This window comes from Oncorhynchus nerka, linkage group LG20 (assembly GCF_034236695.1).
Source record: "Oncorhynchus nerka isolate Pitt River linkage group LG20, Oner_Uvic_2.0, whole genome shotgun sequence".
Lineage (NCBI taxonomy): Eukaryota > Metazoa > Chordata > Actinopteri > Salmoniformes > Salmonidae > Oncorhynchus > Oncorhynchus nerka.
Window position 1 is genome coordinate 90,062,630 of NC_088415.1, and position 144,179 is coordinate 90,206,808.

The 144,179-nt window shown below is 44.1% G+C and overlaps 4 protein-coding genes across 7 annotated transcripts; 2 read left to right on the plus strand and 2 right to left on the minus strand.

Annotated features, from left to right (window-relative positions):
• Positions 1-5,152: 5,152 nt before the first annotated feature.
• On the minus strand, positions 5,153-94,921 carry fbxl7 (F-box and leucine-rich repeat protein 7). The gene is made up of 4 exons (XM_065005962.1): positions 94,423-94,921; positions 77,806-77,895; positions 8,163-8,798; positions 5,153-5,889 (listed from the first exon to the last, which is right to left on the minus strand). Exons 1-4 carry the CDS (start codon positions 94,457-94,459, stop codon positions 5,153-5,155), a joined length of 1,500 nt encoding a protein of 499 aa, XP_064862034.1. The 5' UTR covers positions 94,460-94,921.
• Positions 94,922-100,859: 5,938 nt separating this feature from the next.
• lg20h7orf25 (linkage group 20 C7orf25 homolog) lies at positions 100,860-110,279 on the plus strand. 2 transcript variants are annotated; one of them, XM_029650728.2, is made up of 3 exons: positions 100,860-100,940; positions 108,041-108,278; positions 108,540-110,279. In XM_029650728.2, exons 2-3 carry the CDS (start codon positions 108,057-108,059, stop codon positions 109,644-109,646), a joined length of 1,329 nt encoding a protein of 442 aa, XP_029506588.1. In that variant the 5' UTR covers positions 100,860-100,940; positions 108,041-108,056; the 3' UTR covers positions 109,647-110,279. The 2 variants fall into 2 exon arrangements, with proteins under 2 accessions (XP_029506588.1, XP_029506587.1); XM_029650727.2 differs by having other exon boundaries at positions 100,895-100,983.
• A 2,776-nt stretch (positions 110,280-113,055) lies between these two features.
• LOC115121616 (ras-related protein Ral-A) lies at positions 113,056-136,431 on the plus strand. Of its 3 annotated transcripts, none has more exons than XM_029650724.2 (5): positions 113,056-113,178; positions 126,490-126,763; positions 127,218-127,426; positions 128,159-128,333; positions 133,381-136,431. In XM_029650724.2, the coding sequence occupies exons 2-5, from the start codon at positions 126,650-126,652 to the stop codon at positions 133,501-133,503; spliced, it is 621 nt and encodes a 206-aa protein (XP_029506584.1). In that variant the 5' UTR covers positions 113,056-113,178; positions 126,490-126,649; the 3' UTR covers positions 133,504-136,431. The 3 variants fall into 3 exon arrangements, with proteins under 3 accessions (XP_029506584.1, XP_029506586.1, XP_029506585.1); XM_029650726.2 differs by lacking the exon at positions 113,056-113,178 and adding an exon at positions 113,194-113,411; XM_029650725.2 differs by lacking the exon at positions 113,056-113,178 and adding an exon at positions 113,422-113,642.
• Positions 136,432-136,477: 46 nt separating this feature from the next.
• mplkip (M-phase specific PLK1 interacting protein) lies at positions 136,478-139,285 on the minus strand. The gene is made up of 2 exons (XM_029650723.2): positions 138,775-139,285; positions 136,478-138,323 (listed from the first exon to the last, which is right to left on the minus strand). The coding sequence occupies exons 1-2, from the start codon at positions 139,150-139,152 to the stop codon at positions 138,126-138,128; spliced, it is 576 nt and encodes a 191-aa protein (XP_029506583.1). The 5' UTR covers positions 139,153-139,285; the 3' UTR covers positions 136,478-138,125.
• Between the last annotated feature and the right edge of the window lie 4,894 nt (positions 139,286-144,179).

Here is a 144,179-nt window from a genome sequence, read left to right on the forward strand (position 1 = left end):
AACGCAAGGCAAACGCAGTGTTCCATATCATATCCATCACACCAATGCTGTTGCTAAACGTTTCTTAAACAGAAGAAAAATTGAGCGGGAGCTACCTTTATTTGTCCTATAGAAACTCTTGTTTTAGTTGCAAAACGTTTAAACTGTTTTGACTAATAATTACACCCCTGAAATCTCACTGCCATGCTATATTGGATGTAGTTAGCACATTCACCACTACGTGGCATAATTTGACAGGTTTCAGGTAGAACAAAGGCGATGGGTTATGTAAAGTTCAGGAATGTGATTGTACTTGTTCATAATGTTGACATTAAACAGGGAAAATTAAATAAAAACATATATAAAATGAAACACAAAGATTAGATTCTTTGTGGGCATGTGGTGGTCGATGTAATGCCGAGAATGGAAACAGGAGACCATAATCTTTGATCTGGGTTGTTTGATTCAGTTCAATCTACCAATGTGTTCCAGTCACAGCAATACCGTCTGATGTATGCCACCATTTAATACAACTACCCACATGATAGTAGTGTTAAATGGTGTGAGAACGTGACTGAATGTTTAATCTCTTACTGTAACTAATTCCAGCATGCGAAGTGACTTGAATGTTTTCAACAATATGATCTGTAGATTAGCCAGGGGGAATAATAATAACTATATGATCTGTAGATTAGCCAGGGGGAATAATAATAACTATATGATCTGTAGATTAGCCAGGGGGAATAATAATAACTATATGATCTGTAGATTAGCCAGGGGGGAATAATAATAACTATATGATCTGTAGAGCAGCCAGGGGGAATAATAATAACTATATGATCTGTAGAGCAGCCAGGGGGAATAATAATAACTATATGATCTGTAGAGCAGCCAGGGGGAATAATAATAACAACTATGATCTGTAGATTAGCCAGGGGGGAATAATAATAACAACTATGATCTATAGAGCAGCCAGGGGGAATAATAATAACTATATGATCTGTAGATTAGCCAGGGGGAATAATAATAACTATATGATCTGTAGATTAGCCAGGGGGAATAATAATAACAACTATGATCTGTAGATTAGCCAGGGGGAATAATAATAACTATATGATCTGTAGATTAGCCAGGGGGAATAATAATAACTATATGATCTGTAGATTAGCCAAGGGGAATAATAATAACTATATGATCTGTAGATTAGCCAGGGGGAATAATAATAACTATATGATCTGTAGATTAGCCAGGGGGAATAATAATAACTCTATGATCTGTAGATTAGCCAAGGGGAATAATAATAACAACTATGATCTGTAGATTAGCCAGGGGGGAATAATAATAACTATATGATCTGTAGATTAGCCAGGGGGAATAATAATAACTATATGATCTGTAGATTAGCCAGGGGGAATAATAATAACTCAATGATCTGTAGATTAGCCAGGGGGAATAATAATAACTATATGATCTGTAGATTAGCCAGGGGGAATAATAATAACTCAATGATCTGTAGATTAGCCAGGGGGAATAATAATAACTATATGATCTGTAGATTAGCCAGGGGGAATAATAATAACAACTATGATCTGTAGGTTAGCCAGGGGGGAATAATAATAACTATATGATCTGTAGATTAGCCAAGGGGAATAATAATAACTATATGATCTGTAGATTAGCCAGGGGGAATAATAATAACTCTATGATCTGTAGATTAGCCAAGGGGAATAATAATAACTATATGATCTGTAGATTAGCCAGGGGGAATAATAATAACTCTATGATCTGTAGATTAGCCAAGGGGAATAATAATAACTATATGATCTGTAGATTAGCCAGGGGGAATAATAATAACAATATGATCTGTAGATTAGCCAAGGGGAATAATAATAACTATATGATCTGTAGATTAGCCAGGGGGAATAATAATAACTATATGATCTGTAGAGCAGTCAGGGGGAATAATAATAACTATATGATCTGTAGATTAGCCAGGGGGAATAATAATAACTATATGATCTGTAGATTAGCCAGGGGGAATAATAATAACTATATGATCTGTAGATTAGCCAAGGGGAATAATAATAACTATATGATCTGTAGATTAGCCAGGGGGAATAATAATAACAACTATGATCTGTAGATTAGCCAGGGGGGAATAATAATAACTATATGATCTGTAGATTAGCCAGGGGGAATAATAATAACTATATGATCTGTAGATTAGCCAGGGGGAATAATAATAACTCAATGATCTGTAGATTAGCCAGGGGGAATAATAATAACTATATGATCTGTAGATTAGCCAGGGGGAATAATAATAACTATATGATCTGTAGATTAGCCAGGGGGAATAATAATAACAACTATGATCTGTAGATTAGCCGGGGGGGAATAATAATAACAACTATGATCTATAGAGCAGCCAGGGGGAATAATAATAACAACTATGATCTGTAGATTAGCCAGGGGGAATAATAATAACAACTATGATCTGTAGATTAGCCAGGGGGGAATAATAATAACTATATGATCTGTAGATTAGCCAGGGGGAATAATAATAACAACTATGATCTGTAGAGCAGCCAGGGGGAATAATAATAACTATATGATCTGTAGATTAGCCAGGGGGGAATAATAATAACTATATGATCTGTAGATTAGCCAAGGGGAATAATAATAACTATATGATCTGTAGATTAGCCAGGGGGAATAATAATAACTCTATGATCTGTAGATTAGCCAAGGGGGAATAATAATAACTATATGATCTGTAGATTAGCCAGGGGGAATAATAATAACTCTATGATCTGTAGATTAGCCAAGGGGAATAATAATAACTATATGATCTGTAGATTAGCCAGGGGGAATAATAATAACAATATGATCTGTAGATTAGCCAAGGGGAATAATAATAACTATATGATCTGTAGATTAGCCAGGGGGAATAATAATAACTATATGATCTGTAGAGCAGTCAGGGGGAATAATAATAACTATATGATCTGTAGATTAGCCAGGGGGAATAATAATAACTATATGATCTGTAGATTAGCCAGGGGGAATAATAATAACAACTATGATCTGTAGATTAGCCAGGGGAATAATAATAACTATATGATCTGTAGATTAGCCAGGGGGAATAATAATAACAACTATGATCTGTAGATTAACCAGGGGGGAATAATAATAACTATATGATCTGTAGATTAGCCAGGGGGAATAATAATAACAACTATGATCTGTAGATTAGCCAGGGGGAATAATAATAACAACTATGATCTATAGAGCAGCCAGGGGGAATAATAATAACAACTATGATCTGTAGATTAGCCAGGGGGGAATAATAATAACTATATGATCTGTAGATTAGCCAGGGGGAATAATAATAACAACTATGATCTGTAGATTAGCCAGGGGGAATAATAATAACTATATGATCTGTAGATTAGCCAGGGGGAATAATAATAACTATATGATCTGTAGATTAGCCAGGGGGAATAATAATAACTATATGATCTGTAGATTAGCCAGGGGCATAAACACACCTATGAATGGAAGTCACCGTTCCAGACAGAGTTGCATGGCGAGCTCCTTAGTGTCTCATTAGTTTTGTAATCACAAGCAATGTTTTGCATGGACCATTTCCTGAAATTTTTAAAGAAAAAAAAGATATGTTATTTGTGTAAAAACCCAATATGGATGTGATCAGCACAGACAAATCAGGAAATCAATTATTAGACACATAACAGTAATTCATTCTGCAATGAAAATACAAAATAAAACATATTATGACAGATGACCAACCTTGACTGAGGTGCGAGTTCGACCCTTTGTTTACATAGAAGAAATCTTACTCCTCAATGTCTGAGGGCAGAAAAATCATGAATTCCTGATAATTGCACATATTCATTTTAACATTAAGTAGCGTCTTTGTTTGATTGCGTACTAGTTCTATAATAAGAATTTTGAGACATACATGACTCAGAGGCCATCCTCATTTAGGACATTATTTTATTCCACTATTATGTCAATAAAAAATAGAGAAGTGAACACACTTGTTCTCGTGATTGTCTGAGCATAGTTAGTGTACACAATTCTTTAACAAAATGGAACTGGACATTGAATTCCAAAAAAAAAACAACCCACACTTCACTAAAACCACGGACATGATGGTAGGATTGTCTAGCATTTAAAAAACTGCAGAAGAATGACATGTAAACAATGAATAAGAGCAGATTTTAGGCTCTAGTTGAAAAGCCAACATAAAAATGAAAAACAATCTCAAGGTTTAAAAGGAAATACAGAATGTTTGCCTCTGGGGCCAAATGGGGTCCCCTTAAATGTACAGAAATATTGCTCATCGATCACCTGATTGGACAGGAAAGGTGCACGCCTCTCCACGACACGGGTAGAAGCATATTGTTAATTGAAACTAAGGGTTTTATGTGGTTTCATGAGTTAAGAAATGGACTAACGTTCTATCGTATGAACTGTACAGCCTCTTTAAGCAATGTGGAATGACTGGGAGTTACTGGACCCAGCAATGCCAACTGAAAAGGAGACCTCTTCAGTGGAATGTCACACGTGAACCTTTGACACAAATAAGATAATCATTACTCATAATTAAATTGCATTCCATTTCAAATTCTTGGCCTGACAAAGATACTGAGAAAGCACTAGGAGTTGAGTTTTTTCATGCTATTATAGTTGTTCCTTTCAAATGAATATACACTAGTGTTTTATTACATACAGCAGGCATCTGCTTAAAAACGGATCCCTTTTAGAATTAAAATATGTTCTGAAAAACATAATTTTTTTTGAAAGTTGAGAAACAGCTTGTAGTGAGGGAATAGGGAGGGGGGAAAAAATAACTTAAAAACAGTCTTATGAGTGCTATAATAACAACTATGATAGATTGTCATGTGCACATTACATTACGTGTAGGTGTGGGATACAGGCTTCAGTTTGTAGCCCATTTCCCCCCCCCCCCCATCTCCTCAGAAAAAGGCCGGGTTTGTAGCCCCCCCCCACCTCAGAAAAAGGCCGGGTTTGTAGCCCCCCACCTCAGAAAAAGGCCGGGTTTGTAGCCCCATCTCCTCAGAAAAAGGCCGGGTTTGTAGCCCCCATCCCTCAGAAAAAGGCCGGGTTTGTAGCCCATTCCCCCCCCACCTCAGAAAAAGGCCGGGTTTGTGTGCTCGATGACGCAGCGCTTGCAGTGGCGCTTCACGAATCGCAGTGCGTCCAGTGGTGCGTCGCAGTCCTGCACGTTGAGCAGCTGCAGGTCGAAGCAGTTGGCCGCCACCACTTGCAGCCCGCGGCCCGTGATGCTCTCGCACGACTTGAGGCTCAGACGCTTCAGATTGAAGCAGTTGAGCGCCAGCAGTTCCAGGCCTGCATCCGACACCAGCGGACACTTTCCAATGTCCAGCGACTTCAGCTTGGGGCAACTCTTGGCCAGGTACTCCAGGCCGTGGTCCGTGAGGCCCTCGCAGCCCCGCGCGTTCAGGTATCGCAGCCGTGAGCAATACTTAGCGACATACCGAACCCCGACGTCAGTGATCTTTCCACAATGCGCCACGCTCAAGTAGCGCAACCGGCCTTCGAGCTTGGCGATCTCGCGCAGGCCGAAGTCGCTGACATAGCGGCAGTCGCTGACGCTGAGCTCGCGCACGGCGGGGCAGTAGATGACCAGGTAGCGAAGGCCCTCGTCGGTGAGGCGCATGCAGCGCCGCAGGTAGAGGTGGGTAAGCTGGGTGCAGTGGGCGGCGATGGTGTGCAGGCCTTCGTCCTCCAGGGCCAAGCAGTCAGTCATGTCCAGGTAGCGGATGGAGATCTGCTGTCCATGCATTGGCGATAGTTTGAGGGAGACCTCCCGCGTCAGACTGATGCAGGTCACCTTGGAGCAGCCTTGAGAGAGAAGAGAGAGAGAGAAGAGAGAGGGAATGTAGTATTTAGGTGTATTCAGGATTTAGAGAGCGTATCAAAACTACCAACAACAAACAAAACAAAAGTGAAATACAGTCGACCACAGAACCCTTTTTTTTTAAACAGTCCCAACATTCAGAGCATAGCTACTTTCTTAAGGCCCACTAATTACATTTTATGGAATTCCATGTCCTGACCATTCTACTCCCGTTTGTTTTAATTCCCAGAGCGATATTAAAACCAGAAGTCATGAGCATTGAGATCTGCTACTGATCTACAAATGGAAAGCAGCACGGCACTCCATCTTAGAGGGGGGGGGGGGGATTAAATGTAAAAACACAACGGATAGTAGTGGACACGTCTGGGTTTTCTGGTTCCACGCTTTTTTTTCCCACGAAAACATGCCGGATGTTTTTAATTGTGACTGGCCACAGCCTTTCTTCTTTCACCAGGCCATCCCTTCCTGAAAAACATTATGTTGAGTTGAGCACCTTTTATAAGGCTTCTCTTTCCTTCTCCTATAACCTCTCTCCTCTCTGATACGGCAGGGTAGCCTAGTGGTTAGAGCGTTGGACTAGTAACCGGAAGGTTGCAAGTTCAAACCCCCAAGCTGGCAATGTACAAATCTGTTGTTCTGCACCTGAACAGGCAGTTAACCCACTGTTCCTAGGCCGTCATTGAAAATAAGAATTTGTTCTTAACTGACTTGCCAAGTTAAATAAAGGTAAAAAAAAATAAAAAATAAAAAATGTGCAGATGCCCAGTTGAGAGTAAAAGGAAGCAAGGTACAACAGCTCTGAGATAGCAAGAAGAACGATTCGGGAAAGTGCTGAGCTGCCAGATAGGTTAGTTGATGGTCTTGCCTTTCGGGGGGGGGTGTATGAAAGCTATGAAGTGGATGGAATGGTTTTGGAAACATCTGAGATGTGTTACTCCACTTTTGTTTCTGAACATTTTTGTTCCATTTGAGGCCTAATGAACAGAACCCAGATTCCTTCAACAGAGGGAACTCCAGCAGACCTATGACACGCACCGGGACGGCAACAATCTACCCCGGCAGGAAGAAGGGCACAGGAAGTGGGAAATAAAACACCAGGAAAGAGACTGAAGTCGCATTCCATTCAGTATGCAGTGAGCGTGTAGAGAGAGAAATACTGTGGAGAACAACACTGGGCTCTGGACAGCTTGTACCACAGAGAACATAGGACGTTTGTTGGGTTGTCTCAGCAGGGTCAAATACATACTGGTATACATGTAACATTTGTGGTGCACTTATCTTGACATTTGCACTTTTAGGAGTATTCCATTGGTTCGTTCCATTGTGCCAGGAAAACTAGTGATTGAAAGTATTACATAATGACATTCGACACACAGTACGTATTTTCCCCTAGGTCTGCAAAGCTGGGTTGACTTGGACATGGTGTTAACTCAACGAGGCCCTTTTTCACAGTGCTAGTCAAATTAGGGTTGTGTTATAAGCCTACATGCATTTTGACTAATCTTTCATAGATTAGTCATTTGACTCATGTCAGGTTTTCAGCATGGGAAATAATACTAACATATGAACGCATTATTCAAAGAGTAGGTCTTTGAAGAGATGAGAGAAGGACATTCCAGAACATTGTGATCCTGTAAGTCCGACATGTTGTAATGTAAACAGAGATAACGCCGGGGGGTTCCTGGGAGTGGGAGGGACAGTCAGAAGTAGTATTCATTACTGCCGGCCCCTGGTTCCTGAAGAACAGGAGAGCTAGGTCATAGGTCATACTTTAGGAATGTACCACCTTACTTACACAAGGTTGCTCTGGTTTGTCTTCTTTAAAATAACAACTCACAAGTTGTTTCAATGTATCCCTTCTGTACCCGGGAAATTAGTGCATAGAGGTGGCCTTGCTGTATGGGAGACTACCTCTCCAAGAGGAGAGTTGGCACCTTAGATACATTAGACACCATAATGATTTCTGTATGGGAGACTACCTCTCCAAGAGGAGAGTTGGCACCTTAGATACATTAGTCACCATAATATCTCTGAGCAGCAGTTTTTTCTATTTTAAATTTAAGGCAGCAGGAGGCTAAGTGTACTTTTCTTTCTTTCACTCACAGTTTTTTCTTTGTGGCACTGATTCTGCTGACTGCGGGTATTGGTCTACTTGTGATAACTGATATGTGGTGAGGGTTTTTTCCCTACTGAACCTAGTGAATACACTTGACATTAAGTCTGCTAAATGATTAAAATGTTCAATGTAGATGTTTACCTGAAACGTCTAGATGCTCCAGGTTGGGGCAGCGCGACACCACCTCGAACACGGCGTCATTGGACACGTTATAGCAGCCCGCCACCTCCAGGCGGCGCAGCTCGGGGCAGCACTGGGCCACCGTGAGCAGACCGCGGTCCGTCAACCTCCGGCACCCGCTCGCCACAAGGGTCTCCAGCATCAGGCACACGTTGGGCGTGTCCTGGCAGAGGCGCCGCGTCAGTACCCGCAACGCCCGGTCGACGTGGAGCACGTCCCCCGTCAGCCGGATGCTCCGCCACAGCCGGGGATCCCACGCCAGGTTGTACCAGCGGCGGCAGACGCGGGCACAACGGCACAGCTGGTTGGTGGGCAGGCGGGCAAAGACGTCCAGGAAGATCTGGTCCGGCAAGAGGTCGATGGGCACCGATGCCCCCTGGTGGTGGTCCCGGGTGGCGCGGCGGCGCGAGTGGGTGGCGGAGAAGAAAGGGGGAGGGGAGGTGGCGTGCACCATGGCAACCGTCTCAGAGGAGGAGGTGGAGGAGGAGCTGTTGAAGGGGGCCGACAGGGGGAGGAGAGGAGAGAGAGGGTGGAGGTGAGGAGGAAGGATGAGAGCAGGGCTGGGGGTGCTCAATGTCCGCATGCTCAGGTCCGAATCTGAGTGGGAGCGAAGGAGAGAAAGAAAGAGAGAGAGAGAGAGAGAGCGAGTTAATTGTTGCCTCTGTGTGTGTGAAACAACATACTGTCAGGTGACCAATAGGAATGACTCTCTTTGTTCTCTGTGGCATCAAATTCAAGTTGACCTCGACAGCAGGGCTGACTTTAGTAAGAAAAAACATACTGCAACCATCAAATAAACTAAATAATCACCCATAATGATTACATCAGGGATGGCTGCTGTACACATTGTGCCCAGATAACCACTGTAGACCATGTGAACCATGAATCAAAATGAATTATTTCCTACGAACCATGAATCAAAATGAATTATTTCCTACGAACCATGAATCAAAATGAATTATTTCCTACGAACCATGAATCAAAATGTATTACATCCTACAAACCATGAATCAAAATGAATTATATCCTACAAACCATGAATCAAAATGAATTATTTCCTATGAACCATGAATCAAAATGAATTATTTCCTATGAACCATGAATCAAAATGAATTATTTCCTATGAACCATGAATCAAAATGAATTGTTTCCTACGAACCATGAATCAAAATGAATTATTTCCTACGAACCATGAATCAAAATGAATTATTTCCTACAAACCATGAATCAAAATGAATTATTTTCTACATTTTTAAACCATGTTTGGGTAATTTGCACTACAGCAAATGAGGTATGAAAACAGACAGGTCCCGTCTATTATAGCGGTGGGCCTGAACTCTGCAGCGTTCCTTCAACAGTCATGTCTATCTCTGTTACAAGACATCCTTGAAAGTACTTTCCCCCCAATGATCACTTACATAACTCTAATGACTTCAATGATGAGTTATGTCTAATTTGGTTAGTTATACATTGTTTAAATGGTCATGCCAAAGATGTCTATAAATCAGTCTGTCTGATTGAGGTACTATAATTACTGTCTGTCTGTCTGTCTGATTGAGGTACTATAATTACTGTCTGTCTGTCTGTCTGTCTGTGTCTAATTGAGGTACTATAATTACTGTCTGTCTGTCTGTGTCTAATTGAGGTACTATAATTACTGTCTGTCTGTCTGTCTGTCTGTCTGTGGTACTATAATTAGTCTATCTGAATATCTGTCTGTCAGATGCTATACTACAGGACTGTTTTGCTAGCACAGACTGGAATATGTTCCGTGATTCTTCCAAATGGCATTGAGGAGTACACCACATCAGTCACTGGCTTTATCAATAAGTGCATCGAGGATGTCGTCCCCACAGTGACTGTACGTACATACCCCAATCAGAAGCCATGGATTACAGGCAACATTCGCACAGAGCTAAAGGGTAGAGCTGCCGCTTTCAAGGAGCGGGACTTTAACCTGGAAGCTTATAAGAAATCCCGCTATGCCCTCCAACGAACCAACAAACAAGCAAAGCATCAATACAGGACTAAGATCGAATCGTACTACACCGGCTCCGACGCTCATCGGATTTGGCAGGGCTTGAAAACTATTACAGACTATAAAGGGAAGCAGAGCTGCGAGCTGGCCAGTGACACGAGTCTACCAGACGAGCTAAATAACATTGATGCTCGCTTCGAGGCAAGTAACACTGAAACATGCATGAGAGCACCAGCTGTTCTGGAAGACTGTGATCATGGTCTCCGCAGCCGATGTGAGTAAGACTTTCAAACAGTTCAACATTCACAAGGCCGCAGGGCCAGACGGATTACCAGGACGTGTATTCCGAGCATGCGCTGACCAACTGGCAAGTGTCTTCACTGACATTTTCAACCTCTCCCTGTCTGAGTCTGTAAAACCAACATGTTTCAAGCAGACCACCATATTCCCTGTGCCCAAGAACACTAAGGTAACCTGCCTAAATGACTACCGACCCGTAGCACTCACGTCTGTAGCCATGAACTGCTTTGTAAGGCTGGTCATGGCTCACATCAACACCATTATCCCAGAAACCCTAGACCCACTCCAATTTGAATACCGTACCAACAGATCCACAGATGATGCCCTCTCAATCGCACTCCACACTGCCCTTTCCCACCTGGACAAAAGGAACACCTATGTGAGAATGCTTTTCATTGACTACAGCTCAGCGTTCAACACCATAGTGCCCTCAAAGCTCATCAATAAGATAAAGACCCGGGGACTAAACACCTCCCTCTGCAACTGGATCCTGGACATCCTGACAGGCCGCCCCCAGGTGGTAAGGGTAGGTAACAACACATCCGCCACAGTGATCCTCAACACTGGGGCCCCTCAGGGGTGCGTGCTCAGTCCCCTCCTGTACTCCCTGTTCACTCGTGACTACACGGCCAGGCACAACTCCAACACCATCATTAAGTTTGCTGATGACACAACAGTGGTAGGCCTGATCACCAACAACGATGAGACAGCCTATAGGGAAGAGGTCAGAGACCTGACCGTGTGGTGCCAGGACAACAACCTCTCCCTCAACGTGATCAAGACAAAGGAGATGATTGTGGACTACAAGAAAATTAGGACCAAGCACGCCCCCATTCTCATCAACGGGGGCTATAGTGGAGCAGGTTGTTGTCGTCCACATCACCAACAAACTAACATGGTCCAAGCATACCAAGACAGTCGTGAAGAGGGTACGACAAAACATATTCCCCATCAGGAGACTGAAAAGATTTGGCATGGGTCCTTAGATCCTCAAAAGGTTTTACAGCTGCACAGAGCATCCTGACGGGTTGCATTACTGCCTGGTATGGCAACTGCTCAGTCTCCGACTGCAAGGCACTACAGAGGGTAGTGCGTACGGCCCAGTACATTACCGGGGCCAAGCTTCCTGCCATCCAGGACCTCTATACTAGGCGGAGTCAGAGGAATGCTTTAAAAATTGTCAAAGACTCCAGCTACCCCAGTCATACTGTTCACTCTGCTACCGCACGGCAAGCGGTACCGGAGCACCAAGTCTAGGTCCAAGGGGCTCCTAAATAGCTTCTACCCCAAGCCATAAGACTCCTGAACAGCTAATCAAATGGCTTCCCAGACTATTTGCAAAGCCCCCCCCTACCCCCCCCCGCCACGTCTGTCTGATTGAGGTACTATAATTACTGTCTGTCTGTCTGTCTGTCTGATTGAGGTACTATAATTACAGTCTGTCTGTCTGTCTGATCGAGGTAATATAATTACTGTCTGTCTGTCTGTCTGTCTGATCGAGGTAATATAATTACAGTCTGTCTGTCTGTCTGTCTGATTGAGGTACTATAATTACAGTCTGTCTGTCTGTCTGATTGAGGTACTATAATTACTGTCTGTCTGTCTGTCTGTCTGTCTGTCTGTCTGATTGAGGTACTATAATTACTGTCTGTCTGTCTGTCTGTCTGATCGAGGTACTATAATTACAGTCTGTCTGTCTGTCTGTCTGTCTGTCTGTCTGTCTGTCTGATTGAGGTACTATAATTACTGTCTGTCTGTCTGTCTGATTGAGGTAATATAATTACTGTCTGTCTGTCTGTCTGTCTGATTGAGGTACTATAATTACAGTCTGTCTGTCTGTCTGTCTGTCTGTGTGTCTGATTGAGGTCCTATAATTACTGTCTGTCTGTCTGTCTGATTGAGGTAATATAATTACAGTCTGTCTGTCTGTCTGATTGAGGTACTATAATTACTGTCTGTCTGTCTGTCTGATTGAGGTAATATAATTACTGTCTGTCTGTCTGTCTGTCTGATTGAGGTACTATAATTACTGTCTGTCTGTCTGATTGAGGTACTATAATTACAGTCTGTCTGTCTGTCTGATTGAGGTACTATAATTACTGTCTGTCTGTCTGTCTGTCTCTCTGTCTGTCTGATTGAGGTACTATAATTACAGTCTGTCTGTCTGTCTGTCTGATTGAGGTACTATAATTACTGTCTGTCTGTCTGTCTGTCTGTCTGTCTGTCTGTCTGTCTGTCTGTCTGATTGAGGTACTATAATTACAGTCCGTCGGTCTGTCTGTCTGTCTGTCTGTCTGTCTGTCTGTCTGATTGAGGTACTATAATTACAGTCTGTCTGTCTGTCTGATTGAGGTACTATAATTACAGTCTGTCTGTCTGTCTGTCTGTCTGTCTGTCTGTCTGTCTGATTGAGGTACTATAATTACAGTCCGTCGGTCTGTCTTTTCTATCTGTCAGTCAGTATGTCTTTCTAATACATTAACTCAACCAACTTGTGTTTCGAGGGGTTTAACGAAAAGCACAAAGTGTTTTCACTCGCATGGACTTTTTCTACGTGTCAGATGTTTGGTGGATGTTTTTCTGCATGTACATGAAATTTGACCACTTGCTATTTTTGATATTGGAGTAGGCTATCCTCAAGCCATTCTCAACACACCACGGTTTTCACCAACCATAAACACACCATGGTGTTCACCAACCATAAACACACCATGGTGTTCACCAACCATACACACACCATGGTGTTCACCAACCATAAACACACCACGGTGTTCACCAGCCATAAACACACCATGGTGTTCACCAGCCATAAACACACCATGGTGTTCACCAACCATAAACACACCATGGTGTTCACCAACCATAAACACACCATGGTGTTCACCAACCATAAACACACCATGGTGTTCACCAACCATAAACACACCACGGTGTTCACCAGCCATAAACACACCATGGTGTTCACCAACCATAAACACACCACGGTGTTCACCAACCATAAACACACCATGGTGTTCACCAGCCTCAAAACACACCATGGTGTTCACCAACCATAAACACACCATGGTGTTCACCAGCCTCAAAACACACCATGGTGTTCACCAACCATAAACACACCATGGTGTTCACCAACCATAAACACACCACGGTGTTCACCAACCATAAACACACCATGGTGTTCACCAACCATAAACACACCACGGTGTTCACCAACCATAAACACACCATGGTGTTCACCAGCCTCAAAACACACCATGGTGTTCACCAACCATAAACACACCATGGTGTTCACCAACCATAAACACACCATGGTGTTCACCAACCATAAACACACCATGGTGTTCACCAGCCTCAAAACAAGTTCAAGGTCCATTTATGTGAATATACTATTATAGCCACAGCAATAAGAACCAAAATCTTCCCTTTTTTTCATTTTGTCATGGAGATTAGTATTCCAGACCCTTCTGAGGTTTATCCCCACACTCTGATGAAGAACACAGGCCTCGAAATGTCAAGTTCAGCCAGACTGAAACTAACAAAATGGCCTCGACATGTCAAGTTCCTCCAGACTGAAACTAACAAAATGGCCTCGAAATGTCAAGTTCCTCCAGACTGAAAAAAACAAAATGGCCTCAGTAGCAACATGTTTTTTATTTTCTCCAATTAGACCAACAACTATCTTTTTTTGCAATCTTGAATAAAGATTCATTCCACCAAATCCAACACCAGAATCGCTGCATAGATAGAACAAGAATACTCCAATGACCTGGCGTGACCTTCTCCTTGAACCAGGCCAAGCATTCCACGCCGAACAAGAAGTGCCGTGTAGCGCTGCGATACAGTCTTTTGTGTTAGTTCAGTAAATGACCCGAAACAACAATGTAACCAACAATTGCATTGTTTCAGTCCTTTCATTTTGATCATGAATAGAGGACGTAGTAGGGGTGGACTGGACAGGTCATTTAGGTGCAACAGACCAGGAGTAAAGTCTTAATCAAACATTGTGGAGAAAGAAAACAAAACTTGATCAAACACATAAGCTACTGTACATGTTCTACTTTGACAGAAGAAATATTGTGGCGCACGTCTATTGTTTTGGTCCTATTAAGTATTAGTGAGTTTTTATTTGGTCTCATTTGACGCAAGCGCAGCTTATAGGGGCAGCTAAAGACAAGAACGGGACTGGACCTTCTCAAGCCCAGCTTATAGGGGCAGCTAAAGACAAGAACGGGACTGGACCTTCTCAAGCCCAGCTTATAGGGGCAGCTAAAGACAAGAACGGGACTGGACCTTCTCAAGCGCAGCTTATAGGGGCAGCTAAAGACAAGAACGGGACTGGACCTTCTCAAACCCAGCTTATAGGGGCAGCTAAAGACAAGAACGGGACTGGACCTTCTCAAACCCAGCTTATAGGGGCAGCTAAAGACAAGAACGGGACTGAACCTTCTCAAACCCAGCTTATAGGGGCAGCTAAAGACAAGAACGGGACTGGACCTTCTCAAACCCAGCTTATAGGGGCAGCTAAAGACAAGAACGGGACTGGACCTTCTCAAACCCAATTGGTTTGAATACTCCTAAGGTGATTTTGAGAAAAAGGCGTCTCCTTTGAGATATATTTAAAAAACAAAAAACAATAACCAGTTTTATTGATCTCAAAAGACCGTCAGTTGAGAATGCGAAAGAATGTCATTCTCTCAACCAGCACGGAAGGTGTGGGAGTCCTGCAAACACTGCAAACTTAATCTAAGGCTAGTCGACCATGTCCCCGTATAGATAGTTTGTAACTACACTGTGTGATCACTGTGGCCCTTTCACTGTGTGATGACTGTGGCCCTTTCACTGTGTGATGACTGTGGCCCGTTCACTGTGTGATGACTGTGGCCCTCTCACTGTGTGATGACTGTGGCCCGTTCACTGTGTGATGACTGTGGCCCGTTCACTGTGTGATGACTGTGGCCCTTTATCTACACTGTGTGATGACTGTGGCCCTGTGATGACTGTGGCCCTTTCACTGTGTGATGACTGTGGCCCTTTCACTGTGTGATGACTGTGGCCCTTTCACTGTGTGATGACTGTGGTCCTTTCACTGTGTGATGACTGTGGCCCGTTCACTGTGTGATGACTGTGGCCCTTTCACTGTGTGATGACTGTGGCCCGTTCACTATGTGATGACTGTGGCCCTTTCACTGTGTGATGACTGTGGCCCTTTCACTGTGTGATGACTGTGGCCCGTTCACTGTGTGATGACTGTGGCCCGTTCACTGTGTGATGACTGTGGCCCTTTATCTACACTGTGTGATGACTGTGGCCCTTTCACTGTGTGATGACTGTGGCCCTTTCACTGTGTGATGACTGTGGCCCTTTCACTGTGTGATGACTGTGGCCCTTTCACTGTGTGATGACTGTGGCCCTTTCACTGTGTGATGACTGTGGCCCTTTCACTGTGTGGTGACTGTGGCCCTTTAGCTACACTGTGGCCCTTTCACCATTCATCATTTTAACCCTCAATAGTCAAGTTCAGGATCTGGTTAGAGGGTAAGGTAGAATATATCCTAGATCTGTGCTTGTGAAAAGCCTTCAATGAGCGTCAGCCAAGTTGTTGCTTTACAGAGCAAAACATATGACACTTGTCAACAAAAAAAAAAAGAAGGTACTTCTGAGCTCATTAAAAAGTAAGAACGATACATCTGTTGACCAACCGTCTCTTGAAGATTGAGAAATAAAGGACAATATCATGTGATATATCTACAATATGGCAATCAGAGCACTCAATGACAATGGAGCAAAGAAATATGGACTCTTTCATCTCACGAGAGCATTAACAGTAATTACTCCAAAATACGAGAAGCAACTGAGATTGCAAGTTTATCTCACATACGGAACCCGTTGTTGAAGTCTGGAAAGAATCTTTCCCCCTCTTTGAAAGTCGAAAATGAGATGTCTTGAGCGCGGGGCCAAAGCTACACAACTATTCGGTGGGCTCCTCGAGTCCTGTCGTGAAGGTGAGTTAAGAAGAGGTCAAGCCTGTTGTTGACTTTCAACAAGTTTCCATGGAGGTGTGTGGTCAGCAGAAGTTATACTCCAAGCATTGGATGGGTGTAAGCATGGGCTATAGAGGGAGTTGTTCCACTCCTTTCTTCCCGACAGCCGTTTCCTTTAAAGGGTTAATCCTTTAATCCACAAAAGGAGATGAAGAAGTACACATTTAGGTAGAACGGACAGAGAATTGGCACGCAGGACATGTCATTCTTACAGACCTAGGACGTCACACTAACTTTAGACCTACTACAGTGTATATAGGAACTAAAACACTATTTTTCTTTTTTTTTAACCTTTATTTAACTAGGCAAGTCAGTTAAGAACAAATTCTTATTTTCAATGACAGCCTAGGAACAGTGGGTTAACTGCCTGTTCAGGGGCAGAACGACAGATTTGTACCTTGTCAGCTCAGGGATTTGAACATGCAACCTTTTGGTTACTAGTCCAATGCTTTGGGGGTGGGTTAACTGCCTGTTCAGGGGCAGAACAACAGATTTGTACCTTGTCAGCTCGGGGATTTGAACTTCCAAACTTTCGGTTACTAGTCCAACGCTCTAACCACTAGGCTACCCTGCCGCCCCATATTATTCCCTCTGTTTGGTGCTTTATAATGTCCAAAAGGGTAGGCCTATCCATAACGGGATAGTCCTCGTATGTTTGGCGTCTCCCCCTCTCTTGCTCTCTCTCACTCACTTCATCTCTGTTTCTATATCTCTCTCTCCTCTCTCTCTGGTGTCTTTGAACAAAATTCAAAGCTACCCTTCTGACATACCTCCAGCCCTGACAATCATGATCACTTTCCTCGGCAACTCTAAGGTCTAATAGCCTATTGAGTTTCACTAGAAATGCTTCATATGTTTTGCTTAAAGAGAAACAGACAGTGATTTCACAGGTCGTTATTCACACAGGCTTGACCCATTGGTTTCTATGGTAACCTGACTCACCACGGCACCCGGGCTAACAGGCTAGTAGGAGACTCACCACGGCACCAAGGCTAACAGGCTAGTAGGAGACTCACCACGGCACCCTGGCTAACAGGCTAGTAGGAGACTCACCACGGCGCCAAGGCTAACAGGCTAGTAGGAGACTCACCACGGCACCCTGGCTAACAGGCTAGTAGGAGACTCACCACAGCACCAAGGCTAACAGGCTAGTAGGAGACTCACCACGGCACCCTGGCTAACAGGCTAGTAGGAGACTCACCACGGCACCAAGGCTAACAGGCTAGTAGGAGACTCACCACGGCACCCTGGCTAACAGGCTAGTAGGAGACTCACCACAGCGCCAAGGCTAACAGGCTAGTAGGAGACTCACCACGGCACCCTGGCTAACAGGCTAGTAGGAGACTCACCACAGCACCAAGGCTAACAGGCTAGTAGGAGACTCACCACGGCACCCTGGCTAACAGGCTAGTAGGAGACTCACCACAGCACCAAGGCTAACAGGCTAGTAGGAGACTCACCACAGCACCAAGGCTAACAGGCTAGTAGGAGACTCACCACAGCACCAAGGCTAACAGGCTAGTAGGAGACTCACCACGGCACCCTGGCTAACAGGCTAGTAGGAGACTCACCACGGCACCCTGGCTAACAGGCTAGTAGGAGACTCACCACAGCACCAAGGCTAACAGGCTAGTAGGAGACTCACCACAGCACCAAGGCTAACAGGCTAGTAGGAGACTCACCACAGCACCAAGGCTAACAGGCTAGTAGGAGACTCACCACAGCACCAAGGCTAACAGGCTAGTAGGAAACTCACCACAGCACCAAGGCTAACAGGCTAGTAGGAGAGACCTGTATCCTAGAAACATACTGTTCTCATAAGAAACGAATTGACTGTTTGGTGGTGTCACAATGGAAAAGCAAGCGCTTGGAGGGAAATGACCCGTCTCAGAAGTCTGATTTCTTTTATCCTGTTCTCAACATGCAATCGCCCTGCCTTCAGCTTTTCCTCTTTTTTTTTTTTAAGTACACTAAGCGTTATGTACTTTTATTTTGGTTTTCAGACAGAACAAAACATATCTGTATACAAAGAAAACAAACAACTTAACATTCCTCAGTCATAGACCCACTAGATCAGGGGTGTCCAACTCATTCCGTGGAGGGCCTAGTGTCTGCCGGGTTTTGGGTTTTTCCTTTCAATTAAGACCTAGGCAACCAACTAGCGACCTTAATTCATCAATAACAAATTTGTGTTTAAACCCGCAGACACTCATCCCTCTGTGGAATAAGTTTGACACGTGCACTAAACTAAACATGACGTTGGCGGGTACTTAATGCCCAACCTTCAACATAAAAAAAGTAAACTGCCCAGAAGCTAGGATGGATATGCATATAATTGGAAGATGTGGATAGAAAACACTCTAAAGTTTCTAAAACTGTTAAAAGTGTGTCTGTGAGTATAACAGAACTGATATTGCAGGCGAAACCCTGAGGACAAACCATCCCTCCCCCAAAACAAATGTTCAGCCTACCACTGTTTTCAATGGCTGTCACTTTTATAAGGCAAAATCCTCCCAGATTGCAGTTCCTAGGGCTTCCACTAGATGGCAACCGTCTTTAGAAAGAGTTTCATGCTGGTTTTTGGAAAAATTAGCCAGAAATAGTAGTTTTTCTAGGTGGCTCCCATTTTGGCTGTAGTGTTTCCAAGCGCGTGGAAGAGAGCGCGTTTTTTTGTATTTTTCTCCGGTAAAGACAATAACGTTTCTCAGTCTTAAATTGTATCGTTTATTTACATATTAGGGTACCTAAGGTTTGATTATAAACATTGTTTGACTTGTTTGGAATGGTTTATTAGTAACGTTGGGGACTCATTTTGTATGCATTTTGATGCCAGCTAAATGGTGTTTTTATGGATATAAAGAAGGACTTTATCAAACAAAAGGACCATTTGTGATGTATTTGGGACCTTTTGGAGTGCCAACAGAAGAAGATCAAAGGCAAGGCATTCATTATATCGCTATTTCTGACTTTCATGGCACACCTGCCTGGTTGAAATATGTTTTCATGCTTTTGTATGCAGGGCGCTGTCCTCAGATAATCGCATGGTGTGCTTTCGCCGTAAAGCCTTTTTGAAATCTGACACAGCGACTGAATTAACAAGAAGTTAAGCCTTATTTTGATGTATTACACTTGTGATTTTATGATATAATTATGTAGTTAAAATTTCGCACTCTGCAATTTCACCGGATGTCCCACCTGCCCATAAGAAGTTGATGATGGAGGATAATTTGATTTCCAATTAAGTATTTTTTTTCTTTAATTGATTGATGAGAAAAGTATGGTCCAACCCTTTGGGTATATCACCGTACCCTTGAAATATGCAGATTAAAATGAAACTTACAGTGTAAAACATCTGACAGCCATCTTTCTAACTCTGCCCATAACTTTAGGACTTCATAGCACTCCCAGAAGGCATGAATCATTGAGTCATTGTTAGTTTTACACTTACGACATGACTCTGCCTTTGTGCTGTTGAATTTGTGAATTTTGTATGATACATTCTGTACATTAGTACAGTAGGGGGAGTGAACCAGGGCAGAGTTTGATCCAGTAGGGGGAGTGAACCAGGGCAGAGTTTGATCCAGTAAGGGGAGTGAACCAGGGCAGAGTTTGATCCAGTAGGGGGAGTGAACCAGGGCAGAGTTTGATCCAGTAGGGGGAGTGAACCAGGGCAGAGTTTGATCCAGTAAGGGGAGTGAACCAGGGCAGAGTTTGATCCAGTAGGGGGAGTGAACTAGGGCAGAGTTTGATCCAGTAAGGGGAGTGAACCAGGGCAGAGTTTGATCCAGTAGGGGGAGTGAACCAGGGCAGAGTTTGATCCAGTAGGGGGAGTGAACCAGGGCAGAGTTTGATCCAGTAGGGGGAGTGAACCAGGGCACAGTGAATGCACTCCAGGTAGCAAGTTGATGAACTGGAACTCATGTCGATGTCTACAGTGTTTCCGATCTTACTTGCACACACACAGACAGAGAGAGAGAGAGAGAGAGAGAGAGAGAGACAGAGAGACAGAGAGACAGAGAGAGAGAGAGAGAGAGAGAGAGAGATAGAGTGAGCGATAGAGAGAGAGAGAGAGAGAGAGAGAGAATTACAAGAAGAACCCCAAGAGCTCCGGCAGCCGGCGAGGACCGGCGAGGACCGGCGAGGACCGGCCTGCCTCGCATGAGAAGCACAGAAGGCATTTTAATTAGAGCAAGGTGCCCCGCTGGCGGCCACACAGCAAATGGCAGCAGCCCCAGCAGGCTCGCTGAAGAAAGACGAAGGGACTGCCAGCTAGCTGCTAGTTTGTCTGGGAGAGGGGGATGGGAGAAAGGGAAGAGGGAGGGAGGATGGATGTATAAGAAGAGGGGATGGATGAATAAGAAGAGGGGATGGATGAATAAGAAGAGGAAAGGTGTGGATGAATGAAAAGAGGGAGGGAGGATGGATGAATGAGAAGAGGGAGTGGGATGGATAAATAAGAAGAGGAAAGGTGTGGATGAATGAAAAGAGGGAGGGAGGATGGATGAATAAGAAGAGGGGATGGATGAATAAGAAGAGGAAAGGTGTGGATGAATGAAAAGAGGGAGGGAGGATGGATGAATGAGAAGAGGGAGGGGGTTTGGATAAATGAGAAGAGGGAAGTGGGGATGGATGAATGAGAAGAGGGAGGGGGATGGATGAATGAGAAGGGGGAAGTGGGGATGGATGAATGAGAAGAGGGAGGGGGATGGATGAATAAGAAGAGGAAAGGTGTGGATGAATGAAAAGAGGGAGGGAGGATGGATGAATGAGAAGAGGGAGGGGGATGGATAAATAAGAAGAGGAAAGGTGTGGATGAATGAAAAGAGGGAGGGAGGATGGATGAATAAGAAGAGGGGATGGATGAATAAGAAGAGGAAAGGTGTGGATGAATGAAAAGAGGGAGGGAGGATGGATGAATGAGAAGAGGGAAGTGGGGATGGATAAATGAGAAGGGGGAAGGATGAATGAGAGGAGGGAGGATGGATGAATAAGAAGAGGGAGGGGGATGGATAAATGAGAAGAGGGAAGTGGGGATGGATGAATGAGAAGAGGGAGGGGGATGGATGAATGAGAAGGGGGAAGTGGGGATGGATGAATGAGAAGAGGGAGGGGGATGGATGAATGAGAAGGGGGAAGTGGGGATGGATGAATGAGAAGAGGGAAGGGGGATGGATAAATGAGAAGGGGGAAGTGGGGATGGATGAATGAGAAGGGGGAAGTGGGGATGGATGAATGAGAAGGGGGAAGTGGGGATGGATAAATGAGAAGAGGGAAGTGGGGATGGATGAATGAGAAGGGGGAAGTGGGGATGGATGAATGAGAAGGGGGAAGTGGGGATGGATAAATGAGAAGAGGGAAGTGGGGATGGATGAATGAGAAGGGGGAAGTGGGGATGGATGAATGAGAAGGGGGAAGTGGGGATGGATGAATGCGAAGGGGGAAGTGGGGATGGATGAATGCGAAGGGGGAAGTGGGGATGGATGAATGAGAAGGGGGAAGTGGGGATGGATAAATGAGAAGGGGGAAGTGGGGATGGATAAATGAGAAGAGGGAAGAGGGATGGATAAATTAATGAGAAGAGAGATGGATGAATGAATGAGCGCAACAGGACAGAGCGAAAAGCCATCCGAGGAGACTGGGTCTGTGAGTAGCAGGAGGAACTACGTCAGTGCCTATGTCACTTCCGCCCCCAAATAAATACCTGCTCCCCCCAAAAAAAATACTAAATAGGAGCTAGCAAGATGAGTGCATTTCACAAGTGGCTAGTTTACATTAACTACCTTCACTAAAACAACTGCAAAAAGTTTTGCCTGCAAACATTAGTTTTGAATCCTAACGTTCTGGCATGTCTGCCTCTTGATTTGTTGAGAAGAGACCCCCGGAATATTCACTTTTGTCAATTGATGTTAATTAAAAATACAATGTTGGAAAGAAAAGTTTATTTTTTATTTTTTGAACTTGCCCTTTTCTGAGTGAGTATGATGGGCTGGAGCAGCCTACACTTTGGGTGGGTCACATGGTGAAAGGACTGTTTTTAGCTTTTCACACTGTTTCACACTTTTTAAATTGTTTTCAAACCATATTGTTATCTTTCTTTTACATTGTTGCTCCTCTCATAAGCCACTGCAGGTTGGAATGGGCTACTGAATGAAAACCCATATGAATCTACCTCGATCAACAAGGCAGCTGCTCCCAAAATCCTCTCTCTCTCTCTCTCTCCATCTCCTATTTCTTACACTCTCGGGCCCTGTTAAGAGGATACATCCTATTTTCCTCCTGTCCTTGAGGAAAGGGGTCTCTGTGTGCTGACCTGTGTCTGATGGTTCCACCTACAGCTGCGAGATACAGAATACTTCCCTGATTTTTTTTAGAAGTCACAGTCGGAGGATCCCCAGAATCATAAGGGAATAGATAAGGAGGAAATCCTGTATCCTGGATTTCTGGAAAAACCCAGGAACACCCTACTGCTTTCATCAATCTTACTGGGACGATCTCTTGTGCAAAACTCAGTTGTCTATTGAAAGCAAATGGGTGACTCCCCTTAAAAAGTTTACCTCACATAGAAAGAAGTACACAGAGTGAACTCTGCTTGAGATCGACGATTCCGAGTGAAACTGTGCCAAAGGTATCTTCGCTTGGGATTTGTTTCAGTGCAAAGTAGATAGGACATGGCAGACTGTGGAATAAACCAGGCCTACAAAGGTGAACTTCATAAAGCATTATGAGACAGAGAGAGGAAGAGCAAAGGGCCTTTAGACCATGGGAAAGTGAGAGACTAGGTAGCCACATTATGAGGTACATTTGTATGTGAACTATCCCTTTGAAAGGGTCTGATTTATTTGCGGCTGTCCTTATTGAGTCATCCTGTTCTGGCTATAACCCCTAAGCCTTTCTTCCTATAGAGGCATTGGGGTTCTTTATGAAATCCAAAAACATCATAAAAAAAAATATAAAAAATATTTAAACATCTGGTCTGAAAACACTGACTTTGCCACAGCAGAGGGGAAGAGAAACCACTTCAGATGACTTTCTCTTTCCACCCCCCCCCCCCCTTTGAATGATGGAGCCTTGCTAGTGGTCTGTAAAGCAGAGAGGATCTGGAGAAGTGTTCTGAGACGCTGTGTGTTAGGGAGATCCTCCACTCCAACACAAACAGACCCAGACACGCTGAACAAAGCTAGACCCACTGGCCTCGACATTAGTGGAACTGAGATGTCTGAAAGAAGAGAAGATACATATGTTTGTTATTTTTCCTCTATGAAAGCGTGCAGCTCTAATAAACCCCATTTTAATTAACTTGAATGGAAAAATACAGAACAAATCTTCCAGAACGGTATAAAAATAACTGTAGTCCATTTCAAAATGGTTCCAAGATGAAAAAAAGCATACTGCTGAGTGACTAATGTGTGTCCTCTTTCACAGAAGTATTGCCAGCTGTCTCCTAATTCAAAACAAATATTGGTACTACTCAGCTATGTATAATTGTTTTAAGAAAGTCATACCAAGGAAAACTTTGCTATTTGACTTTGAAGTTTAAGACACCTTCTAATTTGAGGTCTAAGGCACTGCATCTCAGTGCCTCACCCTGGTTCGATTCCAGGCTGTATCATAACCAGCCGTGATTGGGAGCCCCATAGGGCGGTGCACAATTGGCCCAGCATCATCTGGGTTTGGCCAGGGTAGGCCGTCATTGTAAATAAGAACTTGATCTTAACTGGTTAAATAAAATACATTTTTGTCAGTAAACAATCTCCATGTACATGTACTCCTGTGTACCAGTCAAAAGTTTGGACACCTTCTCATTCAAGATTTTTCTTTATTTTTACTATTTTCTACATTGTAGAATAATAGTGAAGACATCAAAACTATTAAATAACACATATGAACTCATGTAGTAACCAAATGTGTTAAACAAATAAGAATATATTTTATATTTGAGATTCTTCAAAGTAGCCACCCTTTGCTTTGATGAGAGCTTTGCACACTCTTGGCATTCTCTCAACCAGCTGCATGAAGTCGTCACCTGGAATGCATTTCAATTAACAGGTGAGCCTTGTTAAAAGTTAATTTATGGAATTTCTTTCCTTTTTAAATGCGTTTGAGCCAATCATTTGTGTTGTGACAAGGTAGGGGTGGTATACAGAAGATAGCCCTATTTGGAAAAAGTACCATATTATGGAAAGAACAGCTCAAATAAGCAAAGAGAAACGACAGTCCATCATTACTTTAAGACATGAGCGTCAGTCAATATGGAAAATTTCAAGAACTTCTAATGTGTCTTCAAGTGCAGTCGCAGAAACCATCAAGTGCTGTGATGAAACTGGCTCTCATGAGGACCGCCACAGGAAAGGAAGACCCAGATCTACCTCTGCTGCAGACATTAAGAGGATACGTTCATTAGAGTCACCAGCCTCAGAAATTGCAGCCCAAATAAATGCTTCACAGAGTTCAAGTAACAGACACATCTCAACATCAACTGTTCAGAGGAGACTGTGTGAATCAGGCCTTCATGTTCGAATTGCTGCAAAGAAACCACAACTAAAGGACACCAATAAGAAGAAGACTTGCTTGGGCCAAGAAACATGAGCAATGGACATTAGACCGGTAGAAATCTGTCCTTTGGTCTGATGCCATGTCTTTGTGAGACGCAGAGTAGATGATCTCCTCATGTATAGTTCCCACCGTGAAACAGCAGCCAACAAGTGTTCAGCATATGTGGGAATTCCCTCAAGACTGCTGGAAAAGCATTCCAGGTGAAGCTGGTTGAGAAAATGCCAAGAGTGTGTACAGCTATAATCAAGGCAATGGGTGGCTACTTTGAAGAATTTGTTGAACACTTTTTTTGGTTACTACATGGTTCCATGTGTGTTATTTCATAGTTTTGATGCCTTCACTATTATTCTACAATGTAGAAAATAGTACAAATAAAGAAAATCCCTTGAATGAGTAGGTGTGTCCAAACTTTTGACTGGTACTGGGAGACATTCAGACGAGTCTTGTGAGGCCTGTGGTTTTGTCCTAGAGCAAAACATGTACGTGTTTGTGAGAGTATCACCTTTACACAGAGGGGTCATATTAGTGTGTAGCCCAAATTCTTCGGAATCTACAGACAGAAGTTGGCGGATAGGCTATACCGACTTCAGACGAGTCCCAAGACTCTTGTGGGAGTCGTAGAGCAAAATGGGGAACACCTTGTGTTTGTGAGAGTCTCATTTTCCAATGAGAAGACTGTCTCATGATCTGCCAAACACTGCTCTCTCTCTCTCTCTCTCTCTCTCTCTCTCTCTGTCACCTTTCAGGATGTCTCATGATCTGCCAAACACTGCTCTCTATCTCTCTCTCTCTCTATCTATCTCTCTCTGCTGATGCGGAAGTGTTACAGTGGATTGAGACCAATTTAAACTGACAGATTTTTATGGTGATTTCTTTTATTGTGTTAAGTAGATTTCCGCGGGAGCGCTGACATCAACCTTAGTGCATTCATCCTAAAAAAATTAACGAACTGTATGCCTCTCTGCTAAATGACTAAAATGTCAAATGTACCACCTGGGCACACCTGTAGATCTGAGAGGAGCAGATATGTGGATAGCCATAAGCTATAAGGCTACTATTCCATCTACAGTAGAGGAAACCCCTAACCCTATCAGAGGGAGAGATGGAGCTACAACCATGTAGAGGGAACCTCTAACCCTATCAGAGGGAGAGTTGGATCTACTACCATGTAGAGGGAACCTCTAACCCTATCAGAGGGAGAGTTGGAGCTACTACCATGTAGAGGGAACCCCTAACCCTATCAGAGGGAGAGTTGGATCTACTACCATGTAGAGGGAACCCCTAACCCTATCAGAGGGAGAGTTGGAGCTACAACCATGTAGAGGGAACCCCTAACCCTATCAGAGGGAGAGTTGGATCTACTACCATGTAGAGGGAACCCCTAACCCTATCAGAGGGAGAGTTGGAGCTACTACCATGTAGAGGGAACCCCTAACCCTATCAGAGGGAGAGTTGGAGCTACTACCATGTAGAGGGAACCCCTAACCCTATCAGAGGGAGAGTTGGAGCTACTACCATGTAGAGGGAACCCCTAACCCTATCAGAGGGAGAGTTGGAGCTACTACCATGTAGAGGGAACCCCTAACCCTATCAGAGGGAGAGTTGGAGCTACTACCATGTAGAGGGAACCCCTAACCCTATCAGAGGGAGAGTTGGAGCTACTACCATGTAGAGGGAACCTCTAACCCTATCAGAGGGAGAGTTAGAGCTACTACCATGTAGAGGGAACCCCTAACCCTATCAGAGGGAGAGTTGGAGCTACTACCATGTAGAGGGAACCCCTAACCCTATCAGAGGGAGAGTTGGAGTTACTACCATGTAGAGTGAACCCCTAACCCTATCAGATGGAGAGTTGGAGCTACTACCATGTAGAGGGAACCCCTAACCCTATCAGAGGGAGAGTTGGAGCTACTACCATGTAGAGGGAACCCCTAACCCTATCAGAGGAAGAGTTGGAGCTACTACCATGTAGAGGGAACCCCTAACCCTATCAGAGGGGGAGTTAGAGCTACTACCATGTAGAGGGAACCCCTAACCCTATCAGAGGGAGAGTTAGAGCTACTACCATGTAGAGGGAACCCCTAACCCTATCAGAGGGGGAGTTAGAGCTACTACCATGTAGAGGTCAACCCCTAACCCTATCAGAGGGAGAGTTGGAGTTACTACCATGTAGAGGGAACCCCTAACCCTATCAGAGGGAGAGTTGGAGCTACTACCATGTAGAGGGAACCCCTAACCCTATCAGAGGGAGAGTTGGAGTTACTACCATGTAGAGGGAACCTCTAACCCTATCAGAGGGAGAGTTGGAGCTACTACCATGTAGAGGTCAACCCCTAACCCTATCAGAGGGAGAGTTGGATCTACTACCATGTAGAGGGAACCCCTAACCCTATCAGAGGGAGAGTTGGAGCTACTACCATGTAGAGGGAACCCCTAACCCTATCAGAGGGAGAGTTGGAGCTACTACCATGTAGAGGGAACCCCTAACCCTATCAGAGGGAGAGTTGGAGCTACTACCATGTAGAGGGAACCCCTAACCCTATCAGAGGGAGAGTTGGAGCTACTACCATGTAGAGGGAACCCCTAACCCTATCAGAGGGAGAGTTGGAGCTACTACCATGTAGAGGGAACCCCTAACCCTATCAGAGGGAGAGTTGGAGCTACTACCATGTAGAGGGAACCTCTAACCCTATCAGAGGGAGAGTTGGAGTTACTACCATGTAGAGGGAACCCCTAACCCTATCAGAGGGAGAGATGGAGCTACTACCATGTAGAGGGAACCTCTAACCCTATCAGAGGGAGAGTTAGAGCTACTACCATGTAGAGGGAACCCCTAACCCTATCAGAGGGAGAGTTGGAGTTACTACCATGTAGAGGGAACCCCTAACCCTATCAGAGGGAGAGTTGGAGCTACTACCATGTAGAGGGAACCCCTAACCCTATCAGAGGGAGAGTTGGAGCTACTACCATGTAGAGGGAACCCAAAACCCTATCAGAGGGAGAGTTGGAGCTACTACCATGTAGAGGGAACCCCTAACCCTATCAGAGGGGGAGTTGGAGCTACTACCATGTAGAGGGAACCCCTAACCCTATCAGAGGGGGAGTTGGAGCTACTACCATGTAGAGGGAACCCCTAACCCTATCAGAGGGAGAGTTGGAGCTACTACCATGTAGAGGGAACCCCTAACCCTATCAGAGGGAGAGTTGGAGCTACTACCATGTAGAGGGAACCCCTAACCCTATCAGAGGGAGAGTTGGAGCTACTACCATGTAGAGGGAACCCCTAACCCTATCAGAGGGAGAGTTGGAGCTACTACCATGTAGAGGGAACCCCTAACCCTATCAGAGGGAGAGATGGAGCTACTACCATGTAGAGGGAACCCCTAACCCTATCAGAGGGAGAGTTGGAGCTACTACCATGTAGAGGGAACCCTAACCCTATCAGAGGGAGAGTTGGAGCTACTACCATGTAGAGGGAACCCTAACCCTATCAGAGGGAGAGTTGGAGCTACTACCATGTAGAGGGAACCCCTAACCCTATCAGAGGGAGAGTTGGAACTACTACCATGTAGAGGGAACCCCTAACCCTATCAGAGGGAGAGATGGAGCTACTACCATGTAGAGGGAACCCCTAACCCTATCAGAGGGAGAGTTGGAGTTACTACCATGTAGAGGGAACCTCTAACCCTATCAGAGGGAGAGTTGGAGCTACTACCATGTAGAGGGAACCTCTAACCCTATCAGAGGGAGAGTTAGAGCTACTACCATGTAGAGGGAACCCCTAACCCTATCAGAGGGAGAGATGGAGCTACTACCATGTAGAGGGAACCCCTAACCCTATCAGAGGGAGAGATGGAGCTTAGAGCTACTACCATGAGGGAGAGTTAGAGGGAGGGAACCCCTAACCCTATCAGAGGGAGAGTTGGAGCTACTACCATGTAGAGGGAACCCCTAACCCTATCAGAGGGAGAGTTGGAGCTACTACCATGTAGAGGGAACCCCTAACCCTATCAGAGGGAGAGTTGGAGTTACTACCATGTAGAGGGAACCCCTAACCCTATCAGAGGGAGAGTTGGAGCTACTACCATGTAGAGGGAACCCCTAACCCTATCAGAGGGAGAGTTGGAGTTACTACCATGTTATTTACACTCTCCGGTCCAGAGATGGAGGGTGGAGTTGATGCTCACTGCGGGTGGCCGAGCAGCTTGGAGCCAAAAGCCTATTATACTACAGCATCAACTTAAAGTATACTAATCTCTACAACGGAAGAAAAGGTCTAATCTGCAGCCCAGTGAACACAACACACATCTCAATGGAAACATGTTTAGCGCCAGACCAAGGCACCAGCAGTGACTAGGGTCAGTTTTTACACTGTCATAAATCGGAGGATGTAGGAATCCCCTTTCGAGTTGACACTACAGTTTAAAGGCCTCCTTCCCGCAGAGCCACAATAATCCCACGGACCACTGTGACATGGTGTATCTACACCCACAGACCCCCCCACCCCCCATGTTTGTGCTTTGCCCTAACAACAACACACACACACACCAAAGAACACCAGTGACCGCCCATGTCTCTCAGCAACTACTGCAGTAGGAGTTCTGGCTGAATACATGCTACTTTAGGCCCCAGCAGTAAACCACTATGGTCACGTGAATTGAAATCATACAGTATTTCTGAAAATGCCAGAGTTGCAAATTTTGTCCCAAAAAAAGGGGCCATTTCAATTCTATCCTCTCTCTCTCTCTCTCTCACACACACACACACACACACACACACACACACACACACACACACTTTAAAAACGGACATCAAACTGATGTAAAAGTCCCCAATCAAAAGCCTGTAATTCTGAGGTTTTCCATTGGTGTAAAAGTCCCCAATCAAAAGCCTGTAATTCTGTGGTTTTCCATTGGTGTAAAAGTCCCAATCAAAAGCCTGTATTCTGAGGTTTTCCATTGGTGTAAAAGTCCCCAATCAAAAGCCTGTAATTCTAGGGGTTTAAAGCCTGTAATTCTAGGGGTGTAAAAGTCTGTAATTCTAGGGGTGTAAAAGTCTGTAATTCTAGGGGTGTAAAAGTCTGTAATTCTAGGGGTGGTAAAGTCTGCTGGTGTTGTCCATGTAATGTCAAGGTGACACTAGATACGCAGTTCAAGGACATGCATGACCGCTCAATGAAAATGAAGTGACTCCGGTAGAAGTGGTCAACAGTGTCGCTAACCCCAAACTCCAGAATAGTAGGGCAGTTGACCAATACAAAAGCTGCTGCCTGTCAATAAAAACAGAATAAATGAATTATACCCAAACACCATAGAGTATGGGGTACAAACATATATATATTTTTTTGTATTTTAATAGCTCCTGGATTTCTTACAAAATGCCTTATTTAACTTTGTGGGCAAAATTGGATGCAATGACGTCATTATGACAACTTTGTTGATGTTGTGGACTGGTTTTGGAAGGATATTTTTAGATGTAATTTTAGCACCTAGAAACAGTAGTCTTTGATTGGTTGTCTGATACGGGCTTTCTGGTTGTAGAGACAACTGGATTACGTCATAATAACGCTCTGATGTTGTCCGCTGGCCCCCCTCACCTTGATGATAATGTTTCATGAAAAATATGCTAGTTCAATGATGTTTATTAAGAAAAATATCTTAGTTCAATGAGGTTTATTAAGAAAAATATCTTAGTTCAATGAGGTTTATTAAGAAAAATATCTTGGTTCAATGAGGTTAATTAAGAAAAATATCTTAGTTCAATGAGGTTTATTAAGAAAAATATCTTAGTTCAATGAGGTTTATTAAGAAAAATATCTTAGTTCAATGAGGTTTATTAAGAAAAATATCTTAGTTCAATGAGGTTTATTAAGAAAAATATCTTAGTTCAATGAGGTTAATTAAGAAAAATATCTTAGTTCAATGAGGTTTATTAAGAAAAATATATTAGTTCAATTATTTTAAGAAAAATATGCTAGTTAAATTATGTTTATTAAGATAAATATGTTAGTTAAATTATGTTCAATAAGATAAATATGTTAGTTCAACGTTATGTTGAGGTAGATAAGAGTATACTGTAGGCCTTCCATTCCATATGCTTCACAGTCTTAGGTTCAGTATGTCACACAAAACAACTGTTAAGTCCAAAGTACTATGACCAGAGAGCCATGTATGGCATCAACAACACCTGATAATATTAAGAGTCAGATTTTAATGCCAGCTCCCAATGTACAGTAGCAACAATCCAATAGACGCTGTTAATTTAGCCCTCGTCACCAGGGAAACACATCCTCAGTTTGTTTTACCTCACTTTACTAGTCACCATCTTGCTGATCAACAACACATTGTGCTCACAGGGAAGTGCTTTAAAATAATCAGTATAATTGCAATGAATGCCTGACACTATGGGGTGTGTGTGTGTGTGTGTGTGTGTGTGTGAGAGAGAGAGAAAGAGAGAGAGAGAGGATTCATTCCCCACCCCCAAAAAAAGAATACTGATAAATACAAAACACAATATTTCCATTCTTAATCTGACATGAATTCTTAATCTGACATGAAGCATAACTATTACTCCATCAATTATACTTGATAGGTGAAAAACTATACAAAGACACCATAATGATGTGATTAACAGCACTAGCTGATGCTGTGTACTTCCCCCATCACTGTCACCCGTTTGGCAAAATGAGATTAACAGCCCCTCGACTACAGTACAAATCCACAAATCAAGTGTTAAGCTTATCCTAGCTATTGTCTCAGCTAGGCTTAAGATGCTATAGTCACTGATTTAAAAACAAAGAAAAAGTTGTCTCTTGTCTTTTCTTACTAGCACTGACTTTGCCAATAACTACTTTGATAAGGGAAAATGAATACTTGCTACGACTGAGCTGGGTGAAGACAACCACATATCAATCTTAAGATGAATGCAATTGTCAATCTAAATAAGAGCGTCTGCTAAATGACTACAGTCTAAATAAGAGCGTCTGCTAAATGACTACAGTCTAAATAAGAGCGTCTGCTAAATGACTACAGTCTAAATAAGAGCGTCTGCTAAATGACTACAGTCTAAATAAGAGCGTCTGCTAAATGACTACAGTCTAAATAAGAGCGTCTGCTAAATGACTACAGTCTAAATAAGAGCGTCTGCTAAATGACTACAGTCTAAATAAGAGCGTCTGCTAAATGACTACAGTCTAAATAAGAGCGTCTACTAAATGACTACAGTCTAAATAAGAGCGTCTGCTAAATGACTACAGTCTAAATAAGAGCGTCTGCTAAATGACTACAGTCTAAATAAGAGCGTCTGCTAAATGACTACAGTCTAAATAAGAACGTCTGCTAAATGACTACAGTCTAAATAAGAGCGTCTGCTAAATGACTACAGTCTAAATAAGAGCGTCTGCTAAATGACTACAGTCTAAATAAGAGCGTCTGCTAAATGACTACAGTCTAAATGTAAAATGTTGATTCCAAAAGGGTGTGTTGTTTTTTAGTCAGTGTGGTTTAAGTTTTTCCCCCGACTCCATTCAAAGCCAAAAAGGTAGAAAAGACCACAAACCACAGAGTTTTCCACCCAGAAATCCACCAAGATTGATTTGGTCTACTTAGAAAGTAGCTCAAGATTGTCCCAAAAAATGTCACATCTCCATAACTCAGTTTACAGCTTACAATGAAATATATATTGTAATGCTAATTGCTCAAATACGGCAGGTAGCCTAGTGGTTAGAGGCAGGTAGCCTAGTGGTTAGAGGAGGCAGGTAGCCTAGTGGTTAGAGGAGGCAGGTAGCCTAGTGGTTAGAGGCAGGTAGCCCAGTGGTTAGAGGCAGGTAGCCTAGTGATTAGAGGCAGGTAGCCTAGTGGTTAGAGGAGGCAGGTAGCCTAGTGATTAGAGGAGGCAGGTAGCCTAGTGATTAGAGGAGGCAGGTAGCCTAGTGGTTAGAGGAGGCAGGTAGCCTAGTGGTTAGAGGCAGGTAGCCTAGTGGTTAGAGGAGGCAGGTAGCCTAGTGATTAGAGACAGGTAGCCTAGTGGTTAGAGGAGGCAGGTAGCCTAGTGGTTAGAGGCAGGTAGCCTAGTGGTTAGAGGCAGGTAGCCTAGTGGTTAGAGGAGGCAGGTAGCCTAGTGGTTAGAGGAGGCAGGTAGCCTAGTGGTTAGAGGAGGAAGGTAGCCTAGTGGTTAGAGGAGGCAGGTAGCCTAGTGGTTAGAGGAGGCAGGTAGCCTAGTGGTTAGAGGCAGGTAGCCTAGTGGTTAGAGGAGGCAGGTAGCCTAGTGGTTAGAGGCAGGTAGCCTAGTGGTTAGAGGAGGCAGGTAGCCTAGTGGTTAGAGGAGGCAGGTAGCCTAGTGGTTAGAGGCAGGTAGCCTAGTGGTTAGAGGAGGCAGGTAGCCTAGTGATTAGAGGCAGGTAGCCTCATGGTTAGAGGCAGGTAGCCTAGTGGTTAGAGGAGGCAGGTAGCCTAGTGATTAGAGGCAGGTAGCCTCATGGTTAGAGGCAGGGAGCCTAGTGATTAGAGGCAGGTAGCCTAGTGATTAGAGGCAGGTAGCCTAGTGGTTAGAGGCAGGTAGCCTAGTGATTAGAGGCAGGTAGCCTAGTGGTTAGAGGCAGGTAGCCTAGTGATTAGAGGCAGGTAGCCTCGTGGTTAGAGGAGGCAGGTAGCCTAGTGATTAGAGGAGGTAGGTAGCCTAGTGGTTAGAGGCAGGTAGCCTAGTGGTTAGAGGCAGGTAGCCTAGTGATTAGAGACAGGTAGCCTCGTGATTAGAGACAGGTAGCCTTGTGGTTAGAGGCAGGTAGCCTCGTGGTTAGAGGCAGGTAGCCTCGTGGTTAGAGGCAGGTGGCCTAGTGGTTAGAGGCAGGTGGCCTAGTGGTTAGAGGCAGGTGGCCTAGTGGTTAGAGGCAGGTAGCCTAGTGATTAGAGGCAGGTAGCCTCATGGTTAGAGGCAGGTAGCCTAGTGGTTAGAGGCAGGTAGCCTCATGGTTAGAGGCAGGTAGCCTCGTGGTTAGAGGCAGGTCGTGGTTAGAGGCAGGTAGCCTCATGGTTAGAGGCAGGTAGCCTCTAAGCAGGTAGCCTCGTGGTTAGAGGCAGGTAGCCTCGTGGTTAGAGGCAGGTAGCCTCATGGTTAGAGTCAGGTAGCCTAGTGATTAGAGGCAGGTAGCCTCGTGGTTAGAGGCAGGTAGCCTCGTGGTTAGAGGAGGCAGGTAGCCTAGTGATTAGAGACAGGTAGCCTCGTGGTTAGAGGCAGGTAGCCTTGTGGTTAGAGGCAGGTAGCCTAGTGGTTAGAGGCAGGTAGCCTCGTGGTTAGAGGCAGGTAGCCTCATGGTTAGAGGAGGCAGGTAGCCTAGTGATTAGAGACAGGTAGCCTCGTGGTTAGAGGCAGGTAGCCTTATGGTTAGAGGCAGGTAGCCTCGTGGTTAGAGGCAGGTAGCCTCGTGGTTAGAGGCAGGTAGCCTCATGGTTAGAGGAGGCAGGTAGCCTAGTGATTAGAGACAGGTAGCCTCGTGGTTAGAGGCAGGTAGCCTAGTGGTTAGAGGAGGCAGGTAGCCTAGTGGTTAGAGGAGGCAGGTAGCCTAGTGGTTAGAGGCAGGTAGCCTAGTGGTTAGAGGAGGCAGGTAGCCTAGTGATTAGAGGCAGGTAGCCTCATGGTTAGAGGCAGGGAGCCTAGTGATTAGAGGCAGGAAGCCTAGTGATTAGAGGCAGGTAGCCTAGTGGTTAGAGGCAGGTAGCCTAGTGGTTAGAGGCAGGTAGCCTAGTGATTAGAGGCAGGTAGCCTCGTGGTTAGAGGAGGCAGGTAGCCTAGTGGTTAGAGGCAGGTAGCCTAGTGGTTAGAGGCAGGTAGCCTAGTGATTAGAGACAGGTAGCCTCGTGATTAGAGACAGGTAGCCTCGTGGTTAGAGGCAGGTGGCCTAGTGGTTAGAGGCAGGTGGCCTAGTGGTTAGAGGCAGGTGGCCTAGTGGTTAGAGGCAGGTGGCCTAGTGGTTAGAGGCAGGTAGCCTAGTGATTAGAGGCAGGTAGCCTCATGGTTAGAGGCAGGTAGCCTAGTGGTTAGAGGCAGGTAGCCTCATGGTTAGAGGCAGGTAGCCTCGTGGTTAGAGGCAGGTCGTGGTTAGAGGCAGGTAGCCTCGTGGTTAGAGGCAGGTAGCCTCATGGTTAGAGGCAGGTAGCCTCTAAGCAGGTAGCCTCGTGGTTAGAGGCAGGTAGCCTCGTGGTTAGAGGCAGGTAGCCTCATGGTTAGAGTCAGGTAGCCTAGTGATTAGAGGCAGGTAGCCTCGTGGTTAGAGGCAGGTAGCCTCGTGGTTAGAGGAGGCAGGTAGCCTAGTGATTAGAGACAGGTAGCCTCGTGGTTAGAGGCAGGTAGCCTTGTGGTTAGAGGCAGGTAGCCTAGTGGTTAGAGGCAGGTAGCCTCGTGGTTAGAGGCAGGTAGCCTCATGGTTAGAGGAGGCAGGTAGCCTCGTGATTAGAGACAGGTAGCCTCGTGGTTAGAGGCAGGTAGCCTTATGGTTAGAGGCAGGTAGCCTCGTGGTTAGAGGCAGGTAGCCTCGTGGTTAGAGGCAGGTAGCCTCATGGTTAGAGGAGGCAGGTAGCCTAGTGATTAGAGACAGGTAGCCTCGTGGTTAGAGGCAGGTAGCCCCGTGGTTAGAGGAGGCATTTAGCCTAGTGATTAGAGACAGGTAGCCTCGTGGTTAGAGGCAGGTAGCCTTGTGGTTAGAGGCAGGTAGCCTAGTGGTTACTCGAATCCCCGAGCTGACAAGGTAAAAATCTGTCGTTCTGCCCCTGAACAAGGCAGTTAACCCACTGTTCCTAGGCTGTCATTGTAAATAAGAATGTGTTCTTAACTGACTTGCCTAGTTAAATAAATCAAATACAAAAGATCCTTTGCCTTGCTATTCCATGGGCAAAATGATTATTTCAGTTTCAGGAATGCCGTGTTCATTATTTCAGTATATGAACCCATTTTCTTGAACAACGGGCCTCTTTTCCTCCAGTTAGCCTCACTCCACAACATTGTTCCAACTCAGACTTCAACCCTGTTCACAGTGCTAAGCCAAAGCCAAAGCTGAGTCGCGCTGTGGGCTGCACCCACCACAGCTACTGGAGCCGTGCTAGAAAGGACAATAGGGAAAAGAGAAGAAACAAACTAGCATAGTACATAGTACAGTATAATAGGTACAACACTATGGCCGTGAATGTGTTCACGTTAAACCTTTTAACATGTTTGGTTTTGTTGCATGATAAACCTGTGAACCGAAGTAAATCTGCTTGGAATGTTTTGTTGGATGAACAACGTGTCTAAGGAGTGATCCAAATACAAACACATGCATGACATTTTCTCTTCCCGAAAAAAACAACAACAAGTTTCCCTTTTTCTGATCAGCAGCCTTGTTATGACAGATTTAGGGCATATGAAGTACAGTCACCGTGATAGTCTGTTTACGATGGAAATCACAGTCAGGGCGTGCACAGATCTTTTGTGGGGGGCTCAAACAAACAAACAAACAACCCCCCCCCCCTCCTACAGCTGCGGTCATAGACTTATTAAGCAATTATTAGGCTACTTTTATTACTTAGGTACATTAAAACAATAAATCCTCGCATCTTAATGGCAAATTAAATGATGAAAAAAATATAGTCATGTAGCACATATCTGTTACATTTATTGCTTTGCTTAATTTAGACTGGTGGAAATGGGCCTAGATGGACAACTCTTTAGACTGGTGGAAATGGGCCTAGATGGACAACTCTTTAGACTAGTGGAAATGGGCCTAGATGGACAACTCTTTAGACTAGTGGAAATGGGCCTATATGGACAACTCTTTAGACTGGTGGAAATGGGCCTAGATGGACAACTCTTTAGACTGGTGGAAATGGGCCTATATGGACAACTCTTCAGACTAGTGGAAATGGGCTTATATGGACAACTCTTTAGACTAGTGGAAATGGGCCTAGATGGACAGCTCTTTAGACTGGTGGAAATGGGCCTAGATGGACAACTCTTTAGACTGGTGGAAATGGGCCTAGATGGACAACTCTTTAGACTGGTGGAAATGGGCCTATATGGACAACTCTTTAGACTAGTGGAAATGGGCTTATATGGACAACTCTTTAGACTAGTGGAAATGTGCCTAGATGGACAGCTCTTTAGACTGGTGGAAATGGGCCTAGATGGACAACTCTTTAGACTGGTGGAAATGGGCCTAGATGGACAACTCTTTAGACTGGTGGAAATGGGCCTAGATGGACAACTCTTTAGACTGGTGGAAATGGGCCTAGATGGACAACTCTTTAGACTGGTGGAAATGGGCCTATATGGACAACTCTTTAGACTGGTGGAAATGGGCCTAGATGGACAACTCTTTAGACTGGTGGGCCTATATGGACAACTCTTTAGACTGGTGGGCCTATATGGACGACTCTTTAGACTGGTGGAAATGGGCCTATATGGACAACTCTTTAGACTAGTGGAAATGGGCCTAGATGGACAACTCTTTAGACTAGTGGAAATGGGCCTATATGGACAACTCTTTAGACTGGTGGGCCTAGATGGACAACTCTTTAGACTGGTGGGCCTAGATGGACAACTCTTTAGACTGGTGAAAATGGGCCTATATGGACAACTCTTTAGACTAGTGGAAATGGGCCTAGATGGACAACTCTTTAGACTGGTGGGCCTATATGGACAACTCTTTAGACTGGTGGAAATGGGCCTAGATGGACAGCTCTTTAGACTAGTGGAAATGGGCCGATATGGACTACTCTTTAGACTGGTGGAAATGGGCCTAGATGGACAACTCTTTAGACTGGTGGAAATGGGCCTAGATGGACAACTCTTTAGACTGGTGGAAATGGGCCTAGATGGACAACTCTTTAGACTAGTGGAAATGGGCCTAGATGGACAACTCTTTAGACTGGTGGAAATGGGCCTATATGGACAACTCTTTAGACTGGTGGAAATGGGCCTATATGGACAACTCTTTAGACTGGTGGAAATGGGCCTAGATGGACAACTCTTTAGACTGGTGGAAATGGGCCTAGATGGACAACTCTTTAGACTAGTGGAAATGGGCCTATATGGACAACTCTTTAGACTGGTGGAAATGGGCCTAGATGGACAACTCTTTAGACTAGTGGAAATGGGCCTATATGGACAACTCTTTAGACTGGTGGAAATGGGCCTAGATGGACAACTCTTTAGACTGGTGGAAATGGGCCTATATGGACAACTCTTTAGACTGGTGGAAATGGGCCTAGATGGACAACTCTTTAGACTAGTGGAAATGGGCCTATATGGACAACTCTTTAGACTAGTGGAAATGGGCTTATATGGACAACTCTTTAGACTAGTGGAAATGGGCCTAGATGGACAGCTCTTTAGACTGGTGGAAATGGGCCTAGATGGACAACTCTTTAGACTGGTGGAAATGGGCCTAGATGGACAACTCTTTAGACTGGTGGAAATGGGCCTAGATGGACAACTCTTTAGACTAGTGGAAATGGGCCTATATGGACAACTCTTTAGACTGGTGGAAATGGGCCTAGATGGACAACTCTTTAGACTGGTGGAAATGGGCCTATATGGACAACTCTTTAGACTGGTGGAAATGGGCCTAGATGGACAACTCTTTAGACTAGTGGAAATGGGCCTATATGGACAACTCTTCAGACTAGTGGAAATGGGCTTATATGGACAACTCTTTAGACTAGTGGAAATGGGCCTAGATGGACAGCTCTTTAGACTGGTGGAAATGGGCCTAGATGGACAACTCTTTAGACTGGTGGAAATGGGCCTAGATGGACAACTCTTTAGACTGGTGGAAATGGGCCTAGATGGACAACTCTTTAGACTGGTGGAAATGGGCCTATATGGACAACTCTTTAGACTGGTGGAAATGGGCCTAGATGGACAACTCTTTAGACTGGTGGGCCTATATGGACAACTCTTTAGACTGGTGGGCCTATATGGACGACTCTTTAGACTGGTGGAAATGGGCCTATATGGACAACTCTTTAGACTAGTGGAAATGGGCCTAGATGGACAACTCTTTAGACTAGTGGAAATGGGCCTAGATGGACAACTCTTTAGACTAGTGGAAATGGGCCTATATGGACAACTCTTTAGACTGGTGGGCCTAGATGGACAACTCTTTAGACTGGTGGAAATGGGCCTAGATGGACAACTCTTTAGACTGGTGGGCCTAGATGGACAACTCTTTAGACTGGTGAAAATGGGCCTATATGGACAACTCTTTAGACTAGTGGAAATGGGCCTAGATGGACAACTCTTTAGACTGGTGGGCCTATATGGACAACTCTTTAGACTGGTGGAAATGGGCCTAGATGGACAGCTCTTTAGACTAGTGGAAATGGGCCGATATGGACTACTCTTTAGACTGGTGGAAATGGGCCTAGATGGACAACTCTTTAGACTAGTGGAAATGGGCCTATATGGACAACTCTTTAGACTGGTGGAAATGGGCCTAGATGGACAACTCTTTAGACTGGTGGAAATGGGCCTAGATGGACAACTCTTTAGACTAGTGGAAATGGGCCTATATGGACAACTCTTCAGACTAGTGGAAATGGGCTTATATGGACAACTCTTTAGACTAGTGGAAATGGGCCTAGATGGACAGCTCTTTAGACTGGTGGAAATGGGCCTAGATGGACAACTCTTTAGACTGGTGGAAATGGGCCTATATGGACAACTCTTTAGACTGGTGGAAATGGGCCTAGATGGACATCTCTTTAGACTGGTGGAAATGGGCCTAGATGGACAGCTCTTTAGACTGGTGGAAATGGGCCTATATGGACAACTCTTTAGACTGGTGGGCCTATATGGACAGCTCTTTAGACTAGTGGAAATGGGCCTATATGGACAACTCTTTAGACTGGTGGAAATGGGCCTAGATGGACAACTCTTTAGACTGGTGGAAATGGGCCTAGATGGACAACTCTTTAGACTGGTGGAAATGGGCCTATATGGACAACTCTTTAGACTGGTGGAAATGGGCCTAGATGGACAACTCTTTAGACTAGTGGAAATGGGCCTATATGGACAACTCTTTAGACTAGTGGAAATGGGCTTATATGGACAACTCTTTAGACTAGTGGAAATGGGCCTAGATGGACAGCTCTTTAGACTGGTGGAAATGGGCCTAGATGGACAACTCTTTAGACTGGTGGAAATGGGCCTAGATGGACAACTCTTTAGACTGGTGGAAATGGGCCTAGATGGACAACTCTTTAGACTAGTGGAAATGGGCCTATATGGACAACTCTTTAGACTGGTGGAAATGGGCCTAGATGGACAACTCTTTAGACTGGTGGAAATGGGCCTATATGGACAACTCTTTAGACTGGTGGAAATGGGCCTAGATGGACAACTCTTTAGACTAGTGGAAATGGGCCTATATGGACAACTCTTCAGACTAGTGGAAATGGGCTTATATGGACAACTCTTTAGACTAGTGGAAATGGGCCTAGATGGACAGCTCTTTAGACTGGTGGAAATGGGCCTAGATGGACAACTCTTTAGACTGGTGGAAATGGGCCTAGATGGACAACTCTTTAGACTGGTGGAAATGGGCCTAGATGGACAACTCTTTAGACTGGTGGAAATGGGCCTATATGGACAACTCTTTAGACTGGTGGAAATGGGCCTAGATGGACAACTCTTTAGACTGGTGGGCCTATATGGACAACTCTTTAGACTGGTGGGCCTATATGGACGACTCTTTAGACTGGTGGAAATGGGCCTATATGGACAACTCTTTAGACTAGTGGAAATGGGCCTAGATGGACAACTCTTTAGACTAGTGGAAATGGGCCTAGATGGACAACTCTTTAGACTAGTGGAAATGGGCCTATATGGACAACTCTTTAGACTGGTGGGCCTAGATGGACAACTCTTTAGACTGGTGGAAATGGGCCTAGATGGACAACTCTTTAGACTGGTGGGCCTAGATGGACAACTCTTTAGACTGGTGAAAATGGGCCTATATGGACAACTCTTTAGACTAGTGGAAATGGGCCTAGATGGACAACTCTTTAGACTGGTGGGCCTATATGGACAACTCTTTAGACTGGTGGAAATGGGCCTAGATGGACAGCTCTTTAGACTAGTGGAAATGGGCCGATATGGACTACTCTTTAGACTGGTGGAAATGGGCCTAGATGGACAACTCTTTAGACTAGTGGAAATGGGCCTATATGGACAACTCTTTAGACTGGTGGAAATGGGCCTAGATGGACAACTCTTTAGACTGGTGGAAATGGGCCTAGATGGACAACTCTTTAGACTAGTGGAAATGGGCCTATATGGACAACTCTTCAGACTAGTGGAAATGGGCTTATATGGACAACTCTTTAGACTAGTGGAAATGGGCCTAGATGGACAGCTCTTTAGACTGGTGGAAATGGGCCTAGATGGACAACTCTTTAGACTGGTGGAAATGGGCCTATATGGACAACTCTTTAGACTGGTGGAAATGGGCCTAGATGGACATCTCTTTAGACTGGTGGAAATGGGCCTAGATGGACAGCTCTTTAGACTGGTGGAAATGGGCCTATATGGACAACTCTTTAGACTGGTGGGCCTATATGGACAGCTCTTTAGACTAGTGGAAATGGGCCTATATGGACAACTCTTTAGACTGGTGGAAATGGGCCTAGATGGACAACTCTTTAGACTGGTGGAAATGGGCCTAGATGGACAGCTCTTTAGACTGGTGGAAATGGGCCTAGATGTATAGGGACAAATTTAAATGTTTCTAATAGATAAAACTATAAAAAAGTATTTGCATGACCATGGTAGCAATTGAAAGAGAACACAAGAGATTATAGGGAAATTATCAAACCAAAATGCGAGGACAGTTTACCGGACACAAGCCTGAATACAAACATCACACTGTTCACTGTTTACTGTGCATTATAAATTGCATTCTGGGTCAGGTGAGCATCATCTGGAAGCGTATTATATTGCCAACATGGCTAGCTAAATTATAAAATACTAGATTACAGTGTTAGGCTTTCACAAATCACTTCAGGCAAACATACGGTTCATTCGGAAAGTATTCAGAACCCCTTAACGTTTTCCACATTTTGTTACAGTCTTGTTCTGAGATGGATTAAATATGATTTTTGTTTCTCTCATCAATCTTCACACAATACCCCATAATGACAAAGCAAAAACATGTTTTCATACATTTCTGGTCTGATGAAACCAAGATTGAACTCTTTGGCCTGACTGCCAAGCTTCAAGTCTGGAGGAAACCTGGAACCATCCCTACTGTGAAACATGATGGTGGCAGCATCATACTGTGGGGATGTTTTTCAGCGGCAGGGACAGATGAACGGAGCAAAGTACAGAGAGATCCTTGATGAAAACCTGCTCCAGAGCGCTCAGGACCTCATACTGGGGCAAAGGTTCACATTCCAACAGGACAACGACAGTAAGCACACAGCCAAGACAATGTAGGATTGGCTTCGGGACGAGTCTCTGAATGTCCTTGAGTGGTCCAGCCAGAACCCGCACTTGAACCCGATCGAACATCTCTGGAGAGACCTGAAAAAAGCTGTGCAGCAACGCTCCCCGTCCAACCTGACAGAGCTTGATTGGATCTGCAGAGAAGAATGGGAGAAACTCCCCTAATACAGGTGTGCCAAACTTGTCGCTGTAATCGCTGTCAAAGGTGTTTCAACAAAGTTCTGAGTAAAGGGTCTGAATACTTATGTAAATGTTATCTTTCAGTTTGAAAAAATATATATATAAATATGCTAACATTAAAAAAAAATGTTTTTGCTTTGTCATTATGGGGTATTGTGTGTAGATTATTTAATCCATTTTAGAATAAGGCTGTAACGTAACAAAATGTTGAAAAAGTCAAGGGGGTCTGAATACTTTCCAGATTAACTGTATAATGGAGTCATGAATACATTCAAGTGCGTGTTCCACGACAACTTTTCTTCACAATACGACAAATATGTTTCAGGACAACCCAGGTCATAACAGCATGTCGTCCTTGTAACTGTGGATCAAACCGGCTCATTGTGTTCAGGACAACCCAGGTCATAACAGCATGTCGTCCTTGTAACTGTGGATCAAACATAGCGATCATAAAACATGGATACTGTAAATTACATGATGAGTTTTAGGACATGGAAATGTGAAGTGAACATTTGGACTCATGGGTGTGTGTGGTTTTGCTTGTATGACATCAAAGCAGTAATATATTATAATCCTCAATGTCTCATCTTTCGACATCTGGATTTACAGCATCATTTCAGACAACAAATGCTGAAAAGTTGCCCAATTAGCAGGAAGGGATGGGGGGCAACTTTACGTCGCTGCCGCGGTGCTCAAGCTTAGAACAGCTGTGAACATCACGTCATGCATAGCATACTGTGTAGCCCCCTGTGTTCCATTTTAGGTGCTTATCAATGACCATATCTGCCCAAATGATCGATTACTTTAACGACGACTTGCGGGCAATGGGTTTCAGAACAAAAACTACACAACATTTATAGAAATTATACTACCAAACAAAAGGGCACTTTGGAGACTAGAAGAGCAAAGGTGCACATGCTCTGCACAGGTAGAGCCCGATCTGTAGAGCGACCCGGTCTGGGCATACCGGACTTGAATGTTATCCTTTCTATGTGTTACGTAATCCACCTTGAACCTAGGATCCTATGCCATGCTTCCATCAAAAGGATATCGCGCAGCTTGCTTAGCGAGTACTGCTTCCTCCGGATCAGGTTCATACCGAGGATCCAACCCAGGACCGTGTGAAAGCCCTCCTGAAGCTTCTTACCCAGTCCTACCACCGAAAAGCTATTTGGCAGTGCAAGTAGAGATACTTCAGGTTGAGGAGTGAGTTTCACAGATCCCCATCTGCTACACTTCCACCAGTCGCCTGCAATCCAAAGAAGACCGTTGTTGGCCAGCTAAACTGAAGCATGTCCTTGTGTCTCAGGTAGGGTGATGTCACTGTCCATGAAGGCTACTTATCTTCGGCAGCAAAACCAAAATGGCCGTCTCTCAATTAACCTTTCTATTGGACCAGGGAAAGGAAAAGTGTCTTTCTTCTGTATATGAGAACATAGTGGTAAACAGGGTAGGAATCTAATTCTTAAATTAAAGGGAAAGCATTGCTACTGTACTTGTAGAATTGCAGTAATTGCGCTAACATTAGTTAGCATGGCCTTGCAAAACTAGCGCTTAACGTCCTTCATATTGCACGCAGAGACATAAAAATGGTGTCCACAAATTCATCTGACTCTGGGTAAGTAGAACAAGCCCTAACCCTTAAATGCCAAAATCTTGTAGTATCCCTTTAAAACATTATGCCCTCCTATAGGGAGGGACATATATAGGGAAGGAACCAAAGGGAGAGACATATATAGGGAAGGAACCAAAGGGAGAGACATATATAGGGAAGGTTATCAGGGAGGTGATGGAGTCCAGGTGAGTCTGATGACGCACAGGTGTGCGTAACGTTGGTGGCAGGTGTGCGTAATGTTGGTGGCAGGTATTCGTAATGTTGGTGGCAGGTATGCGTAACGTTGGTGGCAGGTGTGCGTAACGTTGGTGGCAGGTGTGCGTAACGTTGGTGGCAGGTGTGCGTAACGTTGGTGGCAGGTGTGCGTAACGTTGGTGGCAGGTGTGCGTAACGTTGGTGGCAGGTGTGCGTAATGTTGGTGGCAGGTGTGCGTAACGTTGGTGGCAGGTGTGCGTAATGTTGGTGGCAGGTGTGCGTAACTTTGGTGGCAGGTGTGCGTAATGTTGGTGGCAGGTATGCGTAACGTTGGTGGCAGGTGTGCGTAACGTTGGTGGCAGGTGTGCACCATGACGAGCAGCCTAGTGACCAGAGAGGGAGCACACGTGACACATAATGTAAATACACACTTCCTCCTTCACTCTTTCCTGATTTAACTGAAAACAAAGCAGGTGGGGAAAATTTTTTACAAAGAAATTGATATATGTCCCTCCCTTTGGTTCCTTCCCTATATATGTCCCTCCCTTTGGTTCCTTCCCTATATATGTCTCTCCCTTTGGTTCCTTCCCTATATATGTCACTCCCTTTGGTTCCTTCCCTATATATGTCACTCCCTTTGGTTCCTTCCCTATATATGTCTCTCCCTTTGGTTCCTTCCCTAATATATGTCTCTCCCTTTGGTTCCTTCCCTATATATGTCACTCCCATTGGTTTCTTCCCTATATATGTCTCTCCCTTTGGTTCCTTCCCTATATATGTCCCTCCCTTTGGTTCCTTCCCTATATATGTCTCTCCCTTTGGTTCCTTCCCTATATATGTCCCTCCCTTTGGTTCCTTCCCTATATATGTCTCTCCCTTTGGTTCCTTCCCTATATATGTCCCTCACTTTGGTTCCTTCCCTATATATGTCACTCCCTTTGGTTCCTTCCCTATATATGTCACTCCCTTTGGTTCCTTCCCCAGGTGTTATTGTTTCTGTTTCGTGACTGTACGTTGTTCGTGTTTCGGATTATGTTGCATGTATTCATTAAAACACTCCCTGAACTTGGGGTGGCGGCATCATGTTATGTTAAGTTAAGGCAGTCAGGAAGTTAAAGCAGTCAGGAAGTTAAAGCAGTCAGGAAGTTAAAGCAGTCAGGAAGTTAAAGCAGACAGGAAGTTAAAGCAGTCAGGAAGTTAAAGCAGACAGGAAGTTAAAGCAGTCAGGAAGTTAAAGCAGTCAGGAAGTTAAAGCAGACAGGAAGTTAAAGCAGTCAGGAAGTTAAAGCAGTCAGGAAGTTAAAGCAGTCAGGAAGTTAAAGCAGACAGGAAGTTAAAGCAGACAGGAAGTTAAAGCAGTCAGGAAGTTAAAGCAGACAGGAAGTTAAAGCAGTCAGGAAGTTAAAGCAGTCAGGAAGTTAAAGCAGACAGGAAGTTAAAGCAGACAGGAAGTTAAAGCAGACAGGAAGTTAAAGCAGACAGGAAGTTAAAGCAAACAGGATTTACTAGGATTAAATATCAGGAATTGTGAAAAACTGAGATGAAATGTATTTCGCTAAGGTGTATGTAAACTCCTGACTTCAACTGTAAATATATAGATGAGCGATGGCCGAGCGGCATAGACAAGGTGCAATAGATGGTATAAATACAGTATATACATGTGATGTGAGTAATGTAAGATATGTAAACCTTATTAAAAGTGGCATTATTTAGAGTGGCATTGTATAAAGTGACAAATGATCCATTTGTTAAAGTGGCCAGTGTTTGGGTCTCATTGTAGGCAGCAGCCTCTCGGAGTTAGCGATAGCTATTTAGCAGTCTGGTGGCCTTGAGATAGAAGCTGTTTTTCAGTCTCTCGGTCCCAGCTTTGATGCACTTGTACTGACCTCGCCTTCTGGATTGTAGCGGTGTGAATGGGCAGTGGCTCGGGTGGTTGATGTCCTTGATGATCTTTTTGGCCTTCCTGTGACATCGGTGCTGTAGGTGTCATGGAGGGCAGGTCGTTTGCCCCCGGTGATGCATTGTGCAGAACGCACTACCCTCTGGAGAGCCTTGCGGTTGAGGGTGGTGCAGTTGCCGTACCAGGCTGTGATACAGCCCGACAAGATGCTGTCGATTGTGCATCTGTAAAAGTTTGTCAGGGTTTTTGGTGACAAGCCAAAAAATGTTCAGCCTCTTGAGGTTGCGCCTTCTTCACCACACTGTCTGTGTGGGTGGACCATTGCAGTTTGTCTGTGATGTGTACGCCGAGGAACTTAAAACTTTCCACCTTCTCCACTCATGACCCTTCGATGTGGATAGTGGGGGGTGCTCCCTCTGCTGTTTCCTGAAGTCCACGATCATCTCCTTTGTTTTGTTGACGTTGAGTGAGAGGTTGTTTTCCTGACACTTCAATCAGAGTGCTCGGTATGAACCTGATTTATTTTTTTTACCTTTATTTAACTAGTCAGTTAAGAACAAATTCTGTTTTTCAATGATGGCCTAGGAACAGTGGCTTAACTGCCTGTTCAGGGGCAGAATGACAGATTTGTACCTTGTCAGCTCAGGGATTTGAACTTGCAACCTTCCGGTTACTAATGTTGTGTCATCTGCAAACTTGATGATTGAGCTGGAGGCGTGCATGGCCAAGCAGTCGTGGGTGAACAGGGAGTACAGGAGGGGTCTGAGCACGCACCCTTGTGGGGCCCCAGTGTTGAGGGTCAGAGAAGTGAAGATATTTCCTACCTTCACCAGTAGGGGACGGCCCGTCAGAACGTCAGGACCCAATTGTACGGGGCAGGTTTGAGACCCAGGGCCTCCATCTTGATGATGAGCTTGGAGGGTACTATGGTGTTGAATGCTGAGCTGTAGTCAATGAACAACTTTCTTACATGGGTATTCATCTTGTCCAGATGGGAGAGGGCAGTGGGCAGTGTGATGTCGATTGCTTCGTCTGTGGATCTGTTGGGGCGGTAAGCAAACTGAAGTGGGTCTAGGGTGTCAGGTAAGGTGGAGGTGATATGATCCTTAACTAGCCTCTCAAAGCCCTTCATGAGTGCTACGGGGCAGTAGTCATTTAGTTCAGTTACCTATCAATTATCTTTGCCTTCTTGGGTACAGGAAAAATGGTAGCCATCTTGAAGCATGTGGGGACAACAGACTCGGATAGGGAGCGATTGAATATGTCCATAAACACACATGCTCTGAGGACACGGCTATGGATGCCGTCTGGGACAGCAGCCTTGCGAGGGTGAACACGTTTAAATGTTTTACTCACGTCAGCCACGGAGAAGGAGAGGGGGGGGCACAGTCCTTGTTAGTGGGCAAAGAAAGTGTTTTGTTTGTCAGGAAAAGTGACGTCGGTGTCCGTGACGTGGCTGGTTTTCTTTTTTGTAGTCCGTGATTTCCTGTAGACACTGCCACATACGTTTTGTGTCTGAGCCGTTGAATTGCGACTCCATCTTGTCCCTGTACTGGCATTTCGCTTGTTTGACTGCCTTGTAGGAGGGAATAACTACACTGTTTATATTCAGTCATATAGACCAGACCTCTGTTAAAAGTGTTGCACCTCATCCATCCACGGTTTCTGGGTTTTAATAGTCACAGTGGGAACAACATCTTCATTGCACTTCTTTATAAACGTACTCACTCAGTACAGCGTATAGATGTTGTTCTCTGACTCCAATCAAGTTGTAGAAACATCTCAAGGATGATCAAAGGAAACAGGATGCACCTGAGCTCAATTTCGAGTCTCATTGCAAAAGGTCTGAATACTTATGTAAATAAGTAAGTTATTTCTGTTTTTTTTATACATTTGCAAAAAAAATATATAAAAAACTGTTTACACTTTGTCATTATGGAGTATTGTGTGTAGATTGATGAGATGTTTTTATTGATTTAATTAATGTTAGAATAAGGCTGTAACTTAACAAAATGTGGAAAAAGGAAAGGGGTCTGAATACTTTCCGAATGCACTGTATCTAGCTCAATACATTTGGTTATCAAAATAACAGCTTTGAACGATGTCAAAGTAACTGGTGGAGATGAAACAGTTGTTTATACTTTGGTTAAAAACTATCTTTCATATTTGTTTATTTAGCTATACAAACAATCAAAAACTGCACACCTCCGAGAACAAGACACATTGACCAGCTGACAGTTAATAATGCAAGCTAGCAATCAGAATGATTGGGAACTGACTGACTGACTGACTGACTGACTGACTGACTGACTGACTGACTGACTGACTGACTGACTGACTGACTGACTGACTGACTGACTGACTGACTGACTGACTGACTGACTAACTAACTATTTTTACATGACACCATGGAACGGGTATGAATTTTAAACCAGAGCCTTACCCATGCCCACAACGTTCAGGCCTTACCCTTATTAGGCCTGACTGCTTCATTCAAATTTAAGGCAAACCCCCTTTCTGAAACCAGAAATAACTTCCTCAGTTAGTAAATCAATTAGCTGTTCCTCTCTGTCTGTCACTCGCCCTTTGCGCGCAGCTCACTCTGCATGCGCTCTGCTCATGGTGGCTCTTTGTGTTTGTGAGTATCCATAGCAACAGTTTCACTTGGGCTGCTCTGATCAATGAAAAGACATGAGAGAGCAGTTGGCTACTTTTCGTCACTCTAAACTCCCACAAAACTCAAGGAACATTATTATTTTAGGTGAAATAATCACTCCTGTCTTATAATTTAACGAGGTTGAAGCACCTCTGACTCCATGTTATGATCTTAGTCAGATATGACTGTACTACGCTGCAGAGCGTGCGCACGGGGCTCAGCTTCAAAATATTAGTGATCAATTTAGTGATACCCGAGCCCTGCCCGTACTATTGTTATTGATGAAAAAACAGGCCCGGGTTGGGTAACGGAGCTCTAATGAGGGTATAGATTGTCCTGAAGGTGTAGATAGTCGTGAGGGTATAGATTGTCCTGAGGGTATAGACACTTCTAACCCTTAACAGATAGATCAATTACCTGCGCTGGGTTCTCTCATGTCCCTTCTAACCCTTAACAGATAGATCAATTACCCTGCGATGGGTTCTCTCATGTCCCTTCTAACCCTTAACAGATATTTAACTAGATAGAACAGATCCACACAATGGAAGCATTATTATTCCCCTTCTCGGAATCACGGTCTAACACCTTGCCCATTCGCTGCCAAAGAAAACAGGACTGGAAGTCGGTATTCCAGAACACAGGAGTAACGGCTGGGACTAGGTCTTCCAGAACACATTAGTAACGGCTGGGACTAGGTCTTCCAGAACACAGGAGTAACAGCTGGGACTAGGTCTTCCAGAACACAGGAGTAACGGCTGGGACTAGGTCTTCTAGAACACAGGAGTAACGGCTGGGACTAGGTCTTCCAGAACACGGGAGGCTGGGACTAGGTCTTCTAGAACACAGGAGTAACGGCTGGGACTAGGTCTTCCAGAACATAGGAGGCTGGGACTAGGTCTTCCAGAACACAGGAGTAACGGCTGGGACTAGGTCTTCTAGAACACATTAGTAACGGCTGGGACTAGGTCTTCCAGAACACAGGAGTAACGGCTGGGACTAGGTCTTCCAGAACACAGGAGTAACGGCTGGGACTAGGTCTTCCAGAACACAGGAGGCTGGGACTAGGTCTTCCAGAACACAGGAGGCTGGGACTAGGTCTTCCAGAACACAGGAGGCTGGGACTAGGTCTTCCAAAACACAGGAGGCTGGGACTAGGTCTTCTAGAACACAGGAGTAACGGCTGGGACTAGGTCTTCCAGAACACAGGAGGCTGGGACTAGGTCTTCCAGAACACAGGAGGCTGGGACTAGGTCTTCCAGAACACAGGAGGCTGGGACTAGGTCTTCCAAAACACAGGAGTAACGGCTGGGACTAGGTCTTCCAGAACACAGGAGGCTGGGACTAGGTCTTCCAGAACACAGGAGGCTGGGACTAGGTCTTCCAGAACACAGGAGGCTGGGACTAGGTCTTCCAGAACACAGGAGGCTGTGATGTGTATCATCTGTCTTGGAGAGAGAAACAACGGAGGGATATAGCCTAGACTAGTCTGAACATCTCCAGCCAGAGCCAATGAGGTGTTTGATGAAAAGACATGTGACCTAACCTCCATAGAAAACACAGGAAATAAAAAGCAAAGTATCACCGGACGTGCTATTATGACTTGGCAACGGCTCAAGCAGCTGTGGAGGAATTGGACAAATGCTTCTTTTCCATATTTTTTACATATGGATTCCAGGTCATAATATGTTCCCTTAGTTGTTTCTTCTTTAACGTTAAACTGCTTACAGTAATGTTAATGTTCTCTAGGACCAAACTGTCAACATTACTTATGAGTGTCACGTTCTGACCTTAGTTCCTTTGTTATGTCTTTTGTTTTAGTATGGTCAGGGTCGTGAGTTGGGTGGGTTTGTCTATGTTCCGTTTTCTATGTTGTGTGTTTTTGCGTTTGGCCTGGTATGGTTCTCAATCAGAGGCAGGCGTCGTTAGTTGTCTCTGATTGAGAATCATACTTAGGTAGCCTTTTCCCACTTGGTGGGTGTTTATTTTCTGTGTCTGTGTGTTCCACACGGAACTGTTTCGGTTTGGTTATTTCACGTGTGGTTTATTGTTTTGTTTCAGTGTTCGCTTGTTTTAATAAAGAGCATGAACACGTACCACGCTGCGCATTGGTCCTCCGATCCTTACTACTCCTCCTCGTCAGAGGAAGACAATGAGGTTTCCTGAAAAACCAAGACTGTCTTGTTTCGAATTAATGAGTGAAACTGCCATTTATGTATTCATTGTATTGCTGTCAATTTGCTTATACACTGAACAAAAATATAAACGCAGCATGTAAAGTGTTGGTCCCATGTTTCATAAGATGAAATAAAAGATCCCAGAAATGTTCCATACGCACAAAAAGCTTATTTCTCTCAAATGTTGTCCACAAATGGGTTTGTAACCCTGTTAGTGAGCATTTCTCCTCTTCCAAGACAATCCATCCACCTGACAGGTAAGGCATATTAAAAAGCTGACTAAACGGCATGGTCATTACATAGGTGCACCTTGTGCTGGGGACAATAGATGGCCACCGTAAAATGTACAGTTTTGTCACATGACACAATGCCACAGATTGCAATTGGCATGCTGACTGTTGGAATGCCCACCAGAACTGTTTCCAGAGAATTGCATGTCATGAAACAAAGCTGAAAATGTCAGTTCTTCCATGACCTGCATACTCACCAGACATTTCACCCATTGAGCATGTTTGGGATGCTCTGGATGGATGTGTACGACAGCGTGTTCCAGTTCCCGCCAATATCCAGCTACTTTGCACAGCTATTGAAGAGGAGCGGGACAACATTCCACACGCCACAATCAACAGCCTGATCAACTTTATGTGATGGAGATGTGTCGCGCTGCATGAGGCAAATGGTTTGTCACACCAGATACTGACTTGTTTTCTGATCCAGACCCTTACTTTTTTAAGGTATCTGTGATCAACAGATGCATATCTGTATTCCCAGTCATGTGCAATCCATAGATTAGGGCCTAATTCCTATATTTTTAATTGACTGATTTCCTTAAATGAACTTGTATCTCAGTAAAATCTTTGAAATTGTTGCATGTTGCATTTATATTTTTGTTCAGTAATGCAAACTGTCATGACCACAAACCATTGTTAAAGTCAGGAAATTGACTTGACAGAATGCTAGCTAACTAGCTCAGTGCATTAGGAAAATATTCAGATCCCTTGACTTTTTCCACATTTTGCTACATCACAGCCTTATTCTAAAATGCATTTTTATTTTTAAATGTTTTAAAAATGGAAACACGATGCACCTGAGCTCAATTTCAAGTCTCATAGCAAAAGGTCTGAATACTTATGTAAATAAGGTATTCATGTTTTTATTCTATTTTATTGCAGACATAAAAAAATATTTTAAAAAGTTTTCGCTTTGTCAATATGTGTTTGAGATTGATGAGCAAAATGTTTTTTATTTAATCCGTTTTAGAATGAAAGACAAAATGTTTGAGTCTTTATAATGTCAGAACATTCAGCAGGACTGTCACCATTTTGACGATGGACAAAATCTATACAGTAGAGTATAGTATAGTATATAACACATTCTGTTCGTGATATTAAAATTCAAAATATGTAGTGTATTAAATATACTTATTTAGGAAAAGTCAAGGACAGAGTGGAACATGGGTAAAAAAAAATGGCAGAGATATTAGTTTTAAATTCACATGATGTTCAAAAGACGTCCTTAAAAAAATTTTTTTTATTTTTTTTATTTCACCTTTATTTAACCAGGTAGGCTAGTTGAGAACAAGTTCTCATTTGCAACTGCGACCTGGCCAAGATAAAGCATAGCAGTGTGAACAGACAACACAGAGTTACACATGGAGTAAACAATTAACAAGTCAATAACACAGTAGAAAAAAAATGGGCAGTCTATATACAATGTGTGCAAAAGGCATGAGGAGGTAGGCGAATAATACAATTTTGCAGATTAACACTGGGGTGATAAATGATCAGATGGTCATGTACAGGTAGAGATATTGGTGTGCAAAAGAGCAGAAAAGTAAATAAATAAATAAAAAAATAAAAAAACAGTATAAAAACAGTATGGGAATGAGGTAGGTGAAAATGGGTGGGCTATTTACCAATAGACTATGTACAGCTGCAGCGATCGGTTAGCTGCTCGGATAGCTGATGTTTGAAGTTGGTGAGGGAGATAAAAGTCTCCAACTTCAGCGATTTTTGCAGTTCGTTCCAGTCACAGGCAGCAGAGTACTGGAACCAAAGGCGGCCAAATGAGGTGTTGGCTTTAGGGATGATCAGTGAGATACACCTGCTGGAGCGTGTGCTACGGATGGGTGTTGCCATCGTGACCAGTGAACTGAGATAAGGCGGAGCTTTACCTAGCATGGACTTGTAGATGACCTGAGCCAGTGGGTCTGGCGACGAATATGTAGCGAGGGCCAGCCGACTAGAGCATACAAGTCGCAGTGGTGGGTGGTATAAGGTGCTTTGGTGACAAAACGGATGGCACTATGATAGACTGCATCCAGTTTGCTGAGTAGAGTGTTGGAAGCCATTTTGTAGATGACATCGCCGAAATCGAGGATTGGTAGGATAGTCAGTTTTACTAGGGTAAGCTTGGCGGCGTGAGTGAAGGAGGCTTTGTTGCGGAATAGAAAGCCGACTCTTGATTTGATTTTCGATTGGAGATGTTTGATGTGAGTCTGAAGGAGAGTTTGCAGTCTAGCCAGACACCTAGGTACTTATAGATGTCCACATATTCAAGGTCGGAACCATCCAGGGTGGTGATGCTAGTCGGGCATGCGGGTGCAGGCAGCGATCGGTTGAAAAGCATGCATTTGGTTTTACTCGCGTTTAAGAGCAGTTGGAGGCCACGGAAGGAGTGCTGTATGGCATTGAAGCTCGTTTGGAGGTTAGATAGCACAGTGTCCAGTGACGGGCCGAAAGTATATAGAATGGTGTCGTCTGCGTAGAGGTGGATCAGGGAATCGCCCGCAGCAAGAGCAACATCATTGATATATACAGAGAAAAGAGTCGGCCCGAGAATTGAACCCTGTGGCACCCCCATAGAGACTGCCAGAGGACCGGACAGCATGCCCTCCGATTTGACACACTGAACTCTGTCTGCAAAGTAATTGGTGAACCAGGCAAGGCAGTCATCCGAGAAACCGAGGCTATTGAGTCTGCCGATAAGAATATGGTGATTGACAGAGTCGAAAGCCTTGGCGAGGTCGATGAAGACGGCTGCACAGTACTGTCTTTTATCGATGGCGGTTATGATATCGTTTAGTACCTTGAGCGTGGCTGAGGTGCACCCGTGACCGGCTCGGAAACCAGATTGCACAGCGGAGAAGGTACGGTGGGATTCGAGATGGTCAGTGACCTGTTTGTTGACTTGGCTTTCGAAGACCTTAGATAGGCAGGGCAGGATGGATATAGGTCTATAGCAGTTTGGGTCCAGGGTGTCTCCGCCTTTGAAGAGGGGGATGACTGCGGCAGCTTTCCAATCCTTGGGGATCTCAGACGATATGAAAGAGAGGTTGAACAGGCTGGTAATAGGGGTTGCGACAATGGCGGCAGATAGTTTCAGAAATAGAGGGTCCAGATTGTCAAGCCCAGCTGATTTGTACGGGTCTAGGTTTTGCAGCTCTTTCAGAACATCTGCTATCTGGATTTGGGTAAAGGAGAACCTGGAGAGGCTTGGGCGAGGAGCTGCGGGGGGAAATATTCACACGTTGATAAAGAAATATTCACACGTTGAGCTTAAATTTCACATGTGAAACCATGTTTTCACTTGTATTAAAAGAGTTCAAATGTTAAAATTTCACGTGAGAATCGGATATGCAGTTTCACAAAAAACCTCCAAGTGAAAATCTCACTTTCACATGTGAAATTGCAAGTTCACGTGAAAATCAACAACAAAAAATCTGATTTGCAGGTTAACATGTAAGAAAACTCCACATGTTAAAATTCCATGGAATTGCCTTTTCATATGTAAAAAACATTCACATTTGAAAATCACATTTGCTGTTTCACATGTTAAAATCTAATTTGCAGTTTCATGTGTGAAATTGTAAATGGATGCAAAAATATATATATATTTTTTTTAATGATAAATAAAATACCTCCAATGGCAATTTAATTGTGTTTTGACACATCCATTCCAGCAACAAAGCACCCTTCACCCCATTGATGGTTTTCCTCTGAAGCTAAGCAGGGTCCTAGTCGGTCCCTGGATGTGAGACCAGATGTAGCTGGAAAATAAAAATAATATAATAATGTGAAAAATAAATGTGTGGAGAAAAATAAAATCACATTTGAATTTAAAACGTGACACTTCATGAAAACCACGTGTGTGGCTTTGTTTTTGTAAGGGCGTCGTTGGCGGTGCCTGGGTATTACCACGGGTATTGTGGTAACATTGAGGCGTGTGTTTGTTTGGTGAAAATACGAGCACACACTGTAAATCATACACGTAGATAGTGAGAAACAGAACGTGCATGTTTTCGTTTTTAGGGTTAGAATTTGCCTTGTTAATGTTTGTGCGCGTGTATGTTTGTGTGGTACGCATTAGTCGTTTGTTTTTCTGCCTTCCAAAAAGAGAGGGACAGAGAGGGAGAGAGACAGAGAGACAGACAGACAGACAGATGGGGAGACAGACAGACAGACAGACAGACAGACAGACAGACAGACAGACAGACAGACAGACAGACAGACAGACAGACAGACAGACAGACAGGGGGAGAGAGAGATGTGCAGACAGGCTGAGACAGACAGACAGGCAGAGGGAGAGACAGACAGACAGGCAGAGGGAGAGACAGACAGCGGGAGACAGACAGACGGACAGAGGGAGAGAGACAGACGGACAGAGGGAGAGAGACAGACGGACAGAGGGAGAGAGAGATGGACAGAGGGAGAGACAGACAGACAGGCAGAGGGAGAGACAGACATGCACAGACAGACAGACAGGCAGAGGGAGAGACAGATGGACAGAGGGAGAGACAGATGGACAGAGGGAGAGAGAGACAGACAGATGGACAGAGGGAGAGAGGGAGGCAATGTAGACATATGTTTCCCATGCCAATAAAGCCCCTTAAATTGAATTTGAGAGAGAGAGAACAAGCCAAAGCAATGTCGGTCTGATTTTATCAGATGTAATGATCTAGGTTGGCTTTTCTACCCCGTTGTTATTGGCTAGGTTGGCTTTTCTACCCCGTTGTTATTGGCTAGGTTGGCTTTGCTAATCCGTTGTTATTGGTTAGGTTGGCTATGCTACCCCGTTGTTATTGGCTAGGTTGGCTATGCTACCCCGTTTAAATTGGCTAGGTTGGCTTTTCTACCCCGTTGTTATTGGCTAGGTTGGCTTTGCTAATCCGTTGTTATTGGCTAGGTTGGCTTTGCTAATCCGTTGTTATTGGCTAGGTTGGCTATGCTACCCTGTTGTTATTGGCTAGGTTGGCTATGCTACCCCGTTGTTATTTGCTAGGTTGGCTATTCAACCCCGTTGTTATTGGCTAGGTTGGCTATGCTAATCCGTTGTTATTGGCTAGGTTGGCTATGCTAATCCGTTGTTATTGGCTAGGTTGGCTATGCTAATCCGTTGTTATTGGCTAGGTTGGCTATGCTACCCCGTTGTTATTGGCTAGGTTGGCTATGCTAATCCGTTGTTATTGGCTAGGTTGGCTATGCTACCCCGTTGTTATTGGCTAGGTTGGCTATGCTACCCCGTTGTTATTGGCTAGGTTGGCTATGCTACCCCGTTGCTGAAAGTCATCATTTTTCTCATGCTCTTCACAGCTTTAATGCAGCATATGTTCTCCCCTGTAATCCCCTGCTGAAAACAACCAAGCACTTCAGCAGTGTTTCCCTGTGAGGCCTATGCCAGGCTATGACCTGTCCCATCCCATTAGAAAACAATGAGCCTCGCTCTTTTTTAGCTAAACTCAATGAGCTCTTAAAACCATTGTCGAGAGGTTTATAAGGAACTAGCAGATTGTCTTAAAGCGTAAATGGCCTTGGCCTTGTCTGTGTTAAGCCCCTTATACATACAAACTCAGCTTTTACCAGGCCAACTCTAGACCCATTGACACAGGATTTACAGAAAAGCCATTGAAATCAAACGAAGTGTTTTGATCAAGTCAAAACAGCTTGCATTGTTTGAGAATGCATGTACAGGGTTTCTCCATCAGTGCAGGTTGTAGTCCAGGCAGTAGTCCAACATGGAAGAAGTCAAACATGGAAGAAGTCATATATATTTATACTTTTTTTTTGCTCTCTCTCTCTCTCTCTCTCTCTCTCTCCCCAGGCTTGCTTACCGTTAGAGTGAGTACTCACCTAGATACATACTGTTAGTGAGTACTCACCTAGATACATACTGTTAGAGTGAGTACTCATCTAGATACATACCGTTAGAGTGAGTACTCACCTAGATACATAATGTTAGTGAGTACTCACCTAGATACATACTGTTAGAGTGAGTACTCACCTAGATACATAATGTTAGTGAGTACTCACCTAGATACATAATGTTAGTGAGTACTCACCTAGATACATACCGTTAGAGTGAGTACTCATCTAGATACATACCGTTAGAGTGAGTACTCACCTAGATACATACTGTTAGAGTGAGTACTCACCTAGATACATAATGTTAGAGTGAGTACTCACCTAGATACATAATGTTAGTGAGTACTCACCTAGATACATACTGTTAGTGAGTACTCACCTAGATACATACTGTTAGTGAGTACTCACCTAGATACATACTGTTAGTGAGTACTCACCTAGGTACATACTGTTAGAGAGAGTACTGACATAGATACATACTGTTAGAGTGAGTACTCACCTAGATACATACTGTTAGAGTGAGTACTCACCTAGATACATACAGTACACGGGTTTAGCTACTGTATGTTTACAGCGTAGTTGACTCATAATCGGTTGAAACTCACTACCATGAGCTTATGGACCGTTTATAACAGTTTGGAGTCCACCTTCTGCCCCACAAGCTGTAAGACTTGCCCCCCAAGCAGTAAGACTGGCCTACCAAGCAGTAAGACTGGCCCCACAAGCAGTAAGACTGGCCCCACAAGCAGTAAGACTGGCCCCACAAGCAGTAAGACTGGCCCCACAAGCCTTAAGACTGGCCCCACAAGCCTTAAGACTGGCCCCACAAGCCTTAAGACTGGCCCCACAAGCCGTAAGACTGGGCCCACAAGCAGTAAGACTGGCCCCCAAGCAGTAAGACTTTCCCCCCAAGCAGTAAGACTGGCCCCACAAGAAGTAAGACTGGCCCCACAAGCAGTAAGACTGGCCCCCAAGCCGTAAGACTGGCCCCAAAGCAGTAAGACTGGCCCCCAAGCCTTAAGACTGGCCCCACAAGCCGTAAGACTGCCCCCCAAGCAGTAAGACTGGCCCCCCAGCCTTAAGACTGGCCCCCAAGCAGTAAGACTGGCCCCCAAGCCATAAGACTGGCCCCACAAGCAGTAAGACTGGCCCCACAAGCAGTAAGACTGGCCCCACAAGCAGTAAGAATGGCCCCCAAGCCGTAAGACTGGCCCCACAAGCCGTAATACTGGGCCCACAAGCAGTAAGACTGGCCCCCAAGCCTTAAGACTGGCCCACAAGCCGTAAGACTGGGCCCACAAGTAGTAAGACTGGCCCCACATGCCGTAAGACTGGCCCCACAAGCAGTAAGACTGGCCCCAAAGCAGTAAGACTGGCCCCCAAGCAGTAAGACTGGCCCCCAAGCCATAAGACTGGCCCCCAAGCAGTAAGACTGGCCCCCCAGCCTTAAGACTGGCCCCCAAGCAGTAAGACTTGCCCCACAAGCAGTAAGACTTGCCCCCAAGCAGTAAGACTGGCCCCACAAGCCTTAAGACTGGCCCCACAAGCAGTAAGACTGGCACCACAAGTAGTAAGACTTGCCCCCAAGCAGTGAGACTGGCCCCACAAGCCGTAAGACTGGCCCCACAAGCAGTAAGACTGGCCCCACAAGCCTTAAGACTGGCCCCCCAAGCAGTAAGACTGGCCCCACAAGCCGTAATACTGGCCCCACAAGCCGTAAGACTGGCCCCACAAGCAGTAAGACTTGCCCCCAAGCAGTAAGACTGGCCCCACAAGCAGTAAGATTTGCCCCACAAGCAGTAAGACTTGCCCCCAAGCAGTAATACTGGCCCCACAAGCAGTAAGACTTGCCCCCAAGCAGTAAGACTGGCCCCACAAGCCTTAAGACTGGCCCCACAAGCAGTAAGACTTGCCCCCAAGCAGTAAGACTGGCCCCACAAGCAGTAAGACTGGCCCCACAAGCCTTAAGACTGGCCCCACAAGCAGTACGACTTGCCCCCAAGCAGTAAGACTTGCCCCCAAGCAGTAAGACTGGCCCCACAAGCCTTAAGACTGGCCCCACAAGCCTTAAGACTGGCCCCCAAGCAGTAAGACTGGCCCCACAAGCAGTAAGACTTGCCCCCAAGCAGTAAGACTGGCCCCACAAGCCTTAAGACTGGCCCCCAAGCAGTAAGACTGGCCCCACAAGCCGTAAGACTGGCCCCACAAGCCGTAAGACTGGCCCCACAAGCAGTAAGACTGGCCCCACAAGCAGTAAGACTTGCCCCCAAGCAGTAAGACTGGCCCCACAAGCAGTAAGACTTGCCCCCAAGCAGTAAGACTGGCCCCACAAGCAGTAAGACTTGCCCCCAAGCAGTAAGACTGGCCCCACAAGCCTTAAGACTGGCCCCACAAGCAGTAAGACTTGCCCCACAAGCAGTAAGACTTGCCCCAAGCAGTAAGACTGGCCCCACAAGCAGTAAGACTTGCCCCAAGCAGTAAGACTGGCCCCACAAGCAGTAAGACTTGCCCCCAAGCAGTAAGACTGGCCCCACAAGCCTTAAGACTGGCCCCACAAGCCTTAAGACTTGCCCCCAAGCAGTAAGACTGGCCCCACAAGCCTTAAGACTGGCCCCACAAGCCTTAAGACTGGCCCCACAAGCAGTAAGACTGGCCCCACAAGCCTTAAGACCGCTGAACAATTAATCAAAAGGCTACTCGCTGTTTAATCTCTATGCATAGTCAGTTTACAAATTACCTCAACTAACCTGTGCCCCCGCACATTGACTCTGTACCGTAACACCCTGTATATAGCCTCCACATTGACTCTGTACCGTAATACCCTGTATATAGCCTCCACATTGACTCTGTACCGCCTCCACATACTCTGTACCGTAATACTGTATATAGCCTCCACATTGACTCTGTACCGTAATACCCTGTATATAGCCTCCACATTGACTCTGTACCGTAATACCCTGTATATAGCCTCCACATTGACTCTGTACCGTAATACCCTGTATATAGCCTCCACATTGACTCTGTACCGTAATACCCTGTATATAGCCTCCACATTGACTCTGTACCGTAATACCCTGTATATAGCCTCCACATTGACTCTGTACCGTAATACCCTGTATATAGCCTCCACATTGACTCTGTACCGTAATACCCTGTATATAGCCTCCACATTGACTCTGTACCGTAATACCCTGTATATAGCCTCCACATTGACTCTGTACCGTAATACCCTGTATATAGCCTCCACATTCTGACTCTGTACCGTAGCCTCCACATTGACTCTGTATGTATAGCCTCCACATTGACTCTGTACCGTAATACCCTGTATATAGCCTCCACATTGACTCTGTACCGTAATACCCTGTATATAGCCTCCACATTGACTCTGTACCGTAATACCCTGTATATAGCCTCCACATTGACTAATACCCTGTATATAGCCTCCACATTGACTCTGTACCGTAATACCCTGTATATAGCCTCCACATTGACTCTGTACCGTAATGTATATAGCCTCTTGACTCTGTACCGGTACCCCCTGTATATAGTCTCCACATTGACTCTGTATACCCCCTGTATTTAGCCTCCACATTGACTCTGTACTGTAATACCCTGTATATAAATGTCCACATTGACTCTGTACCGTATTTATAAAGCCTTTTCCACATTAACTCTTTCCGTTGATACCCTGTATATAGCCTCCACATTGACTCTGTACCTGTATTAGCCTCCATGTGACTCTGTAACATTTGATTATAGCCTCCACATTGACTCTGTATTAATACCCTGTATATAGCCTCCACATTGACTCTGTACTGTAATACCCTGTATAAACCTCCACATTGACTCTGTACCGTAATTTCCTGTATATAGCCTCCACATTGACTCTGTATTATGGTCCAGAATGACTAATACCCTGTATATAGCCTCCACATTGACTCTGTACCGTAATACCCTGTATATAGCCTCCACATTGACTCTGTACCGTAATACCCTGTATATAGCCTCATTATTTATTGTGTTACTTTATTATTATTAAAAATATATAAATGTTTTACTTTAGTTTATTTAGTAAATATTTTCTTAACTCTATTTCTTGAACTGAATTATTAGTTACAGGCTTGTAAGTAAGGATTTCAGGGTAAGGTGAGTTGTATACCTGTTGTATTTGGTGCATGTGACAAATAACATTTGATTTATAAAGTCACTTTTCATTAATAAAAGCATTGCCCCAAACGGCAAACCACTTCCAACTGTTGGTCGTTCACATTTCATAAACCCACAACCCACAGCATTTCTGAGAATGGTAGAATGGTATTATGGTAGAATGGTAGAATGGTATTATGGTAGAATGGTAGAATGGTAGTATGGTATTATGGTAGAATGGTAGTATGGTAGTACGGTATTATGGTAGTATGGTATTATGGTTGAATGGTAGTATGGTAGTATGGTAGTATGGTAGAATGGTAGAATGGTATTATGGTAGAATGGTAGTATGGTATTATGGTAGAATGGTAGTATGGTAGTATGGTAGTATGGTAGAATGGTAGAATGGTAGTATGGTATTATGGTAGAATGGTAGAATGGTAGAATGGTAGAATGGTAGTATGGTATTATGGTAGAATGGTAGTACGGTATTATGGTAGTATGGTAGTACGGTATTATGGTAGAATGGTAGAATGGTAGAATGGTAATATGGTATTATGGTAGAATGGTATTATGGTAGAATGGTAGTATGGTAGAATGGTAGAATGGTAGAATGGTAGTATGGTATTATGGTAGTATGGTAGTACGGTATTATGGTAGTATGGTAGTATGGTAGAATGGTAGAATGGTAGAATGGTAGTATGGTATTATGGTATTATGGTAGAATGGTAGTATGGTAGAATGGTAGAATGGTAGAATGGTAGTATGGTATTATGGTAGTATGGTAGTATGGTAGTATGGTAGAATGGTATTATGGTAGAATGGTAGTATGGTAGTACGGTATTATGGTAGTATGGTAGAATGGTAGATTGGTAGAATGGTATTATGGTAGAATGGTAGTATGGTAGAATGGTAGTATAGGTAGTATGGTATTATGGTAGAATGGTGGAATGGTATTATGGTAGAATGGTAGAATGGTAGAATGGTGGAATGGTAGTATGGTAGAATGGTAGTATGGTAGTATGGTATTATGGTAGAATGGTAGTATGGTAGAATGGTAGTATGGTAGTATGGTAGTATGGTAGTATGGTATTATGGTAGTATGGTAGAATGGTAGTATGGTAGTATGGTAGAATGGTAGTATGGTAGAATGGTAGAATGGTAGTATGGTATTATGGTAGTATGGTAGTATGGTATTATGGTAGAATGGTAGTATGGTAGTATGGTATTATGGTAGTATGGTATTATGGTAGAATGGTAGTATGGTAGAATGATAGAATGGTAGTATGGTAGTATGGTAGAATGGTAGTATGGTATTATGGTAGTATGGTAGAATTGTATTATGGTAGAATGATAGAATGGTATTATGGTAGAATGGTAGAATGGTAGTATGGTAGTGTGGTAGTATGGTAGTACGGTATTACAGTAGAACGGTAGTACGGTAGAATGATAGAATGGTAGTATGGTATTATGGTAGAATGGTAGAATGGTAGTATGGTATTATGGTAGAATGGTAGTATGGTAGTATGGTATTATGGTAGTATGGCATTATGGTAGAATGGTAGTATGGTAGAATGGCAGAATGGTAGTATGGTATTATGGTAGTATGGTAGTATGGTAGAATGGTAGTATGGTATTATGGTAGAATGGTAGAATGGTATTATGGTAGTATGGTAGAATGGTAGTATGGTAGAATGGTAGAATGGTAGTATGGTAGTATGGTATTATGGTAGAATGGTAGTATGGTAGATTGGTAGTATGGTAGATTGGTAGTATGGTAGAATGGTAGTATGGTAGAATGGTAGTATGGTAGATTGGTAGTATGGTAGAATGGTAGTATGGTAGAATGGTAGTATGGTAGATTGGTAGAATGGTAGTATGGTATTATGGTAGAATGGTAGAATGGTAGTATGGTATTATGGTAGTATGGTAGAATGGTAGTATGGTAGTATGGTATTATGATAGAATGGTAGAATGGTAGTATGGTAGTATGGTATTATGGTAGTATGGTATTATGGTAGAATGGTAGTATGGTAGATTGGTAGTATGGTAGATTGGTAGTATGGTAGAATGGTAGTATGGTAGAATGGTAGTATGGTAGATTGGTAGAATGGTAGATTGGTAGTATGGTAGAATGGTAGTATGGTAGAATGGTATTATGGTAGAATGGTAGAATGGTAGTATGGTAGAATGGTATTATGGTAGAATGGTAGTATGGTAGAATGGTATTATGGTAGAATGGTAGAATGGTAGTATGGTAGAATGGTATTATGGTAGAATGGTAGAATGGTAGTATGGTAAGTCAGGTATTTGGGAGTCCAAAGAAGATGAAGGAAGTCAAAGGCAAATTGCCAGAATAGGGAAATTACTCATGATATTTCTTGGGAGAATTCTAACATTTCTACACAAGAGATGGATAGTTATAACACACACAGGGTGGGAGAGCGAAGGGAGGGTGGGAGAGCAAAGGGAGGGAAGAGGGGAGAGAGAGGAGGGAAGAGGGGAGGGGAGAGGGGAGGGGAGAGGAGGGAAGAGGGGAGGGGAGAGGGGAGAGAGAGGAGGGAAGAGGGGAGAGAGAGGAGGGAAGAGGGGAGAGAGAGGAGGAAAGAGGGGAGGGGAGAGAGGAGGGAAGAGAGAGGAGGGAAGAGGGAAGAGGGGAGAGAGAGGAGGGAAGAGGCGAGATAGAGGAGGGAAGAGGGGGGAGATAGAGGAGGGAAGAGGGGAGAGAGAGGATGGAAGAGGGAGGGGAGAGAGAGGAGGGAAGAGAGAGGAGGGAAGATGGGAGGGGGAGAGAGAGAGGGGAGAGAGAGGAGGGAAGAGGGGAGAGAGAGGAGGGAAGAGGGGAGGGGAGAGAAGGCAGGGTGGGAGAGAGAAGGCAAGGTGGGAGAGAGAAGGGAGGGTGGGAGAGAGAAGGTAAGGTGGGAGAGAGAAGGCAAGGTGGGAGAGAGAAGGCAAGGTGGGAGAGAGAAGGCAGGGTGGGAGAGAGAAGGCAAGGTGGGAGAGAGAAGGCAAGGTGGGAGAGAGAAGGCAAGGTGGGAGAGAAGGCAAGGTGGGAGAGAGAAGGCAAGGTGGGAGAGAAGGCAAGGTGGGAGAGAGAAGGCAAGGTGGGAGAGAGAAGGCAAGGTGGGAGAGAGAAGGCAAGGTGGGGCAAGGTGGGAGAGAAAGGCAAGGTGGGAGAGAGAAGGCAAGGTGGGAGAGAGAAGGCAAGGTGGGAGAGAGAAGGCAGGGTGGGAGAGAGAAGGCAAGGTGGGAGAGAGAGAAGGCAAGGTGGGAGAGAAGGCAAGGTGAGAGAGAGAAGGCAGGGTGGGAGAGAGAAGGCAAGGTGGGAGAGAGAAGGCAAGGTGGGAGAGAGAAGGCAAGGTGGGAGAGAGAAGGCAAGGTGGGAGAGAGAAGGCAGGGTGGGAGAGAGAAGGCAAGGTGGGAGAGAGAAGGCAAGGTGGGAGAGAGAATGCAAGGTGGGAGAGAGAAGGGAGGGTGGGAGAGAGAAGTCAAGGTGGGAGAGAGAAGTCAAGGTGGGAGAGAGAAGGGAGGGTGGGAGAGAGAAGGGAGGGTGGGAGAGAGAAGGGAGGGTGGGAGAGCGAAGGGAGGGTGGGAGAGAGAAGGCAGGGTGGGAGAGAGAAGGCAGGGTGGGAGAGAGAAGACAGGGTGGGAGAGAGAAGGGAGGGTAAGAGAGCGAAGGGAGGGTGGGAGAGCGAAGGGAGGGAAGGGAGGGTGGGAGAGAGAAGGGAGGGTGGGAGAGAGAAGGGAGGGTGGGAGAGAGAAGGGAGGGTGGGAGAGAGAAGGCAAGGTGGGAGAGAGAGCACTGGTTGGTGTTCTGCGTGGTACTCCCTGCTAGAATCTGCAGGAGAAATCTGATCTACGTTGGAGGTGGACCAAGTGCATAGCCTGGGCTGGACCCAGCGCATAATCTGGTCTGGACCCAGCGCATAGTCGGAGGTGAACCACAGTTCACCGAGAGACACAAACGCCACCATATACGCTACCGCCACCCACCCATCTCAGAGGAGAATGCAGCCACACAGGCTCCTCCATCTACGCCCCAAGGCCTGGCTCGAACTTAAATAAGCAAGGCCTGTAACACACACTGTGTTTCTCAGCACTCGAAGATTCTCTGTGATTTACAGGAAATGCCTGCATTTTAACATTAACATTTTTTGAGTCATTTAGCAGACGCATTTATCCGGAGCGACTTACCGTTACTGCATTCAGTTTAAGATAGCTAGGTGGGACAACCACATATCTCTGTCATAGTACATTGTTCCTCAACAAAGCAGCTGTGTTCTTTCGACAAAATAATAAAAATAAATAACATATCAAAATGGTTCACTTTAGCCCATATATCTCTACGGTCATTCACCTGAAGTCCATATATCTCTACGGTTACTCACCTGAAGTCCATATATCTCTACGGTTACTCACCTGAAGTCCATATATCTCTACGGTTACTCACCTGAAGCCCATATATCTCTACGGTTACTCACCTGAAGTCCATATATCTCTACGGTTACTCACCTGAAGCCCATATATCTCTACGGTTACTCACCTGAAGCCCATATATCTCTACGGTTACTCACCTGAAGCCCATATATCTCTACGGTTACTCACCTGAAGTCCATATATCTCTACGGTTACTCACCTGAAGCCCATATATCTCTACGGTTATTCACCTGAAGCCCCTGAAATCAATATATCTCTACGGTTATTCACCCGAAGTCCATATATCTCTACGGTTGTTCACCTGAAGCCCCTGAAATCCATATATCTCTACGGTTATTCACCTGAAGTCCATATATCTCTACGGTCATTCACCTGAAGTCCATATATCTCTACAGTTATTCACCTGAAGCCCCTGAAGTCCATATATCTCTACGGTTATTCACCTGAAGCCCCCGAAGTCCATATATCTCTACGGTTATTCACCTGAAGCCCCCGAAGTCCATATATCTCTACGGTTATTCACCTGAAGCCCCCGAAGTCCATATATCTTTATGGTTATTCACCTGAAGCCCCAGAAGTCCATATATCTCTACAGTTATTCACCTGAAATCCATATATCTCTACAGTTATTCACCTGAAGCCCCCGAAGTCCATATATCTCTACGGTTATTCACCTGAAGCCCCCGAAGTCCATATATCTCTACGGTTATTCACCTGAAGCCCCCGAAGTCCATATATCTTTATGGTTATTCACCTGAAGCCCCAGAAGTCCATATATCTCTACAGTTATTCACCTGAAGTCCATATATCTCTACAGTTATTCACCTGAAGCCCCTGAAGTCCATATATCTCTATGGTTATTCACCTGAAGCCCCTGAAGTCTATATATCTCTACGGTTATTCACCTGAAGCCCCCGAAGTCCATATATCTTTATGGTTATTCACCTGAAGCCTCTGAAGTCCATATATCTCTACAGTTATTCACCTGAAGCCTCTGAAGTCCATATATCTCTACAGTTATTCACCTGAAGCCTCTGAAGTCCATATATCTCTACAGTTATTCACCTGAAGCCCCTGAAGTCCATATATCTCTACGGTTATTCACCTGAAGTCCATATATCTCTACGGTTATTCACCTGAAGTCCAAATATCTCTACGGTTATTCACCTGAAGCCTCTGAAGTCCATATATCTCTAAGGTTATTCACCTGAAGCCCCTGAAGTCCATATATCTCTACGGTTATTCACCTGAAGTCCATATATCTCTACGGTTATTCACCTGAAGTCCAAATATCTCTACGGTTATTCACCTGAAGCCTCTGAAGTCCATATATCTCTACGGTTATTCAACTGAAGCCCCTGAAGTCCATATATCTCTACGGTTATTCACCTGAAGTCCATATATCTCTACGGTTATTCACCTGAAGTCCATATATCTCTACGGTTATTCAACTGAAGTCCATATATCTCTACGGTTATTCACCTGAAGTCCATATATCTCTACGGTTATTCACCTGAAGTCCATATATCTCTACAGTTATTCACCTGAAGTCCATATATCTCTATGGTCATTCACCTGAAGCCCCTGAAGTCCATATCTCTCTACGGTTATTCACCTGAAGCCTCTGAAGTCCATATATCTCTACGGTTGTTCACCTGAAGCCCCTGAAATCCATATATCTCTACGGTTATTCACCTGAAGTCCATATATCTCTACGGTTATTCACCTGAAGTCCATATATCTCTACGGTTATTCACCTGAAGTCCATATATCTCTACGGTTATTCACCTGAAGTCCATATATCTCTACTGTTATTCACCTGAAGTCCATATATCTCTACGGTTATTCACCTGAAGCCCCTGAAGTCCATATCTCTCTACAGTTATTCACCTGAAGCCCCTGAAGTAATAACAGAGGAAGAGACTGTAGAAATACTGTAGAAATGCTGAATACAACAGGTGTAGACCTTACAGTGAAATGCTTATTTACAATCCCTTAACCAACAATGCAGTTTTAAGAAAATACCCCCCCAAAAAAGTAAGATATAAAAGTAGCAAATCATTAAAGAGCAGCAGTAAAATAACAATAGCGAGGCTATATACAGGGGGTACTGGTACAGAGTCAATGTGGAGGATATATACAGGGGGTACCAGTACAGAGTCAATGTGGAGGCTATATACAGGGGGTACTGGTACAGAGTCAATGTGCGAGGGCACCGGTTAGTCAAGGTAATTGAGGTAGTATGTACATGTAGGTAGAGTTATTAAAGTGAATATGCATAGATAATAACAGGGAGTAGCAGCTGTGTAGAAGGGGGTGGGGCTATGCAAATATAGTCTGGGTAGCCTTTTGATTAGATGTTCAGGAGTCTTATGGCTTGGGGGTAGAAGTTGTTTAGAAGCCTCTTGGACCTAGACTTGGTGCTCCAGTACTGCTTGCCGTGAGGTAGCAGAGAGAACAGTCTGTGACTATGGTGGCTGGAGTCCTTGACAATTTTTAAGGCCTTCCTCTGACACCGCCTGGTATAGAGGTCCTGGTTGGCAAGAAGCTTGGCCCCGGTGATGTTCTGGGCCGTTCGCAATACCCTCTGTAGTGCCTTGCGGTCGGAGGCCGAGCAGTTGTGCACTTTGTAGGGAATAGGGTGCCATAGGGCTCAGGTCAGAAGTAGTGCACTATGTAGGGAATAGGGTGCCATAGGGCTACGGGCGAAAGTAGTGGACTATATAGGGATAGGGTGTCATAGGGCTCTAGTCAAAACTAGTGCACTATATAGGAAATAGGGTGTCATTTGGGATACAACCATGACGTGTGAGGTATCAATCAATCAATCAAATGTATTTATAAAGCCCTTCAGCTGATGTCACAAAGGTATGCAGCTATAGCTGTAGAATGTGTTTCTTGGACAGACCATAGACATGAAGCAATGAGTGGGGAACATTACAGGTTGAAGGTACTGTGTCTTTCCATGTGGCCTGCAGAGGTTGGTTGGCTGGTGTTAAATCAGGTTTACGTTTGGCCTTGAGACCTACGAAGTCCATTTATAAAGCGATAGTACATTTACATTGTGCGGGCAAATTTCATCTGTACAATTTACGCCTTAAATGAATGGATAAAAATAATAAATGGAGAAGCTACGCTTCTTTAGTTGCGTTGTTTTTACCAGGGTCCATTTTCACACAGAGATAGAGGTTTAGGATTGTAGTAATACCATAGAGCTTATGTCCTTGTTGCTCTATTTTCCATCCATTTTGTTTACAGTACAACTTATGTTATAAAGCCTTCATAATGCTATCATAATAGTGACTTAAGTGATGTTATAATCAGTAATGACAACTGACGTCAAGCTTACGGTAACCATCTTTACACACCCAATGACATTGACCATTACCTAGGTAGGCTACAGTACAGACCCCTTGACTTTTTCCACATTTTCTTACGTTACAGCCTTATTCTAAAATTGATTAAATAAAAAAAGTTCCTCATTAATCAATACCTGATAATGACGAAGCGAAAACGGGTTTAGAAATCTTTGCAAATGTATCAAAAATGTAAAACACCTTATTTAAATAAGTATACAGACCCTTTGCTATGAGACTAGAAATTGAGCTCAGGTGCTTCCTGTTTCCATTGATCATCCTTGAGATTTTTCTACAACTTGATTGGAGTCCACCTGTGGTAAATTCAATTGATTGGACATGATTTGGAAATGCACACACCTGTCTATATAAGGTCCCACAGTTGACAGTGCATGTCAGAGCAAAAACCAAGCTATGAGGTTGAAGGAATTGTCCGTACAGCTCCGAGACAGGATTGTGTCGAGGCACAGATCTGAGGAATGGAACCAAAACATTTCTACAGCATTGAAAGACCACAAGAACACAGTGGCTTCCATCATTCTTAAATGGAAGAAGTTTGGAACCCCCAAGACTCTTCCTAGAGCTGGCCGCCCGGACAAACTGAGCAATCAGGGGAGAAGGGCCTTGGTCGGGAGAAGGGCCTTGGTCGGGGAGAAGGACCTTGGTCGGGGAGAAGGACCTTGGTCGGGGAGAAGGGCCTTGGTCAGGGAGGTGACAGGGAGGACAACCATCTCTGCAGCACACCACCAGGCCTTTATGGTAGAGTGGCCAGACGGAAGCCACTCCTCAGTAAAAGGCACATGACAGCCAGCTTGGAGTTTGCCAAAAGGCACCAAAAGGACTCTCAGACTATGAGAAACAAGATTCTCTGGTCTGATGAAACCAAGATTGAACTCTTTGCCAAGCTTCAAGTCTGGGCGAAACCTGGCACCATCTCTACTGTGAAGCATGGTGGTGGCAGCATCATGCCGTTGGGATGTTTTTCAGCGGCAGGGACTTGGAGACTAGTCAGGATCGACGGAAAGATGAAGGGAGGAAAGTACAGAGAGATCCTTGATGAAAACTTGCTCCAGAGCACTCAGGACCTCAGACTGGGGCAAAGGTTCACCTTCCAACAGGACATGACTCTAAGCACACAGTCAAGACAACGCAGTAGTGGCTTCGGGACAAGTCTCTGAATGTCCTTGAGTGGCCCAGCCAGAGCCCGGACTTGAACCCGATTCAAACTGAAATCTCCATCCCTAACTACAACATTTTCAGACAAGATTGAATGACCAAAGGGGGCGGTGTTGCAATCTACTGCAGAGATAGCCTGCAGAGTTCTGTCCTACTATCCAGGTCTGTACCCAAACAATTTGAACTTCTACTTTTAAAAATCCACCTCTCTAAAAACAAGTCTCTCACCGTTGCCGCCTGCTATAGACCACCATCTGTCCCCAGCTGTGCTCTGGACACCATATGTGAACTGATTGCCCCCCATATATCTTCGGAGCTCGTGCTGCTAGGCGACCTAAACTGGAACATGCTTAACAAATCAAATCAAATGTATTTATATAGCCCTTCGTACATCAGCTGATATCTCAAAGTGCTGTACAGAAACCCAGCCTAAAACCCCAAACAGCAAGCAATGCAGGTGGCTAGGAAAAACAACCCAGCCATCCTACAGTCTAAGCTTGATACCCTCAATCTCACACAAATTATTAATGTACCTACCAGGTACCTCCCCAAAGCCAAAAACACGGGCACCCTCATAGATATCAGCCTAACCAACTTGCCCTCTAAATACACCTCTGCTGTTTTCAACCAAGATCTTAGCGATCACAGCATCATTGCCTGCACCGTAATGGGTCAGAGGTCAAACGACCTCCACTCATCACTGTCAAACGCTGCCTGAAACACTTCAGTGAGCAGGCCTTTCTAATTGACCTGGCCGGGGTATCCTGGAAGGCTATTGACCTCATCCCGTCAGTAGAGGATGCCTGGTTATTTAAAAAAAAAATGCCTTCTCTGATGGAGTTCAGTGTGTCAAATCAGAGGGCCTGTTGTCCGGGCCTCTGGCTGTCTCTATGGGGGTGCCTCAGGGTTCAATTCTTGGACCGACTCTCTTCTCTGTATACATCAATGATGTCGCTCTTGCTGCTGGTGAGTCTCTGATCCACCTCTACGCAGACGACACCATTCTGTATACTTCTGGCCCTTTTTTGGACACTGTGTTAACAACCCTCCAGACGAGCTTCAATGCCATACAACTCTCCTTCCGTGGCCTCCAATTGCTCTTAAATGCAAGTAAAACTAAATGCATGCTCTTCAACCGATCGCTGCCTGCACCTGCCCGCCCGTACTCTGGACGGTTCTGACTTAGAATACGTGGACAAATACAAATACCTAGGTGTCTGGTTAGACTGTAAACTCTCCTTCCAGACTCACATCAAACATCTCCAATCCAAAGTTAAATCTAGAATTGGCTTCCTATTTCGCAACAAAGCATTTACAAAATAACCTCCAATACTCTACTCAATAAATTGGATGCAGTCTATCACAGTGCAATCCGTTTTGTCACCAAAGCCCCATATACTACCCGCCACTGCAACCTGTAAGCTCTCGTTGGCTGGCCCTTGCTTCATACTCGTCGCCAAACCCACTGGCTCCAGGTCATCTACAAGACCCTGCTAGGTAAAGTCCCCCCTTATCTCAGCTCGCTGGTCACCATAGCACTACCTACCAGTAGCACGCGCTCCAGCAGGTATATGTCTCTGGTCACCCTCAAAACCAATTCTTCCTTTGGCCGCCTCTCCTTCCAGTTCTCTGCTGCCAATGACTGGAACGAACTACAAAAATCTCTGAAACTGGAAACACTTATCTCCCTCACAAGCTTTAAGCACCAGCTGTCAGAGCAGCTCACAGATTACTGAACCTGTACATAGCCCATCTATAATTTAGCCCAAACAACTACCTCTCCCCCTACTGTATTTATTTATTTTGCTCCTCGGCACCCCATTATTTCCATCTCTACTTTGCACATTCTTCCACTGCAAATCTACCATTCCAGTGTTTTACTTGCTATATTGTATTTACTTCGCCACCATGGCCTTGTTTTGCCTTTACCTCCCTTATCTCACCTCATTTGCTCACATTGTATATAGACTTATTTTTCTACTGTATTATTGACTATGTTTGTTTTACTCCATGTGTAACTCTGTGTTGTTGTATGTGTCGAAATGCTTTGCTTTATCTTGGCCAGGTCGCAATTGTAAATGAGAACTTCTTCTCAACTTGCTTACCTGGTTAAAAAAGGTGAAATATATATATATTTTTTAATCTCTGGAGAAACCTGAAAAAAGCTGTGCAGCGACGCTCCCCATCCAACCAGACAGAGCTTGAGAGGATCTGCAGAGATTAATGGGAGAAACTCCCCTAATACAGGTGTGCCAAGCTTGTAGCGTCACACCCAAGAAGACTGGAGGCTGTAATCGCTGTCAAAGGTGATTCAACAAAGTACTGAGTAAAGGGTCTGAATACTTACGTAAATGTAATATTTCTGTTTTTTATTTGTAGTAAATTTGCTAAAGTGTATAAAAACCTGTTTTTGCTTTGTCATTATGGGATACTGTGTATAGATTGATGAGGGGGGAAGAAAATGTCATCCATTTTAGATTAAGGCTGTAACGTAACAAAATCTGGAGTCTGAATACTTTCCGACTGCACTGTACCTGCAGGTTTTACATTCTACATTTGGCAAATGCATTTTCTGCTATCTGTTGTAATGTTGACTGTTCCGCAAAATCAACCACACAGTTCCCCCCCAAAAAAACACACAGTTCCCCCAAAAATCACACAGTTCCCCCTAAAAAAACACAGTTCTCCCCAAAAAACATACAGTTCCCCCCAAAAAACCACAGTTCCCCCCAAAAAACACAGTTTCCCCAAAAACACACAGTTCCCCCCCCAAAAACGCTGGTAAAAAAACGGTAAAGAAAATATCCCTCACTATTACAGCACAACTGCCAATGAGCCTAGTCCATTGTGTTACGTTACTCCGAATGACCTTAAATGAGCCTAGTCCATTGTGTTACGTTACTCCGAATGACCTTAAATGAGCCTAGTCCATTGTGTTACGTTACTCCGAATGATCTTAAATGAGCCTAGTCCATTGTGTCTCGTTACTGCTAATGACCTTAAATGAGCCTAGTCCATTTTGTTACGTTACTCCAAATGGCTTCAAATGCCACGTGGCCAATATTAGCGGAGTTCAAGAGGCACATAAGATATTGACTCCTTTGAGGGAAATTGGCTCTATTTCTGACTCCTTCCTATACTGAACAAGTATGTGAGGAATGTGAATGAAATCATAGCAGTGAACTGGAACACAGACTCAAGTGCAGAGAAAAGTTGTGCCAAGTGTACAAATCTGATGTAAGGTCACAATATTTGAACACACAGAAAATAAGAAAACTGGACTGACCACTGAGCTGGCCACTGTCTGGGTGTGAGCATACAGGCACGGTCAAGTTGCGGTCAACCTCTTTTTTTTTCTTTTTTTACTACGACCCATTTCCTGGAACAAGCTACCGGTTGACTGTTCAATACACATGTTCCTCGAGTTGACACAGTTACCAACATCACAATTGTCACGCCATAGAGAGGCTTTTATTCTCTATTTTGGTTAGGCCAGGGTGTGACTAGGGTGGGCATTCTATGTTCATTTTCTATGTTTTGGATTTCTTTGTTTGGCCCGGGTGTGGTTCTCAATCAGAGGCAGCTGTCTATCGTTGTCTCTGATTGAGAACCATAGTTAGGCAGCCATTTTTTCCCACCTGAGTGTTGGTGGGTAGTTGCTTTCTGTTTTTTTGTGTTTAGCACCAGACAGAACTGTTTTCGCTTGGTTGTTTTGTCATTCAGTGTTCTGTTCTATTAAATAATGATGAACACGCTGCACCTTGGTCCTCACCTTCTTCCACCAACAGCTGTTACAACAATAACATTGTTGAATTCGACATTTGAATAGTTTATATTTCTATGTCACTATCCCCAAGGATCATAATGCGACTTAAATACAGTTTCCAGGATGGATAAACACAGATTAAATTATTATTATTAATTATTATTATTATTATATTATATATTATATATATTATATTATATTATATATTATTATTTATTATTAAATTATATTTAAAAGATATAGATACAGATATAAAGTACCTAATTAGAAAGTTCCTCCTTGCTATAGAACAACACACACACACATGATCCCGATGGTCTATTTTATGTGCTTATTACGGCTCATTCACGCACGCACGCATGCGCACACACGCACACACACACACACACACACACACACACACACACACACACACACACACACACACACACACACACACACACACACACACACACACAGCTTGACTGCCGTGATGGCAATATCGTTTGCGAACTGCTGTGCGAATTACCGCCCTTACAGGGGAGTGTATGCCACCCTCGTCAATCTGCCGCAATAGGCAGCCGCCTCATCCTGCCTACTGGGCAGGCCGGGCCCTGGAAGCAAGTCTCTGGAGCCACTGAGCGGAAGGAGTGTGTATGGGTCCTGCTGTAGGACTCATTGGGCCAGCACTAGCAGGTCAAATCAATGACTAAAATGAATGAGTCACTCAGAAAAAAACTAATCATGACTCTCGAGTCAGTAAAAAGAATCGTTCAAAAAGAACGAATCGTTTGCGAACTGCACATCACTAACACACACACACACACACACACACACACACACACACACACACACACACACACACACACACACACACACACACACACACACACACACACACACACACACACACCCTTTGAGGTTTATCACAAGGGCAACGGTGAAAGGAGAGGCCCCACTAGGAACAATGTTATCTCACAGAGTGCTCTAACCAGGCCACACACTGCCATTTCAAAAGAGCCCATCACAGTTTTTTTCTGGATCAACACGAGGCGTAGGTGATGGGACATGGCCATGGGCACCAATTTTTTTTTGCTGTTTTAAAGCTAATTTCCTGCAATTCTACACATTTCTGCCATGCCTTATGCTATCTGAGTGACTCCAACATTATAACAAAATCAATGGGGGCCCCACGCCATGACAAAAATACTCCTAAATGCATAATTTTTTGGAATTTGAGATTCTCCCTGACTGTCCAGCTTTTATTTTGGTGATTGTTAGTTCTCAAATGTGATCTTATTGAAAAATATATATGTCTATTATATTTTCTGCATACTTTAGATCTTGTTTTACACACACACTGCCATTTCAATAGAGCCCATCAATGTTATCTCACAGAGAGCTCTAATCAGGTCACACACAGCCATTTCAATAGAGCCCATCAATGTTCTCTCACAGAGAGCTCTAATCAGGTCACACACATGGCCATTTCAATAGAGCCCATCAATGTTATCTCACAGAGAGCTCTAATCAGGTCACACACATGGCCATTTCAATAGAGCCCATCAATGTTATCTCACAGAGAGCTCTAATCAGGTCACACACGGCCATTTCAATAGAGCTCATCAATGTTCTCTCACAGAGAGCTCTAATCAGGTCACACATGGCCATTTCAATAGAGCCCATCAATGTTATCTCACAGAGAGCTCTAATCAGGTCACACACGGCCATTTCAATAGAGCCCATCAATGTCATCTCACAGAGAGCTCTAATCAGGTCACACACGGCCATTTCAATAGAGCCCATCAATGTTATCTCACAGAGAGCTCTAATCAGGTCACACATAGCCTATGTTGCAATTGCTGCCATTCCTCAAATGTTCCATCTTAGCTCGTGGAGATGGATGATAGTTTATCTGCTGATTTACTCCTGGCAGAGCGCTATTAGCTACAGCCACTTTAATCTCGTGAAGGAACCAAATCTCGCTAGCCACTCCATTTGATCCTGGGGCGAAAGTGTTCGAATGGAAACTGGTAAAAAAATGTTTTATGACCTCATTTAAGCCAGTTTTTTTTTTCACGTTGGGAATCCATTCCTGATAGCTACAGTTGTAAGTAGCTTACAAGCCTGCAACAGTCGCCATTTTGTGGCTGAATTGGAGCCACAGGCCAAGACCACAGTCACCACGGGTCAGTGCTGAGGGTGCCTTCTCTAGAATACAGGCCGTTTTGGCCTTGCTACACCATTGTTATTTTAGAGAGGAGAGGACAGCCCTCCCTGCTATTATTTTGGCGGCTGGAAGTTCAGTGTGTGTGTGTGTGTGTGTGTGTGTGTGTGTGTGTGTGTGTTAGAGAGAGAGAGTGTGTGTGTGAGAGAGAGTGTGGGCTGAAGCAGAATAGACAGGCAGACAGGCAGACAGACAGGCAGACAGGCATACAGGCATACAGGCAGACAGGCAGACGCCTCTTCTAATCTTGGGAAACAGTTCTCATCTCTCCTCCCTTCCACAGACACACGCTGGTACACACACACTCTACACACTCTCTCTCTTTCCAAAGCAGCACCACAGAGTTGGAGTCAGTCATCTCCCTCCACAGGGCCAGACTCTACTGTTAACAACAGAGTTGGAGTCAGTATTCTCTCTCCGCAGGGCCAGACTCTACTGTTAACAACAGAGTTGGAGTCAGTATTCTCTCTCCGCAGGGCCAGACTCTACTGTTAACAACAGAGTTGGAGTCAGTATTCTCTCTCCGCAGGGCCAGACTCTACTGTTAACAACAGAGTTGGAGTCAGTAATCTCTCTCCACAGGGCCAGACTCTACTGTTAACAACAGAGTTGGAGTCAGTATTCTCTCTCCGCAGGGCCAGACTCTACTGTTAACAACAGAGTTGGAGTCAGTATTCTCTCTCCGCAGGGCCAGACTCTACTGTTAACAACAGAGTTGGAGTCAGTATTCTCTCTCCGCAGGGCCAGACTCTACTGTTAACAACAGAGTTGGAGTCAGTATTCTCTCTCCGCAGGGCCAGACTCTACTGTTAACAACAGAGTTGGAGTCAGTATTCTCTCTCCCCAGGGCCAGACTCTACTGTTAACAACAGAGTTGGAGTCAGTATTCTCTCTCCGCAGGGCCAGAATTTACTGTTAACAACAGAGTTGGAGTCAGTATTCTCTCTCCGCAGGGCCAGACTTTACTGTTAACAACAGAGTTGGAGTCAGTATTCTCTCTCCGCAGGGCCAGACTCTACTGTTAACAACAGAGTTGGAGTCAGTAATCTCCCTCCGCAGGGCCAGACTCTACTGTTAACAACAGAGTTGGAGTCAGTATTCTCCCTCTGCAGGGCCAGAATTTACTGTTAACAAACCAGAAAAAGAGAACAGCTCACAACAGCAGTGATGGCAGTTTGTTTTCCAACAAAGTATCTCTCTCAACAAAAAAAAACATGGTTTTGTCCAAAAATAGTCAACAGTGCAGGAAAAAGAGAGGGAGAAAAAAGACAACATGTAAACAGATTTGGCCTAACGAGGTCCAGATGCCCTACCTTCGCTGGTAGCTGCATTCTTGGGAGCTTTGGTTGACGTCTGATCCGTACTTGAACTCAGGTCGGAGGAAATACTGGAGCTGCCTTTACCTAGAGGAACACAGGACCAAATCAGGACGGGACGTATCACAGTGGAACACACCACGAAAAAGCCAACCAGACAGGCAAACAATCCCACGAAAATCAACAGCGGACGGGTACACCAAGTAGTCTTTTCAGCAGTTTTAAACCAAAGTCACTAACATCCTATTTGATTCCAGGTTGAATCCTTTCCAGAGGGTTATATCTGGAATCAAACAGGGCTTTCTACTATGGGAACAGCCTAAGAACCCTTTCCAGAGTGTTATATCTGGAATCAAAAAGGGCTTTCTACTATGGGAACAGCCTAAGAACCCTTTCCAGAGGGTTATATCTGGAATCAAACAGGGCTTTCTACTATGGGAACAGCCTAAGAACCCTTTCCAGAGGGTTATATCTGGAATCAAAAAGGGCTTTCTACTATGGGAACAGCCTAAGAACCCTTTCCAGAGGGTTATATCTGGAATCAAAAAGGGCTTTCTCCTATGGGAACAGCCTAAGAACCCTTTCCAGAGGGTTATATCTGGAATCAAAAAGGGATTTCTACTATGGGAACAGCCTAAGAACCCTTTCCAGAGGGTTATATCTGGAATCAAAAAGGCTTTCTACTGTGGGAACAGCCTAAGAACCCTAACAGTGTAGACTGTGGGCTCTGGTTCAAAGATGACAGGTCATGGGATCCACTACAGGGCTAGTCCCCCTTGTGGGCTCTGGTTCAAAGATGACAGGTCATGGGATCCACTACAGGGCTAGTCCCCCTTGTGGGCTCTGGTTCAAAGATGACAGGTCATGGGATCCACTACAGGGCGAGTCCCCCTGTGGGCTCTGGTTCAAAGATGACAGGTTGGGATCCACTGCAGGGCGAGTCCCCCTTGTGGGCTCTGGTTCAAAGATGACAGGTTGGTAACCACTACAGGGCTAGTCCCCCCTGTGGGCTCTGGTTCAAAGATGACAGGTTGGTAACCACTACAGGGCTAGTCCCCCTTGTGGGCTCTAGTTCAAAGATGACAGGTTGGTAACCACTACAGGGCAAGTCCCCCTTGTGGGCTCTGGTTCAAAGATGACAGGTCATGGGATCCACTGCAGGGCTAGTCCCCTTGTGGGCTCTGGTTCAAAGATGACAGGTTGGTAACCACTACAGGGCTAGTCCCCCTTGTGGGCTCTAGTTCAAAGATGACAGGTCATGGGATCCACTACAGGGCTAGTCCCCCTTGTGGGCTCTGGTTCAAAGATGACAGGTCATGGGATCCACTGCAGGGCCGAGTCCCCCTTGTGGGCTCTGGTTCAAAGATGACAGGTCATGGGATCCACTACAGGGCTAGTCCCCTTGTGGGCTCTGGTTCAAAGATGACAGATCATGGGATCCACTACAGGGCTAGTCCCCCTTGTGGGCTCTGGTTCAAAGATGACAGGTCATGGGATCCACTACAGGGCGAGTCCCCCTGTGGGCTCTGGTTCAAAGATGACAGGTTGGGATCCACTGCAGGGCGAGTCCCCCTTGTGGGCTCTGGTTCAAAGATGACAGGTTGGTAACCACTACAGGGCTAGTCCCCCCTGTGGGCTCTGGTTCAAAGATGACAGGTTGGTAACCACTACAGGGCTAGTCCCCGTTGTGGGCTCTAGTTCAAAGATGACAGGTTGGTAACCACTACAGGGCAAGTCCCCCTTGTGGGCTCTGGTTCAAAGATGACAGGTCATGGGATCCACTGCAGGGCTAGTCCCCTTGTGGGCTCTGGTTCAAAGATGACAGGTTGGTAACCACTACAGGGCTAGTCCCCCTTGTGGGCTCTAGTTCAAAGATGACAGGTCATGGGATCCACTGCAGGGCCGAGTCCCCCTTGTGGGCTCTGGTTCAAAGATGACAGGTCATGGGATCCACTACAGGGCTAGTCCCCTTGTGGGCTCTGGTTCAAAGATGACAGGTCATGGGATCCACTACAGGGCTAGTCCCCTTGTGGGCTCTGGTTCAAAGATGACAGGTCATGGGATCCACTACAGGGCTAGTCCCCCTTGTGGGCTCTGGTTCAAAGATGACAGGTCATGGGATCCACTACAGTGCTAGTCCCCCTTGTGGGCTCTGGTTCAAAGATGACAGGTCATGGGATCCACTACAGGGCTAGTCCCCATTGTGGGCTCTGGTTCAAAGATGACAGGTTGGTATCCACTGCAGGGCTAGTCCCCCTTGTGGGCTCTGGTTCAAAGATGACAGGTCATGGGATCCACTACAGGCTAGTCCCCCTTGTGGGCTCTGGTTCAAAGATGACAGGTCATGGGATCCACTACAGGGCTAGTCCCCCTTGTGGGCTCTGGTTCAAAGATGACAGGTCATGGGATCCACTACAGGGCTAGTCCCCCTTGTGGGCTCTGGTTCAAAGATGACAGGTCATGGGATCCACTACAGGGCGAGTCCCCCTGTGGGCTCTGGTTCAAAGATGACAGGTTGGGATCCACTGCAGGGCGAGTCCCCCTTGTGGGCTCTGGTTCAAAGATGACAGGTTGGTAACCACTAAGATGACTCTGGTTCAAAGATGACAGGTTGGTAACCACTACAGGGCTAGTCCCCCTTGTGGGCTCTAGTTCAAAGATGACTGGTAACCACTCAGGGCAAGTCCCCCTTGTGGGCTCTGGTTCAAAGATGACAGGTCATGGGATCCACTGCAGGGCTAGTCCCCTTGTGGGCTCTGGTTCAAAGATGACAGGTTGGTAACCACTACAGGGCTAGTCCCCCTTGTGGGCTCTAGTTCAAAGATGACAGGTCATGGGATCCACTACAGGGCTAGTCCCCCTTGTGGGCTCTGGTTCAAAGATGACAGGTCATGGGATCCACTGCAGGGCCGAGTCCCCCTTGTGGGCTCTGGTTCAAAGATGACAGGTCATGGGATCCACTACAGGGCTAGTCCCCTTGTCCCAAAGATGACAGGTGTGGGCTCTGGGGCTTTCAAAGATGACAGGTCATGGGATCCACTACAAGGCTAGTCCCCCTTGTGGGCTCTGGTTCAAAGATGACAGGTCATGGGATCCACTACAGTGCTAGTCCCCCTTGTGGGCTCTGGTTCAAAGATGACAGGTCATGGGATCCACTACAGGGCTAGTCCCCATTGTGGGCTCTGGTTCAAAGATGACAGGCTGGTATCCACTGCAGGGCTAGTCCCCCTTGTGGGCTCTGGTTCAAAGATGACAGGTCATGGGATCCACTACAGGCTAGTCCCCCTTGTGGGCTCTGGTTCAAAGATGACAGGTCATGGGATCCACTGCAGGGCCGAGTCCCCCTTGTGGGCTCTGGTTCAAAGATGACAAGTCATGGGATCCACTACAGGGCTAGTCCCCTTGTGGGCTCTGGTTCAAAGATGGCAGGTCATGGGATCCACTACAGGGCTAGTCCCCCTTGTGGGCTCTGGTTCAAAGATGACAGGTCATGGGATCCACTTCAGGGCTAGTCCCCCTTGTGGGCTCTGGTTCAAAGATGACAGGTCATGGGATCCACTACAGGGCGAGTCCCCCTGTGGGCTCTGGTTCAAAGATGACAGGTTGGTATCCACTGCAGGGCTAGGCCCCCTTGTGGGCTCTGGTTCAAAGATGACAAGTCATGGGATCCACTACAGGGTTAGTCCCCCTTGAGGGCTCTGGTTCAAAGATGACAGGTCATGGGATCCACTGCAGGGCTAGTCCCCTTGTGGGCTCTGGTTCAAAGATGACAGGTCATGGGATCCACTACAGGGCTAGGCCCCCTTGTGGGCTCTGGTTCAAAGATGACAGGTCATGGGATCCACTACAGGGCTAGTCCCCCTGTGGGCTCTGGTTCAAAGATGACAGGTTGGGATCCACTACAGGGCTATCTAGTCCCCTTGTGGGCTCTAGTTCAAAGATGACAGGTCATGGGATCCACTACAGGGCTAGTCCCCCTTGTGGGCTCTAGTTCAAAGATGACAGGTCATGGAATCCACTGCAGGGCTAGCTATTCCCCTTGTGGGCTCTGGTTCAAAGACGACAGGTTGGGATCCACTGCAGGGCTAGTCCCCCTGTGGGCTCTAGTTCAAAGATGACAGGTCATGGGATCCACTGCAGGGCTAGTCCCCCTTGTGGGCTCTAGTCCCATGGAATCCACTGTGGGCTCTGGTTCAAAGACGACAGGTTGGGATCCACTGCAGGGCTAGTCCCCCTGTGGGCTCTAGTTCAAAGACGACAGGTTGGGATCCACTGCAGGGCTAGTCCCCCTTGAGGGCTCTGGTTCAAAGCACGGTGCCATTTGAAACACACTACAGGACCTAAGGTCAGTTATGCAGCATGTTTACAATCCCATTCACAACACAAACAAAACAGTCCTCGTTACATTTCACCATAAAAGGTGAGAGTCTTGCACCTCTAACATGATACAACTATCCATTACAGTGCTTCTATAATGGCTACAAGGCTTCTTCTACAGTACATTGCCTCTATAATGGCTATAAGGCCTCTTCTACATTACATTACATTGCTTCTATAATGGCTATAAGGCCGCTTCTACATTACATTGCTTCTATAATGGCTATAAGGCCCCTTCTACATTACCTTGCTTCTATAATGGCTATAAGGCCTCTTCTACATTACATTGCTTCTATAATGGCTATAAGGCCTCTTCTACATTACAGTGCTTCTATAATGGCTATAAGGCCTCTTCTACATTACATTGCCTCTATAATGGCTATAAGGCCTCTTCTACATTACATTGCCTCTATAATGGCTATAAGGCCTCTTCTACATTACATTACATTGCTTCTATAATGGCTATAAGGCCTCTTCTACCTTTAAGGCATATCCACATATGGGAGAAGTCAAAGACCGACAGACAGGAGGACATGAGGAAGTGGCCTTTGCACAGAATTACTTCCAGGTGACATTCCTGTCTCCTTCTCTCTCTTTCTCAGTCCATGCTGTTGTGTCAGAATAGTCTGTATGACTTTGTTTTATCAGAATAGTCAGTATGGTTTTGCATTGTGGAGATCAAAAACGTGCTCAGTCTGTCTCAAACTATAAAGAAGTGGCCCACAAACTCTGCACAAATACAAATACAACTGAAGTACTAAGATAAGATCTTACATTGTCTCACACAGCGGATAGGTGCAGTGAAATGTGTTGTTTTACAGGGTCAGCCATAGTAGTACGATAGGTGTTGTTTTACAGGGTCAGCCATAGTAGTACGATAGGTGTTGTTTTACAGGGTCAGCCATAGTAGTACGATAGGTGCAGTGTAATGTGTTGTTTTACAGGGTCAGCCATAGTAGTACGATAGGTGTTGTTTTACAGGGTCAGTCATAGTAGTACGATAGGTGTTGTTTTACAGGGTCAGCCATAGTAGTACGATAGGTGTTGTTTTACAGGTTCAGTCATAGTAGTACGATAGGTGTTGTTTTACAGGGTCAGCCATAGTAGTACGATAGGTGTTGTTTTACAGGGTCAGCCATAGTAGTACGATAGGTGTTGTTTTACAGGGTCAGCCATAGTAGTTTGGTTTTTTTACAGAATAGTCCGATAGGTGTTGTTTTACAGGGTCAGCCAAGTAGAATAGGTGCAGTGTAATGTGTTTTTTACAGGGTCAGCCATAGTAGTACGATAGGTGTTGTTTTACAGGGTCAATAGTAGTACAATAGGTGTTGTTTTACAGGGTCAGCCATAGCTCAGGGTCAGCCATGTAGTACGATAGGTGTTGTTTTACTCAGCCATAGTAGTACGATAGGTGTTGTTTTACAGGGTCAGCCATAGTAGTATGATAGGTGTTGTTTTACAGGGTCAGCCACAAATACAAATACAACTGATAGGTGTTGTTTTACAGGGTCAGCCATAGTAGTACGATTGTTGTTTTACAGGGTCAGCCATAGTAGTATGATAGGTGTTGTTTTACAGGTTCAGTCATAGTAGTACGATAGGTGTTGTTTTACAGGGTCAGCCATAGTAGTACGATAGGTGCAGTGTAATGTGTTGTTTTACAGGGTCAGCCATAGTAGTATGATAGGTGTTGTTTTACAGGGTCAGTCATAGTAGTACGATAGGTGTTGTTTTACAGGGTCAGCCATAGTAGTACGATAGGTGTTGTTTTACAGGGTCAGCCATAGTAGTACGATAGGTGTTGTTTTACAGGGTCTGTCATAGTAGTATGATAGGTGCAGTGTAATGTGTTGTTTTACAGGGTCAGTCATAGTAGTACGATAGGTGTTGTTTTACAGGGTCTGTCATAGTAGTACGATAGGTGTTGTTTTACAGGGTCAGCCATAGTAGTACGATAGGTGTTGTTTTACAGGGTCAGCCATAGTAGTACGATAGGTGTTGTTTTACAGGGTCAGTCATAGTAGTACGATAGGTGTTGTTTTACAGGGTCAGCCATAGTAGTACGATAGGTGTTGTTTTACAGGGTCAGTCATAGTAGTACGATAGGTGTTGTTTTACAGGTTCAGTAGTACCAGGGTCAGTCATAGTAGTACGATAGGTGTTGTTTTACAGGGTCAGTCATAGTAGTATGATAGGTGTTGTTTTACAGGGTCAGACATAGTAGTACGATAGGTGTTGTTTTACAGGGTCAGCCATAGTAGTACGATAGGTGTTGTTTTACAGGGTCAGTCATAGTAGTACGATAGGTGCAGTGTAATGTGTTGTTTTACAGGGTCAGTCATAGTAGTATGATAGGTGTTGTTTTACAGGTCAGCCATAGTAGTACGATAGGTGTTGTTTTACAGGGTCAGCCATAGTAGTACGATAGGTGTTGTTTTACAGGGTCAGCCATAGTAGTACGATAGGTGTTGTTTTACAGGGTCAGTCATAGTAGTACGATAGGTGTTGTTTTACAGGGTCAGCCATAGTAGTACGATAGGTGTTGTTTTACAGGGTCAGTCATAGTAGTACGATAGGTGTTGTTTTACAGGGTCAGTCATAGTAGTACGATAGGTGTTGTTTTACAGGGTCAGTCATAGTAGTACGATAGGTGTTGTTTTACAGGGTCAGTCATAGTAGTATGATAGGTGTTGTTTTACAGGGTCAGCCATAGTAGTACGATAGGTGTTGTTTTACAGGGTCAGCCATAGTAGTACGATAGGTGTTGTTTTACAGGGTCAGTCATAGTAGTACGATAGGTGCAGTGTAATGTGTTGTTTTACAGGGTCAGCCATAGTAGTATGATAGGTGTTGTTTTACAGGTTCAGCCATAGTAGTATGATAGGTGTTGTTTTACAGGGTCAGCCATAGTAGTACGACAGGTGATCTGGAACCAGTTGACTCGGTGTAGATCAGTGATCTGGAACCAGTTGACCAGGTGTAGATCAGTGATCTGGAACCAGTTGACCAGGTGTAGATCAGTGATCTGGAACCAGTTGACCCGGTGTAGATCAGTGATCTAGAACCAGTTGACCAGGTGTAGATCAGTGATCTAGAACCAGTTGACCAGGTGTAGATCAGTGATCTGGAACCATTTGACTCGGTGTAGATCAGTGATCTAGAACCAGTTGACTCGGTGTAGATCAGTGATCTAGAACCAGTTGACTCGGTGTAGATCAGTGATCTGGAACCAGTTGACTCGGTGTAGATCAGTGATCTGGAACCAGTTGACCAGGTGTAGATCAGTGATCTGGAACCAGTTGACCAGGTGTAGATCAGTGATCTGGAACCAGTTGACCAGGTGTAGATCAGTGATCTAGAACCAGTTGACTCGGTGTAGATCAGTGATCTGGAACCAGTTGAGCCGGTGTAGATCAGTGATCTGGAACCATTTGACTCGGTGTAGATCAGTGATCTAGAACCAGTTGACTCGGTGTAGATCAGTGATCTGGAACCAGTTGACCAGGTGTAGATCAGTGATCTGGAACCAGTTGACCAGGTGTAGATCAGTGATCTGGAACCATTTGACTCGGTGTAGATCAGTGATCTGGAACCAGTTGACCAGGTGTAGATCAGTGATCTGGAACCAGTTGACTCGGTGTAGATCAGTGATCTGGAACCAGTTGACTCGGTGTAGATCAGTGATCTGGAACCAGTTGACCAGGTGTAGATCAGTGATCTGGAACCAGTTGACCAGGTGTAGATCAGTGATCTAGAACCAGTTGAGCCGGTGTAGATCAGTGATCTGGAACCAGTTGAGCCGGTGTAGATCAGTGATCTGGATGATAAGTTTCAGATCTGACTTGTTATTTCTGTTACCACATCTGCTCCCCCCCATGTTTTTCTACTCCCGGTTTCCCTTCCAGTTTACAGTAATTAGAATGACTTATCTTGCCTCTAAGAAAAGCACATTTGAACTCAAGTAGCTAACTCTATTACCCACACTGGGCCGTATTATCCATGTCTAGTTGAGGTAGAAAGAGTTTTATGTGTAATTCTATGCCCCTTACTACTGATACAAGGTCCAATATTTTCTCATGACCCAAACGGTTAATGTTAAGAAGTTAATCTGATCCTAGATCTGTGGTTATGGGCATCTTATACCTCAAGCTATTGCTCCAGTGGAAATTTGCTGGTGTCATCCAACGTGAGCCAGTTGGGAGGACGACCCAAAGCGTAACCTTATAAGAAGGAGCTGGTTTATTGGTTTGCTTACCGCAGGTTTAAAACTCCAGCCAACAAGTCACTCAGCGGGAGAAGAATGTGGCAGAGGCATATTGCATAAAAACTATTTTTTTAATTAGTCACTGCTCTGAGTTTTGCATTTGACAACAAATGAGAAACTAAACAATGAAATTGATCTAATATATATATATATATATATATATATATATATAATATCTAACAGTGTTCAATAGTATGTAGTGTGAACAAACTTATCCACAGGGAACACAACCTGAGCCACACACAGGTCGACCAAGATTTAATTCCCAGGTGAGGCACAGTAAGTAGCCTAATGGTCAGAATCTAGTCTACTGTAAATCCTTATTCTCATCTAATTCACTAACTAATCATGTTAATGTTGGACTCCACAAAGGGGTGAACATATACCAACATAGCATCAAATATACCAGACTCATTACTGCTGCGATCCCGGGTAGTCAACCAGGTCTCGTAATATCCAACACATACAAAATGGATGAAATATTACCGTACCATATAAATAGAATTACAGAATGTTGATTTGAATGGGGATGCATGTTCTAGAATCTCTATTTCTATGGCATTCCGAATGTATCTACAGTCTTGCGTAAGAGGCTGGTAATAACACTTCCTGTATGAGTGGCATTCTGTACAGGAAGAGGGAATGACAACTTAAGCTGATATTTTATCCCACCTCATTACACGGAAAACGACTTTGGTCACCAGCTGTCGATTTTTCTCTTTCACACCTCAATTAATGTTGCCGACAGCCACCGTCTAGTAAAACGGCATGAGGTTTTATAACATGACATTATACTTGTGTTTGTGGGTCAAGCCCTCCTCACTACCCAAAATGACCTTGTGCTTGTGATGCAGCTGTCAAAGCTATTTGTACCAAGAATGTTGTCCTTGTATTAGGACAAACAAAAGGTAGCTGACTTGCTGATCACCCTTGTAAAAAATGTAAAAATATTGCAGTTTCGCATTCAACTGTAGTATTTTGGAATAACAGAATTATTGTTATTACAGAATAACTGCAGTTGCATCTTTATTTCTGTAAGGGCAGCATATGTGGGGCGGCAGGGTAGCCTAGTGGTTAGAGCGTTGGACTAGTAACCGAAAGGTTGCAAGTTTGAATCCCCAAGCTGACAAGGTACAAATCTGTCGTTCTGCCCCTGAACAAGGCAGTTAACCCACTGTTCCTAGGCCGTCATTGAAGATAAGAATTTGTTCTTAACTGACTTGCCTAGTTAAATAAAGGTAAATAAATGTAGCATTAAGCACACTTTTCTCATGAGTGTTGTTTAAATACCCATACTAACATACTGTATACTACATACTTAAAAAGTGTATACTAGTAGTTAATTTTTGTATACTGGAAAAGAACGGTATCCCTTCAGTTGAGTGTACTAGAGCTTCACCTGTCTACCGGAAGTTGAGGCTGTTGCTATGCAACTTCTTGCTAACTTGTTACTTTATTACATTGCTCAACATTTTTCTTCACATTTCTCATAATTAGTTAAAGCAATGAATTTGAATCTGCTCTCGTCGGATTTCGGCTCCATTTATTCCACCATTTGCTACAAATATGAAAATGTTGTGAAGCCACGCCCATTTTCCAAAGAATTGCATTATGGGCCCTAAACCGACGGTAATAGTGTCCACTGCTTGTATACTTCATATTTTCGTAAATGTAATGTGAACTAACTTTTGTACATCGCGCTGGTTCGTACAATTGACCATATTTTAGCGCCCAAAAAACATAATACTTCCAGATCAACTGTAACATCAATACCATTGTAAAGCACAATTTCTCCCCTTTACAACAAAAGCACAGACGAGACCTTCATGATGCACGTCTCTGCGTGATTCAAGAAGGCAATGAGCTCCGTCGTGTGGGGAAGCTAAACCTATTGCGTGATCGTGAGAAGGAGAGATGTCGTGTGGGTGAAAAGGCTTTTTTCACTCGATCTGTCCAACTTATCACCTCTAAAAATCTAAATAAAACACTACAAAGGGTTTATATAATGTGTCATTACATACCTATTTGAAGGTTTGTGTTGAATTTGAATGGTGTTTTTTGTGCGGTGCTTTAAAGTGATCTTCAGAAGTAAACAACGGCTTTGAGAGTTATGATGGCCTGCAGTGACCATGCAAAAAATGACTAGGCCCCCCCCCCTTACCCTTTCCCTTTCTTGTTTTTAAACGATGAGAGAAGTGCCTGGTGTAGGGAGACTAAGACAGAATGAGTTGCTTTATGCGTGCTGTACGTTACGACGTGACACGTCAAGATGTAGCGTACAGCGTCGGGGAGGTCCGTTTTTTAAAATTACTTTTCTACAGAGCCATTACCATGAATAGAAACTTAGTTCACACCCCAGATTCTGATGTCAACACAGTCGCTACAGTGCCATTAGATTTCATTGCAGCCTCGTTTGAATGTCGCGGTTGCGCAAATTTGTACGGAATGGGGTTAGTCACTGTTAGTATGAAATCGGGGAACTTTTGGCACACTAACTGTTTTATTTTTTTATTTTTTTATTTAACCAGGTAGGCTAGTTGAGAACAAGTTCTCATTTGCAACTGCGACCTGGCCAAGATAAAGCATAGCAGTGTGAACAGACAACACAGAGTTACACATGGAGTAAACAATTAACAAGTCAATAACACAGTAGAAAAAAAGGGGGAGTCTATATACAATGTGTGCAAAAGGCATGAGGAGGTAGGCGAATAATTACAATATTGCAGATTAACACTGGAGTGATAAATGATCAGATGATCATGTACAGGTATTATATTGGTGTGCAAAAGAGCAGAAAAGTAAATAAATAAAAACTGTGGGGATGAGGTAGGTGAGAATGGGTGGGCTGTTTACCAATAGATTATGTACAGCTGCAGCGATCGGTTAGCTGCTCAGATAGCAGATGTTTGTAGTTGGTGAGGGAGATAAAAGTCTCCAACTTCAGCGATTTTTGCAATTCGTTCCAGTCACAGGCAGCAGAGTACTGGAACGAAAGGCGGCCGAATGAGGTGTTGGCTTTAGGGATGATCAGTGAGATACACCTGCTGGAGCGCGTGCTACCATCACCATGTTGCCATCGTGACCAGTGAACTGAGATAAGGCGGAGCTTTACCTAGCATGGCCTTGTAGATGACCTGGAGCCAGTGGGTCTGGCGACGAATATGTAGCGAGGGCCAGCCGACTAGAGCATACAAGTCGCAGTGGTGGGTAGTATAAGGTGCTTTAGTGACAAAACGGATGGCACTGTGATAAACTGCATCCAGTTTGCTGAGTAGAGTGTTGGAAGCAATTTTGTAGATGACATCGCCGAAGTCGAGGATCGGTAGGATAGTCAGTTTTACTAGGGTAAGCTTGGCAGCGTGAGTGAAGGAGGCTTTGTTGCGGAATAGAAAGCCGACTCTTGATTTGATTTTCGATTGGAGATGTTTGATATGGGTCTGGAAGGAGAGTTTGCAGTCTAGCCAGACACCTAGGTACTTATAGGTGTCCACATATTCAAGGTCGGAACCATCCAGTGTGGTGATGCTGTCCTTATGACCAATGAGCATACTACATACTCAACTTACATCACAAATAGTGCGGTTAGTATTCGGACCCAGCTATGGTGTGATGTCAGCGCACAGATGCAGCCTGTGCAAATGAATCCCACTAATTTCAAACAGCTGTCAAAACCAGTCCCCTAAAAGGTATGACAGATGAGGCCATTGAAAGTGTAAAAAAAAAAGTATTTTTTTTGACGATGGCAACAGCGAAGCATATTTCTTTATTTTTTTGCTGTTATTTTTGGTTTTCCCTGCATTAAAGTAGAATGAGAAAAGCTTGAAACACTAATTTTGGCTACGAGGGTTAGTTCGCCCTCCCTCCAAAAATGTGGCCTATACGATTTTCCACATTTAACTTGGCTGTTGTCAAACAACAGACCATTTCTCCATATTTGTGCAATTTAGTTACTTACAGCAGCCTCTGGTTAGCATTACTGTATACAGGACCTGAAATAATTGAAGCCAAGAAGACCATATAAAGCAGGAACATGCTCTTAAAGTAGCTCCAAAGTAGTTTGGATTTCGTTGATATCATTAATGATCATTTCCACTGTGCATAACACTTGTCAGCGCTCTGCAAAATCTGTAAAATTTTGTTGCAAGTGAGATACAGTGCATTCGAAAAGTATTCAGACCCCTTCCCTTCTTCCACATTTTGTTAAGTTATAGCCTTATTCTAAAATGGATTAAATTATAAAACTACACACAATATCCCTTCATGACAAAGCGAAAACATTTTTTTCTAAAAACCTGATTTTTAAACTGAAATGCCTTATTCAGACCCTTTGTTATAAGACTCTAAATTGAGTTCACGTGCATCCTATTTCCATTGATCACCCTTGAGATGTATCTACAACTTGATTGTGGTCCACCTGTGGTAAATTTAATTGATAGGACTTGGAAAGGCTCACACTTGTCTAGATTTGACAGTGCATGTCAGAGCAAAAACCAAGCCACGAGATCAAAGGAAATGTCCATAGAACTCAGAGACAGGATTGTGTCAAGGCACAAATCTGGGGAAGGGTACCAAAACATTTCTGCAGAATTGAAGGTCCCAAAGAACATAGTGGCCTCCATCATCCTTAAATGAAATAAGTTTGGAACCACCAAGACTCTTCTTAGAGTTGGCCACCAGGCCAAACTGAGCAATCGGTGGAGAAGGGCCATGGTCAGGGAGGTGACCAATAACCGATGGTCACATTGACAGATTTCTTCTGTGGAGATGGGAGAACCTCCCAGAAGGACAAACATCTCTGCAGCACTCTACCAATCAGGTCTTTATGGCAGAGTGGCCAGACCGAAGCTACTCCTCGGTAAAATGCACGTAACAGAATCCACTGGGATTCTCTGCCTCTAACCCTATTACAGGGGCTGAGTCACTGGCTTACTGGTGCTCTTTCATGCCGTCCCTAGGAGGGGTGCGTCACTTGAGTGGGTTGAGTCACTGATGTGATATTCCTGTCTGGGTTTGCACCCCCCCTTGGGTTGTGCCGTGGCGGAGATCTTTGTGGGCTATACTCGGCCTTGTCTCAGGATGGTATGTTGGTGGTTGGAGATATCCCTCTAGTGGTGTGGAGGCTGTGCTTTGGCAAAGTGGGTGGGGTTATATCCTTCCTGTTTGGCCCTGTCCGGGGGTGTCATCGGATGGGGCCACAGTGTCTCCTGACCCCTCCTGTCTCAGCCTCCAGTATTTATGCTGCAGTAGTTTATGTGTCGGGGGCCTAGGGTCAGTTTGTTATATCTGGAGTACTTCTCCTGCCTTATCCAGTGTCCTGTGTGAATGTAAGTATGCTCTCTCTAATTCTCTCTTTCTTTCTCTCTCTCGGAGGACCTGAGCCCTAGGACCATGCCTCAGGACTACCTGACATGATGACTCCTTGCTGTCCCCAGTCCACCTGGCCGTGCTGCTGCTCCAGTTTCAACTGTTCTGCCTGTGGCTATGGAATCCTGACCTGTTCACCAGATGTGCTACCTGTCCCAGACCTATTACTTGACCATGCTGACAACCATTGACCAACATTTGAACATCTTGGCCATGTTCTTTTATAATCTCCACCCAGCACAGCCAGAAGAGGACTGGCCAGACCTCATAGCCTGGTTCCTCTCTAGGTTTCTTCCTAGGTTTTGGCCTTTCTAGGGAGTTTTTCCTAGCCAACGTGCTTCAACACCTGTATTGCTTGCTGTTTGGGGTTTTAGGCTGGACTTTGAGATATCAGCTGATGTACGAAGGGCTATATAAATCAATTTGATTTGATTTGAACAGCCCGCTTGAAAAAAAAGGCACCTAAAGGACTCTCAGACCAAGAAAAACAAGATTCTCTGGTCTGATGAAACTAAGATAGAACTATTTGGCTTGAATGCCAAGCTTCAAGTCTGGAGGAAACCTTGGCACCATCCCTACGGTGAAGCATGGTGGTGGCAGCATCATGCTGTGAGAATGTTTTTCAGCGGCAGGACCTGAGAGACTAATCAGGATCGAGGGATGTACAAACGGAGCAAAGTTGAGAGATATTTTAATCAAATTTCTTTGGTACTTTTAACACTTTTTCTCCCCAATATCGTGAAGATATCTCACTTCCTGTTTTGATTTCTACTCAGGATTTTTCTAATCGGTAGTCACAATCCTGTCCCATTGCTGCAACTCCCGTACGGACTCGGGAGAGGCGAAGGTCGAGAACCGTGCGTCCTCCGAAACACGACCCTGCTAGGCCGAACTGCTTCTTTACACACTCCTCTCTTAACCTGGAAGCCGTACAAACGGCAACCGAAGTCAGCTTGCAAGTGCCCGGCCCGCCACAAGGAGTCACTAGATAGAACAAGGACATCCCAGCCGGCCAAACCCTCCCCTAACCTGGACAACGCTGGGCCAATTGTGCGCCGCCTCCTGGGACTCCCGATCACGGCCGGCTGTAACACAGCCTGGGATCGAATCGGGTTGATCCCACACAGCAGGAGTGGCTTCGGGACAAGTCTCTGAATGTCCTTGAGTGGCCCAGCCAGAGCCCGGACTTGAACACAATCGAACATCTCTGGAAAGACCTGAAAAAAGCTGTGCAGCGATGCTCTCAATCCAACCTGACAGTACTTGAGAGGACCTGCAGAGAAGAATGGGAGAAACTCCCCAAATACAGGTGTGCCAAGTTTGTAGCGTCATACCCAAGAAGACTCGAGACTTGTAATTGCTGCTTAAGATGCTTCAACAAAGTACTGAGTAAAGGGTCTTAATACTTATGTAAATGTGATATTTCCATTTTTTTTTTTTTAATATTTACACATTTACAAAAATGTCTATAAACCTGTTTTTGCTTTGTCATTATGGGGCATTGTGTGTAGATTTATGGGGGGAGGGGGACTATTTAATCAATTTGAGAATAAGACTAACGTTAACAAAATGTGGAAAAAGTCAAGGGGTCTGAATACTTTCCAAATGCATTCTATGGGAAATTTCTAATGCTACATACAGAGTCAAATCACATCAAGAGAAGACCAACAACAAGATAACATGAAGATAACATTCCACCACCAGAACAGGTCAGATCATTTCCACCACTAGAACGGGTCAGATAATTTCCACCACTAGAACAGGTCAGATCATTTCCACCACCAGAACAGGTCAGATAATTTCCACCACTAGAACAGGTCAGTTCATTTCCACCACCAGAACAGGTCAGTTCATTTCCACCACCAGAACAGGTCAGATCATTTCCACCACCATTTCCACCACTAGAACAGGTCAGAACCAGAACAGGTCAGATAATTTCCACCACCAGAACAGGTCAGTTCATTTCCACCACCAGAACAGGTCAGATCATTTCCACCACCAGAACAGGTCAGATCATTTCCACCACTAGAACAGGTCAGATCATTTCCACCACCAGAACAGGTCAGATCATTTCCACCACCAGAACAGGTCAGATCATTTCTGAGTTCTGGTGAGAAAGGTTAAGCTTTTCAGATGCTGCTCTATGGGCTGTGGTGTGATCCGTTTTCTTTAAATCAATCATTCAAACTTTTTAAAATGAATATAACTTTTAGTCGGTTATACCTGAGATATACCAACGACAAGGCTACCAATGGCCCAATGTAAATCAAATGGCAGGAAGCTTGGCCCCGGTGATGTACTGGGCCATACGCACTACCCTCTGCCTGAAATGTAATGTGAATATCCTATGTTGCATTAATACATCGAATTTAGATAGGCATATCTAGGACAGACAGTTTCAGATCAAATCAGCTTTTTTTTTAGGGATATAGCAATATTTCATAGCTATACATAACTGGCGACACTGTATGAAGAAAGATCGGGTCAATTGTGTTGCCTGGATGATTATATTAGTGAAACAATGTAGCCTGCAAAATGGTATGACGTTGCCACAAGTATGGCTTCAGAACGTACTGTAAAACTCGTTCCTTTTCTCCAGTTGCACTTACCCTCACTCCCACTTTGTTTCCCATTGTTCGCACCCATCCTGTGTACTGCATTATCTATTCACAGAGCTCGGAGGTATCCATCAAATAAAAAGTATTCCTACAAAAACGTGCGCGTTATATGAGGAGAAATGCGCGTGGATCCTCTTTTTTGTTTCCCCTCAGCGGAAGATAGTCCACCAAAAAACGTTCTTCTCAAACCATAAATCCAAACATAGTCAGCATGTCATTACAGATATTTTTTTAGTGAATACATTTTGATTTTCAACTAAATTCTTACAAGACGTGCAGGTAATAGTGCACGATTCCAACGACTGTTGAAGGCTAAAAATGTATTTTATCTCCGAGTGTTACAAATGGAAACTTATTCGCATCCAGTTTTAGTTTGATATAAACAAAACCCGAAACTTGTTGCGTCAAGACGCAATGCCACCACTCCTGCCGAGTATGAAACCGTTACCAAGTAGACATACTTTCGGCGGCCGCGAGAGGCAACGGCGATTTGCTGTACCCCCCCCCCCCCCTTTTTCCCCGGAGTGTCAATAGCCTACCATAGGAATGACGAGAGGTAGGCTACAGTTTTAAAGAGACAGTGGACCCAAAAAGTAACAACCCATGATTACGTTGATATTATCCAGATACTTAAATAAGATCTTGGAAAATGAACTCAAAGATTGTTATAATATTCATTGGGGATTTTGGCGTAGCTGCAGAGGTGCACCACATGAAGCAACTTGGACAAGTTGCATTTGGGTTTGCTCCCAATCATTGGTTGTCTCTTTAAAAAAATGCCTGCAACTTACTTGCAACTCATTACACGTTGTAGCAAAGTGAAGTGCACCCGTGTGTGAGATACTCTGTGTGACATGCATGAGAGAAAAGTATGTAACAGATTTTGGGGTATCGTGGGGATCGGCTCCCCCTGGTGGACAGTTTCTCATCCAGTGTTCCAGACATCCAGGCCAAGGTCCAGTACCAGCAGAGCTGAACCAGTGGTCAAACTGTCTGGGCCAGTGTGAACAACCCGAGGGAGAGAGGCCCTCCACGTGATAGGGAGGGCCAGGTGTGGGACATCAGGAAAAGCCTGCATGTGGAGTCAGCTGATGTACTCTTATATATATATATAATAATAATAATAGATAGAAATATATATTTTTTAAATTATATATATATAATTTTTTTTAAATATATTTTTATCTATTATTATTATATATATATTTTTTTAAATATTTTAACATTCATTTAACTAGGCAAGTCAGTTAAGAACAAATTCTTATTTACAATTACGGCCTACCCCGGCCAAACCCGGACGATGCTGGGCCAATTGTGCGCTATCCTATGGCACTCCCAATCACGGCCCATTGTGATACAGCCTGGAATCGAACCAGGGTGTCTGTAGTGACGCCTCTAGCACTATGATGCAGTGCCTTCGGGAAGTTTTCAGTAAAGCTTGTGCTATCTCTACATCGTCCTTATGATTGTGCGATTTGACCTCCTCCTGGGCACCACACCGCCTCGAGGACGGATTTATTCCCTGTCTGACCCTGAGACCAAGGCTATGGAGGAGTACATTGATAACTCTCTGGCGGCTGGAAGCATTCGCCCTTAGCCCTCTCCTGCCGGCGCAGGATTTTTCTTTGTGGGAAAGAAGGACAAGACCCTGCGTCCATGTACTGATTACCGGGGTGTCAATGACATCACAGTCAAGAACCTTTCCCCGCTACCACTTCTCTCCTCAGCTTTCAAACCTCTCCAGGGGGCAACCATATTGTCTAAACTGGACCTCCGAAATGCCTACCACTTTGTTCGGAGACGCGAAGGAGATGAGTGGAAGAGTGCCTGGTCATGCCGTTTGGACTAACGCTCCTGATGTCTTCCAGGCTCTGGTTAACAATGTGCTCTGGGACATGTTGAATCGTTTTGTTTTTTGTGTACCTTCGATGACATCCTGTTTTTCTCCCATTCTGCCCAGGAACATGTTCTCCATGTTTGACAAGTTCTTGAGGGCCTTCTGGAAAACCAGTTGTTTGTTAAAGCCGGAGAAGTGAGAGTTCCACCGCTCCACAATCACTTTTCTGGGATACGTCATTTTCGAAGGGAATGTTCAGATGGATCTGGGAAAAGTGAGAGCGGTGGTGGATTGGCCCCAACCCACATCCAGGGTGCAGCAACAGCGGTTTCTGGGGGTTTGCTCATTATTTCCGCCGTTTCTTTCGGGGCTACAGCAACCTGGCGACTCCCCCCTCTGCACTCACCTCTCCCAAGATACCGTTCACTTGGTCCCCAGAAACAAACAAGGCTTTTGTGGATTTGAAGCAATGATTTACCACTACCCCCATCCTCATCCATACAGATCTGACCCATCAGTTTGTGGTGGAGGTTGACGCTTCCAGCGTGGGAGTAGGGGCCGTTCTTTCCCAGCGATCCGTAAAGGAACAAAAGCTTCATCCCTGTGCCTTCATGTCCCATTGTCTCAACTCGATGGAGAGGATCTATGGCGTTGGCAACCGGAAACTCCTAGCAGTAAAGGTGGCCCTGGAGGAGTGGAGGCATTGGCTGGAAGGGGTGTAACATCCATTTTTGGAATTTGGAATAACTCCACACAGCCAAGCGCCTTAACTCTAGACAGGCCCGGTGGGCTCTGTGAATCACTAGGTTTAATTTCACCATCTCCTACCGCCCAGGGTCCAAAGATGTGAAGCAGGACACCCTTTCCCACCTGTACAGTTCCGCTCCCACACCCTCGGAATCAGAGACCATTCTCCCTGCCTCATATTTGCCGGCTGTGGTTGTCTGGGGTATTGAGGCTCTGGTTCGCAAAGCAGAACTTTCCCAGCCAGACCCCGGGGGAGTCCTGTCTTACCGAATGTTTGTTCCCGATTCGGTCCGGTCCGAAGTCCTGGAATGGGCTCACTCCTCCAGGCTTACCTGTCATCCTGGTGTTCGCATTACCTTGGCTTTCCTCCGCCAGCGCATCTTGTGGCCCACCATGGCTCCTGATGTCTCGGCCTTCGTCGCCACATGCATGGTGCCCAAAGCAAGACTTCACAGCTCAGTCTGGTCTCCTTCAGCCACGTCCTGTTCCTCATCGCCCCTGGTCCCATATTTCCCTGGATTTTGCCACTGGGCTTCCTCCGTCAGATGGCAACACCACCACCCTGACGGTGATTGACAGGTTCTCCAACGCCGCCCATTTCATCCCTCTCCCTAAATGACCTTCAGCCAAGGAGACAGCCCAGTTTATGGTGCAGCACTTCTTCCGAATCCATGGACTCCGTTCGACATTGTCTCGGATCGGGGTCCTCAGTTTTCGTCCCGTTTCTGGAAGGCGTTCTGCACCCTTATCGGGTCGTCGGCCAATCTGTCCTCCGGATTTCATCCCCAGTCCAACGGCCAGTCGGAGTGAGCTAATCAAGATATGGAGACGAAACTCCAGTGTCTTGTTGCCAGTAACCCCACCACCTGGAGTCAGCAACTGGTCTGGGTGGAATATTCCAGGAACACTCTCCCCTGCTCAGCTACTGGACTACCTTGAATGCTCCATGGGAAATCAGCCCCCGCTCTTCCCAGACCAAGACGCGGAGGTCAACATACCTTCAGCCAAGATGTTCGTCCGTCGCTGTCGGCGTACCTGGAAAAGAGCCTGGGCAGCTCTTCTCAAGACAACCTCCAGGTGTCGTTGACAAGCAGACCGCCACGGACTCTGGCTCCTCGCTATCGGTTCAGGCAGAGGTCATGGTTGTCCACTCGGGACCTACCCCTCCGGGTAGAATCCCATAAACTTTCCCGCCGTTTTATTGGTCCTCTCCCCATTTCTAGAGTCATTAGTCCCACTGCTGTCAATCTGCTGTTGCCCCGTACTCTCCGCGTTCACCCTACTTTCCATGTGTCCAGGATGAAGCCCTTGTCTCACAGTCCTCTGTCTTCCGTTTCTAGGCCCATCCCTCCTCCCGGGTCATCGATGGCCAGCCGGCGTATACAGTGAGACGCCTCCTGAGGGTTCGACCACGGAGCAGGGGTTTCCAGTACCTGGTTGACTGGGAGGAGTATGGTCTGGAGGAGAAATGCTAAAGACATCCTGGACCCGGCCCTCATCGACGATTTTCACTGCCGACACCCCGGTCAGCCAGGAAAGCGCCCAGGTAGGACACCAGGCGGTGTCCCTAGAGGGGGGGGTACTGTCACACCCTGATCTGTTTCACCTGTCCTTGTGATTGTCTCCACCTCCTCCAGGTGTCACTTATTTTTCCCAGTGTATTTATCTCTGTGTTTCCTGTCTCTCTGTGCCAGTTCGTCTTGTATGTTTTCAAGCCAACCAGCGTGTTTTTCCCATGCTCCTGTTTTTTAGTATCTTTTTCTAGTCCTCCCGGTTTTGACCCTTGCCTGTTTTTTCTGGACTCCGTACCCGCCTGCCTGATCCTTCTGCCTGCCCTGACATCGAGCCTGTCTGCCACTCTGTACCTCCTGGACTCAGAATCTGGTTTTGACCTTTTGCCTGTCTACAACCATTCTCTTGCCTACTCCTTTTGAATTATATATAAACTACAAAGACTCTAAACATCTGCCTCCTGTGTCTGCATCTGGTTCTCGCCTTGTGCCCTTATAAAACCTGTGGTTGTCAGAGGTGACATCTGAAGATGCTGTAAACCTGTGGTTGTCAGAGGTGACCTCTGAAGATGGTGTAAGCCTGTGGTTGTCATAGGGGAGCCCCGAAGATGCCGTAAGCCTGTGGTTGTCAGAGCTGACCTCTGAAGATGCAAGGTCAGAACCCTCTGAGGAGGAAATGCAGCTCTTGGACACACAGGAAGATGAGGTCTGTCATCTGTGCCGTCATGCTTACTCCGATTACTTTTTTGTTGTTATTTAAAAAAAAAAAAAGTACAATGGCACTGACCTGGCACTGACCGGTATTTCTGACCTAGCAGAGATCTGGACTACGGAGGGAGGAAGATTAGAGGGACGGTTAGATGATTTGTGTGCGATGGTAAAAAACACCAAAATGTTACTCGGGGTCGAATGGATACGAACGAAACTCCACCCAAAGAGGGGTCTGATTCAATGGAGTGATGTACCAGGAGACAGCTAATCTAAACACGCGCAGAGATGCATCATTTCCAAGTTCAGATGCAGTCATAGCACCACCACGGCACCACACCATTGTCTGACCTCCAGGTTGACATGGTTCAGAGATTCCCGATTGATTTACATGCACCAGGCCTGCCTGGGGGTCACAACAAAAAACTCTTGGTCATCTGGTGCAGAGTAGAGTCCTGTACGGGTCAGTTTCTTTGGAGCCTCCCCGGCCACATCAATTCCAAGTCCCACCTGATACCCACATCAGGACAGATTATTTCTCCTCAATCCACCCACATATAATTGTTTTTCCGGAGAGCCAATCCGAGACCCGCCAAATAACATAAATTATTTCAATTGTTTTTAGGACTCCAGAGTACTAGGCTATTCCATTTCCCTGCATGAATTAATGCACACCCCTTGCAATGACTCTATGCACACACACACACACACACACACACACACACACACACACACACACACACACACACACACACACACACACACACACACACACGAACCAGCTCACTTGTTTTTACTCTATGATCTGACTATTAGATTTCTTTTGAAAATAATATTTAAAAGATGCACTATGCAGAAATTGCTCTGCCATTTCCTGGTTCCTAAAATTATAATAGTTTGGTTAATTTCAGTTTATTTGACAAAACAAGCAAGTATAGTGTAGAGAATCATTATAACATCTAAACCGATGTGAAATATATTTTCCATAACCAATAACATTGCATTTTCAGCTGTTTGAAGCTGGTGTACAAAACCCAAAGTAAAAGATGCAAAAACTAAACTTAAGAACTTGGAAGCATAGAAAAATTGCATACTTGCAAATACACCATAGTGCCCTTCAAGCTCATCACTAAGCTAAGGAGGCTGGGACTGGGCACGACAAAATGATTATGTCAAGATTATATCAAGAAGATTATGTCATAGTCCTGAGATCTTGTATGTTTTGGTCTAAGTCAGATCTTATTTTCAGCATTTATCCAAAACCTCTACAAAAACTGAATTCGTTTCTCCATAGGGTTTGTTCAACGGAACCATGGCAGAGTCCGTGCCTACAAAAAGACAACATTACTATTACTCTCAATTGTGGTCATGGTTAGAAGGGAACCAGTTGTCTGCTGTGTGTTGAATTGTGTAATTGTGATGGGTTTTTGGGGGTTTTTTTCAAAGAGAGGCTGAATTTTCGGTGCAAATAGCACATACATTGATGAAAAGGCGTTCACTTGTGATTTGTAGATTCAAATAAAGTAAGCCTATTTTAAATGGTGTGAGAGTAGACCTACTTCAACTCCAAGGTAGATGGCGACAGAGGTATTTTTTCCCCACTGTTTCACTGCATTCTGCTTGATATGAGCAGAGCGCGACCACCGACCAGACAGCTGAGAGAGGCGGACAAGCACCGTCACCGGGCCCGGGGTACACGTATCAAGGTAGCTGCAACGCAGCATAGTAATTTACCGGCTTTTTTTGACCGTAAGTGTTTTTGAATACTTATGATACATTTTCATACTGTGCGGTGTTTCGTTTTGTTAAAATTAAAACCCAAACATAATCTCAATTTGACAGTCACACTACAGTCGGTAGTGTAAGCAAACTTTAGCTATAGCTAGCTAGCTGGTTAATGTTGCTAATGAAAGCATATGTTAGCTACCGACAACCACTAGTAAACGGGGAAAACGAACGAGATACTAGTTGTTAGCATGTTGTAAGGGCGTTTTTTGTTGTTGTTTTTCGATAAAACACATAGCTGACCTGTAATAACGGGCTTCTACTCAACTGATGTTAATTTGTTACAAAGTTAGCTGTGTCACAGGCGGTGCATCAGGGAAAACATTCCGTATAGCACTAGGAACAATGTACTCCGCAAGCAACTGGTGCTCTAGTACTAAAACTACAGTGTTTTCAGAAAGTATTGACACCTTTTTTTTCTCTACATTTCTGTTATGTTAACAGCCTTAATTTGAAAATGTTTTAAATTAATTCATTATTTTTTGGGGGTGACTGCCTTCACACATATCTGTGAGCTGTGAGGGGAACGGCACCTCAGTACCTCCAGGCTCTGATCAGGCCCTACACCCAAACAAGGGCACTGCGTTCATCCACCTCTGGCCTGCTCGCCTCCCTACCACTGAGGAAGTACAGTTCCCGCTCAGCCCAGTCAAAACTGTTCGCTGCTCTGGCCCCCCAATGGTGGAACAAACTCCCTCACGACGCCAGGACAGCGGAGTCAATCACCACCTTCCGGAGACACCTGAAACCCCACCTCTTTCAGGAATACCTAGGATAGGATAAAGTAATCCTTCTCACCCCCCCCTTAAAAGATTTAGATGCACTTTTGTAAAGTGGCTGTTCCACTGGATGTCTTAAGGTGAACGCACCAATTTGTAAGTCGCTCTGGATAAGAGCGTCTGCTAAATGACTTAAATGTAATGTAAATATCCCCACTTAATGTCAAAGTGGAATTATGTTTGTTTTCAACCCCTTTTATTATTGGCAAAAATAAATCCGTTCCAGACTTAAATAAGTGCATAACAAGTCCCATAATAAGTTGCATGGACTGTGTGCAATAATAGTCTAACATGATTTTTGAATGACTACCTCCATCTCTGCACCCTACCACATAAAAATAATTGTAAGGTCCCTCAGTCGAGCAGTGAATTTCATACACAGATTCAACCACAAAGACCAGGGAGGTTTTCCAATGCCTCGGTAGATGGGTAAAAAATAAAAAGCAGACATTGAATATCCCTTTTGAGCAGTTAATTACACTTTGTAGTGACTGGGTGTATAGATACACCATCCACAAAGACACAGGCGTCCTTTCTAACTCTGTCGCCGGAGAGGAATGATTTCACTATGAGGCCAGTGGCGACTTTAAAACCAGTTAGTTTAAAATTGCTGTGATGGGAGAAAACAGGATGAATCAAGAACATTGTAGTCACTCAACAATGCTAAACTAAATGACAAATATTCCAAAAACATGCATCCTGTTTGCAACAATGCACTAAAGTAAAACTGCAAAAAATGTGGCAAAGCAATTCACTTTTTGTCCTGAATACAAAGTGTTATGTTTGGGGCAAATACAACAGATTACAGAGTACCACTCCATATTTTCAAGCATAGTGGTGGCTGCATCATGTTATGGGTATGCTTGTAATCGATAATGACCGGAGTTTCAGGATAAAAAAGAAACAGAATGGGGCTAGGCACAGGCAAATTCCTAGAGGGAAAACCTGGTTCAGTCTGCTTTCCACCAGACACTAGGAGATTAATTCCCCTTTTAGCTGTACAGTAACCTAAAACAAGTCCATATCTACACTGGAGTTGCTTACCAAGAAGACAGGGAAAGTTCCTGAGTGACCTGAGTTAGTTTTGACTTAAATATACTTGAAAAAAGTATATGGAAAGACCTGAAAATGGACCTGAAAAACAAGTCAAAGGATGTGAATACTTGCTTCTACACCTGCATTGCTTGGTTCCTCTCTAGGTTTCTTCCTAGGTTCTGGCCTTTCTAGGGAGTTTTTCCTAGCCAACGTGCTTCTACACCTGCATCGCTTGGTTCCTCTCTAGGTTTCTTCCTAGGTTCTGGCCTTTCTAGGGAGTTTTTCCTAGCCAACGTGCTTCTACACCTGCATTGCTTGCTGTTTGGGGTTTTAGGCTTGGTTTCTGTACAGCACTTTGAGATATCAGCTGATGTACGAACGGCTATATAAATAAATTTGATTTGATTCGAATACTTTCTGAAGGCATTTTATCTAAGACAACTGGCAATCTGCTGCACCCTGTAAATTATTCTCTAACAAATAATTATTACAAGTAATAATAATAATAATAATACGGTTTGGATACTGATATGGCGGCAGGGTAGCCTAGTGGTTAGAGCGTTGGACTAGTAACCGGAAGGTTGCGAGTTCAAACCCCCGAGCTGACAAGGTACAAATCTGTCGTTCTGCCCCTGAACAGGCGGTTAACCCACTGTTCCCAGGCCGTCATTGAAAATAAGAATTTGTTCTTAACTGACTTGCCTGGTTAAATAAAGGTAAAATATATATATATTTTTTTTAAATGTTTACTCGCCCACACCCAGTTGGAATTCCATCTCTGTTTGACTCGTTTACAATTAAGTTCTGAAAGAGCCACGTGTGATTCTAACACTCACTCATTATTTATTATGTAAATTGACATAGCCCAATATGGAGTTTGTTGATTGATTTTTGAATGTTCCTTCCCATGCTGAAACAAACGGTATATTCAGGCGCTTTGGTTAAATTGAATGTTGAGTAAGGATAGACGTTGTAGTTTGTGTTGATACACAAAAATGATGGTGTAGTTGATCGTATCATGTTTTTGAAATCCAATGGTTGTATTAGTTTTTACATTTACATTTACATTTAAGTCATTTAGCAGACGCTCTTATCCAGAGCGACTTACAAATTGGTGCTTTCACCTTATGACATCCAGTGGAACAGCCACTTTACAATAGTGCATCTAAATCTTTTAAGGGGGGTGAGAAGGATTACTTTATCCTATCCTAGGTATTCCTTAAAGAGGTGGGGTTTCAGGTGTCTCCGGAAGGTGGTGATTGACTCCGCTGTCCTGGCGTCGTGAGGGAGTTTGTTCCACCATTGGGGGGCCAGAGCAGCGAACAGTTTTGACTGGGCTGAGAGGGAACTGTACTTCCTCAGTGGTAGGGAGGCGAGCAGGCCAGAGGTGGATGAACGCAGTGCCCTTGTTTGGGTGTAGGGCCTGATCAGAGCCTGGAGGTACTGAGGTGCCGTTCCCCTCACAGCTCCGTAGGCAAGCACCATGGTCTTGTAGCGGATGCAAGCTTCAACTGGAAGCCAGTGGAGAGAGCGGAGGAGCGGGGTGACGTGAGAGAACTTGGGAAGGTTGAACACCAGACGGGCTGCGGCGTTCTGGATGAGTTGTAGGGGTTTAATGGCACAGGCAGGGAGCCCAGCCAACAGCGAGTTGCAGTAATCCAGACGGGAGATGACAAGTGCCTGGATTAGGACCTGCGCCGCTTCCTGTGTGAGGCAGGGTCGTACTCTGCGGATGTTGTAGAGCATGAACCTACAGGAACGGGCCACCGCCTTGATGTTAGTTGAGAACGACAGGGTGTTGTCCAGGATCACGCCAAGGTTCTTAGCGCTCTGGGAGGAGGACACGATGGAGTTGTCAACCGTGATGGCGAGATCATGGAACGGGCAGTCCTTCCCCGGGAGGAAGAGCAGCTCCGTCTTGCCGAGGTTCAGCTTGAGGTGGTGATCTGTCATCCACACTGATATGTCTGCCAGACATGCAGAGATGCGATTCGCCACCTGGTCATCAGAGGGGGGAAAGGAGAAGATTAATTGTGTGTCTGCATAGCAATGATAGGAGAGACCATGTGAGGTTATGACAGAGCCAAGTGACTTGGTGTATAGCGAGAATAGGAGAGGGCCTAGAACAGAGCCCTGGGGGACACCAGTGGTGAGAGCGCGTGGTGAGGAGACATATTCTCGCCACGCCACCTGGTAGGAGCGACCTGTCAGGTAGGACGCAATCCAAGCATGGGCCGCGCCGGAGATGCCCAACTCGGAGAGGGTGGAGAGGAGGATCTGATGGTTCACAGTATCGAAGGCAGCCGATAGGTCTAGAAGGATGAGAGCAGAGGAGAGAGAGTTAGCTTTAGCAGTGCGGAGTGCCTCCGTGATACAGAGAAGAGCAGTCTCAGTTGAATGACTAGTCTTGAAACCTGACTGATTTGGATCAAGAAGGTCATTCTGAGAGAGATAGCGGGAGAGCTGGCCAAGGACGGCACGTTCAAGAGTTTTGGAGAGAAAAGAAAGAAGGGATACTGGTCTGTAGTTGTTGACATCGGAGGGATCGAGTGTAGGTTTTTTCAGAAGGGGTGCAACTCTCGCTCTCTTGAAGACGGGAGGGACGTAGCCAGCGGTCAGGGATGAGTTGATGAGCGAGGTGAGGTAAGGGAGAAGGTCACTGGAAATGGTCTGGAGAAGAGAGGAGGGGATAGGGTCAAGCGGGCAGGTTGTTGGGCGGCCGGCCGTCACAAGACGCGAGATGTCATCTGGAGAGAGAGGGGAGAAAGAGGTCAGAGCACAGGGTAGGGCAGTGTGAGCAGAACCAGCGGTGTCGTTTGACTTAGCAAAACGAGGATCGGATGTCGTCGACCTTCTTTTCAAAATGGTTGACGAAGTCATCTGCAGAGAGGGAGGAGGGGGAGGATTCAGGAGGGAGGAGAAGGTGGCAAAGAGCTTCCTAGGGTTAGAGGCAGATGCTTGGAATTTAGAGTGGTAGAAAGTGGCTTTAGCAGCAGAGACAGAGGAGGAAAATGTAGAGAGGAGGGAGTGAAAGGATGCCAGGTCCGCAGGGAGGCGAGTTTTCCTCCATTTCCGCTCGGCTGCCCGGAGCCCTGTTCTGTGAGCTCGCAATGAGTCGTCGAGCCACGGAGCGGGAGGGGAGGACCGAGCCGGCCTGGAGGATAGGGGACATAGAGAGTCAAAGGATGCAGAAAGGGAGGAGAGGAGGGTTGAGGAGGCAGAATCAGGAGATAGGTTGGAGAAGGTTTGAGCAGAGGGAAGAGATGATAGGATGGAAGAGGAGAGAGTAGCGGGGGAGAGAGAGCGAAGGTTGGGACGCCGCGATACCATCCGAGTAGGGGCAGTGTGGGAAGTGTTGGATGAGAGCGAGAGGGAAAAGGATACAAGGTAGTGGTCGGAGACTTGGAGGGGAGTTGCAATGAGGTTAGTGGAAGAACAGCATCTAGTAAAGATGAGGTCGAGCGTATTGCCTGCCTTGTGAGTAGGGGGGGAAGGTGAGAGGGTGAGTTCAAAAGAGGAGAGGAGTGGAAAGAAGGAGGCAGAGAGGAATGAGTCAAAGGTAGACGTGGGGAGGTTAAAGTCGCCCAGAACTGTGAGAGGTGAGCCGTCCTCAGGAAAGGAGCTTATCAAGGCATCAAGCTCATTGATGAACTCTCCGAGGGAACCTGGAGGGCGATAAATGATAAGGATGTTTATTAAGCTTGAAAGGGCTGGTAACTGTGACAGCATGGAATTCAAAGGAGGCGATAGACAGATGGGTAAGGGGAGAAAGAGAGAATGACCACCTGGGAGAGATGAGGATCCCGGTGCCACCACCCCGCTGACCAGAAGCTCTCGGGGTGTGCGAGAACACGTGGGCGGACGTAGAGAGAGCAGTAGGAGTAGCGGTGTTGTCTGTGGTGATCCATGTTTCCGTCAGTGCCAAGAAGTCGAGGGACTGGAGGGAGGCATAGGCTGAGATGAACTCTGCCTTGTTGGCCGCAGATCGGCAGTTCCAGAGGCTACCGGAGACCTGGAACTCCACGTGGGTCGTGCGCGCTGGGACCACCAGATTAGGGTGGCCGCGGCCACGCGGTGTGGAGCGTTTGTATGGTCTGTGCAGAGAGGAGAGAACAGGGATAGACAGACACATAGTTGACAGGCTAGAGAAGAGGCTACGCTAATGCAAAGGAGATTGAAATGACAAGTGGACTACACGTCTCGAATGTTCAGAAAGTTAAGCTTACGTAGCAAGAATCTAATTGACTAAAATGATTAAAATGATACAGTACTGCTGAGCTAGGCTAGCTGGCAGTGGCTGCGTTGTTGACTTTGTAGGCTAGCTGGCAGTGGCTGCGTTGTTGACACTACACTAATCAAGTCGTTCCGTTGAGTGTAAAGTTTCTACAATGCTGCTATTCTGGGGCTAGCTGGCTAGCTAGCAGTGTTGATTACGTTACGTTGCGTTAAAAGAACGACAATAGCTGGCTAGCTAACCTAGAAAATCGCTCTAGACTACACAATTATCTTTGAAACAAAGACGGCTATGTAGCTAGCTATGATCAAACAAATCACACCGTTGGGACTGTAATGAAATGAAATGAAAATGTGATACTACCTGTGGAGCGAAGCAGAATGCGACCGGAATGCGAAAGTTCTATTCAGTAGACGTTGGCTAGCTGTTGGCTAGCTAGGAGTGACTCCTACGTTAAGGACGACAAATAGCTGGCTAGCTAACCTCAGTAAATTAAGATAATCGCTCTAAGACTACACACTCTAAACTACACAATTATCTTGGATACGAAGACAGCAAAGACAACTATGTAGCTAGCTAACACTACACTAATCAAGTCGTTCAGTTGAGTGTGATAGTTACTACAGTGCTACGGTAGACGGTGAACGTTAGCTAGCTGGCTAGCTGCTGGGCAGATAGGAGGATGACGAAATACGATAATTACGCAATTATCTTTGATACAAAGACGGCTATGTAGCTAGCTAAGAAGAAATTGCTAAGATTAGACAAATCAAACCGTTGTACTATAATGAAATGTAATGAAAAGTTATACAACCTGCAGACCGAAGCAGACCGAAGCGCGGATGCGACCGCTCGCTCCAACCCGGAAGTACTATTTACTACATTTACAGATCAATGCAGAGTCAAAGTTATGTTATTGGTGGTGTAAGCAACCACCCTAATGTGTGAGTCTATCCTTGGTCTGTCTCTTCAGGAATAATGCACCAAAGATGGCCGCCACACACTCCATGCTGCAGGAGCGTATCCAGGTGGCCCAAGAGCTGCTCAAGCGTGTGGACCAGCTCTGTGCGAGGCAGGTGCGCGATGTGGAGGGCCGGGCCAAGCTCTGCAGCAAGCTGCGTGCAGAGCTCAAGTTCCTGACCAAGGTGGAGGCGGGCAAGGTGCTCATCAAGGAGTCCCACCTGCAGAGCACCAACCTCACACACCTGAAGGTGGGTCTTGTTTATAATGTTGTATGTATTTTCCAATTGAATTATGTTGAAACGGTTCCTATTTTTAGAGTGCCCAATGGACAATTAGTCTTGCTCTATAGCTGTCCATTGTTTTACCCATCTGACAACGAGGACCATATTGGAAATATGTTGGTTGACTTTTTGGTTTAATCTTCACTGTTTTTTTACTGTGTATTGTTGTATTCACATTAACTTGTATTTGTTTTTGTAAATCTTTCCAATAAATCTATATGAAAACAGGCCATTGTGGAGTCGGCGGAGTCACTGGAGATGGTGGTGAGCGTGCTGCATGTGTTCGCCTACGAGGACGCCGGCGGCACCAAGCAGACGCTGGTGGTGGACGTGGTGGCCAACGGCGGGCACACCTGGGTCAAGGCAATTGGGCGCAAGGCAGAGGCACTCCACAACATCTGGCAGGGTCGGGGCCAGTACGGCGACAAGAGTGTGGTGGAGCAAGCTGAGGACTTCCTGCAGGCCAGCCGCCAGCAGCCTGTGCAGTACAGCAACCCGCACATTATCTTTGCCTTCTACAATGGCGTCTCCAGCCCAATGGCCGACCGCCTGAGAGAGATTGGCATCTCGGTGCGCGGGGACATCGTGGCTGTAAACTTGGTGATGGCGGAGGAGGAAGGAAGTGAGGAAGAGGGGGAGGGAGCAAACAAGGAGGGTATGGAACACTGCTACGAAGAGGAAGAGCGAGAAGGCAAGGCAGCGGAAGAAGATGAAGACGTTGAAAACTTTGTCGAAGAAGAAGACGACGCAGAAGATGTCGAGCACACGCGAGTTGACCGCGACACCATCGTGGCCAGCCTGGCATTCCCCACCGAGGTCAAGGTAGATGTGTGCCGGCGGGCTAACCTGGACATCACTACACTCATCACGTACGTGTCGTCATTGAGCCACGGCCACTGCCGCTTGGCCTTCAAGGAGCAGGTGCTGACTGAGCAGGCAGCCCAGGAGCGTCAGGACAAGGTCCTCCCTCGCCTCCAGGAGTTCATGGCGGGCAAGGAGCTGTACGCGTGCCAGTCGGCCGTAAACGACTTCCGCGTCATCCTGGACACGCTCGGCGGCCCCGGCGAGAAGGCACGCGCCGATGAGCTGCTGAGGCGGCTACGGGTGGTACCCGACCAGCCGTCGGAGCGCACCCAGCGCCTCACTGCCAGCTCCAAGGTGAACCCCCGCTCGCTCATGATTTTCGGCACGGGCGACACACTACGGGCAGTCACAATGACGGCGAACAGTGGCTTTGTGAGGGCGGCGGCCAATCAGGGCGTGCGGTATAGCGTGTTCATCCACCAACCGCGCGCCTTGACGGAGGGCAAGGAGTGGAGGGCCACGCCCATATGAGAGAGGGAGAACTAACACCCCCACAGCGGCAGGAGGAAGAAGACCGATGATGAGCGAAGGGCTCCGACAGCGAACAGGAAGGAGAAAATTAAGGAAGGAGACAATGTTTGTGGAATGTACCACTGAACAGACATTAATTAAAGGGGTGTGGAATGTACCACTGAAGAGTAATTAAATGGGTTGGGTGACTGCCAGAACAGAGAACTCTTCTTTTTCTTTTTGGGGGGCAGGGAGGGGAGAGACACAAAATATATATCACAGCTTTTTGCTATGTGTCACTGAAATGTAAAGGCATTGTGCTCAGTTGAAAAACCACTCCTGGTTTAGTTTAACATGCAGTCGGTACAGGAGCATTATTTTTGCAACAACTGCAGACATTGGTGATAGTTGTTGTGTAGCCTATACTGTATATGCAAAAATAGTTATTGATATGATGAAATATCAGCGTATTGTATTTTAGGGCAATTAAAAAAAAAACGGCTTTTGCCCAATGTGCTGAGGGTGAAGTATATTTTGTTTTCTTGTATTGCAAGTCTGAATTACATGTGAATAAAGCATCTCTAAAAAAAAATTTAGACATGCAATTTTATTGAATTAAGCTATTTCATTAAACATTTTGTGTGTGGCTCTAAACTGCTCCAATGACCATGGCGCTTCATTGTAATCATGTGAGACCAGTGCAGAATTTACAGTACTTTTTAATCCAATGAACCAAAATCAAAAGTCAGTATCTGGTGTATCAACAGTATCTGGCCACCAACTGCATTAAGTACTGCAGTGCATCTCATGGACCGCACCAGATTTGCCAGTTCTTGCTGTGGGATGTTACCCCACTCTTCCACCAAAGCACCTGCAAGTTCCTGGACATTTCTGGGAAGAATGGCACTAGTCCTCACCCTCCGATCCAACATCTTAGATGTGCTCAATGAGATTGAGATCCGGGCTCTTCTCTGGCCATAGCAGAACACTGCCATTCCTGTCTTGCAGGAAGTCACGTACAGAACGAGCAGTATGGTTGGTGGCATTGTCATGCTGGAGGGTCATGTCAAGATGAGCCTGCAGGAAGGGTACCACATGAGGGAGAAGGATGTCTTCCCTGTAACGCACAGCGTTGAGATTGCCTGCAATGACAACAAGCTCAGTCCGATGATGTTGTGACACACCAGACCATGACGGACCCTCCACATCCAAATCAATCCCGCTCCAGAGTACAGGCCCCATTCCTTCGACGACAAACGCAAATCCAACGATCACCCCCTGGTGAGAAGCGGTCTGAATACTTTACGAATGGTCCTCAATCTACTTGCTTTTGAGGAGGAAATGTTGTCTTGTCTATATTTTGGGGGATATGTTTGGAAAGGAGGCATATTTTTCCCAGGTGGTATCTTTTAGGTTCGTTTGAAATTGTCAAGTGCTAATATTTAAATATCGCCGCTTGTTCAGCTGAGGGGTATACTACAAAACGGGATCATTGAGTTAGCCAGCAAACTTTCCTAAATGGTCTGTAATAACACTTTTGTATTTATTTAGGAAAGATGGCTTGAAATGGGCATGATCTAATTCACTCAACAACCAAAAACACATCTAAGTTTAGCTTTCTGGTTGTTAATCAAAGTTTGCTGGCTAACTCATAAATCCAGCTTTATACTGTACACATCTGAGATGTAACATGAGGCTAGATCAACTGTCCAATGGGATAAGGCTACGTGTACAGTGTTATGAGTATCTGTGTTACAGGTTATAATTTGTCCGTTTGGAAGGAATTATGCCACATTCAAAACAACTGGGAACTCTGGAAAAATACGAGGTGTAATCATGACGTCAGTGATCTTCAGGTCGGAAAGTCTGAGCTCTTTCCAGAGGCCCAAGTTGGATCACCCCCCCCCACACACACACACACACACATTTTGTCATTGTGCAAATGTTGCTTCTCACATGATGATATGGAGGGTCAAGGAAAAAGATGTCATACTCAATGGTCATACTGTTATCTGTAGCTACGTTAAGCTCGTAGAATTACCGTATGACATGTTGTAAAGCAAAACATCTGACATCACCACAGTCCTGTGTGGCTCAGTTGGTAGAGCATGGTGCACTGAATATTGACAATAAATGTGATGTGGAATGAAGGAGACCATTTTGCATTTGTTTTTTGCCTGTATTTATAGTATAATTTATTGGATTGACATACAGAATTTTGTTAACAATTTTTTTTATTTAGGGCCGGTTGTACTATTTAATGGTTTTCATATAATGATTTATTTCAGAAATTCTGACATAAAGATGTATATTTAATTCAACTGCTAATAATACTAGGTACATTTCATATTCACAAATGCAATGGTCTAATTCAAAACCTAACTTTTTTCACTTTATAAATGATTTTAAACATGGCACTTCTTTAACTAAAATGAAAAACAAAAAGCCAATTAAAACGTGTATGATTAATGAATATAATTTGTTTGTTTAGGATTCCTGGCAATGTAAATAGTTTGCAATATGCTTGTTTGCATGTGACTATTCGTCTTTTGTTTGTTGATATTTGTTAATAAAAAATAAAAAGTAGAGCATGGTGCTTGCAATTGGGTTGTGGGTACGATTCCCACGGATGACCAGTATGACAATGTATGCACTCACTATTGTAAGTTACTCTGGATAAACGCTCGTGCGTCTGCTAAATGACTAACATGTAAAATGTTGAAATCATCATTAGTTGTTGGGAGCAATGACGTAATAAACCCTGGATTGCTGATGCTATGTATTGGCCAATGAGAGGCTTTGAAGCCTCTGGTCGGTGATATTGACACTCCCCAGAAGAAACAGTCTGTCCTCCGTAAAAAAGAATGATATTCTACAGATTGAGAGTTTAATAGTCACAGGATGGCTGGTGTGATTGCAGGGTACAGAGAAAATCTTAGGCTCTGACTTCCATTTTTTTAAAGGCTATATAGGCACAGTATTTTAAATGTTTAAGGGACAAAATAGCACGTATTGAAGTATTCTTTGTAACAGTCCTTTATAAAATTATATTTTTAGTAAACATATTTTTTTTTAGCTCACATATCATTTAAAAGTATGCATCGCGTGTCTGTCATAAAATAAACGTGGCAAAAATAAAATGTAGACAAATGCATTTATTGCTTCAAAATAGTATTTAAAGTGGTGGGAGTGCCAAGATGGAGGCACGGTGGCTTCAAAGCATCAGTCAAATAGTGTATATATAAATCTTTGGTTGGGAGAGGCAAGAAGCTAGCATTAGTCTATTTTTCCCGGTTGTTTAACAACAATATAGCCTAGAAAATATTTGTATAAACACTAGCTACATGCGATGTATACTGGCATCATCATATTTTGTGGAGGAACTTTGATGGTGAATGATTTTAGTGATGTTCGCAAACCATAGCCACACCCCTCGCCTACAGTCATCTATTCCACGACAAACACCTGTCTGCGTAGGAGCAAAGGATTATTATTATTATTTATTTTTTAGAAGCAATTTGGAAGAAATAACCGAATGATCATAGTCAATAAGGTGAACGGAGAAACAAAAAAAGTTATAGACCTATGTGATTTAGATTTATTGGCATTTTGATTTATTCGACATTTGTGGACAGCTTGAAAAACGCACGCCTTCAGCATCACCCGCGGGGGCGAAATGTCTAAGCAAGCTTGATAAATAATGATGGATTGACAGAGGTTTTTTCTTTCTTTCTTCCCCCTTTTCTTTTTTTAATCAAAACTAACTTGGACGAGCCTTGAGAGCCGGTAAACATATATATTTACGTTACAAACGTAGCATATCTCATAATAGCTACTGGTGCGTACAGTGTCGTCGTTTGACCTGATTTTTTTTTTGCGACCAACTACTATAATCCAGTTAGTTACAGTAGCTAACTAACGTCGGCTAATTTCGGCTAACTTCGGCTAACGTCGGCTAACGTTGTTAGCCGAGCAGCAAGTGAGTTTGTTTACACCGTACACGACACCTTCATTCTGGTAAGCAGGTGCCTCGCTATAACTAACTAGTCAGCTAGCTACATAAAAGCAGTTTGTTTAAAATGTTTATAAATTATGGCAAGCATAACACTAGGTGTATATTACTAGTTAACTACGGTAATAGCTAGCTAGCTATTCAAATGTAGCCAATGAATGGATGCTTTTATTAGCTGGCGATGTGGTCACCGACAACGGCCTGAACAACTAGCCTATGGCTAACTAGTAACTAGTAAGCAAATGCACTTGTCGATGGCTAATTTTCTAATTTATTTGATGAAATTACGACACGGTGTAACGTTGAGGCTTTAGCTTATTATGGTCAGTAACAACTTGTAATGTATTGATTTTCTAACCCATATTGTTAAATGCATACACCAACAAACTGGTTGACAGGCTTGATTATCGGTTCAGTATTTAAATATTTATCTCCTAGACACGTCCGTCTCTTACACTGGGTAAACATACCAACCACACCCATTCCTATATATGCGCATAAGTTACATGATGCCAACTTGTTTACTAATGGCTGTTGATTTGACACGTGTTGTGTGTGTGAAGCTCAGGACAAATATGTGCGCTCTTCCTATGATTTAATTGTGGTGGTAAAAGCGAAATGTCTCGCAAGTGGGGATCGAAGCTACTTGGTTATGTGGAATCAGATTCACCTTCTTTTTTTGTTTTTGTTCTCTTACCTTTGTATTCATACCCATTCGACTGAAGAGGCAGGTTTATAATGGATAAGGTGTTTGAAACGTGACTAGGTGCATGGAAATGAATGACTTCACATTTGTCGTGAAAATGAGAACAGTGTATGCTGCACTACCTGGACTTTGTTTTATTTGGGAGCACCTGTGCCCCTAGGGAGAGTAACAAATCACCAATGTAATAATTGTTGTCATGATTTCTTCGCTGTCCAGGCAGCCTCTGTAGAATGCAAATATGTGGTAGAACAGAATGAAAGCAAAAGGAAGAGCTTGTTCACGAGATGAGCTTCAAAAGTAGCTAGGATTCATAAAGCCCGAATGTAGACTCAAAATAATGTGTAGACTGCAGGAATCCCAAACGGATAGTATTTGACGAACACAATCATTTCCAACCTTGATTTTATTTTATTTAACCAGGCGATTCAGTTAAGAACAAATTCTTACTTACAATGACTGGCCTACCCCTGCCAAACCCTAACCCAGACAACACTGGGCCAATTATGCATCACCCTATGGGACTCCCAATCACAGCCGGATGTGATTCGAACCAGGGACTGTAGTGACGCCTCTTGGCACTGAGATACAGTGCCTTAGACCGCTGCGTCACTCGGGAGCCCATTGGGATACAATCAATTTATGGCTTCCCGAAAAATAATCTAAAGCATGGAGAAACCTATTTTCCGTCCGAGTGTCAGGTAAAAGTAACCCCTATTGAACCCCTATCTTAGTATGTACATTTGTTTTCATCTCTAAAATTGTGCCAGCATTGAAAGCTTTTTTTTATTTTAGGAGATACCGGGGATCATCAATATCAATAACTAGAGATGCAAAACTGAAAGCAACTCGGTTAGACTTGACATTCTACTCTCTTATCCTGCCTGACGGAGGCCTACGAGCGCTCTTTCAACACTAGACAGGAGGGTATCTTATTATCTTATACCTTATTCTAATTCTTTATTCTGTCTCTCACTGAAAAGCCCTCGCATCAAATGCCTTCCAATATGCGGGCAGTTTCCACCAACAGACTCTGGGGACAGAGTGATGAGAGCCTAACGATGCTAATTTATTTATGGGACGCAGAGGAGACCGTTTATTATGACCACACACAAAAAAATATATATGTATTTCCAGAATGGCAAGCTTTGGCAAAGTTGCATCCTAATGGTATAGATCGGTACTGACGCTCTTCTCTCAGATTTAATTTCTTATGAACTTATCTGACCCCAATCTCAAATTCACAGCATGTATACATTTGGGGGGGGGTGTAGACTTCTTGGATCTTACAATCTACAAAAATAAGGAAAACAAATTAGAGTCTACCATCTTCCCGCAAGCTGCAGAGTAGGAATACACTTTTACAGTCAGTAGCCACCTTAAGCAGAACATACCGGTGGGTCAATTCCTAAGACTTCGAGGTAACTGTAATACAGACAGAGGTTAAGTGTCAAAGGTCATGATTTTGCGCACCAGTTTCCTGCAACCCTGCAGTGTTATGCCTTGATCACACAGACAGCGTCATTCCGCACCATCATCTGGATATGTGTGCAACAACAACATTCACCTTCTGCTACCATTTCTGTCAAGCTGTCTACACATACAGTCTGATGCGTACCTTAGATACATCCAACGTATAAACACAGAACGCACTGCAACTGCCTCTGAAACGCAACGTTACATTGCAAAATTAATGTATTTCTGGTGTACCAAAATGCACTGCTGCTGTCGGTGTGATCAAACAGGCCCGGGGATAGGCTCTAGCACAGGGAGAGACTGAACGTTAAAAGCCTACTCAATGACACTAATAGAAACCAAGACAAAACGGCAATGTGCCAGTCGTGACAAATCCATTGTTTTGAAACACTGGAACATCCTCAAGTCATCAAAATGTTTTTTTTTTTTTCACCTTTATTTAACAAGGTAGGCAAGTTGAGAACAAGTTCTCATTTACAATTGTCAAATCCATTGTTTTGAAACACTGGAACATCCTCAAGTCATCAAAATTAATTTCAATTTTATTTATTTCACCTTTATTTAACAAGCTAGTTGAGAACAAGTTCTCATTTACAATTGCGACCTGGCCAAGATAAAGCAAAGCAGTTCGACACAACGACACAGAGTTACACATGGAGTAAAACAAACATACAGTCAATAATACAGTAGAAAAATAAGTCTATATACATTGTGAGCAGATGAGGTGAGGGAGGTAAAGGCAAAAAAAAGGCCATAGATGTGAAGTAAATACAATATAGCAAGTAAAACACTGGAATGGTAGATTTGCAGTGGAAGAATGTGCAAAAGTAGAGAGATAAATAATGGGGTGCATAGGAGCAAAATAAATATATACAGTAGGGGGAGAGGTAGTTGTTTGGGCTGAATTATAGATGGGCTATGTACAGGTGCACTAATCTGTGAGCTGCTCTGACAGCTGGTGCTTAAAGCTAGTGAGGAAGATAAGTGTTTCAATTTTCAGAGATTTTTGTAGTTTGTTCCAGTCATTGGCAGCAGAGAACTGGAAGGAGAGGCGGCCAAAGGAAGAATTGGTTTTGGGGGTGACCAGAGAGATATACCTGCTGGAAATCTATGAGAGTTAACAATATTGCCCCCTCGCATTATCCTAATGCCTCGATCACACGACGTGGCCACTGTGTTCAGTGCCTTCGGAAAGTATTCAGACCCCTTGACTTCCCACCCCTTATCAATATACACACAATACCCCATAATGACAAAACAGGTAGACATTTTTGCAAATTTATATTAAAAAAACATACCTTGTTTACCTAAGTATTCAGACCCTTTGCTACGAGACTTGAAATTGAGCTCAGGTGCATCCTGTTTCTATTGATACTCCTTGAGATGTTTCTACAACTTGATTGGAGTCCATCTGTGGTAAATTCAATTGATTGGATATGATTTGGAAAGGCACACACCTGTCTATATAAGGTCCCACAGTTGACAGTGCATTTCAGCAAAAACCAAGCCATGAGGTCGAAGGAATTGTCCGTAGAGCTCAGAGACAGGATTGTGTCGAGGCACAGATCTGGGAAGGGCACCAAAAAATGTTTGCAACATTGAAAACATTGAAGGTCCCCAAGAACACAGTGGCCTCCATCATTCTTACATGAAAGAATTTTGGAACCACCAAGGCTCTTCTTCGGGCTGGCCGCCCAGCCAAATTGAGCAATCGGGGGAGAAGGGCCTTGATCAGGGAGGTGGAACAAGAACCCGATGGTCACTGACAAAGCTCCAGAGTTCTTCTGTGGAGATTGGAGAACCTTCCAGAAGGACAACCATCTCTGCAGCACTCCACCAATCAGGCCTTTATGGTAGTGGCCAGACAGAAGCCAATCCTCAGTAAAAAAAAAGGCACATGACAGCCCACTTGGAGTTTGCCAAAAGGCACCCAAAAGACTCCGACCACGAGGAACAAGATTCTCTGGTCTGATGAAACCAAGATTGAACTCTTTGGCCTGAATGCCAAGCGTCACATCTGGAGGAAACTTGGCACCATCCCTATGGTAAAGCATGGTGGTGGCAGCATCATGCTGTAGGGATGTTTTTCAGCAGCAGAGACTGGGAGACTTGTCAGGATCGAGGGAAAGATGAAAGGAGCAGAGTACAGAGTGATCTTTGATGAAAACCTGCTCCAGAGCAATGCTCTTTGCCATTATGGGGTATTGTGTGGAGATTTAGGGGGGGGTACAATTTTTATCAATTTTGGAACAAGGCTGTAACGTAACAAAATCAAGGGGACTGAATGCGCTATATATTTTGACAACACAACCAATACTAACTTTTTGTTTTACCACCCGAGAACAGGTAAAGAAAGCCAAAGCTTCATTAATTATAGCACCACAAATGGTATAAACATGCTAAAATGCATCTGCTGGTCTGCTTATATTTGTCAAACTAAACAAGCATTGAAACTCCGCATCGCAAAACACAAGGCTGATATTAGTAATAAAAACCTCTATTGCACCGCCACTGCAAATCACTTTGACCTCATTACCTTGGTGATTTTGAGTCTTGTGTCCAACGAAAATGGTATTTTTGCTCAGAACATTTTGGGGGCGAGCATATAGATTCACCCGAAGGCAATGTTTAGCCCACATACCACCTATTGGGCAACCCTGCTGTATGTTGATACCATGGATTGTCAGTCCTTGCGTTCAATAGCTCTATGAATTTGAGTGGTTACATCTCCCCAGCCCCATCCTTCAATCTTTATTGTTTTATTGTGCTTTATTGTTTCAAATGCCGATTGTCGTGTTTTTCATTGTGGTCCGATTCATTATGCACTCCAAAAAAATGATACAATTTAGTAGCACATGTGCACTTTGTAATTAAAAAAAAAATGTCACCACAGAGCCCAGAACACTCCTGCATTGATACTGGGGCTACGAGATGGGGCACAGGTTTTGAGGTGACTGGTTTATTTCGGAGAATGTCTGTGTATAGAGAAAGATTTGCTTTCAGAATACTTTTACAGAACATTTCATTTGTGGAGTCATAAGGCCAAATAGTCTTCAAGGTAGTGTTTCACTTGTCTGTGTGAATTTGAGTTGATCACTGAACTGATTTCCAGCAGCATACCACCCTGTATCCCACTGCTGGCTGGCCTTTGAAGCTAAGCAGGGCCGGTCCTGGTCAGTCCCTGGATGGGAGACCAGATGCTGCTGGAAGTGGTGTTGGAGGGTCAGTAGGAGGCACTCTTTCCTCTGGACATTGCCTTGTGCTGTCTTTCAAATGGGACATTAAAACAAGTGTCCTGACTCTGATCACTAAAGAATCCATGGCCCTCATACCATCATGGCCAGTGTCTAATTGGCTCATTTATCTCTCCCCTGTAACTATTCCCCAGGTCATTGCTGTAAATGAGAATGTGTTCTCAGTCAACTAACCTGGTTAAAAGGGTAATAAATGAATAATTTGCAAGTTAACATGAAAACAAATCGAGGGTTGGCTAACACTTCGAAACTTGTTGGCCATTGTTTTGGCTGTGTGGCCATTGTTTTGGGTGTGTTGGCCATGTGGAAAACAATTGGCCAGGGAGAGTCCTATTCCCAATATGGAAACTTAAATGGGACCCTCTTCCTTATATACTGCACTAGTTTTGACCAGAGCCCTATGGCACCCTATTCCCTATATAGTGCACTACTTTAGACCAGAGCCCTATGGGCTATGAGGGCACTATGTAGGGAATAGGGTGCCATTTGGGATTCAAAGATGGATAGTGTTTCTAACAGGATGTTTAGCCACTACACTATTTTCTAAAAACACAACCGCTAGCTAGCTACTTCCGGCAGTCATTCAAATAACAAAACAGAGGGGCATCTGGACTTTCCATCACACTGTTAACGATACCCGCACAACCTTGAGGAATTATAAGAATGTCAGTCAGTACTAGACGTGTTTTACAGTGAAGCTTGGAGGCCACAGCTGCCATTTACAGTGAAGCTTGGAGGCCACAGCTGCCATTTAGCCTAGCAGACGCTATTATCCAGAGTGACTTATAGTTAAGATGAATGCACTAAAGATAGCTAGGTGAGACAACCACATCCCAGTCATAGTAAGTCAAATGTTCCTCAAAGTAGCCATCAGCAAAATAGGTGCTAGTAAGGGAAGGTGCTAGTGTTCAAGAAAGGCAGTTTTTTTTTCTTTTGGCCTACAATTTATTAAACACACAATGGGGAAAAAAACATTTTCCGTGTTGGAATAGGTACTAGTACTTGCCTTCTGATTTGCATTCAATTCACTATTGTGTACGTGAAAATAAGAACGTTTTATATAATGTGTATTATAAAAATAAATCTAGTAATGCTTCAAATGACAGAATTTATTTCTGCTTTTCGTCCAGTACGAATTTGCTGCATGCTACTGAGGAAGAGATATTTTCAGACCCACTCGTGTTTGACGAGATAATAAATCAGAGGTGCAAAATGAACGAATGAATCAACGCAATTGGATAACACATTTTAGTATACGTGAGCCTAGTATGTTTTATTTATAACTGCATTACGTTTACTAAACAGTACGTTCAAAATAGTACGTAGTACGATTAGTACACAATATGTAGTTTTAGTAAGAGGAGGAAGGGAAGACTGAATAAAAAATAAAATATTCAACCTTTTATTTAACCAGGCAAGTCGGTTAAGAACAAATTCTGATTTACAATGACGGCCTACCCTGGCCAAACCCTAACGCCACTGGGCCAATTGTGCACCGCCCTATGGGACTCCCAATCACGGCCGGTTGTGATACAGCCTGGAATCGAACCAGGGTCTGTAGTGACACCTCTCTCGCACTGAGATGCAGTGCTTTAGACCTCTGCGCCACTCGGGAGCCTTCGCAAGGGCTGAGGAGTGGAGACACCACCCAATTTACATCGCACAAATGTCATTGGCATATAGGTTACATAGGCAAATGACAGACTGTCAGTTGGTTGAGCTTGTTTGCCATCTGGGTTTGGCAGTGTTGTTCAGACAGAGATACACTCACTGCCCTCAGGGTAGGGATGGGCGATATGGGCAAAAATATATCACAATTTTTTACATTTTATTGTTGGCGGTATGAAGGTATTTTATGTTTCTGAATAATGAACGATTAGAATGACATTTTCTGAGTAATGCATGACTCTTGAATAGCAGAAAATTCATGTATTTTAATTTTAAATGGGCTTACTCCATTTTGATGGGTTTTATACTCAACCAAACTAGGACAAAACTGACAGTGAAGTAGAACATTTTAACATTGAATCAAAACTATCGCTATTGACTATTGTAAAAATCCATACAGGTATTCACGATATATCATCCAGCCCGACAGAGATCCATGCCCTGCCCTCGGGGTTCGTGATAAAAGGAATCCCCATTTCTCACCTCTCCGTTGTGAGGATTCAACTAGGTGCAGATCTAGGATCAGCTTCCCCAGTAAACCTTTAGTCTTAACCATTAGTGGGGGGGGGGGGGTGAATGCTAAACTGACCCAGGATCAGTGTGTAGGGACAACTTTAATGGCTGATGTATGAAGCTAATAAAGTGAGCTCTGATTTTCCAGCAGATAGCAAAGAAAGAATACTACTTCCTCTTCCTTCTCCTAAACTGATCCTTGGGACCTCCCTCCGTACCCCTTATATTTCCACATACTTGCTAGATTCCAACTCCTGATTCAACTATTGCTATTCTATGGTGGGAGCTACCACAGATCCTGTCCTCCTTCTTGACATTCCCCTCACTGCTGTATAGACCAATGTCTATTACGGACATGGTGAGCAGATGACATCACTGTCTAGGCTGTTCTCTTCATTTGATTAGCTATTAAAAAGGCATACCGGTGTGGTATGCATTGCCAATTGCGGCACTCCCTTGCATATTTCGAGGACCAGCTTTAAAAACTCAGGGAAATTCTAGAATTCCATCGATGATGTTAGAGCTAGTGATTTGACACCCTAGTTCCACTCGGTCCAGTTCAAGAAATAGGCCTATCTCTCTAGTTTTACAGTTGGTCAAATGGCCTTTTATCATTGTTTTGTAATAATGTTCTTTGTAATAATGTTCAGGGTCATTTCATTTAGGCAAAATGTTTTGCAACAGAAAACGATCCGTTTCTTAAAATGTACAGATAGCCCAATACTTTACAGTTTCGGGAACGTTTTCAGCCGTTTCGTACCGAACATGAATATGTAACTTTTTGTCTGACTTGTCCAGATTCACATAGAAATGTAAGATATAGATCTGTCACTCATTGAAAGCAGGTCTAAGAAGCGGTAGAACTGATCTATTCACGTTATTTCTATGTTTCCCGATCTTACGTTTTGGTTTTGCGTCTTACATCCGGTTTTGTACGCCAACTTCAGAACAGCTGAAAATACAATATTTTTGGTTGTGGAAAAATATATTTCACAGCAGTTTAACTGGTACAATTATTCTCTCTCTATACGTGCCTTCGGAAAATATTCAGACCCCTTGACTTTTTCCACATTGTTACGTTACAGCCTTATTCGAAAATGGATTAAATAGTTTTTTCCCCCATCATAAATCTACACACCCCATAATGACAAAGCAAAAACAGGTTGTAGAATTTTTGTTTCTACTCAGTACTTTGTTGAAGCACCTTTGGCAGCGATTACAGCTTCGAGTCTTCTTGGGTATGACGCACAGCTATTTTCAGGTCTCTCCAGAGATCGGGTTCAAGTCCGGGCTCTGGCTGGGCCACACAAGGACATTTAGAGACTTGTCTTGGCTGTGTGCTTAGGGTCGTTGTCCTGTTGGAAGGTGAACCTTTGCCCCAGTCTGAGGTCCTGAGCGCTCTGGAGCAGGTTTTCATCAAGGATCTCTCTGTACTTTGCTCCGTTCAACTTTGCCTCGATCCTGACTAGTCTCCCAGTCCCTGCCGCTGACTGCTGCCACCACCATGCTTCACATTAGGAATGGTGCCAAGTTTCCTCCAGACGTGACGCTTGGCATTCAGGCCAAAGAGTTCAATCTTGGTTTCATCAGACCAGAGAATCTTGTTTCCCATGGTCTGAGAGTCTTGAGGTGTCTAAACTCCAAGCGGGCTGTCATGTGTCTTTTACTGAAGAGGGGCTTTTGTCTGCCTATTCTACCATAAAGGCCTGATTGGTGTAGTGCTACAGTGATGGTTGTCCTTCTGGAAAGCTCACCCATGTCAACAGAGGAACTCTTGAGCTCTGTCAGAGTGACCATCGAGTTTTTGGTCACCTCCCTGACCAAGGCCCTTCTCCCCCGATTGCTCATTTGGTTCTAAACTTCTACCATTTAAGAATGATGGAGGCCACTGTGTTCTTGGGGACCTTCAAAGCTGCATAAATGTTTTGGTGCCCTTCACCAGATCGGTGCCTTGACACAATCCTGTCTCAGAGCTCTACGGACGAATCCTTCGACCTCATGGCTTGGTTTTTCCTCTGACATGTGGGACCTTTATATAGACAGGTGTGTGTCTTTTCAAATCATGTCCAATCAATTGAATTTACCACAGGTGGACTCCAAGTTGTATAAACATCAAGGATGATCAATGGAAACAGGAAGCACCTGAGCTCAATTTTGAGTCTCATAGCAAAGGGTCTGAATACTTATGTAAATAATGTATATATATTTTTAATACATTAGCAAAAAAAAACTAAACCTTTGGCTGTAACGTAACAAACGTGGAAAATGTCAAGGGGTCTGAATACTTTCCAAAGGCACTGTACTTGCTTGTTTTGTCACAAACTGAAATCAGGCTAAATATTAGAAATGTTTGCAACCAGGAAATGGAGGAACGATTTCTGTATAGTGCAGCTTAAAAAGACCGTGATGGCCTCGGTTGAGTTGACTAAACCCTTACCCAGGTTAGGAGGGTTTTTGATCAACCGATATCAGTATGCTTAAGTCTTTACTAGATATTGTATTGACTAGGATTATTAAAGGACTTATGTTGATCAATTGGCCATTGGCCCCACCACCAGAAACACAGCCTAAGGCTAGATAATGTGATGGCTGACATTTCCACTGCCAGGGTATCAATCAGCCCATTGTCATACTTATCGTGTTCTTTAGATTCTAATATAGGCCTTTTGTCCTAAATGTGAGCCTCCGAACTTGGACCCATCACCCACATGGGTGATGTCATGGCATCTGTTATGCCAGTCCCTAGGCTGGACCACCCTGTCGTGGTCTGCTGCCGTCAACAGTGACCTGATACTGGGGCGGCAGGGTAGCCTAGTGGTTAGAGGGTTGGACTAGTAACCGGAAGGTTGCGAGTTCAAACCCCCGAGCTGACAAGGTACAAATCTGTCGTTCTGCCCCTGAACAGGCAGTTAACCCACTGTTCCCAGGCCATCATTGAAAATAAGAATATGTTCTTAACTGACTTGCCTGGTTAAATAAAAAATAAAATAAAAATACTACTACTATACCATACTACGCTATACTATATTAGCCTAGCCTAAATCGCTTGTACTGTATTGTTAGAAGGTGCAGCTAAACCCTCATGCGTTAAAACATTCCCCAGAGTCTTGTTGCCGATAAGTACTTGTCGCAGTTGGGAGGCCGTTTCCTTCTCTTGCCTGAACAAAAGCGCTACCTGCTGCGTGCCCGACCCGGTAGCGATGAATCTACCGTTTTCTACTTGTAGAATCACAATGATCGTCATTGACCAACCACTCGGAGGGGGCGGCAGGGTAGCCTAGTGGTTAGAGCGTTGGACTAGTAACCGGAAGGTTGCAAGTTCAAACCCCCGAGCTGATAAGGTACAAATCTGTCGTTCTGCCCCTGAACAAGGCAGTTATTCTTATTTACAATAATTGGTTTTCTTCTTAACTGACTTGCCTAGTTAAACAAATAAAGACTTCCTTCGAGCTTGCTAACCACTGTAGCTAGTATTGACATTATAAAAGAAAACTCCAGTCTGAACCTAAGACTAAAACATGTAGAAATAAATAACCTATATTTAAAAAAATAATTTACCTATTTTTCTACAATCACAATATTTTAATTAATTATTAGCAGATTAGGTTTATTTTGTGGTCTTAACATTCAAGAATATGGACAAAATTGAATGATTGACAATGAAAAAGTTGGGAACTGTTCCCTTGTCATATAATTGGAACATTTTAATATCAATATATAGAATTACAAATATTTTTCCAAATTGCGACGCGAATATTGGACCGCGACAGACAACCTGGTTCAATTTGAGTCCCGAGGCAAAACCAGTTAAGAATCACTAGCCTAGGGCCTGTATATGTTTAAAAAAAGGAACAGTAAACACTGAAATAGCGAAGGATTTCTTGTTAAACACCCCCCCCCCCCTAAAACTACACTTCTGACTCATGTGAAATTCAATGAGGAATGACCAGCTTCTGAGACAAAAGGGGGTGTTGTTGTGCCCTCTCCCGCCTACTCTCTGGCTTTAGAAAAGAGTGATTGTGTCCTGATGTAGCACTTAAACAGTGTTTGCTTAAAACAAACCCAACAACTGCATATAAAACAATGCCAACCCTTTAAGCCTATCAATGGCTAGGAGAACTTGTTTGGCCTCGGGACACATTGACCGGTTTTAAGGAGGCAGAGGACCTTGCAGCTGCTTGTTTTGTTGTTATTGTAAAAAGAGGCTCGTAGTTATTTACAACATCTTTTATGACAGATCCTCAAATGAAATAGGGCTTATCGTCCCTTTTTTAAAAACATTTTTTTGTTACAGGTAGGCCTAGACTTGACAAGACAATACTTTTCCTTTTCCCACCTTGAACTGAGCAACCATCAACTGTCTGATTTAGAATGCACGTGTGGTCGTGTGAAAAGGTGTTCAACATGGACTAAATGCTACGTCAATGTTTAGAGTAGCATCTTAAAATGCTACGTCATCACTAAATGCTACGTCAATGTTTAGAGTAGCATCTTAAAATGCTACGTCATCACTAAATGCTACGTCAATGTTTAGAGTAGCATCTTAAAATGCTACTAAATCATCATCTAAATGCTACGTCAAAATGCTACGTCAATGTTTAGAGTAGCATCTTAAAAATGCTACGTCATCACTAAATGTTTGTTTAGAGTAGCATCTTAAAATGCTACGTCATCACTAAATGCTACGTCAATGTTTAGAGTAGCATCTTAAAATGCTACGTCATCACTAAATGCTACGTCAATGTTTAGAGTAGCATCTTAAAATGCTAATCACTAAATGCTACGTCATAGCATCTAAATGCTACGTCATTAAATGCTTAAGAGAGTAGCATCTTAAAATGCTACGTCATCACTAAATGCTACGTCAATGTTTAGAGTAGCATCTTAAAATGCTACGTCATCACTAAATGCTACGTCAATGTTTAGAGTAGCATCTTAAAATGCTACGTCATCACTAAATGCTACGTCAATGTTTAGAGTAGCATCTTAAAATGCTACGTCATCACTAAATGCTACGTCAATGTTAAGAGTAGCGTCTTAAAATGCTAGATGGACATGAATGAAACACTGGGTGAATTAAACTTTTGTTTTCAAAGTTCAGGTAATCTAAATTTATCTATGCCAACATTGGCCTACTGTATGTCTGGGGATTTTTTTGTTTGTTATATGATGGGAAAGTTTTAAAGCTTAAAGATTACTACTTTGAACAGTGACATTATTTCATTTTCTTCTTCACAGGGACTGTTGGATCACCCTTAACGCTGAGACATTACCACCCTCTCCCGATTCCCTGACTTTCAAACCAACCTTTTGCCTCGGTTCCATCTCCCCTCTCCCCCTCCTCCTCCTCTCCCTCTCTTCTTTCCCTCCCTGTGAGTGAGTCTGTGTGTGAGCGGTCATGACGACCAACAAGCCCAAGGGGCAGAACTCTCTGGCCCTCCACAAGGTGATCATGGTGGGGAGCGGAGGAGTAGGCAAGTCGGCCCTCACCTTACAGTTCATGTATGACGAGGTGAGCCACTGATGTCATCAACGCTCTTCACACACCTGTTACAATAATCATTGTGTTGTTTTCTTCCTTCCTTGAAATATATTCACTGTTCTGACACGACATAACCAGTGAAATCAATGCAGTGGAAAGCTTGCATACACCGAGCCAGTCAGATCAGTGATTACTTAGAGGAAAGAAGAATGCTTTTTTTATTTTTTTAAGAATATTCAAAACGGGGCCAACATGTCCATGAAAATGGACATTGATATCAGTTGTGGAAACTCCCCTCTAAGGCCCCATTGTCCACTCTCAAAATGACTTTTCTCTTCCTCAATTCTGTCCGGTGATGGTCTGCTTGGGCCAAAATTACATTGTGGTTTAATCTTCAAAACATTTAGTTATAACGTAAACCTGGACTGCTAAAGAAACCCTTCCTCAATATGTCCCATCTTTTTCTCTTACTTCTCTCCATCAGTTTGTGGAGGACTACGAGCCCACCAAGGCGGACAGCTACAGGAAGAAGGTGGTATTGGACGGAGAGGAGGTGCAGATCGACATCTTGGACACAGCGGGCCAGGAGGACTATGCCGCCATCCGAGACAACTACTTCCGCAGCGGCGAGGGCTTCCTCTGCGTCTTCTCCATCACCGAGGCCGAGTCGTTCGCCGCCACCGTTGACTTCAGGTAATAAGGGTGGGCTTTGAAGTGAAAAGGAGAGACCAGGTTTGGGGTCGGTCAATTCAGGAATTAATTCCATCCTCTCCTGAGATCTATAGGATGATATGACCCCTCTCCTTTCCTGAGATCTATAGGATGATATGACCCCTCTCCTCTCCAGAGATCTATAGGATGATATGACCCCTCTCCTCTCCAGAGATCTATAGAATGATATGACCCCTCTCCTCTCCAGAGATCTATAGGATGATATGACCCCTCTCCTCTCCTGAGATCTATAGAATGATATGACCCCTCTCCTCTCATGAGATCTATAGAATGATATGACCCCTCTCCTCTCCAGAGATCTATAGTATGACATGACCCCTCTCCTCCAGAGATCTATAGAATGACATGACCCCTCTCCAGAGATCTATAGAATTATGACCCCTCTCCTCTCCAGAGATCTATAGAATGACATGACCCCTCTCCTCTCCAGAGATCTATAGAATGACATGACCCCTCTCCTCTCCTCTCCAGAGATCTATAGAATGACATGACCCCTCTCCTCTCCAGAGATCTATAGAATGACATGACCCCTCTCCTCTCCAGAGATCTATAGAATGACATGACCCCTCTCCTCTCCAGAGATCTATAGGATGACATGACCTCCCTCTTTCCTCTCCTGAGATCTATAGAATGATATGACCCCTCTCCTCCAGAGATCTATAGAATGACATGACCTCCCTCTTTCCTCTCCAGAGAACAAATCCTGCGAGTGAAGGAGGATGAGAATGTTCCCTTCCTCCTGGTGGGTAATAAGTCAGACCTGGAGGAGCGGAGGCAGGTGAGCGGCGAGGAGGCCAAGGCCCGGGCCGAGCAGTGGGGCGTCAGCTACGTGGAGACCTCCGCCAAGACCCGTGCAAATGTTGACAAGGTGATAGGGCTTTTATTTAATTATTTATTTATTTTACATACAGGGGGGTTGTGAAATTGTTAGATGACTTGTTAGATATTACTGCACGGTTGGAACTAGAAGCACAAGCATTTCGCTACACTGGCATTAACATCTGCTAACCATGTGTGTATGTGACCAATAAAATTGTATTTTATTTGGTTTCCCAGGCACAAAGCCCCTTCATTCCAGGCCAAAAAAGCCCCTTCATTCCAGGCCAAAAAAGGCCCTTCATTCCAGGCCAAAAAAGCCCCTTCATTCCAGGCCAAAAAAGCCCCTTCATTCCAGGCCAAAAAAGCCCCTTCATTCCAGGCCAAAAAAGCCCTTTCATTCCAGGACTTGGCCTAATGGTTTTTCTATTTAATTGACTGATTATGCACTCCCAGACCTCTACACATTCATACTGCCTCCACACACACGCTGCTGCTACTCTGTTTATCATATATCATGATGCCTAGTCACCTTACCCCAACATATCTACCTCCATCACTCCAGTAACCCTGCACATTGTTAATATGGTACTGGAACTGACCCTGTATATAGTATGGTATTAACTTACCCTGTATATACACTGTTCAAAAAAATTCAGGAAACACTAAAATAACACATCCTAGATCTGAATGAATAAAATATTCTTATTAAATACTTTTTTCTTTACATAGTTGAATGTGCTGACAACAAAATCACACAAAAATGATGGAAATCAAATTTATCAACCCATGGAGGTCTGGTTTTGGAGTCACACTCAAAATTAAAGTGGAAAACCACACTACAGGCTGATCCAACTTTGATGTAATGTCCTTAAAACAAGTCAAAATGAGGCTCAGTAGTGTGTGTGGCCTCCACCTGCCTGTATGACCTCCCTACAACGCCTGGGCTTGCTCCTGATGAGGAGGCGGATGGTCTCCTGAGGGATCTCCTCCCAGACCCGGACTAAAGCATCCACCAACTCCTGGACAGTCTGTGGTGCAACGTGGCGTTGGTGGATGGAGCGAGACATGATGTCCCAGATGTGCTCAATTGGATTCAGGTCTGGGGAACGGGCGTAGTCCATAGCATCAATGCCTTCCTCTTGCAGGAACTGCTGACACATTCCAGCCACATGAGGTCTAGCATTGTCTTGCATTAGGAGGAACCCAGGGCCAACCGCACCAGCATATGGTCTCACAAGGGGTCTGAGGATCTCATCTCGGTACCTAATGGCAGTCAGGCTACCTCTGGCGAGTACATGGAGGGCTGTGCGGCCCCCCAAAGAAATGCCACCCCACACCATGACTGACCCACCGCCAAACCGATCATGCTGGAGGATGTTGCAGGCAGCAGAACGTTCTCAACGGCGTCTCCAGACTCTGTCACGTGCTCAGTGTGAACCTGCTTTCATCTGTGAAGAGCACAGGGCGCCAGTGGCGAATTTGCCAATCTTGGTGTTTTCTGGCAAATGCCAAACATCCTGTACGGTGTTGGGCTGTAAGCACAACCCCCATCTGTGGACGTCGGGCCCTCATACCACCCTCATGGAGTCTGTTTCTGACCGTTTGAGCAGACACATGCACATTTGTGGCCTGCTGGAGGTCATTTTGCAGGGCTCTGGCAGTGCTCCTCCTTGCACAAAGGCGGAGGTAGCGGTCCTGCTGCTGGGTTGTTTCCCTCCTACGGCCTCCTCCACGCATAGCAACTGAGAAGTGGTCTGTGGTCACCACCTGCAGAACCACTCCTTTAATGGGGGTGTCTTGCTAATTGCCTATAATTTCCACCTGTTGTCTATTCCATTTGCACAACAGCATGTGACATTTATTGTCAATCAGTGTTGCTTCCTAAGTGGACAGTTTGATTTCACAGAAGTGTGATTGACTTGGAGTTACATTGTGTTGTTTAAGTGTTCCCTTTTATTTTTTTGAGCAGTGTAGTATGGTACTGACTGACCCTGTATATAGTATGGTATTTAACTGACCCTGTATATAATGTGGTATTAACAACTGACCCTGTATATAGTGTGGTATTAACAACTGACCCTGTATATAGTGTGGTATTAACTGACCCTGTATATAGTATGGTATTTAACTGACCCTGTATATAGTGTGGTATTAACAACTGACCCTGTATATAGTATGGTATTAACCTGACCCTGTATGGTATTAACTGACCCTGTATATAGTGTGGTATTAACAACTGACCCTGTATGGTATTAACTGACCCTGTATATAGTGTGGTATTAACTGACCCTGTATATAGTGTGGTATTAACAACTGACCCTGTATATAGTGTGGTATTTAACTGACCCTGTATATAGTGTGGTATTAACAACTGACCCTGTATATAGTGTGGTATTAACTGACCCTGTATATAGTATGGTATTAACTGACCCTGTATATAGTATGGTATTAACTGACCCTGTATATAGTGTGGTATTTAACTGACCCTGTATATAGTATGGTATTAACTGACCCTGTATATAGTGTGGTATTTAACTGACCCTGTATATAGTGTGGTATTAACAACTGACCCTGTATATAGTGTGGTATTAACTGACCCTGTATATAGTATGGTATTAACTGACCCTGTATATAGTATGGTATTAACTGACCCTGTATATAGTGTGGTATTAACTGACCCTGTATATAGTGTGGTATTAACTGACCCTGTATATAGTGTGGTATTAACAACTGACCCTGTATATAGTGTGGTATTAACAACTGACCCTGTATATAGTGTGGTATTAACTGACCCTGTATATAGTATGGTATTTAACTGACCCTGTATATAGTGTGGTATTAACTGACCCTGTATATAGTGTGGTATTAACTGACCCTGTATATAGTGTGGTATTAACAACTGACCCTGTATATAGTGTGGTATTAACAACTGACCCTGTATATAGTGTGGTATTAACAACTGACCCTGTATATAGTGTGGTATTAACAACTGACCCTGTATGGTATTAACTGACCCTGTATATAGTGTGGTATTAACTGACCCTGTATATAGTATGGTATTTAACTGACCCTGTATATAGTGTGGTATTAACAACTGACCCTGTATGGTATTAACTGACCCTGTATATAGTGTGGTATTAACTGACCCTGTATATAGTGTGGTATTAACTGACCCTGTATATAGTGTGGTATTAACAACTGACCCTGTATGGTATTAACTGACCCTGTATATAGTGTGGTATTAACAACTGACCCTGTATGGTATTAACTGACCCTGTATATAGTGTGGTATTTAACTGACCCTGTATATAGTGTGGTATTAACTGACCCTGTATATAGTGTGGTATTAACTGACCCTGTATATAGTGTGGTATTAACTGACCCTGTATATAGTATGGTATTAACTGACCCTGTATATAGTATGGTATTAACTGACCCTGTATATAGTGTGGTATTAACTGACCCTGTATATAGTATGGTATTAACCTGACCCTGTATGGTATTAACTGACCCTGTATATAGTGTGGTATTAACTGACCCTGTATATAGTGTGGTATTAACCTGACCCTGTATATAGTATGGTATTAACTGACCCTGTATATAGTATGGTATTAACTGACCCTGTATATAGTGTGGTATTAACCTGACCCTGTATATAGTATGGTATTAACAACTGACCCTGTATATAGTGTGGTATTAACAACTGACCCTGTATATAGTGTGGTATTAACAACTGACCCTGTATATAGTATGGTATTAACTGACCCTGTATATAGTGTGGTATTAACAACTGACCCTGTATATAGTATGGTATTAACTGACCCTGTATATAGTATGGTATTAACTGACCCTGTATATAGTATGGTATTAACTGACCCTGTATATAGTGTGGTATTAACCTGACCCTGTATATAATGTGGTATTAACTGACCCTGTATATAGTGTGGTATTAACTGACCCTGTGTATAGTAACCTGACCCTGTATATAGTATGGTATTAACTGACCCTGTATATAGTATGGTATTAACTGACCCTGTATATAGTGTGGTATTAACTGACCCTGTGTATAGTAACCTGACCCTGTATATAGTGTGGTATTAACTGACCCTGTATATAGTGTGGTATTAACCTGACCCTGTATATAATGTGGTATTAACTGACCCTGTATATAGTGTGGTATTAACCTGACCCTGTATATAGTGTGGTATTAACTGACCCTGTATATAGTGTGGTATTAACCTGACCCTGTATATAGTGTGGTATTAACCTGACCCTGTATATAGTGTGGTATTAACTGACCCTGTATATAGTATGGTATTAACTGACCCTGTATATAATGTGGTATTAACTGACCCTGTATATAGTGTAATTACTCTAGTGTTCCTGTTTTACTTTAAAGTACTCCTGATATTACTGCATTGTAGGGAAATAGCTAGCAAGAGGCATTTCACTGTACTTGTGCACATGAACCAAAAAAAGAAGTAACTTCTATTGAGTTGCAGGCTTACTCACAAATACAAGATCCTCAATAGAACACTTACCTGACCCTCTCCACCTAAATGTCCATGCGGATAGTGAAGTGTCCGTGATCACCTGTATTTGTGGATTCCTTGTTGGATCAATCAGCTAATAGTGGGGTGTGGTTTGATTGACTCATGATTGTTCCTAGCAATGTATTCCAACGACCGTGAGACAGATCAATGGTTTAATTGAAGGGATAATGACAGCAATCCATGCTTTGGTTTCAGTTTCGTAACGTTAGCATTTGAAAACAGTACAGGGGGGAGGTATGGATTGCTGTCCAACCTTGTCCTTAGACTGCTTACAGTGTAGGAAACCCTGGTTCATTTGGCCATAACAGTTGTTTGTGATATGTGGTGGGTGAGGTCATATAAATGAGTATAGCAGGGAGGCAAACTACCAAAGAAATGTTAATGCTGTCTATAAACTTCTGCACAGAAAGGATTTTACAGCATCATAACTAGGCCTGTTTTTTGTATCTGTTCATGAAGCGATGTTCACTATTTGGCGACCACCCCCCCCAGCAGAGAAAAAATAATAATAATCAGTGACCAAGAAAATTCTCTTCCTTGCAGGTATTTTTTGACCTGATGCGTGAGATCAGAGCCAGAAAAATGGAGGATGGCAAAGAGAAGAACGGAAAGAAGAAGAGGAAGAGCCTGGCCAAGAGAATCAGAGAGCGATGCTGTATTTTATAGTTCATCGGCTTCCTTCCTTCCCGAGCCCTCTCCACCTTGCCCATTCCTCTGGGTCGTGTTCATTTGGTACCAAATGGAACAAAATGGACTGAAACAGGGAGGGACTACCTGGACTTGTCTAATAACAATTGCTCATTTTAGCTTTCTGTTGCAAGAAGTTAAAATATCTGTTGCGTTCTGTAATGAACATTACCCAGGTTTCCCTCTCAGAAGCCATGGCCAAGGGAGAGAAAATCCTGTCTTTTTTATTTATTTTTATTATTTTTAAAGGTGAGTTCACTAAAGGGGAGTTTGTCGTCCAATTATAGTAAACACTAAAATGGTAAGACTACAACAGAAACCAAAAAAGGAATTTGAGGCCACAAAAGACAAGACTTTTATCCCAAGAACAGTAATTACACCTCTTAATTATCGTTCTGAGAGATAGTCAGTTTAGGAAAACTTAAAACGAGGTGGTGGATGTCTGGTGTCGCAGTCACAAACAAAAGATGCTATCGGAACGCTCACGCAATGTTTGCAGTGTGATAGTAAATCACTATAGTCCCTTTTGTATGGCTCAGTTGGTAGAGCGTGGTGCTTATCACGCCAGTGTAGTGGGTTGGATTTGTTCCGGGACCACCCGTACGCACGCATGACCAAGTCACTATGAATAAAAGCATCTCCTAAAAAAGGGCACATTTATTATATCTCATGGCTAATTTCAAATGCTGCTACATTCCATGTCACTCCGGGAAACTCCACTTCACACAGAATAGACATGAAACCTAAGGGTGTTTAATTGAAAGATATTGAATGGGATCCCACAGTCAAACGTAAAACTCTCTTGCACTGGAATGTCTCTCTGCCATCTGGTTAGTCTGCTGTGAAATGTGACACTTTGGATCGTGCTATACAGGCCAATGGTTGAGGAGATTATACTATACAGGCCAATGGTTGAGGGGCTTATACTATACAGGCCAGTGGTTGAGGGGATTGTACTAAAGATTACACAATAGGCTGCTTCCCTGGACATGTGACTCCTTAGCCACTAAAAATGGTTTTCAGTTCACACTGAACCTGCTTTTTATTGTCCAGCACTAGGCTTAATCGGTGTCTGGGAAACCAGGCCGATATAGTCGCCTTCATTTAAGAGGACAGTCTTTGGGTGACCATAGTTGCATTACTCCTTTGCATATTAATCTAAACCAGAGGTTGTTTTTAGAAAATTGGCAGTGTCTCGTTTTGTCTTTCAGCCTGGCCTAGGTAATCAAGACTGAAAATAGAAAGGAGGAATTTCCAATGACTCCCTAATAAATTAACAGGTGATAAAATTAGGCCTGTAAGCACAAATCGGTGTCCTGGAAAATGGTTATGACTGGCTACTTCAGTACATTACCATTTAAGACACCAGTACATTCTGTAACGGCAGAGTCCATATTCCACTTGTTTAGATCCTGCTATAAAAATGTCAGGAGGAATGTGCAGGCCCCTCCATATAACATAAAATGGGAATCATTCCATTAATTGCAGTTTCTATCCCGTGGATTATGGACATAACGCTCAACCCCGGCCCCTTAAAAGATATGTCCAATTTAATTTAGTTGGATCATCATACACATCCGAGTATTCCATAACACAACTATCCGTGTGTAGAACATGCAATTGGAAAATGTAATTTAGGTTTCTATCCCGAGGCACATCTGTATCCCTTTAACTATAGGCAGGGTAGCCTAGTGGTTAGAGTGTAGAGGTGGTAGGTAGCCTAGTGGTTAGAGCGTTGGACTAGTAACCGGAAGGTTGCAAGTTCAAACATCCGAGCTGACAAGGTACAAAACTGCCGTCCTGCACCCTGAACAGGCAGTTAACCCACTGTTCCTAGGGCCGTCATTGAAAATAAGAATTTGTTCTCAACTGACTTGCCTAATAAAACATACCTTATATCACAGAGGTCCTCTGTAAGGTCTGATAAATAACCTCCTGTCGTTTTGTTCTTCGGCATGGGTTTTTTCTGCCGTTTGTGCACAACCCCCACAGAGTTCTGCGATTGCAAAACTGAACGTACTATGCAGACGCCTTAAGGCATTGGGATTTTCTCACAACCGAAAAACTTACTGCTAGACAAATGTCTATCGTGCCATTGAGAGTCAAGGCAAGGCTATACAGACCAATAACACCGACTGATTGTTCCATGTACAATTTATACACACTTAAGTAGTTAACATTAGACCCTTTTAATTTCAAAATAGGCTACTTTTGATATTTGAAGACAGTTAACACAGGAAAATGCATTTCAGAACATGATGGCGTGAACATCCCTAGTTGAGAATCTTCCACGTTAACTGTGCTGCGGTGTCATACAGATGGGTGTTACTCCGGTCCTTGGATGGAATGTACCAATGAACTTGAGGAGGAGACGCACTGAATGGGAAACTATTGCACCAATGGCCCATTATGCTTAAGGCTCCGTCTTGTTTGAAAATTTGAGAACTGACAACTTTATTAAATATATATTTTTTAAATTAAGTTAACAGTCACACACCGCAAATAATATCTTACACCATCTCCTCCGATGTAACACAGGCTCTGGTCCAGTACGTTTCTTTCTTTTACCAAGACAATTATTGTAACCTGGGTCTCGTTCATTAGGCACCAAATGGAATGAAACTGGGAGGAACTATGAACTTCTCAAATAAGAAAGACCCGTTTCTCGTTGAAAAAACATTTTCCACCGTGTGCCCTAATGAACACGCCCCTGGTATCCCATGCTATTGTTCTGTTTGTATGAGGCTTGATATCCAGGAGCAATGACGCTATCATTAAAGTCTGTGCTGCCCGCTGCCCTAATGCTGGCCGCTGGTAGCAGAGGTCCTTTCAACTCATAACATGTGGAATAGTGTAAATTCACTGGAAAATTAAGGAAAGGGGAAATTAAATAACTTACAATGTTAATGTTTCGTCTTTTTTCCTTGGGACAACTTTACAAGATGAACAGCTATAAAAGTTAAAGCAATCTTTAATAGAAATGTCAAACCAGAGTAAACTACATTTTCACATGTGAGTGTATATACATAGACAAAAGTATGTAGTACTGTTGCATAAGGGACAAGCACCATGTCAATTTGTAAAATCATATATCGAGACTTAAAAGTTAAACAGATTATATAAGGAAGCCACTCATGCATTTACATAATCGAGTAGGCCTAAGTCTTTGGCCAATCATAAGGAAGTAATAAATGGATCAGGTTTATCTAACGCTTTACTACCAACCGAGGTACTCAAAGCACTTCACATAGTACGAGGGGGAAAAAAACAATCACCTCGCCCACCTGGGTGATGCACAGCCACCAACGCTCACCACCCATCAGGTGAGGAGTGATATGCCAATTAGAAATGAGGGGGGTGATTAGGTGGCCTTGATGGAAATGGGGCTAGGTTGGGAATTTAGCCAGGACACCAGGGTTAACACCTCATGACCAGAGCGTCAGGACAACCATTTTAACATCCCATCCAAAAGACTGCACCCTACACAGGGCAAGGGTGATACGCTGCGGGCAATTGTCTTAAGTCAAACTAATCACAACCGTTTTTTTTTAACCATTTTTGAATTTACTACAAACAATTGCACCAAACTTCCAAATGATATTTCTCGACAATAAAGAAAACACATATCCTTTAGAATACATATTTACACATGTAGAAACCTGAGGCAGTGACAAGTCACTGGTTTATATTGCCCATCTTGAAATAGCAGTAAAAATACATTTCACATGTAATATCATTAGAAATAGGCCTAGAACAAATGGGAGGTTTATACAGTCCATCATAACAGGCTAGACCCGACTAATCAATCAGTTCTTCCAACGCAATGCTAACCTGTGGAGATCAGGGCCCGTATCCACAAAAACGTCACAGTAGGAGTGCTGATGTCTTAAGGTGAACGCACCAATTTGTAAGTCGCTCTGGATAAGAGCGTCTGCTAAATGACTTAAATGTAAATGTAAAATGATCTAGGAATCTGTCCACGTAATCTGATTCACTATGGTTTTATTTAAAAAACAAAAAGGCAACACTGATTGTGGAGCAGCATTCCTACTGGGATATGCTTTGTGGATACAGACCTAGAGATTCACAGCTGTCCTTCTGAGGGGTAAAAATAAATAAAAAGGTCCCCTTACTAATCAACACTTTATACTGACACAATGTTAAAAACGGGAAACACATGATTAAAAAGGTACACACAGACATACCATGTATGGTATTAAACTAGCCTGCAAAATGGATAAAACAAAAAAATTCACTAAAGAATTTTTCGAATATAATTGATTCCCTGTGTTTGGTTTTTAGTATGCTGCCATTTGCCCTGAAATTGAGTAAGTCCCACGATCAGGTTTAAAAAGTAAAGGTGTGATCACAAGGTGTGCTGGAAAAGAGCTTCAGATAGTGGACAGTGTGTGTCCGCTAACAATTGCTGGTGAATCCTCTGACATCTTCAAAGACTGCTGTACTATATATAGTCTGTGTTATAGGCAACTTTACCACACTTCAATGGTTTTTGGTAATAGTCCGAAACAAAAGAAAAGGACAGGGCAAATATGAAACGGAAAGGTTTGAGGCCTCATCTGCATGGTTTGAAGGGGAAAGTCCTAGTTGAAATATCTCCCTGGCCTGCCTGTATGTGTGGTTTGCTGTTGGGAGCTGGTTGTGCTCGTGACCGGCACTGGCTGTAGGCTAGCCCATGGGTCCTGCAGCATAGAAGCGTTGTAAAACTTCTCCACACCACCTTGTGCCCCCTGGCCTCTGCCACCACGCGGCCCAAACGGAGTGGAATGCCGAGGGGAACCCTTCAGGGGAAAGAACCATCACGTTATGAGACATCGAAACTAAAGCAATTAGATTAACTAAATAAAATTATGGGGGCGTCGGGAGGTCAATTACAGACACCTGTGAGAAGCGCCGTGGAATCGAAACTAAAAATAAATTAGACAAACGCCAAAACATACTATCTACTCAAATCATACTGATGGTAAAAATGGCGTTTCGTCGTCTTCTACTCACGAATCATTAAGGTTATCGTTGGACAGACAAATGTATTTGTTATATCAAATGTGTAACGTTAATTACACAGTGCATGCGTCAATTCGGAGGCGTCCGAGTGGGAAATAGCAGGTGAAACAAAACCGGATCTACGAGTACACAGACCAGAGGCGCTAAAATAGATGACAATTTATAACAAAAAGGGTTACTTAGTCACCAAGTGTAAGCAACAACAACAAAATAACATTCAATAGTTACCTGATAACCCATATGTTGTCCAGGACTTGGTGAATGGTATGGAGAATTTCTGTAAGAAGCGCCACGAGGACTCGGATTCTGTCTACGCGGTGTATACGCTGGAGACGAGCCGTTGTTAAATCTTCCTTTACCCCCACTTCCACTGTGATAACCCCTATTACCGTTACCACTAAAGTCTCTTGGAGGAGTATTTGGAGAAGCACTATCAAACTGGCCAAATCTAGGCGGTCCAAAAGACGGAGGTGGACCACCACGAAATCCCCACGGTGGAGACGGATGCATTCCCACCGCGCTGTTGTCGAATCCTGTCGGGCTTCTGAAACCACCTCGCGATCCCATTCCGCCCGGACCGGGTTGTCTGAAATCCGGTCTGTGCATTTCCAAAAATATAAACCTAAGCTATTTCTAAGAGAAAAAAAACAATCTTTGCTCTCTTGGAAGCAAATGCCAAATGTATGTTTTCAAACCTCTGTTTACGCGTTTAGAAAACCGGAACAGGAAATACTATAAACAGGAAGGGAAAACGTATCCTTCTCCGTCGTTGGCGTTTTAAACAATATCAACATGTAGTTGTGTTCTGCCACCTTCAGGTGGAAAGGGATCAACAGCAAGCAACCAAAGCGAGTAAAGGTCACCAAGCTATTATTTCGTTCGTTAAAAACATTGTCAGTCAAACCATGGAGCAATTAGCTATTTGATTTGGAATTTTAGGAGCCCTTTAGGCATATATACAAATATATATAAAAATTATAATTAAATATTGAATTTGGCCTTTAATACCATATCCCATACAAATGCATGGGAATAACACATATATAAATGGCAAAAACACATACAAAAAATAAATAACAAGGAATACGTTTTTGAAGTGTCTGTCCTACATCTAGGACATCTATTCCTACATCTAGGACAGACACTTCAAAAACGTATTCCTTATTACTAGATGTAGGACAGACACTTCAAAAACGTATTCCTTATTACTAGATGTAGGACAGACACTTCAAAAACGTATTCCTTATTACTAGATGTAGGACAGACACTTCAAAAACGTATTCCTTATTACTAGATGTAGGACAGACACTTCAAAAACGTATTCCTTATTACTAGATGTAGGACAGACACTTCAAAAACGTATTCCTTATTACTAGATCTAGGACAGACACTTCAAAAACGTATTCCTTATTACTAGATGTAGGAATAGATGTCCTAGATGTAGGAATAGATGTCCTAGATGTAGGACAGACACTTCAAAAACGTATTCCTTATTACTAGATGTAGGACAGACACTTCAAAAACGTATTCCTTATTACTAGATGTAGGACAGACACTTCAAAAACGTATTCCTTATTACTAGATGTAGGACAGACACTTCAAAAACGTATTCCTTATTACTAGATGTAGGACAGACACTTCAAAAACGTATTCCTTATTACTAGATGTAGGACAGACACTTCAAAAACGTATTCCTTATTACTAGATGTAGGACAGACACTTCAAAAACGTATTCCTTATTACTAGATGTAGGACAGACAGACACTTCAAAAACGTACTTCAAAAACGTATTCCTTATTACTAGATGTAGGACAGACACTTCAAAAACGTATTCATTATTACTAGATGTAGGACAGACACTTCAAAAACGTATTCATTATTACTAGATGTAGGACAGACACTTCAAAAACGTATTCATTATTACTTATTTTTTGTATGTGTTTTTGCCATTTATATATGTGTTATTCCCATGCATTTGTTAACCCCTTTTTTGGTAACCCCATATTTAACCCCTTTTTTGAGGTAGGCACAAAACGACCTCCATACTTCCATTCATTTTTTTAACGAGTCCATAGAGTGGTCATACTAGTTTGTAGGCCAAACCGTTAGGACACTACAGGCGTTTTCATGTGAAAACCGATTTTCGGGAGCTCATGATCTGACAGACACCGCTGTAGCTCGGCCACCTTCCACTACAGATGTGGAAGAGCGCCTCAGCCGGATGCGGTGGATTGAGAATCAGCCCATTCAATAAACAGATATCTCTAGTTTAAATTGACGGATTTTGATGGGGATTTTTATTATAATAATTCATTTATAATTATAATTTATTATAATATCATACAAACCTTCAGAAAGTATTCCAACCCCTTGATTTATTCCACATTTTGTTATGTTACAGCCTGAATTCAAAATGGATTAAATATTATTTTTTTAATACCCCATAATGACAAAAAGTGAAAACATGTTTTTAGAAATGTTTGCATATTTATAGAAATATGTAATTTACATAAGTATTCACGACCCTGAGTCAACACGTTAAATCACCTTTGACAGCAATTACAGCGGTGAATCTTTCTAAGTCTCTTAAGAGCTTTGCACACCTGGATTGTACAATATTTGCACATTATTCTTTAAAAAATGATTAAAGCTCTGTCAAGTTGGTTGTTGATCATTGCTAGACAACCATTTCCAAGTCCTGCCATAGATGTTCAAGCCGATTTAGGTCACAACTGTAACTAGGCCACTCAGGAACATTCAATGTCGTCTTGGTAAGCAACTCCAGTGTATATTTGTCCTTGTGTTTGGCCTATTGAAAGGTGAATTTGTCTCCCAGTGTCTGTTGGAAAGCAGACTGAACCAGGTTTTCTTCCAGGGTTAAGCTGGGTTTGGTTACCTCGCATCGTCTGGAACCTGAAGATGGAGCTGCAACATAATGAAATGTTGTTCTGTAGACAACTGAAAAGAACAAAGACAAAAAAGTACTCAGATTCGCAGATATGTGCATTTTCTCAGATGCTATTTATTGGAAGTTATATTGCCTACGTACAGCTCTGGAAAAAAAATGAAGAGACAACTGCAAAATTATCAGTTTCTCTGGTTTTACTATTTATAGGTATGTGTTTGGGTTAAATTAACATTTTTGTTTTATTCTATAAACTACTGACAACATTTCTCCCAAATTCCAAATAAAAATATTGTCATTTAGGGCATTTATTTGCAGAAAATGACAACTGGTCAAAATAACAAAAAAAAGATGCAGTGTTGTCAGACCTCGAATAATGCAAAGGAAAATAAGTTCATATTCATTTTTAAACAACACAATACTAATGTTTTAACTTAGGAAGAGTTCAGAAATCAATATGTGGTGGAATAACCCTGATTTTCAATCACAGCTTACATGCGTCTTGTCAGGCTCTCCACCAGTCTTTCACATTGATGTTGGGTGACTTTATGCCTCTCCTGGCGCAAAAATCTAAGCAGCTCAGCTTTGTTTGATGGCTTGTGACCATCCATCTTCCTCTTGATCACATTCCAGAGGTTTTCAATGGGGTTCAGGTCTGGAGATTGGGCTGGCCATGACAGGGTCTTGATCTGGAGGTCCTCCATCCACACCTTGATTTCCCTGGCTGTGTGGCATGGAGCATTGTCGTGCTGGAAAAAAAGAATCCTCAGAATTGGAGAACATTGTCAGAGCAGAAGGAAGCCATTTTTCTTCCATGACAACCTTGTACGTGGCTTGATTCATGCATCCTTCACAAAGACAAATCTGTCTGATTCCAGCCTTGCTGAAAGCACCCCCCCAAGATCATCATCGATCCTCCACCAAATTTCACAGTGGGTGCGAGACACTGTGACATTTGGTGGAGGACCGGTGAGGATCTCTGCTCTGACATTGTTCCCCAACTCTGAGGATTATTTTTTTTCCAGCAGGACAATGGGTGGGTACCATTTGAGATGCATAGTAGTCCCTGCTAATGGTTACGCTTCGGAAAGGTTGTTTGCTTTTAAAGGAAAACTACCGCTAGACTGTATTTGGGGTGTTTTTCCAGTGTCCCTACATAATTATGAGTGACGAGAGGGTGGTGTTTTTCCAGTGTCCCTACATAATTATGAGTGACGAGTGGGTGGTGTTTTTCCAGTGTCCCTACATAATTATGAGTGACGTGTGGGTGGTTGTCACGCCCTGGTCTAAGTATTCTGTGTTTTTCTTCATGTATTGGGTCAGGCCAGGGTGTGGCATGGAGTTTTGTATTGTGGTGTGTTTTGTCTTGGGGTTTTGGTGTGTATGTTAGTGGGATTGTAGCTTAGTGGGGTGTTCTAGGAAAGTCTATGGCTGTCTGAAGTGGTTCTCAATCAGAGGCAGGTGTTTATCGTTGTCTCTGATTGGGAACCATATTTAGGCAGCCATATTCTTTGGTTGTATTGTGGGTGATTGTCCTGAGTGTCTTGATGTCCTTGTTAGATGTTAGTTGACACATTTATAGGCTGTTTTTGGTTCGTTTATTGTTTTGTAGTGTTCGTGTTTAGTCGTGTTTTACGTTTGTTTAATAAATATGAATCGCAATCGACACGCTGCAGTTTGGTCCGACTCCTTCACCATATGAAAACCGTAACAGTGGTGTTTTTCCAGTGTCCCTACATAATTATGAGTGACGAGTGGGTGGTGTTTTTCCAGTGTCCCTACATAGTTATGAGTGACGAGAGGGTGGTGTTTTTCCAGTGTCCCTACATAATTATGAGTGACGAGTGGGTGGTGTTTTTCCAGTGTCCCTACATAATTATGAGTGACGAGTGGGTGGTGTTTTTCCGGTGTCCCTACATAATTATGAGTGACGAGTGGGTGGTGGTTTTATTTTTCTCACATCTCCACGGGGTGGTCCTCCACATCTTGAAAACCCTATTGAATTTTGGATGTTGTGGTTTGCTTACAACCAGACAATGTACAGTCGCTGGCCCAATTCCACCGGTGAGATTCAGAAACACTCGTATTTGCATATAGTGAGGAAATTCTCATGACACATACACTAATACACTATAGACAGTGCATTTGGAAAGTATTCAGACCCCCTGACTTTTTCTACATTTTGTGACATTACAACCTTATTCTAAAATTGATTAAATTGTTGTTTTTTTACTCATCAATCTACACACAATACACCGAAATGACAAAGCAAAAACAGGTGTTTAGGTTTTTTGTGCAAATTTAGAAAAAAAAAAAACAGAAATAATACATTTACATAAGTATTGAGACCCTTTACTCAGTACTTCGTTGAGGCACCTTTGGCAGCGATTACAGCCTCAAGTCATCTTGGGTATGACGCTACAAGCTTGGCATACCTGTAAGCCCTGTAAGGTTGGACGAGGAGCATTGCTGCACAGTTATTTTCAGGTCTCTCCAGAGATTTTTAGATCAGGTTAAAGTCCGGGCTCTGGTTGGGCCACTCAAGGACATTTAAAGACTTGTCCCGAAGCCATTCCTGCGTTGTCTTGGCTGTGTGCTTAGGTTCGTTGTCCTTGCTGGAAGGTGAACCTTTGCCCCAGTCTGAGGTCCTGAGCGCTCGGGTGCAGGCTTTCATCAAGGATCTCTCTGTACTTTGCTCTGTTCATCTTTCCCTCAATCCTGACTAGCC

Coding starts and splice junctions, on each gene's coding strand:
- fbxl7 (XM_065005962.1), bottom strand. CDS start 94,459: ATGGGTGCGAACAATGGGAAACAAAGTGGGAGTGAGG. Junction 77,896..94,422: donor GAAACAAAGTGGGAGTGAGG/GTAAGTGCAACT, acceptor GTGTTCCTCTAG/GTAAAGGCAGCTCCAGTATT. Junction 8,799..77,805: donor GAATGCAGCTACCAGCGAAG/GTAGGGCATCTG, acceptor GCTCCCACTCAG/ATTCGGACCTGAGCATGCGG.
- lg20h7orf25 (XM_029650728.2), top strand. CDS start 108,057: ATGGCCGCCACACACTCCATGCTGCAGGAGCGTATCCAGGTGGCCCAA. Junction 108,279..108,539: donor CCAACCTCACACACCTGAAG/GTGGGTCTTGTT, acceptor ATATGAAAACAG/GCCATTGTGGAGTCGGCGGA.
- LOC115121616 (XM_029650724.2), top strand. CDS start 126,650: ATGACGACCAACAAGCCCAAGGGGCAGAACTCTCTGGCCCTCCACAAG. Junction 127,427..128,158: donor GCCGCCACCGTTGACTTCAG/GTAATAAGGGTG, acceptor TTTCCTCTCCAG/AGAACAAATCCTGCGAGTGA. Junction 128,334..133,380: donor CCCGTGCAAATGTTGACAAG/GTGATAGGGCTT, acceptor TCTTCCTTGCAG/GTATTTTTTGACCTGATGCG.
- mplkip (XM_029650723.2), bottom strand. CDS start 139,152: ATGCACAGACCGGATTTCAGACAACCCGGTCCGGGCGGAATGGGATCG. Junction 138,324..138,774: donor GACAACATATGGGTTATCAG/GTAACTATTGAA, acceptor TTTCCCCTGAAG/GGTTCCCCTCGGCATTCCAC.